The sequence below is a fragment of the Balaenoptera borealis genome (assembly GCF_965194805.1).
Source record: "Balaenoptera borealis genome assembly, chromosome: 7".
NCBI lineage: Eukaryota > Metazoa > Chordata > Mammalia > Artiodactyla > Balaenopteridae > Balaenoptera > Balaenoptera borealis.
Genome location: NC_138864.1, coordinates 48,490,394 through 48,634,572, shown reverse-complemented (window position 1 = coordinate 48,634,572; position 144,179 = coordinate 48,490,394). Strand labels below are relative to the sequence as shown.

General features: G+C 36.0%; 1 protein-coding gene across 1 annotated transcript; it reads right to left on the bottom strand.

The window, feature by feature from the left end:
- Positions 1-30,317: 30,317 nt before the first annotated feature.
- Positions 30,318-132,243, bottom strand: LOC309631906 (protein piccolo-like). Its single transcript, XM_082398780.1, has 11 exons — positions 131,780-132,243; positions 130,398-130,470; positions 102,238-102,331; positions 100,936-101,007; positions 99,199-99,379; positions 97,063-97,257; positions 80,015-80,156; positions 75,907-75,980; positions 33,648-33,782; positions 33,093-33,238; positions 30,318-31,141 (listed from the first exon to the last, which is right to left on the bottom strand). The coding sequence occupies exons 6-11, from the start codon at positions 97,253-97,255 to the stop codon at positions 31,001-31,003; spliced, it is 831 nt and encodes a 276-aa protein (XP_082254906.1). The 5' UTR covers positions 97,256-97,257; positions 99,199-99,379; positions 100,936-101,007; positions 102,238-102,331; positions 130,398-130,470; positions 131,780-132,243; the 3' UTR covers positions 30,318-31,000.
- Between the last annotated feature and the right edge of the window lie 11,936 nt (positions 132,244-144,179).

Below are 144,179 nucleotides of genomic sequence, written 5' to 3'. Positions count from 1 at the left end.
TACGAGAAAGGGCATGGAGCTTCCTTGCCCTCTTTGGGTGTGACTCCCCAAATCTCCACGTGTTCACCAACTCGGAAGCTCTTGGAACCCCTCCTTTTGAGTTTTTATGGAGGCTTCCTGAAAGGCATGACTGATTACAACACTGCTGGCTGAACTCAGTCTCCAGCCCTGTCCCCTCCCCTGAGGCTGGAAGTTCAGGGGTGGGGAGGAAAGTGAAAGTTCCAACATTCTAATCAAATCTTTGACTCAGCTAGCAACCAGCCCCCATCCTTAGGTTCTTTCCAAAAGTCACCTCATTAACGTAAAAACACACCTTTGTTGTCCTTATCACTTAGGAAATTCCAAGACTTTTAGGAGATTTGTGGCAGGAGCAGGGTTTGAAGACTGAATATATACTTTTTATTGTAAATTGCAACATAACACTCACCAAAATAGCTTTCAACATTATAGACTGTGAACTCTATGAGGAAGGACAACTTGATTTAGTCAATTAAGTTTTTGGTGCTGTAGTTTACAGAAAAAAATATAACTCTGAATTGTGGTGCTAATGCCACCTGGTTCAATTTTCTCTATCAGCTGACCTCAACTTCATAATCCCATACCTTATACACAGTTTTGTTAATTCCAAGAGTTTGCTTCTGTAACAGGCCCTCACAAACAGTAAAGTATTAAGGACGTCACTGAAAAGAAAAATTCCATTGAGATAATTTTTAAGTGCCTGACACCTCTGCCTCCTAGTAATCCTAGTTCCTTCACATAAATTGTGTTCAAGTGAGAGAATGTAATTTTATTTATTATTTTTAAAATTATTTATTTATTTATTGGGCTGTGCCAGGTCTTAGTTGTGGCATGAGGGATCTTTTAGTTGCGGCATGTGAACTCTTAGTTTTGGCATGTGGTATCTAATTCCCCGACTAGGGATCAAACCTGGGCCCCCTGCATTGAGAGCACAGAGTCTTAGCCACTGGACACCAGGGAGGTCCCAAGAGAACGTAATTTTAATAATAAGTCACAAAATTGGATGTGTGTTAGCAAGCTGGGGAAAAAACAAATTCCCGAAGTAGCAACCAGGAGGATTCCCTCCAAGCAGGACAGAGGAAGACTTTGCTTGGGCATTTGAGCAGCCGCAGAGGAAAGCTCTAAATACACCAGCATCAGGATTTCCACATTTCCTTGTGGAAATAAAGGCCATAAAGACCACAGTTTAAGAAATTCATCTGCTCTCAGAGTTTCCATTTGGGTTTCTAATGTACCACTCTTAAATATGAGCAAACACGCAAGCAACAAAACAGGTAGAAAAAAAAAGAAAAAGAAAATATGAATTAAGTGGAGAGAAGAAAAACATTATTAAAATAGCGTAAGTATCCTCAGAGCCATAAGATATTGCATTCATAAACTAAAATGGATGCTTTGAAAAAGTAACATTCAAAGAACTAATAGAGATATTTTGAAAATTGAAACTATTAGAGCAGAAAAGAAAAATTCACAAGATTTGGAATATGAAGTCAACAATTCTCACATAAACTAGGGTAAAGGAGCAAATAAATAGGAAACAGTGAGGGGGAAAAAGAAAGGAAACAGTCCAAGAGATCTGATAGAAATTTCCTAAAAGAGAAAAGAAGTCTGTAGAAAGGATAAAGTCATGAATAAAATAATTTTCAAAAGATTAGCAGATCTGGAGAATATAAGTTTGCACTCAAAAGGGATTCACACACAGAGTGCCTAACGTAATGGAAGGAAACAGAGCCCATCAAAGTATATACCTGCGAAACAGAGGAATATTGACAAGGTGAGAGAAAGAGAGAGAGAGACAACCAGGTTTCAAAGAAAAGATAAGAATTTGAATGATTTCAGTCACATTTGGGCCTAGAAGACAGCGGAGAAATAACCTTCAAAATTTTGTGAGACACCAATTTCCAGTCTAGTGTTCTACACTTTGCCAAACTATTAAGTAGAAAGATGATAGAATAAGGGAATATTCACATATGAAAATTCTCAAAAAATGTTTCACGTGCATCTCTTTATTAGGAATATGCTAGAAGATATACTCCACCCAAACAGGAAGTAAACAAACAAACAAACACTTCCTTCTTCCCCAACAGGAGATGGAACCCAGGAAATAGGAGATCCTACAAAAGAGACAGGTGAAGGGGATTAAAATGATAGTGAAGTGTGTCCAGGACCAAAGGTGGGCACAGAGAGGAACGAGTCCAGATTGTAGCAGCTTAGAAGTTTCCAGGAAAGTTATTTTTTAGTAAGAAGAGAAAATTCAGAGAAGACCTAATGTGCTTGGATATAATAAGAAGTTTATTATATAACAGAAGGAGCCTTTGGGGTTGAATTAGTGAAGAGTACATATAAAGTTGATAGAATATGAAAGAGAGAAAATATTAGCTCAAAGTTAAACAAAATGTACAAGAAAAAGTGATCATAGTATACTGGATTCAGTCTTAAAAAACAAAACCAAAATTTCACTCTTACCAAGTTGAAAGGATGTGTGTGTGTGTGTGTGTGTGTGTGTGCACGCGTGTGCGTGTGCGTGTGTGTGTGTAGTGGGGGTTGAGAAGGGATTGTGAAAAGATATAAATCCTCATCTTCCAAAAATGGGAAGTCAAAAGGTACTTTCAATGAGAAAATACAGGAAGTAGAAACATGTATAAACATGTTACATGGAGATACAGAGGTAAATACCAAAAGATCAAGTTGAAAAATTCAAAGCAGTTGCCACTTGGAAGCAGGAAGTGGGATGGTAGAAGCTTAATAGAGTCATTAGAAACTTCAAGCTTTGGGCCAGCCTTTCCATAAATAACAACCTCAAATAAAGGGAGGAAAGGAAAATGAAGTGAAAAAATAATAAAATCTGGAAGAATATAACGAAAAATGATTCTGTGTCTTTCTCTATGGCTTGAATAGGTAGCAACGAAGGTATATCATATTTATAATAAAAGACTTATTTTAAAAATTAAGTATATACATAAATAAACAAGTAATGCACAAACACACTGGCCTAGCCAGCCTGTGGTGTAGTGAACGTATCATTATTAGCAGCAGCTTTTGGAAACAAAACCTTATTGTTCCTTTAGTTTTATCATTATGAGATTAACATTTTAAAAGGAAAAGAAGCATAAAGAGATAGAAATTTTCTCCCACCGCTGTAAATACTACTCTTCTCTCGTTGCCTGTGACATGTGACAGTAACATGTTCTCCAATGATCACAGTGATTTGTGTACTTGAATAGTATTTTTACTCAATTGCCTGATTCTGCTCATGATATTCTCTTAAAAATTAGACTAGCTTTCTGATATGGGGGGAATTTTCACATTCTCTATATTTCACTTTTTTAGGTGTATTGAGTATCAGAAAGTTATAGTCTTCCTATCTTAATACAGACATAGACTTTGGAACACGACGAGACAGGTTTAAATACTAGCTCTGCCATTCAATAGCTGTGTAACTCTGCTCAGATTATATTGTATTTCTGAGTTTCAATTTCCTCATTTTAAAAATGGCAATTATAATGCCTACATTGTAGGTGTGTTATAAAGATTATAAATAATTTGTGTAACACAGTAGGTGCTCAATAAATGATTACTTTGGCTATTAATTTAGGTTAGCTAGGAAAGGGAAAAAATGCATCTTATATCCAAATTTTCTAAAACATGATGTCTCACATTGATAGAGATCGTGTTTTTGACATAAAATACAATGGAATAGTATTGGGGTGTTCTTCATGAACCGCAAATAGCCTGTTTTCTGTTTTCCACAGGAACTGCTTTGGGGATGCTTTTAGGACAGCCTGAGTGGCATACTGGTGGTACTAACGGTATGAAGTATTGATTTTGGTTTATATTAAATGCAATTTTATTTAAACAGGGGACCCCCCCTCCCCCCACCCCCTCCCCCCACCCCCTCCAAATGCACTCTCTGCATAAAGACAAAAGTCTCCACAAAATATTGAGAGGTAGAAGTAGGGAAGGGTGCATTTGTATGGGATGTTGACATCTTTTATCTGTATAACTATATATTAAGTGAATAGAAAACTAAAACACTTTAAATCTAGATTTTGCTATTAAGGACAAATGATGAAAGCAGAAAGCTGAAGACCCAAAGCTGTCAGAAAAATCTGACTAAGCCTCATTAGTCATTTAAGGAATAAATCATAAATAGATCACAATAGAAAGGCTGTCGTCTCTGAGGGACTGCTGAGCATACACTTTGTGCATCTTCTCCATTAGCGGGATTGGCACTAATGAAAGAGCTCTTGCTGCACTCAGTATAATCATGCAGTATTGATCCCACATCTTTAAACCAAAGCTGTAGGGCTCCAGCAGAGGGCATGATTCACAAATGCTGCAGTGGGGGAAGCGTTATCTATTTATTCTATCTATCTATCATCTATCTATCTATCCATCTATCGGGAGATGGATCTGAAATTTCCAATTTCTCTCAACCTCAGATTGCTTTCCTTTTGCAGTGGGCTCCATTCAGGGAGTTAGTAATGAAAGCTAATATACTTCATGTTTTTTACCCTAGAAAATGGCAATGAGAAACAGGAAGCTGGTTTTCCAGAGAGAGATTAATTATTGAATAAAATATTTAAAAATATTTACTGAAAAATGATTCTTTTTGGCAAATTGCATTTTTTTCTTTAAAATGCTTGGATATGTTTCTTTCTTTATGGATATGAGCTGCCTTATTGAGTCCAGAATCTGAAGGAGGGGGAAAAAACCATATTTTTTAATGCCAAGTTAACAGCCTATCTTAAAGGAAAAGTGACTGCAGTTGAGAAAGCACCCAGAGCTTGAGAAGAGTTCTTAATAATGAATTCTAAACAGCACATGCATGCACACATACGTAAATCCCACCACTGAATAATAATTAGCTTTTCTTCTCAGCCGAGTGTCTTAAAATATATATGTTGTAATTTAAAAATATTCCTGAGGTCAAAAATATTCAGGGAATATGAGGAAACGGGTAGAGGAGCTGAGGGACGAATCTCCATCATCAGGATTTCTCCGCCTACTCAAAATGTCCTGACCTCAGAGCAGCTTCCATACAACGTTCCTCTGTGGGTGGGGTCACCCCAACCCGCCGCCGCCACCTTGTCCAAGTCAGGCTAAACTTCATGATGACTGGAAGAAAAAAGTCCCCAATAGCGCTCTCTCACCTTCTGACTCAAGATCCCAACATTTGATCTCGATGTTTCTGAAAACGATGGGTTTGAGTTTTTAGCTTTAGCTTGTATTTGGCCCTCAGCCCTGAATCTGTCCTGTTGTACATAGGAGATTTCAGACATTAGCTCAGGTTGGATAACATATAACACATTGAAGGCAAAGTGATACTTTTAATAGTGACTTTTGATAATGTTGATGATAGTGATGAAAAACAATACGGTGCAAATAGAACAAAGAACAATAGAGAACATAGAAAACAAATACGCATAGAAAGGGCAATAGGCTGTTTCAACTGAGGTCCTAGACCCCAGTGAAAAACATAAAATATCCATCTTAATTACATATCTAAATGTATGTAGGTCCTGGGATTTTTCTTCTTCCTTGGGAGCAGACACGCTTTCATTTTCCATTTTATGAGAGTACCAAAGAATTGCAGAGGCAGTGGCTCGGCATTCCTTTGAAGTATTTACTGAGGAGGCATTTCAAGCTCCACTAAATGTCTGCTGCACTATCATTAAAAGCCAGTATTAAAATTCAGGGACCAAAAGCAAGTTTACACTAGGCTCAAACATTTTTTTCATACATTAAAAGAACATCAAGCCATCCAAAATCATGTGTTAAAAAGGGCTGTTCTTGTTTACTCATCAACAAATAAAGCACTTGGCCAGCATTATTCTTAGCATTTTTAGTGTTCTCTTCGTATAATTTTTGATTATTTTTATTTATTACAAGTAATAAAGACATAAACACTTATGCTTCCTAAAATTTTTACTATCAGATTCACATCTGATTTTTTTAAAAAAGCTTAACCCTATTCCTGCACTCAAACTTCTTAAATTATTTGAATCTATTTGGCTAGAAGGCATGATTTGTTTTCCAAAACTGTTTTTTTTTAGTAAGCAAACAGAAATTCCAAAAATAAAAAATCTTTTTCTCAAAAGGAAACTTATCAGAACACTAAAATTAGAGGTTGCAGATTCTAACCTATGACCACTAAATTTCTGACTTTGGGAAACATTTCAAAAGCCTCTCCTCTGAGCTAAAGGAATAAGTAGATAACATAGTTCACACAGCATATTTCTGAAAACTCCAAGATCACCAGACTTGAAGCTACAGTTGAAACACTGTATCTCTCTTTAATTGCACATTTATACAATTGCAAATTGTGTAATTTTTTAAAGGGCAAACTTTACCTATGCATCGTATTTTGTGTAAGATATAGACTATTTGAGGGAAACATACTCATTTGGGTTAAATATCTAAATTTTACTTAAACAAACAAAAAGTCATGTTCAGTATTTTCCAAAGTAGAATGGAATATGAGGTACACTGGTTTCTAATTCTAGACCTAATCCCAATTTTTCCATAGTCTTAAGTTTTAATTACCATTAAACTTCTCTAGCCTGTTTCTGTGTCCTACAGTGGATTCTTGCATATGAGTTGTGGTAGCTGTGGAAGTGGCCACGCCTTCATGAAAACCTGCTGTGTGGAGCCGAGCGGATCAAGCACATTAATGAGCTACCCCCATGCGCCCTGAAGCCATGCATCCCACCTACTCCCAGCCAATGGCTAAGCAGGGCAGGGGATGAGACCCAGCCCAGGCCTGCCTGAAGTCATACTTCTAAGAAACGAAGTTTCCTTGGAGCCTCCCCTTAGCTTGTCCAAGATTTTCTCAGACTTCTTCTGTGATCCGAGGCTCCCTTCCTTGCGCAGCCTTCCTTTTCTTCTCTGTCTCCACAGTTGCCACCCTTGCATCTCAGCCTGAATGCTCTCCCTGCCTGCTTCTCCTCCCCCCTGCCTTATCCTTCACAGGCAATACCCTAAATCCCTGACACATCCAATCCTACCCAGGTGTCTACTCCAGATGTCTTCTTCTTGGAAGACACAAACTGACACAAATTGTACACAGGTGACGAGATGTGGTTTGGGGTCACTGTCCAGCTGGCAAGTGAGACCTCATCTTGAATGAAATGTGAGGCAAAGAAAGTTCCTGCATAAAGAGGCAGCCCAATTGCCATGATTTCACGAGTGGTGACTCAGGAAAATGTCTCGATGGAGAGGAATGTCCTTGCTGGTGTGATGATTAAGGCATTTTAAAGATATAGGGTTAAAAAAGCCTACAAGGACAGCACAGTTGACTGTTTACTACTGAATTAAATTGAGGCTTTATAGAAGGACAAAGACAAATTGAGGGCAGTTAGCAAATAATTAAAATGTGATGGCTGGAGGACCACTGTTGTAGTGTGCAGTAGAAGCCCTTGTTTCCTGTATTGGAAGAGCAGATGCAGTAGAGGAGCTGACCCAGATTTCATATTTAGAACTGCAGAGCTCCAGAGACAAATTAATGTTCAGCGCAGACAGTACTGGTACCCTGAGGTCAGGGCAGTGGCTGGGAAAACGTGAACCTTGGAAATGCTGACCAAAATGGCCTTAACGCTCCCCTCTCCTTGACTAAACTTTAGACAGGCTTCATCCTGCCTCTAAGCCCCTGACCTCTCTTTCCTTAGAGCATTTACTTTAGAAAATGTGTTATACATTTTTCTTTGTCCTTTTCCTATGTAAATCCTTTAAAAAAACATCTTGACTGCTTTACAACCCAGGAAAGTCTTTCTGGGATGAACTGGGAGCCATCCTTTCAAAACCTAATCATCAGGAAGCTAGGGCATCATCTCCCAGTTTCTCTGGGAAAGTAGGAGCCTAACTTCCATGGGCACCAATTATACAGAAGGCCTAATAACAGAGAAAAACATTTGTGAACTCAGGAATGACTCAATGTGCTAGACACATCCCATTGTCAACCCTGCCCCTGACATCCTCCGGCACACTTCTGCTAGCTCACCCCAGAGCTGAAAAACCCTCTTGACATTTGTTTCCATGGGGTTGAGGTCAGATGAGTTCTGGCCTCTCTCCCCTATTTCAACAGCCTTGAATAAAGTTTTCCTGTGCAATTTTTGTTTTAACAACATCCCTGAGAATAGCAGTTCTTCAGATCCCTCTGACCTTGGGGACTCACAGAGGGGAGGAGGCTGTCCCTCCTTAGGAAGAGCTAATGCTTCTCCAGGCAGGAATAGGCTGCAAGACACCAAGCAGGTGCCCTTCTCAAGCGCTGCCCCTCCCTGCATCCTGGCTACTAGGCTGATGACTATGATTAAATTCTAGCATCATTTAACGAGAGACATGATGGGCCTGATAAGGGAGGAATGAGGTTATACACTGAAGAAGCTACAAGTGGTAGCCAAGGGAATACCACTGGGATTAGGTTTTGAGCCTGTTTGATCAACGGGGCCAGAGTTAAAAACTGAACAAGAGCAATATATTGACTCGGCAGCATTTTCTTGGAACGTTTGATTTTATACCTGGTAAGGACCCCAGAAAATGGAACACTCACCACTAAGAGTGGCTCTTAGAAGCTAAGAATAAGGTGGTTCACACTGAGCAAAGTGCAAATGCCTTTGTTGCCTGGCAGGTTGCAGAGGAAGAAGAAGAAGACTCAGGAATGTGGGCCCAGTGGAACTGATGTTATGTGAGGTCAGAAGACCCATTAGAGGATGCCAGCATTGAGGGGAATCCAGCATTCAGCAGGGCAGTCAGGAATGCATTGCTAGGGGTACCAGCATCCATAAGTTCAGTGGCAGTTCATCTCGGAGTGACAGGGCAGTCATTAGAAGAAGTGCTCATAGAGCTGGTCTGATCACTATCCATGAGGATGACAAGCCCTGAAGTAATTGAGTCTAGGTGGCAGTGATTAACTGCCAGAAACAAGGGGCCCATAGGATTGGAGTAGTAGCCAAAGGGGGCTGGACCTCCAGGGAGTTACAGAGATTGTTAATAGAACATGACACCACCACATGCAAAATAGACAGGTAGCCACTGAGTGTGCTGTTTGACTTCTACAATCAGAAGCAGCCTAGAATGGAAGAGCAGGAAGCTGAGGGCTATTGTCTCAGTAAAAACTCGCAATTCTCTGCTCAGTTCTCAAACGTAAAACAGAATTCTTCGACAGAAGAGATGACCATGCATCCAGGAGGAACAAGTCTGTAACACCACAGCAAGTATATGCTGTACTGATTCCCCAGGTCCTTCCCCCAAGAGACTTACAGCCATTTCCCCATGTGATTATACACTGGGGAGAGGGAAACACCCAGAGGACTATTAGACACAGAGTCTGAGCTGACAGTGGTACTTGTAGATTTAGTGTATCATCATGACCCCCTAGTTACTCTGGGGTTTACAGGAGCCATGGAATAAATGGAATCCTGCTAAAATCTGGCTTAGAGTGGCTCCACTGTGTCAATAGATATAACTGAGAGTCATTTCTTGGTCTCCAAATACACAATTGGCATGTCACTTGGAAGTTGGGGTATTCCCCATGTTGAGTCCTTGAATTTATTGGAAAGACCAAGTGGAAGACTCCAAAATTATTTCCTCTACTCTCCTCCCAGCCAAGATAGTAAATCAAAGCATCCCTGGGGGACAGGAAGGAATATAGAAATTAGCACCACCATTACAGACGTAAAGGATGCATGGCCCTAATGTTCATCATCCTGGCCCTCAGAGAAAATGAATGGATTGTGGAGAGTGACCACAGACTACTATAAGCTCAGGCAAGTAACGGCTCTGGTCGTATTGCTATGCTATATGCGGTATTGTTGCTAAAGCTTACTAATAAGGCTTCAAGTGCATGGTATACAGACATGGGTTTTGCAAATGCACTTTTTAAAAAAAAGTTTGATCACAAAAGATCAGGAAAAAGTTGCATTTTTGTGGAATGGACAACAACATTTACTTATGGCTTTCCCCCAGGACTATATTAACTCTCTCACTCCTATGACATAATTCAGATTTCTTCTGAATATATTATCTGGACAGATTATCACATTATTACACTGATGACATTACACTGATGCTAAGTTAGGCACTATGAAGAACTGGTGGCTATTAAATTGGAGGCCTTGCTAAGACACATTTCAGAGAACTGCTATTTCAGTAAAGTTTTTAGGGGTCCAGTGGCCAGGGACATTTGCAATATCCCCTGAAAGGTAAAAGACAAATTGATGTGTCTTACAACTCCTATAATAGGAAAGAAACCACAACACATGGTAGAACATTTGGGGTTCTGGCCGGAACACATTGTGCACGTAGAAATGTTGTTATGACACTTAAGTACAATGATATGGAAGGTTACCAGATTTGAATAAAATCCCAGAGTAGAAAAGGGTTTTGCAGCTGGTCCAGGCTATGGTACAAGCGGTCCTGCTACTCAGGCCACATAATCTTGTAGGTTCTATATGGTTAGAAGTGTCAGTGGTGGGAAAAGATGGAATCCAAGTTTATGGCAAACCTTAGTGAGAGAATTCTAATGCATGCTACTGGGCTTCTGGAACAAGGCCATGCCATCTGCAGTGGAGAATTCTACTTCATTAGAGAATCATCTCCTGGCATGATACTTGACAAAGGGGCACCAAGTGACCATGTGTCTGGAACTGCCCATAATGAGTTGAGTTCTCTTAGGCCCACAACGTCAAAAAGCAGAAGGCTGAGCAGCAGTCCATAATAAGTTAGAAATAGTGCATTTGGGATCAAGTTTAAATGACAACAGAGGGCATAAGCGATCTGCATGGGCAGGTGGCCCAGACCCCATGTCATTCACAATTGTTGTACTAGAGCCCCTTTGTGGGTAAATTCCCTATGACCAGCTGAAGAAAGAGGAAAAGGCACAAGCTTAATTTCTGGATGGGTATAAGAGTGCAAACTGAAACTGGATAACAGTGGAGAGCAGTATTTCTTGATAATAGTGAAGAGAGAAAACTTTCCCAATGGGTAGAAGTCCAAACGGAGACTCTGATCACCCACTCTTTGTGGAAGGAGAAGTGACCTAAGGGGAGAACATAAGTACATTTCTGGACATTTGCTAATGGCCTAGTAGACTGGTCAGGAGCATGGAAGGCAAAGATTGGAAGATCAGAGATGAGAAGGTCTGGGATAGCTGTGGATGGATACGTGGGAGTTGGCACTGAGTATAATTTTTGAATCATATATTAATGCCTAACAGAAAGTATCCACCAAAGAAGAGGCACTGAACAATGAAGTAGACAAAATGATTTGGCTCAGTTGACATTAGCCACTTTTGTCATTGGTCAGTCTAGAACTGGCATTAGGGACACATGAATGGAATGGCCACAGTCACACTACGGGTATTTCTTGATCATGGGCAAAGATGATTTTTTTTTTATGGGCAAAGGTTAAATGATGTTTATGCTTACTGCTTTGTCTTTTAATTGTCCCCATACCTTTCTATTGTGTTTAAAATCTAGAACCAAGAATTATGATAATTATATAAACAAGTCATGAGGTTTAGAAGAAAAGTGTCAATACCAGAATTATGTAGCAAGACAGTATTCAACCAGAAGCACAGTAAGTTCCACAGAAAGTGAGCCTTACTTTATTGATAACACTTATTTAGATTCAGAGTTTGACTCAGACTTTGTAGAAAAATCTTGCTTTAAAACATGGCTACTTATAGTGATTTGGTGGTGGGGGGGAGAAACTACATAAAATGGGAGCAAATGAGTCAGCAGAAAGGTTTTGTTTCAGGAATGCAACTGCATTCTCAATTTTGTTAGATTTGTGGGGAACCTTGTGGATTATGTAGTTCAACTCTTTAGTCTGGGAAAATCAGGCCTTGAGAAGGGAGACAGTGTCATAGCACTAATTAGTGGTAAAACTATTGTTAGAATCCAGCTATTCTGACAGTCTAATATTTTTCCACTATGTCATAGAATCTATTGTACCCAGAATAATGTTGTTTGAAAATACTGTCGTTACCTACATGAAATTCATATTCCTTGAAATAACTGATCTCTTAATTTGTCTTAATGGTGGCCCTGAATAAATCCTGCATTTGCTTTGTTCAAAAGAAGAATTAAAAATGCAACTTGAAGAAATGGTGATAATGCTGAAAAGTATGAAAATTGATAACAGGTAACTTTCTAAATTATGAATTTATACCAGCTGTTTTCTGACATATTTAATAGTGACATTTTTTAGAAAAGGTTAATCAACCTATTCTACCCCTGGACACTCTTCTTTGATTACCATGTACCTTCTTGAGATGAGGTTATAGATTATCCATCCTCAACTCTAAGATTTCATTTAAAATTTAAATTTGCTTTTGGTCAGTTTAACGACAATAGCTCACTTTCAGGGTTTTTCCCATTTCAGATTCGAAACTTCAGCTTATTTCTGTATCACTAGCTAATCAGCATTTCACACCGATTTTCTTGAAAAATTTTTTTTTTCTTTCTCAGATTCCTCATCAGTGCAAGTATTTTCATCACTCAGGTGATGATTCTGAGATCATAAGGTGACAAAAGTTTATCTGAGAATAATTTTCTCCTTCTTCTCTATATATTTTATAAATTCAATAGCCTTTTACTGTGAAATATTTTTTATTATGTAAAATGTATTTTGTATGATCACCTTATATCAAATTCATTGACAAAAATATTTAATGACAAGAAATGTTCTATCAGAATTTGTAAGAAAAAAGGTCCACTTATCTAAGATTTGAATGAATGCTAGAATCAGAAAGGAAATAACATAAGGCCAAGAAGGTTTAAGTGATTTTTCCACCCTCCTATTCTCTAAAGTATTGAAACTCGTGAAAATCTTTTACTGTTATACCAACACCATTCTGGCCTCAAAGTTCTTTTTCCCCTTCTCCCTTTCCACATCACACTTTCTGACAAGCCATCACCTCCCTCCTAACCTTACTCCTTATAAAGACTAAGAGGGATGTAACTCTCTGTTCTATCAGTGTTTCTCCTGACTTTCATCCCACCTGGTATTTATCCTTTTTCTTTCCAGAGAAAAGGAAAAGTGTCTGTGTGTATGTAGTATGTGTGTGTGTGTGTGTGTGTGTGTGTGTGTATGTGTGTGTGTGTGTATGTGTGTGTGTGTGTATGTGTGTGTGTGTGTCTGTGTGTATGTTGAAGATGGGGGGTGAGCAAGAAATAAGTTGGTGACCAAAATGGCCTTAACATTTCATTCAGCTTTGCCAAACTTTAGACAGGCTTCTTTCTGCCTCTAGGCCCCTGACCTCTCTTTCCTTAGAGCTTACTTTAATTTTAATTTCTTAATATAATCTTGATATACAAAAGATATATATTTAATGAATAAGATTCAATGAGTTTGGACATATATAAATGTGGAAACCATCACCACAATCAAGGTAGTAAACATATTCATCGCCTCCAAAACTTTCCTCATGTCTCCCTTTTTAGTGATAAGAACACCTAACATGAGATTTACCCACTTACATTTTTAAGTGCACAATTCAGTGTTGTTAACCCTAGGCACTACCTTGTAGAGCAGATCTCTAGAATTTACTCATCTTGCACAATTGAAACTTTATACCAATGGAAAAACAACTCCCCATGCAAGTGGGTGAACCAAACAAGAAGCATTTGCAATAGTTCAAGTGTGAGAGAGAATTAGAAAAACAGAAGGATGAAGTTTTTTTAATGGCTTGAATTTGAGGGGGAGAGTATAAGAGAAGAAGGTGTCAAGGATGTTGTCTGGTTTCTTGGTATGGTTTGGCAATAGGAACCACTGTGAAGTTTTAGAAGGGACATGTTATGGTCAGATATGGATTTTAGATAAGTCACAGGTGGCTGTGCAGGGGATGTATTCGAAGGAGAGGAGGTGGCAAAGCCATTAAGAAGCTACTGTGGAAATCCAAGTAGGAGTTGATAGGGTCTGAATGAGGCATAACTGAATCAAATATTCTAGGCAGCTGTAATTCATTTAGTCTGCAAGTCCTAACTACTGTTAAAAGGAAGTAATTCAATAGTGTGTGACTTTCTTTTCAAGGTCTACAGCAGATTTGAGTAGTCCCTTTCAAGGGAATATGGGGAGCATTCAAAAGCTCTAATCAATTGACAAAAATAGTTCCTTGAATTTCACAGGTAGAACAGAAAATTAAATTCTCCAGCTCAACAGAATAAAGCTGGCCCCCACATTAGAAACTTTTCTTCATTGAAAGCAGAAATGTCATCTGATGAAGGAAAATTGGTCAGTTTTGCTAATAATCAGTTATTGTCTCTGGTTCAGCTATCTTTTTTCAAACTTTTAAGTGCAATACTGTATATTTTGAAGAAAATGGTAATCTCTTATTATTTTTGGAAACATTCTTTGAAGAATAGAGACTAAAATATGTTTAGAAATATATTATTTGCAAAATTTTCAATTGATAAATAAAAGATAGAATCAGATATTGTCCCATTGGAATCATAACACTTATTTTATAGCAAAACCTTTATTACCAAATATCAGAATTTATGACAGTTTATGCAATCTGATCCTGATACTTTATAAACCTCTCTTTTTGGGTCTTCTTTACCATTGTAAACTGTGCTTGGGAAATACAGTTTCTCAGTATTTTTGAAATAAGCAATGCGTTTTCACAACACTTGTTTACAATATTCCCTTAGCCTAATTCTTAGTCTCTTGTTTCAACCGGTAAATTCTAGTCCCCTTCTAAGACTTTACTCAGAGTTCCCTAAAATTTCCCTGATTTTCCCAGGAAGAATTAGTTATTCCATCTTACTTAATTTTTTATGTCATTCTTTTACCCAATCCAATCGTCATTCACTTTCTTTACTTCCCTCCTTAACAATTATACCAGGACTTCCCAGGTGGTCCAGTGGTAAAGACTCCACCTTCCAATGCAGGGGACATGGGTGGGTTTGATCCCTGGTCGGGAAACTAAGATCCCACATGCAGTGGTGCAACTAAGCCCGCATGCCACAACTACTGAGCTCGTGTGCCTCAACAAGAGGGCCCACTTGCCACAATGAAAGAACCTGTATCCCTCAACAAAGATCCCCCGTGCCGCAACTAAGACCTGACACAGCCAAAAAACCAAAACAAAACAGTTATACCTTCTATGGTTTGGCAATGTAAAGGTCCTGAGACCTGTGCTCCCTCGCACATCTGTCTTTTTGTCTAATTCATTTAATTAAAATTTACAGTGTCTGTTCTCTGCTCCTAGAAATAAACCAAGTCAAGGCTGGGGAAAGCCATATGGGAAGGAAGATTGGTGTGACTACGTGCTGTCACTAAGCTCCAAAGAGCCTTCAATACAGCACAACATCCTTCTCTTCCTGTCTACTCGCTCTCCCACTCATTTCCAGGACTATTTTAAACCTCCTTTGCTCTTCAAATATCTAACTTCTATTAATTTCCTCTTCACTCAAAGCAGATGACCTCATAGTTCACTGAGAAAAATATAGCCATCAGAAGGAAAGACTCTTAACCTCTTCCTATCAAACTTACAATGTCTACTTCTGTACTAATGATCTCCCTTTCTTTTTTTTGTTTCATTAGGGTAGTAGTTTTAAACCTTGGCTCCACATTGATAATAGCACCTGGGGAGCTTTCAAAAAATACTTCTGCCTGGGCTCAAACACCAGAGATCGTGGTTTAAATAGTCTGGGTTGGAGTTTGGGTCTCCATGTTTTTGAAAGCTCCTCATATGATTTTAATGTATAGTCAAGGCTGGGAATCAATCCTTAGAAAAATTTTTCTTTCTCCTCTTAAAGAGGAGTTGCTGAACAAGTATTAACATTCCATCTTCTCATATCATACACTCAAAATTATTTTTTTGTTCTTTATATGTAGAGGGAGTGTAGAGAATCACTCCCTCTCAAATTTGCTTTTTCCATTGACATTGCAATTTACTCAGTCTTCTTTCATTTTGAAAACCAAACCAAAGGGAGGACCTTCAAGATGGTAGAGGAGTAAGACATGGAGATCACCTTCCTCCCCACAAATATATCAAAAATACATCTATATGTGGAACAACTCCTACAGAACACCTGCTGAACGCTGGCAGAAGACATCAGACTTCCCAAAAGGCAAGAAACTTCCCACGTACCTGGGTAGGGCAAAAGGAAAAAGGAAAAAGGAAAAACAGAGACAAAAGAATAGGGACAGGACCTGCACCTTGGGAGGGAGCTGTGAAGGAGGAAAGGTTTCTACACACTAGGAAGCCCCTTCGCGGGCGGAAACTGTGGGTGGCAGAGGGGAGAAGCTTCGGAGCCGTGGAGGAGAGTGCAGCAACAGGGGTGCGGAGGGCAAAGCGGAGAGATTCCCGCACAGAGGATAGGTGCCAACCAGCACTCACCAGCCTGAGAGGCTTGTCTGCTCACCTGCCGGGGTGGGCAGGGGCTGGGAGCTGAGGCTTGGGCTTCGGTCAGATCCCAGGGAGAGGACTGGGGTTGGCTGCGTGAACACAGCCTGAAGGGGCTACTGTGCCACAGCTAGCCAGGAGGGAGTCCAGGAAAAAGTCTGACGCTGCCGAAGAGGCAAGAGACCATTGTTTCGGGGTGCACAAGGAGAGGGGATTCAGAGCACTGCCTAAATGAGCTCCAGAGATGACGCGAGCCGCGGCTATCAGCACGGACACCAGAGATGGGCATGAAATGCTAAGGCTGCTGCTGCAGCCACCAAGAAACCTGTGTGCAAGCACAGGTCACTATCCCCATCTCCCCTCCCGAGAGCCTGTGCAGCCCGCCACTGCCAGGGTCCCTAGATCCAGGGACAACTTCCCCGGGAGAACACACGGTGCGCCTCAGGCTGTTGCAACATCATGCCAGCCTCTGCCGCCACAGGCTTGCCCCGCATCCATACCCCTCCTCCCCCCAGCCTGAGTGAGCCAGAGTCCCCTAATCAGCTGCTACTTTAAACCCGTCCTGTCTGGGTGGGGAACAGATGCTCTCAGGTGACCTACGTGCAGAGTCGGGGCCAAATCGAAAGCTGAACCCCAGGAGCTGTGTGAACAAAGAAGGGAAAGGGAAATCTCTCCCAGCAGCCTCAGGAGCAGCAGATTAAATCTCCACAATCAACTTGATGTACCCTGAATCTGTGGAATACCTGAATAGACAATGAATCGTCCCAAAAATGAGGTGGTGGACTTTGGAAGCAACTCTAGACTTGGGGTTTGTTTTCCGCATCTAATTTGTTCCAAGTTTTATGTTTATCTTAGTTTAGTATTTAGAGCTTATTATCATTGATAGATTTGTTTATGATTTGGTTGCGCTCTCTCTCTCTCTCTCTCTCTCTCTCTCTCTATTTTTTATTCCTTTTTCTCTTTTTCAGAATGTGTATGTGTATGCTTCTTTGAACGATTTTGCCTGTATAGCTTTGCTTTTACCATTTGTCCTAGGGTTCTGTCTGTTCATTTTTTTTTTATTATAGTTTTTAGCACTTGTTATAATTGGATTTGTTTATTGGTTTGGCTGCTTTTTTTTTTTAATTACTTTTAAATTTTTTAATTTTAATAAATTTAAATTTTTGTATTTTAATAACTGTATTTATTTTATTTTATCTTTTTCTTTCTTTATTTTTTCTTTCTTTTCTTCCTTTTCTTCTGAGCCGTGTGGCTGACAGGGTCTTGGTACGCTGGCTGGGTGTCAGGCCTGAGCCTCTGAGGTGGGAGAGCCAACTCCAGGACATTGGTCCACCAGAGACCTCCTGGCCCCTTGTAATACCAATCGGCAAGAGTTCTCCCAGAGATCTCCATCTCAGTGCTAAGAACCAGATTCACTCAACGACCAGCAAGCTCCAGTGCTGGACATACCATGCCAAACAACTAGCAAGACAGTAACACAACCCCACCAATTAGCAGAGAGGCTGCCTAGAATCATAATAAGCTTACAGACATCACAGAACACACCACTGGACGAGGTCCTGCCCAGAAGAAAGACAAGATACAGCCTCATCCATCAGAACAGAGGCACCAGTCCCTTCCACCAGGAAGCCTACACAACCCACTGAACCAACCCTGGGGGCAGACATCAAAAACAACGGGAACTATGAACTTGCAGCCTGAGAAAAGGAGACCCCAAACACAGTAAGTTAAGCAAAATGAGAAGACAGAGAAATATGCACCAGATGAAGGAGAAAGGTAAAAACCCACCAGGCCAAACAAATGAAGAGGAAATAGGCAGTCTACCTGAAAAAGAATTCAGAGGAATGACAGTAAAGATGATCCAAAATCTTGGAAATAGAAAGGAGAAAATACAAGAAACGTTTCACAAGGATCTAGAAATACTAAAGAGCAAACAAACAATGATGAACAACACAATAAATGAAATTGAAAATTCTCTAGAAGGAATCAATAGCAGAATAACTGAGGCAGAAGAGCGGATAAGTGACCTGGAAGAAAAAACTGTGGAAATAACTACCACAGAACAGAATAAAGAAAAAAGAATGAATAGAATTGAGGGCAGGCTCAGAGACCTCTTGGACAACATTAAACACACCAACATTCGAACTATAGGGGTCCCAGAAGAAGAAGTGAAAAAGAAAGGGACTGAGAAAATATTTGAAGAGATTATAGTTGGAAACTACTCTAATATGGAAAATGAAATAGTCAATAAAGTCCAGGAAGCACAGAGAGTCCATTAAAGGATAAATCCAAGGAGAATCACACCGACACATGTTAATCAAACTATCAAAAATTATATACAAAGAAAAAATTTTAAAGCAGCAAAGGAAACACAACAAATACCATACAAGGGAATCCCCATAAGGTTAACAGTTTCTTTCAGCAGAAACTCTTCAAGCCAGAAGGGTGTGGCAGGACATATTTAAAGTGATGAAAGGGAAAAAAACCACAACCAAGATTACTCTATCCAGCAAGGATCTCATTCAGATTTGACGGAGACATTAAAACCTTTACAGACAAGTAAAAGCTAAGAGAATGCAGCACCACATAACCAGCTTTATAACAAATGCTAAAGGAACTTCTCTAGGCAGGAAACACAAGAGAAGGAAAAGACCTACAATAACAAACCCAAAACAATGAAGAAAATGGTAAAAGGAAAATACATATCAATAATTACCTTAAATGAAATGGATCAAATGCTCCAACCAAAAGACATAGACTGGCTGAAAGGACACAAAAACAAGACCCATATATATGCTGTCTACAAGAGACCCACTTCAGACCTAGAGACACATACAGACTGAAAGTGAGGGGATGGAAAAAGATATTCCATGCAAATGGAAATCAAAAGAAAGCTGGAGGAGCAATTCTCATAACAGACAAAATAAACTTTAAAATAAAGACTATTACAAGAAACAAAGAAGGACACTACATAATGATGAAGGGATCAATCCAAGAAGAAGATATAACAATTGTAAATATTTATGCACCCAACATAGGAGCACCTCAATACATAAGGCAAATGCTAACAGCCACAAAAGGGTAAATTGACAGTAACACAATCATAGTGGGGGACTTTAACACCCCACTTTCACCAATGGACAGATCATCCAAAAGGAAAATAAATAAGGAAACACAAGCTTCAAATGATACATTAAACAAGGTGGGCTTAATTGATATTTATAGGACATTCCATCCAAAAACAACAGAATACACTTTCTTCTCAAGTGCTCCTGGAACATCCCCCAGGATAGATCTTATCTTGGGTCACAAATCAAGCCTTGGTAAATTTAAGAAAATTGAAATCATATCAAGTATCTTCTCCTACCAGAATGCTATAAGACTAGATATCAATTACAAGAAAAAAACTGTAAAAAATACAAACATATGAAGGCTAAACAATACACTCCTAAATAACCAAGAGATCACTGAAGAAATGAAAGAGGAAATTAAAAAATACCTAGAAACAACTGACAATGGAAACATGATGAGCCAAAATCTAAGGAATGCAGCAAAAGCAGTTCTAAGAGGGAAGTTTATAGCAATACAATACTACCTCAAGAAAAAAGAAAAATCTCAAATAAACGACCTAACCTTACATCTAAAGCAATTAAAGAAAGAATAATAAAAAAAACCTCAAAGTTAGCAGAAGGAAAGAAATCATAAAGATGAAATCAGAAATAAATGAAAAAGAAATGAAGGAAACCATAGCAAAGGTAAATAAAACTAAAAGCTGGTTCTTTGAGAAGATGAACAAAATTGATAGACCATTAGCCAGACTCATCAAGAAAAAAAGGGAGAAGACTCAAAACAACAGAATTAGAAATGAAAAAAGAGAAGTAACTGACACTGCAGAAATACAAAGGATTATGAAAGATTACTACAAGCAACTATATGCCAATAAAATGGACAACCTGGAAGAAATGGACAAATTCTTAGAAAAGCACAACCTTCCAAGACTGAACCAGGAAGAAATAGAAAATATAAACAGACCAATCACAAGCACTGAAATTGAGACTGTGATTAAAAATCTTCCAACAAACAAAAGCCCAGGACCAGATGGCTTCACAGGCGAATTCTATCAAACATTTAGAGAAGAGCTAACACCTATCCTTCTCAAAATCTTCCAAAATATAGCAGAAGGTGGAATACTCCCAAACTCATTTTACATGGCCACCATCACCCTGATACCAAAACCAGACAAAGATGTCACAAAAAAAGAAAGCTACAGGCCAATATCACTGATGAACAAAGATGCAAAAATCCTCAACAAAATACTATCAAACAGAATCCAACGGCACATTAAAAGGATCATACACCATGATCAAGTGGGGTTTATCCCAGGAATGCAAGGATTCTTCAATATACGCAAATCAATCAATGTGATACACCATATTAACCAACTGAAGGATAAAAACCATATGATCATCTCAATAGATGCAATTAAAGCTTTTGACAAAATTCAACACCCATTTATGATAAAAACCCTCCAGAAAGTAGGTATAGAGGGAAATTACCTCAACATAATAAAGGCCATATATGACAAACCACCAGCCAACAATGTTCTCAATGGTGAAAAACTAAAACCATTTCCTCTAAGATCAGGAACATGACAAGGTTGCCCACTCTCACCACTATTATTCAACATAGTTTTGGAAGTGTTAGCCACAGCAATCCAAGAAGGAAAAGAAATAAAAGGAATCCAAATCAGAAAAGAAGAAGTAAAGCTGTCACTGTTTGCAGATGACGTGATACTATACATAGAGAATCTTAAAGATGCTACCAGAAAACTACTAGAGCTAATCAATGAATCTGGTAAAGTAGCAGGATACAAAATTAATGCACAGAAATCTCTTGCATTCCTATACACTAATGATGAAAAATCTGAAAGAGAAATTAAAGAAACTCTTCCATTTAGCATTGCAACAAAAAGAATAAAATACCTAGGAATAAACCTACCTAAGGAGACAAAAGACCTGTATGCAGAAAACTATAAGACACTGATGAAAGAAATTAAAGATGATACAAAGAAATGGAGAGATATACCATGTTCTTGGATTGGAAGAATCAGCATTGTGAAAATAACTATACCACCCAAAGCAATCTACAGATTCAATGCAATCCCTATCAAACTACCAATGGCATTTTACACAGAACTAGAACAAAAAATTTCACAATTTGTATGGAAACACAAAAGATGCCAAATAGCCAAAAAAATGTTGAGAAAGAAAAACGGAGCTGGAGGAATCAGGCTCCCGGACTTCAGACTCTAATACAAAGCTACAGTAATCAAGACAGTATGGTACTGGCACAAAAACAGAAATATAGATCAGTGGAACAGGATAGAAAGCCTAGAGATAAACCCACACACATATGATCACCTTATCTTTGATAAAGGAGGCAAGAAAATGCAATGGAGAAAAGACAGCCTCTTCAATAAGTGGTGCTGGGAAAACTGGACAGATACGTATAAAAGAATGAAATTAGAACACTCCCTAACTCCATACACAAAAAAACACTCGAAATGGTTTGAAGACCTAAATGTAAGGCCAGAGACTGTAAAACTCTTAGAGGAAAACATAGAAGACTCTGTGACATCAATCACAGCAAGATCCTTTTTGACCCACCTCCTAGAGAAATGGAAATAAAAACAAAAATAAACAAATGTGACCTAAGGAAACTTAAAAGCATTTGCACAGGAAAGGAAACCATAAACAAGACCAAAAGACAACCCTCAGAATGGGAGAAAATATTTGCAAATGAAGCAACGGACAAAGGATTAATCCTCAAAATTTACAAGCAGCTCATGCAGCTCAATATCAAAAAAACAAACAACCCAATTCAAAAATGGGCAGAAGACCTAAATAGACATTTCTCCAAAGAAGATATACAGATTGCCAACAAACACATGAAAGAATGCTCAACATCATTAATCATTAGCACAATGCAAATCAAAACTACAATGAGATATCACCTCAAACCAGTCAGAATGGCCATCATCAAAAATCTACAAACAATAAATGCCAGAGAGGGTGTGGAGTAAAGGGAACGCTCCTACACTGCTGGTGGGAAAGTAAATTGATATAGCCACTATGGAGAACAGTATGGAGGTTCCCTAAAAAACTAAAAATAGAACTACCATATGACCCAGCAATCCCACTACTGGTCATATACCCTGAGAAAACCATAACTCAAAAAGAGTCATGTACCAAAATGTTCATTGCAGCTCTATTTACAATAGCCAGGACATGGAAGCAACTTGACATTGACAGATGAATGGATAAAGAAGATGTGGCACATATATACAATGGAATATTACTCAGCCATAAAAAGAAACAAAACTGAGTTATTTGTAGTGAAGTGGATGGACCTAGCGTCTGTCATACAGAATGAAGTAAGTCAGAAAGAGAAAAACAAATACCGTATGTTAACACATATATATGGAATCTAAAAAAAAAAAAAAAGGTCATGAAGAACCTAGGGGCAGGATGGGAATAAAGATGCAGACCTACTAGAGAATGGACTTGAGGACAAGGGGAGGGGGAAGGGTAAGTTGGGACAAAGTGAGAGAGTGGTAGTGTATATATGGACATAAATACACTACCAAATGTAAAAGAGATAGCTAGTGGGAAGCAGTCACATAGCACAGGGAGATCACCTCAGTGATCCGTGACCAGCTAGAAGAGTGGAATAGGAAGGGTGGGAGGGAGATGCAAGAGGGAGGGGATATGGGGATATACGTATGCATATGGCCAGGAAATCATTGTAAAAATTGTTATTGGCCTTAAAAAACTAAAAATAGAACTACCATATGACCCAGCAATCCCACTACTGGGCATATACCCTGAGAAAACCATAATTCAGAAAGAGTCATGTACCAAAATATTCATTGCAGCTCTATTTACAAAGCCAGGACATGGAAGCAACCTAAGTGTCCATCAGCAGATGAATGGATAAAGAAGATGTGGCACATCTATACAATGGAATATTACTCCGCCATAAAAAGAAACGAAATTGAGTTTTTTGAAGTGAGGTGGATGGACCTAGAGTCTGTCATACAGAGTGAAGTAAGTCAGAAAGAGAAAAACAAATACTGTATGCTAACACATATATATGAACTCTTTAAAAAAAAGTGTCATGAAGAACCTAGGGGCAGGATGGGAATAAAGACGCAGACCTACTAGAGAAGGGACTTGAGGACACGGGGAGGGGAAAGGGTAAGCTGGGACGAAGTGAGAGAGTGGCATGTACATATATACACTACCAAATGTAAAACCGATAGCTAGTGGGAAGAAGCCGCATAGCACAGGGAGATCAGCTCGGTGCTTTGTGACCACCTAGAGGGGTGGGATAGAGAGGGTGGGAGGGAAGGAGCCGCAAGAAGGAAGAGATATCAGGATATATGTATATGTATAGCTGATTCACATTGTTATAAAGCAGAAACTAACACACCACTGTAAAGCAATTATACTCCAATAAAGATGTTAAAAAAAAAAGAAAAGAAAAGACAACCCTCAGAATGGGAGAAAATATTTGCAAACGAAGCAACGGACAAAGGATTAATCTCCAAAATTTACAAGCAGCTCATGCAGCTTAATATCAAAAAAACAAACAACCCAATCCAAAAGTGGGCAGAAGACCTAAATAGACATTTCTCCAAAGAAGATATACAGATTGCCAACAAACACATGAAAGGATGCTCAACATCACTAATCATTAGAGAAATGCAAATCAAAATTACGAGGTATCACTTCACACCAGTCAGAACAGCCATCATCAAAAAATCTACAAACAATAAATGCCAGAGAGGGTGTGGAGTAAAGGGAACGCTCCTACACTGCTGGTGGGAATGTAAATTGATACAGCCACATGGAGAACAGTATGGAGGTTCCTTAAAAAACTAAAAATAGAACTACCATACGACTCAGCAATCCCACTACTGGTCCTATACCCTGAGAAAACCATAACTCAAAAAGAGTCATGTACCACAGTGTTCATTGCAGCTCTATTTACAATAGCCAGGACATGGAAGTAAACTAAGTTTCCATCGATAGATGAATGGATAAAGAAGATGTGGCACATATATACAATGGAATATTTCTCAGCCATAAAAAGAAATGAAATTGAGATATTTGTAGTGAGGTGGAAGGACCTAGAGTCTGTCATACAGAGTGAAGTAAGTCAGAAAGAGAAAAACAAATACCGTATGCTAACACATATATATGGAATCTAAAAAGAAAAGGAAAAAGGTTCTGCAGAACCTAGGGGCAGGACGGGAATAAAGACACAGACGTAGAGAATGGACTTGAGGACACAGGGAGGGGGAAGGGTAAGCTAGGACGAAGTGAGAGAGTGACATGAATATATATACACTACCAAATGTAAAATAGATAGCTAGTGGGAAGCAGTCGCATAGCCTAGGCAGATCAGCTCCGTGCTTTGTGACCACCTAGAGGGGTGGGTTAGGGAGGGTGGGAGGGAAACGCAAGAAAGGGGAGATATCAGGATATATGTATATGTATGGCTGATTCACTTTGTTATAAAGCAGAAACTAACACTCTATTGTAAAGCAATTATACTCTAATAAAGATGTTAAGAAAATAAAAAAAAAAAAACCACAGAGGCGTTAAAAACAAAGAACAAACCAAACCAATCCACCAGCGAACGAACCAACCAACCAACCAAAACAAAAAACTTTAGATTTCTCCATCCTACCTGTGGTGAGCAGCTTTCTGTATCAGCTTGGCTAGGCTGTAGCACCCAGTTACTCATCCAAACACGACTGGAGGCATTGCTGTGATGGCATTTTGTAGAGATATTTAACATCTCTAAACAGCTGACTTTAAGTAAGTTGATTATCCTCAATAATCTGCGTGGGTGTGGCTGATCTCATCAGCTGAAAGTCCTAAAAACCTTTCAAAAGCTTAGGCTCCAAAATGAAGAAATTCTACCTGTGGACTGCAGGGTCCACTTTGGTCCAAGAGTTTTCAGTCTACCCTTGATACAATCCAAAGGTCTAAAAAGAATTAAATATTTGTTGAATCCATTAAAAAAAACTGGTTCTGTCCCCATCATTCCACTCAAAACAGGCTACACATGTTCTAATTAACCTTATTCTGCCAAACAGCTTTCTCAAGTGGCTACCCAACTGACCCGTGCTTAGAAAGTTCATGCTTTTTTGCAGCTTTGCTTTATCTCCTCTGTTAGATATGAAGTGTCCATTCCTGTGCGAGTCGGCTGGTCTCACTATTTTGTTCAGTTGTTCAATTTATAGATATAAATAGATGTTGGATTTTATCAAATGTTTTCCTCCACCTTATGATTTTTATACTTTAATATATTAATGTACTGGATTTCATTAATTCATTTTCCAATATTGAAATAATCTTGTGTAACTGGGATAATTCAACATGGCCGTGAGTCTACCACTTTTATACAGTTAGATTGGGTTTGTTAAATTTTGGCTTTTGGTATTGGCATCTATGTTACACTTGATCTTAGCAAAACATTGAGAAGGGATAGCACATTAGATAAAAGTTGATCAATCAGTTCAATGCATTCCTAAATTTAATTATTTTACAGAGGTAAATAGAAAGAAAAATAAAAGTAAAAATTCAAGTTAAGTAGATTTCCCATACTGTTTTAAGGTTAAAGAAATGATATATAACATTCTTGCCACAGAGAGAAAGTTATCGAATAAACTAAGATACATGTAAGTCCACTCAAAGATGTACCCCCTGGCCCAAGAGGGTAAATTTGAGGATTAATAAGAGTAACAACTTCAATGTATTAAAATGTATCAAATATGTTAAAGTTCAATTTCTTGATCTGGGTGGTGGTTATAAGAATGTCTGATATAATAATTTATTAAGCTATACATTTGTTCAATTCTGTTTCTGTAACCGTGCTGTTGAAAACATACTTTTTAAACTGGGTGAGTGAATGTATCCATCATATAATTTTGAGAGAAAATGTTCCAGAAAGTTCCATGTCTATATTAAGTATCAATCTATCAAGTTGATAAACACAAGAAGTCGAAGTTGATATTTTCAATATTTATTAGTAAGGCTGAGGCCACAGCCTTTATACAGCACAATTTGCATAAGTTATCAAGATACTTCTTGTATACAATCACAAAACCAAGACACATTTTTACATAGAGTAAAACTCAAGACAGATTTACAAGCATTTTTTATACAAATCTCATGTATTTCAGCTCAATTTATACAACCTTTAGCCCAAGAATTTTTATTTGTTCATTAGATATTCCAGAGAGATTTGGGTAGAACAGAAAAAAAGGACACATTAGCAAATCACCAACACAGCATGCAACATATAGTTAGAAACAAGACATATCTCCAAGTACTCTATTTTTTATCTTGAAATTAATTTTATTAGGTTTTTATTTTTTCAGGCAAGAAATTTATTTCCTTTAACATCAGATGTGTTTTTCTTAGGATATCAGCACACACATTAATTGGTAGTGGGAGCACCTGAGCACATCACCAACAAATATACAGACACAATCAAACAAGAATCATATTCACATGCTGAATGCCACAAGGATTTAATATTTCAACTTCGTCTAGGTTACCAAATGTATAGTTATGTACAGGGCAACGAATTAAGAAAATGCTGTCAATCTACGTATCAGATAAGGAATCATTTGATTAAATGTTTTTGATTTAAAGGGTATATCTTTAATAATAACAACAACATGGAACATACAGAAAACATCAATGTGTCATATTCAATGAGAATATGTTTCACTCATTCATTCTTGTGTTACATCAAAGGCAAGTTATTATTAAAGAGACAGCTCATAATTATTCATTGAGCTTTCTTTTACTTCCAGCTCCAAGCTCAAAAAGAGGGAAAATCACTCTGTCACACATAGAGTTATAAACACATATATAGCTGTAGTTGGCTGCTTTTGGAATATTAGACTTTGCAGCAATGAAAATAAGTTTTTAAAAATATTGTTAGTTATGATTTAAATAATAAAGTAAAAAAATACTATAAACATCTTTATGATATATTAATGAAACGAAACGCTGATCAAACCATTTCTAATAAATTGGGCACAATATAGTATATTATTTCATTTTATTTCACATCACCACCAACCTAGTTCACTACCTTTATCACCACGATCATCACAACCGTTCCTATAATAAGAATCAATATCAGCTGGTTACCAGCTATAATATTCCCACAATATGACTATCTTAATGTGTGTGATCCACAAAATTAAATCCACTGATATGCTGAAAATACGCATCTACTAGTGTGATTAATTACAATATGGGCAACATTAAGGAGCAAAGACAATCACTACCCCTTAGTCTTGGATACTCTTCCTTTAAACTGAAGTGATAAAGAGTTCAGAGTCACCAAAAATCTCCTTAACCTTAAGTAAAACAGGGAAACACCAACTTCTTGCTCTTAGTGTTGTCTGTGTCTGTCACGACCATTCTAGATATCCCTGTCTTTTGTAAAAATTCACTCTGTGCTTTTGCTTCACAGCTAAAGGTTTCTTGAGGACCGAATTTTAAACCAAGAAGCAACTTCCGTCTCTGATGACTCAATGAAGTTGTGGGGAAAATTAAGATGCTTTTCAAGGTATAAGTGCTATAGTCAGACAAATCACGTGTTATTTAGAGATTACAAACTTTGTCTCTATTAGGATAAAAAAAGCTAATTCTGGTAAAATAAATGAAATAAAAAGTGGAAAATCATGTGCTGTGATATATACAAAAAGTAAAAAGTAAAAAACACCAGGAGCCCTATTTGCAATTAAAAAAGAAATAGTTTTGTTGTAAGAAGGGTAATCAATATCTTTCAGAAGAAATGCATTTGTAGAAGGATCAGTGTTGCATAGAATAATTCCAGTACAACCTAGGTGTTTGGTCAGCTGCAAACTTGGCACACTTATGCTCTCTGAAGGGGGATGCTGGTGCACAAAAAGAAGTCACTTAACTCTCTGAATTGGCCTGGCCCCATCACCAGTTGTTGGAACAGAGGGGCACCTGTAATGGAAAGACTCCTACTTTTTCAGGTCAAACAGTACCAAGGTATGACCTTTGTTTTGGTGGCACCTCCTTTTGTGTATCCTAAAAGAAACTGCAACTGGAATGAAGTAAACTAACTGGTCATAAACCTCTCATGCACACTTCTGGATGTAAGTGACTGCAGAAGAGGACCCACAGGAGCCAGAGTTTCCTTTTAAGGACAAACAGCAGAGCCTTTTTATGTCAGAAAGAGATCTTCCTGAACCCTTCCCTTCCCCAGTTATGAGTGATGATTATAAGCTTCCTAAAGTGCTAAATTCTGCTGGAAATATCCATGGCAACCATCAGCAGATCTAGTTGTCTCTAAAAATAAAATCCTAGCAATATCAAATCCTTAGCGATCCCCTGGCTGCACGTTCATTTTACAGCAATATCAATGATAAATGACATTGCATTTTCGGGGGAGAGGGTCTTAAAAAATAGAGGGAAGAAAAGTGACTTGTCTTTCTTAGATTGGAAAGGAGTGAATTTGTATTTCTTTATGAATATAATAAAGATATATAACCTGGTATTTATTAGAAATTATTTTTTAATGTCTTAAATTTAATCAATTCCTCTCAGATTTCAAGTATGTTTTTCTTTAAAAATGAGAAGATTCAATATCTGAGCAATATATTTGGAGATGATTTCTCTAATCCCACTAAAACCTCACCTTTGAATAAAGAATCGGCTCCTAAACTCAGAATTCACAGAGAAGCAATTTAATTAATTTATTTTTGTGGATACGGGAATAGGGTAAGATCGGCGTAATTTATTTAATTTATGATAACCCGATTTGCAAATCAGTTTCATTGAATTTTCTCCCTTTTTTAGGTTAAACGAAAGTTTATATTTTAAAGAAAAAATTAGTTTTGGAGCCAATATACTGCTTTCATCCATGTCAGTGCTTGCTATTGGTTTGGAAGATGCTTTTTCACATATAAAAATTGGGAAATAAAAAACTGCATAATACTTATTCCTCACTTATGTGTATAAAACTATATTTGGAAATGTGCTTTCATCTTCTCTCATAGATCACTTAGTTTGATCATCCCAACATCCCATTAGGAAGGCTAGGAATATATAATTATATTTTCCCACAAATAAGAAAACCGAGGAAAATTGAGTTTAAGTGACATGTGCAAGGTGACACAGTTAGTCAGTGGCAGAACCAAGACCAGAAGCCAGGCTTTTAATCCTAGCCGAGTGCGTCTCCTGTAAGTCCATGTTACCTCCTTTGTTCACGTTGTTGGTTGATGGGGAAGAGGATGCTTCATTTTAATGACTTAGACGTTGGTCCTTTTAATCCATATTATTAAAATAGCTCAAAGGATATTTTCACCTTAATATAATGTTGATTTTTCACATATTTTCCCAACATTGATGAACTTGATCACTGTGATACTGTCACTAAAGTAGGAAAATAGAGCACTAAAGAGAACTTGAATTTAGGGTCAGGGTTTTCATTTTGCAACAAGTTAATGTATTAAGGGGAAAAAAAGACCATTGTGGAAGAGCAGGAAATGACACCAATTTAATCAATGTCACAGATTAATACGATTTGTTTGCCAGAGGAAGAATTTTCTCTCTGTCCGTATATCATTCAAGAGAAAGAAAATATATGGGATAATACATTTATTTGCAATTCCACAAAGAACAAGTTATCATGCTTCCTAGAACATACCAATTTAATCTAGGTCCTTTGCTATGTAGACTGAAAATGTCTTGGATTAAGGGTAAATTATGGAGTTTTTGATGTTTCATCCAATAGTTTGTGGGGCAATATTCTTTTTTGTTAGCCAGTCATGGCTTTATTTCTAGATAAATGTAATTTCATTTCTACTTAGTATTGTCCTAACTATACTTTATTTCAAGTTTTACTAATGCGCTTTTACAACATGAATTCTAAAACTGGTGGTGTTCACCCTTGTAACATTTAGACACAGAGAAAACCTGTACAATATGATCTAAAAGCTATAATTTCTACATCCCTGGTTCCCTTTTCCCTGTAAACACAAGCTCCTTACTTCTAGTCTGGACACATATTGTAGGTGTATCCTATGTCAGAATCTCAAAACAGTTAGTTGTCTGAGAAGATAAGATGAAGAAGAGACTTTTGAAAACCGAGATTTGTTCCATTAGTTTTTTCCTTTCAACCAAGTTCTTTTGCATAAAGGATTACTTTTGCCTGCGTTAGAAAACATTTTAATCTTTGAGTCTCAGCCTTTAGATAGCTGTAGCTCAACTCTACTCAAAACTTTCTGCATTAAGTAAACAAAATTTCTCTCACTGTTTTTCTTGACAGCCACAAGAAATCCAAGGTTTCAGAACTTTTTTTCTTGTCTTCAATATATGAACTTTTCCATTTGACTTTTTTTTCTATGTTCCACAACAATACATTTGCAAGCCTTTGAGTATGTTTTTGCCTTTTGTTCCTCTTCTCATGGTTACCCCTGAAAGCATAGCTTAGAACAATTGTATTCGACTATAGTCTTGATTTAAGACTGTTTAAAGCACTTTCTATACCCTGAGCAGACACATTTCTTCAGTGGGTTTGAGTAGGACTGACCAAAAGTTTGTGCCAGTTGACTATTCTTTTTCTGAGATCCACTTTGTCAAGCCAGATACAGGCTTCGCCAATCAAGGTCTTTTTCATAAACTTCCCTCCATTGGAAAAAAGTAAAATCTAGAAAAAACAGCCAAAATTATATATATTTGTGTGTATATTTTCAACCTCTTTTATGGACATTTGCTCATCAAAGAAGTAACAGAGACAAGAAAGGGTGAGGGTGAGAGAAGTAGCAGGCATACTTGTAGGAGAACTAATAACTAACATGTCCTCAAAAGATTTGCATAATATTAATTAATTTACCTCAACATTTCCCAAAGGCAAAGACATATCCTGAAGCACAGGGGAATTCTAGATAATATTAGCTAGCTAGATAAACCTAGCTAATTCTGACTAGGTTTGTGATTAAACTGATTGAAAGTCTCAAAAAAGAAATTTGCTAGGTGCATGTCTTATTACTTAATGAAATATTAACTCAAATACAGAATTATTTGAGTGGTGAGTACATAAATACGAGTTTACAAGGCGGATAGAACATAACACTGACTTTAAATGCCATTTAACTTACTGGGAATTTTATTATAGGAAGCATTTCCAAAGTGGCTTCTTGTCATAGGTAGAGCTTACACTAGTTGAAATTCCATGGGATCTCATACTCAAGAAATTTTTTTCTTTTAGGGATCAGTTGAAAGAAAGGTAGAGAAACTGAGATGGAAATAACCATTACTCCTTGACAATTCTTCTCTCACGCTCTCTCTTTCTTTTTGGAATCTCCTTCAGATAATTCATCTTTATTCCAGACTAAAATTTACTGTTACATTTCTGACTTCAAAATCTACTTTTCTGTCTCTTTTAGCCTCTGGTTTGGAGATTTCAAGTGGCACATTATATGTTTTATTGGACCCTGCCTTCCTATCAAGTTTATCACATTTCAGACAAACTCATGTTCTCTCTCCCTATCCATCCCTTCTGTAACTACTCAATCTCTGTGACTGACACCTTTGTTCACACAGATTTCAGAGTATCCTTTAATTTTTTTATTCCCTTCAACTCTAATATCAGTTAATTATCTCAGTGCAGTTTTTGCTTTGCAATATCTCTTATATACGTCTCTAGTACAGGCCTCTAAGTGCCAGTACCATGGTCTTCTCTTCCCACATTTTTTCAGCTCTTCCCTCCCTCCTCCTTTGTTCTCTTTCATTCCATGTCTCTGTATCTACTAAAGATATACTATGTACAAGCATTGTGCTAGGCTACAAAACAAAGAGCAATGAAAATCAAGCCTTGCACTAGAGAAGCTGAGAGTACAGAAGCAGTGAGAGGTAAGTACACAAATTGTTGTACAAGACTGGGATTAATGGCCTAATGAGATAAGCAAAACATTATGTGAATAAGGTGTGATAAATTACACCCAGGGTCATTATTAAAGAGCTGAGTTTACATTGAAAGATATGGAAAATTGTGATAGATGGAGAGAGATGGAGAAGGGAGTATTGAAGGAGAGGAAAAATATGAGCAAAGAATTAGAGGTTTAACCTGACTTCAAGATTCTGGTGTGAATGGGGTCAAGAGTGAGTGGAAATGTCTACAAGGAGATGAAATTAAGTCAATACAATCAGAACTCACCTTAGAGGACTCTGAATGAGTCAGGATAATGATGAATCATTGGAGGGTTTCAATGTAACCTAGCCAGTGTTTTTAAAAGATACCTCTGCCAGCAGTGTGATAAAATGAATTAAAGGGTAAGATATTGATGGCAAGTAGGCCAGGTATACTGCTGAGATGATTTGCATAACAAAGATGAGGACCCAAAGAGGATTAGTGTGGCAGTGAGCATGGAAAAAAATCTATGTAAAATAAACTAAGTAGGTAGAAGAGAGGCAACTTGGTAGCTAAATGGATGGGATGAGTGGGTTGGGGAATTTTAAAGGGCCCCTGGGAAGTTACCTCTAAAAATTAACTTGTAAAATATCACATAGTATATGATTGGCATTTAAATATTGAATAATTAAATGGGAAATAAATACAGTATAAATGAAAATCTAAAAATCGGAACTGTATGAGTTACCTGAAGAGAATGTCCAGCAGGACTTAGGCTGAATCTAAAAGTTTCATTGAATGAAGGCTCTCGATCATGTCTACATACTCTTGTTTTTTTCTTGATCACCTTTTTTTGGGTAGAAATGTTCATCACATATATTTTCACATATAAATCTGAAAATAAGAATTCAGCTTGGTAAGTGTCCATTAATAATACAATTTTCTATTGAAAGAGTTATAATCGTATACGGAGAGCTCTCCTACATTTTACACAAAGCCAGTAGCCTGTGAACAATTTGTTTCAGACAACATAATTAAAATATACACCAATTTTCTTAGCAACTTAAATGTTTTCTTGTTGTATAATAAATACATCACTCTACATTTGTGTTGAAAAAATCTAATTTTTAACTAGTAAAATATCAACTTGCTCTATATAAGAGAAATTCATTCTTATTTCATATTTTTCAGATATATTTGGTACACAGCCCAAATTTTAATTAGCATTTTCTAGGCTATTTAGGACACACTCCTAAAGAGTTCCTAGATACATTATATTGCTCATTATCATAAAATTAGATACCTGGTAAGTGATCAGGAGATTTAAATTTGTAGGTGATATTTCTGCACTGGAGGATTTCAACTATGAGTTGTTCCCCATCTGTCTTCATTTCTTTCTTCAGTGCAATCTTGATTTCTCCCATTACCTGAGTTTTAACTGGAACAATTAAATTTAAAAGTTAAGGAATATGTCATGCCATTAATTAAGTGGTTAGTTCAATAATTTACTCATATTTTCGTTTATTGAGTGTTTATCAAGTGCTAAACACCGTATCGCATCCTGTGGATACACAGATGAATAAAATACAGCCCCAGCCCTTAAAGAGAGGAAGGTCTCATGGAGAGACTGGTAAATTGTACGCTTACAATAAAGTATGTTAAGTATAATGATAAGCAAGTAACAAGAGGGGTATGGAAGAAATGCAAGTAGGTAACTATTACTCAACTGTAGATTTTTAGGCCAAAAGAGGTAATAGATGAGACTACAGGGGACTATAGGAAGACAGTCATACATAAAAATAATAGAATTCTAATATAATATAATATATAGGAAGTATTAAGTCAAGTGAAATGCAAGAAGTTGTTTGCCGACAATTGCTCACTACTTACCAGGCTTGCAAAAGAACGCTTGCTAACACAACTAAATGTCGTTGTATATTATATCTACTTCCATTCTATTTTTCTTGTAAAAGAAGTAGGCAACAAAAGTATATGGTAATAACATTACACAAGGGAAAATATGAGTGATTGAAATGAATTCAATGTATTTCTTTCTAGTGTTTATCTTGGATCTTTACATTACTGAAGAAGCTATTCACACTAGGTCAAATTCTTTATTGATTCATCCTTTTCTCTATCGATGCATATATTTATCCACTTATCATTCACCAACAAATACTTTATTTTCCACCCTACTGTGTGATAAGCACTCTGTTAGGAAGAATGGATACAATCATAAGCCAATATACGCATGCTTATTGGTCTTATGGTTTTTCTGTCTATTGGGAAGAAATCCATCAGTGAAATATTTTCGTCAATAAGTGTACAATTAGAAGGAGAGGAAAGGTTCTGAAGTACAAGAGCATGGTTACAAGAAAGCCTAGGAAAGGGCTTCATGAGCTGAAACCAGCAGAATAAGAAAGAATTAACTAGGTGACATGGACGGGGAAGAACATTATAAAGAGAAGGAACAGTGTGTTCACAGAAGGCAACATCATGGGACTGAGGAACTAAATAAATATTCGTGTGATTATAAGATATTGTTAAGTGGTACTACGTTAAGAATTTGGGTTTTACCTTTAGAACAATAGGAATCTATTAAAGGTCTTTAACATGGATGTAGATCATTTGTTCTCAAACGTTTCCGTCTCAGGATTTCTTTATACTCTTAAAAAAAAATAGTGGTACTCAAAGAACATTAAAATTTCTAATTAAAAAGTAAAATTGGATATTTAAAAGTTTATTTATTGATTCAGTTAAAATGACATTAATATACCTATAAATAAGTATTTTAATGAAAAATAACTGTATTTTCCAAAGCAACAAAAAATAGTGAGGAGTGACATTTTATATTTTTCAAATTTCATTAGTGCTTGGTTTCATAGAGGACAGCTGGATTCTCATACCTGTTTCTACATTAAATCCAGTTCAATATGCTGTTTTATTTGAAATATATGACAGGCTCACACAGATATATATATATATAGTTGGAAAAGGAAGGAGTATTTTAATATCCTTTCAGACAACTGTGGACAATCTTTGATACTACATTAACACTTGAAAAGTGGTAGTTTCTTTAAGATTAGTGTAAATGTGAAATCTGAAACTGTATCAATGAACCTTTGGACTGTTACTTTAAAAAACAATTGTCTATCTTGCACCTTGAATGGACCAGTTAACTATGCCTGAATTGGTAACATCCTATATTGTTCGTTTTGGAAAATACGGGTTTACTGAGTTATGCAGATCTTCAAAACATTGGTATAATTCATACAATATTAAAGGCACATTTGTTAATATCACCATCAATATCATCAAAAAAGTCTGACTATGGAAAAGCTGACAAGCTCAGGGAGGCAGGTATAAGTTTTGGAAAATTTTATTTTTACTTAAAAGTTGATTTTTATTATTGACAACAACTACTGTCAATTGTTTTTCTTAAAGTGAAAAACTCACTTTGTTAAATTTTGAGAAAATGGCAGCTGAATACAGTCAGCCTTCTGCACCCATGGCTCCTGCATCCATGGATCCAACCAACCGAAGAGCAAAATATCAAAAAAAATTTTTTCCAGAAAGTTCAAAAAAGCGAAACTTGAATTTGCCACGTGCAGGCAACTATTTACATAACATTTACATTGTATTAGGTATTATAAGTAATCTAGAGATGATTTAAAGTATATGGGAGGATGTACATAGGTTATATGCAAATGCTACATCATTTTATATAAGGGACTTTAGTGTAAGCAGATTTTGGTATTTGTGGAGGTTGGGGAGGCTCCTGGAAACAATCTCCCATGGATACCAAGGGCTAACTCTACCAAAGTTTGAATAAGCAGAGTTTATCTGTCAGTTGTCTTTCCAGTAAAAATGATATTTCTTGTAAAAAAAAAAGCCTGGCTCAGCTTGCAACTCAAAAAAATTGCACTAACATGTTTTCTCAAGTCAACCTTCATATTTTGGTATGCAGCAGAAGTGTTTTATGTGTAGTTCCCATTTTATGACACAGAATATTCTAGAACATAGACTATTAGAAACACATGTACTTAAGGGTCTAGGTTTAATAACAAGAATTTTAATTTCTTTATCAAGGATATTGTTAAGTGAAACAGGCAAGTTTTTCATACAAGTGCATGGTGGTAAAAAATAAATACAGCCACTATTAGTACAATTTGGTGCTGCTGCCCTGATTTATGCTAAGTCACCAGCAGTTTTCTGCAGCATTGCTTTTGCATTATCAATGTAAATGTCAACACGGTAAAATGGTAAATAATATCTTAGTATATTTAAAAAATAATTTTGACCTGGATGCACTTCAACAGTCTTGGGGACCCACGGGGATTTCTGAACCATGCTTTGAGAATGACTGTTAAAGAATATAGTTGAGTAATCTCCAAGAGGAAATTAAAGTAACAAAAGCATCATGTACAAAATCTATTAGATTGTAGTTATTTAATCATTTCGATTTAGTTTTATCACACTTTTGGATATGGGTTTTTAGAACGTATTTCTTCCCTGCATTAATTTTTGCTTTAATTAACTTATATTTTCATGTCTAGATGTACCCTGACATGTGGGAAAATATCTACCAATACCATACTTCGGCCTGCTCTCTTCCTTCTTTCAAAACACTAAGTTCCCCAAATAGGCAAAGTTGCCCTCCATGTGTTTTATAAAGTGAAACACAGATCTTCTAGACATAGTTAAATCGTGATAATTCAGCAGCCAATGATCATAGATACTTCACAGTAGCTGGGTGTTAGCTTTACCCTTGAGAAATTCAAGAAAATAAAGTGCAAGCCAAGGATATTTTATACAGCTAAAGTGTCTTTCAAGCAGCAAGCCTATAAGTTTAAGCATAAGGAACTCAAGAATACCATAGAAAAGTTCATTCTCAAGAAATATATAAGAGGATGGATTTCATCATATCAAAGAGATAACTAGAGAGACTTCAGCCAAAGGAGTGATGGTGAATATTTAATATATTTAATTGTAGAACTGAGACTAAAATAAGAGTGAGAATATAGATGGGTAGAAGGGCAGCCCATAATTGTCATGTATTCTGATAGAGTATAAAGGATGAAACTGAAAGAGATGGATGACAAAGGGAGAGAAAGGGACAAGTAGAATGAGATTGTTGATTTTTGAATAGGTAAATGGTAGGTGACAAGTTATACTATTTAAAATTGACAAGACAGATGGTAAATGGTGAGTAAGAAGAGCAAACATAATAAACGTATAAAAAAAGACAATCATTGGAACAAAGATACAAAACTTTCTTAATTACAAAAGAAATTTAAAAAAATTAAAGACACCAAACGGAGAAAGAAACACAACAAATCTAACATCATATACACAATAGTTATAAAACAAAATGCAGAGTTGTGATCAAACATATCTGTCATATCAATAAACATGAACAGGTTCAGTGAGCATATTTTTAAAAAGCTATTCAGATTAGCCCATAAAGCAAAGCTTACAAGCTATGCTATGCTAAAACTTAGTTTTGTTTCAAATAGTCACAAATACATAAATTGTAAGCATGCCAGATGTATGGAAACAATAAGAGAGTAGGGGTTGCTATCTTACTGTGAGGCTAAATAGAAATCAGTTTGAAATGTAGTAAACAAGACCAAAAAAAGGACATTTTATAAAGTTAAACATCCATAAATCATAATGAAGACAAAACAATTATGAATATCTATGCACCACTAAAATATGTTTTGAAACTAGAAAATAAGGTGTAAAGATATAGGAGATGAAAGCCAGAATAAAGAGAATAATAATAAAATACTTTAACACAGTATTTTCAGTACAAGACAGGTGAAGTAGACTAAAATATGTAAAGACAGAATATTGAGACACCATAACCAATACAGCAGATCTCAGGATGTATATATTAAACACTACACCCTGATAAGACAGAAAATATCTTTTCCTCAATTAAATATGGAACATGGATCATATTGACTGATTATGTATTGACTTACAAAGTAGACAACGGTAAGTTCTATAAAATGAAGCTAATACATTGTCTGATAACACACACACACACACACACACACACACACACACACACAAAGACTTTAACGAAACAATTCTTGGCTGAACAGCAAAATACAATGAGAAAATACAGAAGTTCTGAAGAACAATGATAATGAAAACACTATCAGAATCGATGAGAATTAAAATAATGATCAGAGGAAAATCACCAGTCTTAAACACCTATATCATTTAAAGCAGTGATCAGAAGAAAGTGCATATATGCATTAATATTCCATCAACAAAATTTTAAAAAATACAATTGATTTAAACTTCCAATTCCAAAAGCTAGAAAAAGAACAACAAAGTAATATAAAAGTACAAGAAAATAAATAATAAAAATATACACAGAAATTAATGAGGCAGAGTATAGAGAAAATAGAAAAATAGTAGATAAAATTAATGAATTAAAATTCTGGTACTTTGACTAGCATCAATAAAATAGAAAAACCAATAATGAATTTAGTCAATAATATGTGGCCTTAATATTATGATTTACAAATGGCATGTGGTCTTTTAACTATGACACTACTCTCCTCTCAGTGATTTGGTGTAAACATTTTAGTGTCCTGAATATACCCTAATACTATCAGCTCACATTCTGTTTACACATTCTTGACAGGCTGCAACAGCAAATATGTCTAATATATTTCTTTGAACTTGTGAGGGACCATCTAGCTCAGGTTACTGAACTATTTTAAATAAGTGTAAACAAGCCCATTCAAATCAATCTGTTTTATTTTAAAGAACTTTGCAAGAAAATGAAGAATCTTCAATATAAAAATGAGAAAACAAGACAGATCTTAGAATCTCCTTTCTTTAATACCTAGAAAAACTAGGGGAAAAAGTAAAATTTAGGAAAGTATTAGCCAGTAGCAACTAACCAAAGAATAGTCTCCTGCCAGAAAATGCTGAGTGGTGTGTAGGAATGGAAAGGCAGATTCTGGGAAGGCTCAGCTTAGCAGCATCCCCAACCATACCACGTATCACAAAATTTTGCCAGGAAAAGAGAGATGAATTGCCAAAACCCTGAGAATTATCACCAAGTCCCCAGCACAGAGAAGTGGATGAACAATGAGCTTAGGCAGCCCCAGAAAAGTCATACTAAACCCTTGAGAGTGGCAGCTTTGGCTCATCGCTAGGAAGATCTGAGGGTTTCACTGAAAATAGGAAAAACAACCAGTGCTCCCCATTTACTGGGGATCCAAGGTTAAGGAGGAGAAAAATCCAAAGCTGAGAGAGTCTTTTCATTGGAGTAAGACATACCTGGGCTTGGTTGAGTGAATGCTGGCAAAACAAAAGCAAAAACAAAACCAAAAAACATTTAAATCAAATCTCAAGAGAGAGCAAAACGTAGTCAATCAGGGCAGCAAGTCTATCTGTGAAACAGCTCTATTTCTTTCCTCCAAAGGCATAGAAAATTGGATAGAACTACTACTGCTCCATCTCTCAAACAGTAACTGGGATGGAGGGGAAAAAAGAGTATTCTAACTGATAAGGAGGGAGTCAAGGAAAATACTCCCACTATTTGGAGCCAATAGGAGTTGTGGACAGAATTGATCACACCACTGAACACGATGAAATGAAACAATTTTTTTCTGGGAAAAATTCACTGTCATAGGTCATATTCCTCTAAAACTCCAACATGCCAAGCATATAAAATTTATTGTTGCTGTTTACCACTTTCTCACTTCAGAAGAAAGGTAGAATTAAACACTTGCTAACTGAAGTTCTCAAAGCATCACATTGCCTATTTTTTTCTTGGAAGGTTAAATTCACATGCTTCACAGTGTTATATTTGTGAAGTTCTTGTTAAGTTTTTCCTACTCCAGATTGTTCTTTATTGTTTCTACTAAAGGAGGAGAGGAACATACCTACTGAGGTGGTCTCAAAGGACGCTTGCATTAATTATGAGTTGTCACTATCAATCGTGCTTGCCCTTTCACTGGTTCAGAATACCTTTGTCATTGGAAACAGATGCATATGGATGGTGACAAAAACCTCTGTTTTCACTCTCTCCACAGGGTGAGGGAGAGTGGTGGGTGGGGGGTCAGCAACTACAGATCTGCTTGGGCCTCTGAACTGAAGAAGACAATGCACACATAGAGGCCATGTGTGGGTGTTTTGTCATTGTGATTGGAGTAGAGAGTAAATGGGCAGTAAAAATTGCTTTGACCAGCCTCCAAGTCTCTTGGTGTCCCAAAATTTATGTTTTGGTTGTATTAAAAGAATAAAAATTAATCCTACTCTAGAGAAGATATTTATCTTACAACATGATACATAGCTATGATTAAGAGTAGAAAGAAGACTGTCTTTTCTCCATTGTATATTCTTGTCCCTTTGTCCAAGATTAATTGACTGTAGGTGTGTGGGTTTATTGCTAGGCTCTCTATTCTGTTGCATTGATCCATATGTCTGTTTCTGTGCCAGCACCATGCTGTTTTGATTACTGTAACTTTGTAGTATTGTCTGAAGTCTGGGAGGGTTATGCCTCCATCTTTGTTCTTTTTCCTCAGGATTGCTTTGGAATTCTGGGGGTTTTATGGTTCCATGTAAATTTTAGGATTATTTGCTCTAGTTCTGTGAAAAGTGTCATGGGTAATTTGATAGGAATAGCATTAAATCTGTAGATTGCTTTGGGTAGTATTGCCATTTTAACAATATTAATTCTTCCAATCCAAGAGCATGGGATATTTTCCCATTTCTTTAACTCATCTTCAATTTCCTTTATTAACGTTTCATAGTTCTCAGCATGTAAGTCTTTCGCCTCCTTGGTCAGGTTTATTCCTCAGCGTTTTTTTTTTTTTTTGGATGCAATTTTATTTTATAATTTTTTATTTTTATTTATTTTATTTTTGGCTGTGTTGGGTCTTCGTTGCTGCGTGCGGTTTTCTCTAGTTGCGGCGAGCAGGGGCTACTCTTCGTTGTGGTGCACAAGCTTCTCATTGCATTGGCTTCTCTTGTTGTGGAGCACAGGCTCTAGGTGCACGGGCTTCAGTAGTTGTGGCACGTGGGCTCAGTAGTTGTGGTGCACGGGCTTAGTTGCTCCACGGCATGTGGGATCTTCCCGGATCAGGGCTCGAACCCGTGCCCCCTGCATTAGCAGGAGGATTCTTAACTACTGCGCCACCAGGGAAGCCCTTGATGCAATTTTAAAAGGGAGTGTTTTCTTACTTTCTCTTTCTGATATTTCGTTGTTAGTGTAAAGAAATGCAACAGATTTCTGTATGTTAATCTTGTATCCTGCTACCTTGCTGAATTCATTTATCAGTTCTAGTAGTTTTTGTGTGGAGTGGTGTAGGGAAAGCTGGATAGCCGCATGTAAATCAATGAAGTTAGAACACACCCTCACACCATACACAAAAATAAACTCAAAATGGCTTAAACACTTAAATGTAAGACATGACACCATAAAACTCCTACAAGAGAACATAGGCAGAACATTCTCTGACATAAATAATACCAATGTTTTCTTAGGTCAGTCTCCCAAGCCAAGAGAAATAAAAGCAAAAATAAGCAAATGGGACCTAATCAAACTTACCAGCTTTTGCACAGCAAAGGAAACCAGAAACAAAATGAAAAGGCAACCTATGGACTGGGAGAAAATATTTGCAAACAACGTGACCCACATGGGCTTAACTTCCAAAATATACAAACAACTCATACAACTCAGTAACAACAACAACAAAACATCCCAGTCGAAAAATGGGCAGAAGACCTAAGTAGACATTTCTCCAAAGAAGACATACAGATGGCCAATAGGCACATGAGAAGATGCTCAACATCACTAATTATTCGAGAAATGCAAATCAAAACTATAACAGTCAGAATGGCCATCATTAAAAAGTTTACAAATAACAAATGCTGGAGAGTGTGTGAAGAAAAGGGAACCTTCCTACACTGTTGGTTGGAGTGTAAATTGGTGCAGCCACTATGGAAAACAGTATGGAAGTTCCTCAAAAAACTAAAAATAGAGTTGCCACATGATCCAGCAATACCATTCCTGGGCATATATCTGGACAAAACTATAATTCAAAAAGATACATACACCCCAATGTTCATAGCAGCACTATTTACAATAGCAAAGACATGGAAACAACTTAAATGTCCATCAACAGAAAAATAAAGATGTGATCAATATATGTATATATAACGGAATACTACTCAGCCATAAAAAAGAATGAAATAATGACATTTGCAGCAACATGGATGGACCTAGAGATTATCATACTAAATGAAGTAAATCAGAAAGAGAGACAAATACCATATGATATCACTTATATGTGGAATCTAAAATATGACACAAATGAACTTATTTATGAAACAGAAACAGACTCACAGACATAGAGAAGAGACTTTTGGTTGCCAGGGGGGAGGGGGGTGGGAGAGGGGTGCAAACTATTATATATATAAAGGATAAACAATAAGGTCCTACTGTATAGCACAAGGAACTATATTCAATATCCTGTAGTAAACCATAATGGAAAAGAATATCAAAAAGAATATATGTATGTACAAATATATACATATATATATATATATATATATATATATATATAAATGAATCACTTTTCTGTATACCAGAAACTAACACAGCATTGTATATCAACTATACTTCAATTAAAAAAAAAAGAATAGAAAGAAGAAGAGGAAGAGATGACGGATATATAGAGGGCATAGTTCAAAAATGAGATGACAAAATAATAGGTGGGGTGAAAATGGGGATAACAGAGCTAAAACACAAATATCCCATTTGAAAGCTGTTAATGAATAAGAAACATCCTGGGAACAAAATTAAATAAGATAGAAATCAGTATTATTGACATAGAGGGAAGAAGGCTTAGGATGATACAGAGAGAAAAATAAAGAAGTTACAGAACAATGACAGATATATTAGAACTGAAAAATATGATCCAATATATCTTATTGCTCAGAAAAAGTAAATTCAAGAGAATAGAAAATAACATCTATTTAAAATATAAAGATATTTCTCTGAAATAACAGAAGAGTGAATCTCTGGACCAAAAGATCATCCTATACTCATTGAAGTGATAAGTTGGTACACTGATATATCCAGCTTAAGCTACTTCAAGGATACAGAAAACATTCTTTAAAAATCCAGGGGAAAAAAAATAAGTCCTCTGAAAGAGTACATTTGTGTATAAAACAAACAGCCTTCCTAAAATATATAAAAGACTATGACAAGGACATAGAGGCTATAGTAATGAGGGAAAGAAAAAGAGAGGAGAGACAGGGGGAGAGAGGGGGAGAGAGGGAGGGAAGAGGGAATGAAGGGAAAATCTGAAGATGAAATCCAGGCCACCAATAAAACAATGGAAGAGGAAAGTGGAAGAAAGTGGAAGAGTGTTGATTTCCTTTAAGTGGAGAGTTAATCAATAAAATTTAAATTTGAAATAGAGTATTAAAAAACATAATTACTCAATCTCTTAATATTTTCAATTTTGTTTCTTAAACTTAGTGAGCTCTTTCATAAACTATGGCTAAAATATTTATTGAAATATTTTACATGACTAAAATAGTTATTGAAATTAAGTTATTCCTTTATTTTTACAATGTTATATTCTTTTTTGTTAAATTTAAAAACAATATAATTATTTTTTGACAAAGAACAGGACTAATTTAACTCCATTTTAACAAAATTGTGTGTGTCCCTCTCTTTAGCTAGCTGAAGTGCTCCAAGTAAGTAGAACTGTAAAACTGGCTTACTTTTATCTTGCACAGCTTTCTTTTTTCACACTCTCCAGTGCTTTATTCTCCTTTAAGATATGCAGTGTTCTTTCCACTTTATTTTCTTAAAAAAGAGTTTACATATGTTTTATCTTTGAAAAACTGTGTATGTTGTATCTGTAAGCAACATTTATACACATACCTATATCTATATCTCCAACTACTTTATACTTTTAGTAAAGTATATTTTAAGAAAAAATTGCAATCAACAGAACACAATCATTATTTCACAAGAAATAAAGTTGGTAAAATCCCCATTTTACAGATGAGAAAATAGTGACTTGCATGTTTTAAGTAACTTGCCAAATTGTTAAGCGTCCTAGGCAGAACTTTACTCTAGATCTTCTGATTTTAAGCATAGGGCTCTGTTCTCTCATGAACACCTTATATTTTCTTATGAATAATATTTATAGAACACTGGCTCATTCATGGAAATATTCATTTAAAAATATTTTTAAAAAATATTATCAGAATGAAAGGATTTTTCAGGGGCTATTTTGCTATTTTATTTTACCCAAACACAGGACTTTAGAAAGCAGGGAGGCATAGCAAACAATTATTTTAGTTGGTTAAACAATAGCTAGAAGTTATCGTCTACCTTTATACACTACACCGATTATACAGGATATTTATATTAAAGAACAAAAAACAGCAATACTTTCTGAAATATTCGTAATTATATGAGCGTCTATACGGAATTGACTTAGACACACAAAGTAAAAGAAGTGTCTATTGATTAAGAAAATGTTTCTTTTTTATTTGCATTATTGGTATTTTTAACACTTAACTGGATGGAGTACAAATTGAGGTTTACGTTTTCCCAAAATTGTAAGCATTATATTGCAACTTGAGCAGCTTTTGCCAATGCAAGACCATTTCCAACAAAAATCTCTTTAGAGGCAATGTTTAATGAGCTGGAAGTGAATAAAATGTGGAAAAGTAAAGAAGCAAAGAATGTTACTTTGTAAAAGGAAAGTCTGTGTAAGGAAAAAAACAGCGAATAAAATTCTCAACACTTAGATTTCTTTGCATTTGCAAATTTTTGTTAATAAATACTACATAGCAATGTTGCAGGTCACTGGTGCTAGCTAATACAGTCTGAACTGGTTTTAGGTAAGACGCATATTTAGCTCTGACAGTCTACCACCTCATAATTTGTTAACTAGCTCCTATCACTCATTCCAAGTCTAAGAAAAGTCCAATATAGAATTAAGATGGATTTTAAAAACCAGGAATTCTGGCTTTTAGCCCTGTGAGATGGCAGGCCTGTCATTAAATATCTCTGTTTTGTGTTTCCTCATATTGTAAAGTGAAAATATGTAATAAGATTATTTATAGACCATTTATAGTATCTTTCAACTTTACAGAATATTAAATTTTTAGACATTTTCTGATATTATCTAAATATTATTTAGTCCTGACCCTCTACTAAGCATCTTCTATCCTAGATAATTTTGTCTGTTTACTCAGGGATTCTAAACCTTCTCATTATAGAAAGTCTTAATAATGTGCTAATACCTATTAATAGCCAAAGTAGTGATGTATATTTCCTCATGTATAATTGTATTTTCCTTCATTTCAATTATTTTTACTCTATCAGTTTTAGTCTAAGGGATGATCCTCTAAAAAAAAGCTAGCACAACAATGGCAAATTGCTAGCGGAATGCCTAAAATGCTAATTATTCAATAAGCATTAATTCTTTTTTATGTCTCAACATTTGATGCAATGGAAGATCAGTTCTAGAAGTAATTGACAGTTTACACCTAGCAAGCGTATCTATACCATTAGGTCAATTGCTCAATCTATTCAAAGTAAACAAATAAAACAAAAAACATATATCCATATAAATCAAGACTTTTTAAATGGAAATTTCTTTAATAAAAGGTCTTCTTCTACTTCACTGAGCCTTTTAGAGAAAAGAAGTGAGCTAACTATAGTTTGTTCTATTCAACAGTCTCTCTATAATTTGCAAACATGTGTATCAACCTTACCCTACAGCCTATAATAAATTTTACCTTCCATGCTGAAATTCTCTCTCTCTCTTCCAAAAGTTCAAAGTGGTACTCACTAATTTGATGGTGGTACTCAATAATTATCTAAAATTGGTACTTCCTTTGTCTTTACACCATGTCCTTGAGTAGCAGGGAAAGCTACTAGATCTTTAACTAGTCTGGTAATCTTATTTGTATTGAATTTCATCTCCTAGTGTATTGTTGTTTTCTAGCAGCTGTATTCAAGTCATTGATATGTTTTAAACTTAGTTCTCAGAAACATGTTTTCTGGACAAAGGTTCTTACCTGTATAGAACACTTTATATGCAGGACTGAATAGAAGGAGTGAAGAATTAGTTTTTAAAGGTTTATCCTAGTAATTTAATGTTCGAAAGGAGGAAGCAAAAATGAAACTAATTTCTTCATTCTATATTGTATTAAATTCTATTCCAAGTACTCTCACTGTAAGATCTCCTGAAGTTGACTCTCCATAAATCAGCTTGCTCACACAATGAGAATGACACCATGCAGCCAACTCCATTATCTGACTTCTTTGCTACCTTTGTATATAACAGATGACTGTAAATGCTTGGGTCCAGCACTTTTTACTAAAACATACCATTAATAAAGTGTTAGAGAATTCCCAAGACAGGATTTGTGAAATGCTTTGTGATTAGATATAAATAATTCCTTTATAGGCAATTCAATATATTTGTTTCAAAAAAAATGAATCCTCATCCCAAATATATTTCACAAAATATAATTTTCTACTCTCTAACAGTTTAAGTATATATTCATCTGTAAGCAAGTGAATAAGTATTACTATAATATTATAGATAAAGAATACAGATTAAATAAATTTTAAAATAACATATGTATAGCACAGAGAACTGTATTTAATATCCTATGGTAAACCATAATGGAAAAGAATATATAAAAAAAGAAAGTATATATGTATACACATTATAACTGAGTTATATATATATATATATGTATAACTGAGTTACTTTGCTGTACAGCAGAAATTAACACATGGCAAATAAACAATACTTCAATTAAAAAACAAACAAAAAAATAAAATAACATGTAAACGTCAGTCATATCATCTCAATTTTTCCTAAACTATTTGAAATAGACAGAGGTATGACTAACTTCACTTTCAAGAAAAGAGACTCTAAAGTTCAGGTTGATTAATCTGCCAAAAGTCACATAGCTAGATTAGATGCTTCCAGCAAGACACCCCAAGGTTATTGCCAAAATTTTGATTACCTGTTATGTAAAAGTGATTATGTGCCAAATTCATGTATATGCTTGTGAGCATGCCTATGTTGGGGGGAGGAAATTTCAGGTTTTGTGGGGAAGTTGTGCTGGAAAGACCAGGTACAGACAGGAGCAAATGCTCACCCACTTCCTTTCTAAAGCATTAGTTTGTGATCATATACTTCTTGATTTGCTGCATGTAGGGAATTACAATATACTCGAATGGTATCCACAATGCATTCAACTTCTTAAACAACTCTCCTATACCAGGTACATTATGTATGTAGACTACTACAACCTTTAAAGGGTAAAGACTGTTCCTTATTTATCCTGGTCTTTTTAGCCCACAGAAAAGACACCTAGAATATATTAGATGTTTAATGAATGAATCTGTAAAACTTTCTCTAATATTTACAGCAAACCTACAAATTAGGTATCGTTTTCATTTAGCTTTTAAGAAAGTGGTTGATAAGGCTTGACTTAAAAGCCCATGCTCTTCCCATTAAACTAAGCTGAGGCCATAGATCTGGAGATATTTTGGAATCTTTTTTCAAACCTATGGTTTTCACCCCAAATAAATGCTTTTTGTCAGCTAATTAATTGCATTCTCTGTTTACGGGCATATACAAGCCTCTGTTATTCAAAGCCACGGGGAGCCAAAGGAGGAGGCATTTTGCTATGTTTTCATTAAGGTTTTTTTGCAAGGCAAAAGAGTTCTGTACGCTTTCATTAAGGCCCTTATTTGAAATAACCCAGATTCAAGGCGATATTTTATACAATAAGGCAGGCATTTGGGTCTAATATGATCTAAGAGTTTTGTGAAAGTAGGCCAGGCCTGAACATTCTCTCTGTCTTCTTACATAAAGAAAGCCTTTCTTTCTGAGACAAAACCAGAAAGAACATCATTTTAGAAGGAAAAAAATAGATTTTTCTGATTGATCTTCAGTGTTTTTGGCATTTTTTTGTCCTTTTGGTACATGATTCTTAGCATTCATTTTGCTGTGACTGAAAATAACTGGAGCTCTTTAAAAAAAAACTTTTAACTAAAGCCTCCCATCCATTATCTTGTATGAGACCTAAAAAAAAAAAACACCAAAACCCCAAAAATCTTCACACACACACACAAAAAATCCACTGTTACAGAATAAAAAATGAAAACCTAAAAGGACATTACATTTTAAATATTTGCAGTTATGAAATACCCCTCAGATGTGTCAGGAAAACAAATCCTAAAATGAGTGAAATCAGAGAGCTGGTATGATATAACAAGAGGGCAGTAATGTTCTTTTCCAGAGAAGCGTCAAGTTTAAGAAGACAAGGCTAGCTTCCTGAGTTCACAAGGCATTGACTAGACCTCCCATCTAAACTTCTTGACCTTTGATCTAAAATCAGGAAGATTACCTACCCAGGAGAAGTGATGGGTCTACACATATTCTCTTTTTACAGAGAAACCTTAGCATCGTCATGTAATGATTTTAGAAAATAAAATCAGGTAATAGTATAATGTTAGGGAAACTAGAAGTTCTTGTGAAAAAAAAAAAAGTTTGTCTCTGTAAGAGTGAAGCTACCGATCCACTGTAGAATAATCCCCAGTTTCTCACAGGAGCGGATGGTGATCAGGCAGTCAGGTAACCTCTGAATAAACCTGAGAAAACCACCTGAATGAGGGTTAAATAGATTATGAGTCATATGTTTCCATTGGCCCACTAGGTTACTTACATCATTTTGCTTTCTTTGTGCTTAGATTAATTCTACCACACTTAACATACAGTACTTTTGATCCTCCTCTCAGTTTTAACCAATTCTCCAGTTTTTCACTTACTACTAATGCAATATTTGTTCCATTCTATAAATCCATTCCTCAATTCCTCAATACAATTTTTGCAGCAATCACTTTGTCTTTCTTGTCCTTAACTGCCATGCTAAATAAAAGAGCGCACTATAATTCTACCTCAGTTTTGTATTCTCAGCCCACTTGGACTGTGTGTGTATATATTTGCCACTCCAGTTCCCCTCTTCATCAGTCTTACCTGCTTTGCCCCAAGAAGAACACTCGCTTGCACTTCATCACCTGGGTGTCCTTACCTTATATGACTTCTGTGAGGTTTTAGAAATGAAGAGCCAGCAGGAAATGTGAGGGTAGGAGGAGAGAGGCTGGGCTATTTTTTGCCTTCTTTGACTCCATCCTCTCTGTAAGCTAGTTTTGCAGTGGTTGTGCCTCGGTACAAAGGCTACCACTCCTGTCTGCGATCTCCTGTACCGTGGCTGTATATCTTGCTGGGTTCTGGCAATAGCTTCCTTCCCCATGCTTCATTAGACCCAGGGTGGGAATGGCTTTTTTTGTGGCTGGTCCTTAATACGCATCACCTTTCCTTGTTAGTTCCTTTAACCTTCCCCACCTTGTAAACGGTCATTAAATTCTTTTAAACTACCCCTTTGAATGTGTTACCTGCTTCCCACTAGGGCTTCGCGGGACATCCCCTGTTGCATATAAAGTCAGACAGTAATCCAGGGTTTGTTTTGTTTTGTTTGTTTGCTTTTTCTCTATAGGGAGACATTCTCCCAATTCCATCTATGAAACGGTCCCCTTTGATTTGTGGTGCCACTTTGAGTTCCCATGTATTCCTGGGTCTATCTTTATGCTTTGTATTCTATGTCATTGTTCCTTTCATCTTGCACAAGTACCAGACTCTTTTGTCTTTATGTTTTAACACCTTGCAGGGTAACCTCACCCTTGTTTCAGTCAGGATAGATTAGATTCTGCTGTAGTAAGAAACACTACCAAAAGAGATTATCATACTAAGTGAAGTAAGTCAGAGGAAGACAAATATCACATAATATCACTTACATGTGGAATCTAAAAAAAAAAAAAAAAATGATACAAATGAACTTATGTACAAAACAGAAAAAGACTCACAGACATAGAAAACAAACTTATGGTTACCAAAGAGGAAAGGGGTAGGGGAAGGGATAAATTAGGAGTTTGGGATTAACAGATACACACTACTATATATAAAATAGATAACCAACAAGGATGTACTGTATAGCACAGGGAACTATATTCAATATCTTGTGATAACCTATAATGGAAAAGAATCTGAAAAAGCATATATATATGTTCATATATTCAATTTGCTGTACACCTGAAACTAAAACACTGTAAATCAACAATATGTCAATAAAAAAAGTTAAGTTAAAAAAACTGAAAGATTTTATTCTCTCTCACTGTACACATCCAATAAAGGTTGGCAGGGTCTCTGCTCTTTTTAGTCACACCATCTCAGGCTGATGGGGAGCCACAATTTTCCCCCTTGCTGACTGCCATGTCTGGAGGAAAAGAGAACTCTACAAGTCTCACACCAGCAGTGAAATGTTCAGTCCAAAAATGGCACACATATTGACCATCCATGACTCATTGGCTAGAACTAGTCAAAGGGCCAACTGTGCTACAAAGGAGCCAAACAGTCTGGGAGTCAGAGAAACAGAAATAATTAGTGAGCAACACTAATGAACACCAAAACTTTCTTTGCTCCTTTTCAAAGTTGACTTGGATGTTGAAAGTTCTCTATTATTTCATGTGAATGTTCGAATAATTATATTGAGTTCCTCGAAAATATCTAGCTGGTAATTTAATCAGAATTTTATTAGATTTATATTTTTATATTTAAATTGTTTCACTACAAAGCATGGAATGATTCTACATTTATTCAGATTTCCTTTTATGTCCTTTAATAGAGTCCAAAAGTTGTAATGGATATCTTGGTTATTTTACAAGTTAAACCTAAGATACTGTTTAGTTTTGATATTATGAGTGATATTATTATTTTTGTTGCTTTGTTGCTATTGTGTATTTATGATTAATTATTGGTGATCTAGAGTAATTCTTATTAGTTCTAACACTTATCTGTTGATTCCATCAGATTTTCTGCATACATATTCAAATTGTATACAAATAATTTATTTTATTCTTTCCCTTCCAATCACTGTACCTCTTACTCCATTTTCTTTCCCTATATATTAACCGAGACCAATGCTATGTTAAATATTAATAGTAGACATCCTTGTCAATCCTGATCTTAAAAGGCATGTGCCAAAATTTCACCTATAAGTAAAATAATTTTTAATATAATCTTTACAAAATTAAGGAAAGGCCTTACCTTTCCTAATTTGCTAGGAACTGCCATCAAAAAAAGATGTTTAATGTAAATCAAATGATTTTTCTTCATCCATATGGTTTAATTTGTTATATTAGTGAATATATTAAAATTATGTATCAATCTGTCATAAATACAGTTTTCTAATTTACATTATTATAAACAAAGCTAAAATAAACATTTTTTACACAACTCTTCCCACATGGATAAAAGAATTTAGCTAGGATATAGTAGAATATTTAAGATATGTTGGGATCATTAGCCAATGATTATTCAAACATGATGCAAATTTTCAAATTTAGTTGTTACTGTCAAATTAGTCTCAAAACTGTTTATACTAACATTTTATGCACTGCTTTTCTATCAGCAGTATAATAATTTTGTCACACTTCTGCAAATCCTGAATTTTTTAAGGAGTTTTAGACAAATAATATATACATATATACATACACACACATACTGAATCTTGATCCATTTCTTTTATATGCATAACAAATATCTACTTTCAGTCTTCATATTGTTTTTGTTTATGTTATAATTTTTTGAACAAAAGTTTTATTTTAATTGTAATGTGGTCAAATTTGTTAGTCTTTTACACTACAGTTTTGGTTTTGTGTTTAAATAGTTTTGTTGTTTTGTTTGTTATTTAACAGTTCTTTCATATTTTGCCATTAGGAAGAAAGTCTCTATTTTCTTCTAAAAGTTTTTCACTTTAGATACTCAAACCATCCTCAGTTACTCTTCATTGCTTTTTTTACAGTGTGAGGTAGTAGGAATTTATTTTTCTTTGCAGGCAGCCAAATTTCCTTTAATCATTTCTTTATCTGCAATGCAATTTTTGTTATAAATTAAGGTTTCATATACATGAAAATATTTTCTGGTCCATCTGCTCTGTTTCATTGTTCTACTAGATAATACATGTGCTGTACCACAGCATTTTGTATACTATAACTCTATTTAATCTTGGTAACTAGGAATAACCCTACTTTATCATTTTTATTCAAAATTTCTTAGCCTTTACTTCCTTTATATAAATTTCAGGATCAGCTTTCAAAATTCCACTATAAACTTTTAGTTATTTAATTGAACTTTCGTGGTATTCTCATATTAAGTGGGAAACAATTGCAATCTTTATGATATTAATCTTTATGACACGCTCTATATGCCTATTCATTCACGCCTTCTTTTTGGAATTTCAACAGTATTTTGCAATTTTCTCATAAAAGTGTGAGTATTTTGTTAGATTTATCTCCTGGAATCTTAGACTTTATCTCTACTGTGAAGAGTTTCTCTTTTTAAATAATGTTTTTGAAGTGGTCATTATAGGTGACATAAGAAGGCCATTATTTCCTGCCTTGATTTTTCTATTTTTTCTGACTCTGATACCATTTCACCAGCTTTATTTTGAATAATAATTGGGTGAGGTATATATTTCCACTTCTTTTTTTTTCAACTCTTCTGTGAGACTTTTACTTTAGGTAGATTTTCTGTAAATAGCAGGCAGCTAGATGTGTTTAACTACTTGGAGGAAATGTCTCTTTCATTAGGTGATTTTAATACATCAACAAGTTAGAAGTAATTTGGAATTAATTTTACTTTCTGTTTAAATCCTTTTCTTTAAAACTGCACTTTTCTCTATTGTTTTCCTTCTGCCTCCTTAAGGAATGCTTTCATCTGTAAGTAACAGAAAAACTTACTTAGAATGATTAAACAAATAGGGATTCATTTTCTTAATATAAAAGAAATCCAGAGATAGGCACAGGTTTGTCATTTCAGTAATGAGGCAGGCACCCAAGTTCTTTCTTTCTTTCTACTGTGTCATTTTTAGTACATGTTTTTTTGCCCTTTTTGTCTAATGGTTGCAAGATGCATGCTACATATCCAGGCATCACGTCTACCTTCCAGACACGATAATATGGCTCAGAGAGAAAAGGATTTTACATCACAGGGTTCTCGCAAAAATCAAATGAGCTAACACAGTGCTCAGCATTTTTAAGCCTCTTGACAGATGTAAGTTATTTACATTTCCTCTTTACTATAATGGAAATCATTTCTTATTATGTAAATTTTATAAACCCCAAATCATTTTGGACCCCAAGTCCAGGCAGTATATTGTACCCTATCCTGCTGGCAGGAACTTCACACTGATACCTCCAGAGTATACCAATCACTAATTGGCTTAGGTGAACAGTGCCTCCTGGAACTGGGTTTTGCTCATCTTACATACATGAGCAGCACTGACCTCAGGCTTCCTAGTAAATGAAGCATGCCAGATCATTGATACTCCTGATAAATACAAAACACAATTACTATTAAAGTTGAAATTATTAAGTAGAGAATTTAGTAACCTACCTTCAAAGAACAAAAAATAGAACGTTCTATGGACTAATTGCTACTGCTTGCCACCACCTTTGAAAACCTGCTACCAATTTCACTATTTCTGATTGACTGAAGCTAAGCCCTTTTCTAATCAAAAATAGCTATCACTTCCCCAAGTGCTTCAACAGCAAAACAAAAGCCTCCTTATATTCCCTCTATACTCAGTTTACACAGTGATACTCTGAATAAGTAGTTAATATTAGCTCTCTTTTAAGTCCTCATAAGTCAATCGTTTTCCTCAAATGAGAAAGATAGTATCTGGTACAAAAGCACTTGGCATTATTATCCTCCAAATTAGTAAATCAGACTTTCTTTGGTTTCTTTTTTAAAGGTTGAAATTATAGGAAATGGATGAACCATAATTTTAGATTGGTCAAAGTGTACTGAGAATATACTACTAGGCATTGCAAAGATCGGTATGTAACTTTAGCTCACAGTGAAATAATCCTTGAAATCAGACTCACATAAAAATGCTTCATCAATAGTGGATTGACATGAGTGAGTTTTCTGAAAAAGAAGAGTAAATTATTTTTAACTAATCAAAACACCAATAAATATTTTAAAAATTAAATAATCAGCGCTTTTGAAAAGAAAGGCAATGACCTAATTTTTAATTGAAATTTACCCAAATAATATTATCTTTTTAAAAATAAATTTATTTATTTTATTTTTATTTATTTTTGGCTGCACTGGGTCTTTGTTGCTGCACGTGGGTTTTCTCTAGTTGCAGCGAGTGGGGGCTATTCTTTGTTGCAGTGCGCGGGTTTCTTATTGAGGTGGCTTCTCTTGTTGCGGAGCATGGTTTCAGTAGTTGTGGCACATGGGCTCAGTAGTTGCAGCTCGTGGGCTCTAGAGCTCAGGCTCAGTAGTTGTGGCGCACAAGATTAGCTGCTCCGTGGCATGTGGGATCTTCCCAGACCAGGCCTTGAACCCATGTCACCTGCATTGGCAGGCGGATTCTTAACCACTGCGCCACCAGGGAAGCCCGTATCCCAATAATATCATCTTTTTAAGGTAAGATGAAGGTCATGTTCCTAAACATTTTAGTATAAGTTTATCATTTTTGTTATATTATGATTTATAATCTTGTTTTAATATAAAGGAATTGCTGTATCTATGACTGCATAACTCTCATCCTGCAAAACAACAGCTTTTTTTAAAACTGAAATATACGTTGATTTACAATATTGTCTTAGTTTCAGGTGTACAGCAAAGTGATTCAGTTATACATGTATATATTTTTTCACATTATTTTTCACTATAGGTTATTACAAGATATTGGCTATAGTTCCCCATGTTGTACAGTAAATCCTTTTTGCTTATCTATTTTATATATAGTAGTGTGTATATGATAATCCCAACCTACTAATTTACCCTCCCCCCCTCCCTTTCCCCCTTGGTAGCCATAAATTAGTTTTCTATGTCTGAGTCTGTTTCTGTTTTATATATAGATTCATTTGTATTATTTTTTAGATTCCACATGTGATATATAATGTTTGTCTTTCCCTGTCTGACTTAGTATGATATTCTCTAGGTCCATCCATATTGCTGCAAATGGCAATATTTCATTCTTCTTTGTGGCTGAGCAATATTCCATAGTGTGTGTGTGTGTGTGTGTGTGTGTGTGTATCACATCTTTTTAAAGCAATCATCTGTCGATGGACATTTAAGCTGCTTCCATGTCTTGGCTATTATAAATAATGCTGCTATGAACATTAGGGTGCATGTATCTTTTTGAATTACAGTTTTCATCATTCTCAAATATGTGCCCAGGAGTGGGATTGCTGGATCATATGGTAACTCTATTTTTAGTTTTTTAAGGAACCTCCATACTGTTGTCAATAGTGGCTGCATCAATTTACATTCCCACCTACAGTGCGGGAGGGTTCCCTTGTCTCCACACCCTCTCCAGCATTTATTATTTGTACACTTTTTGATGGTGGTCATTCTGTCTCGTGTGAGGGGATACCTCATAGTAGTTCTGATTTGCATTTCTCTAAACAATTAGTGATGTTAAATGTGCCTGTTGGCCACTTGTATGTCTTCTTTAGAGAAAGGTCTATTTAGGTCTTCTGTCCATTTTTTGATTGGGTTAAAACAGCACCTTGTTTACAATAAAATAATTTGTTTTATTATTATTATTATTATTTTATTTTTTTAAATCATAGGGACTGGTTATGTCAGTTTTAAGAGGACTGATAATGCAGTGCATCCAACACTGTAAATCTATTGTGGTGATATATGTTTAGCCAGAAGAAGCCGAAATAAAAAAGAGAGTAAAATGTTGAATTTCTGGAAATAGTCCCCACGCCACATTTGAAAATGATACACTAAATGAATTATCCATTAATACTTGATGAACTTTGAAACTTTTTTCATGTTATTATAGAATATCAAAACACATTTCAGAAATTTATTCTAGCCCCCTGTTCTCTATTTCATTCCAAGCAAAACTCTTCTACCGTTTCTATGTAATAAGTAGTTACCATAATTATTTTTATTATTATTCTTATTAGTTACATTCTTTACCTTTTTAAAAAAATTCCCCTTAATACTTAGTAGAAAATTTTCTAGCATCTATTTAAGAAGTTTATTTGTGTGTGTGTGTTTGTTTTGCCATATCCCTGACTGCTCCATTCAGATTCATGGATTTCAGTACATTTTTGAAAGTACACACAGATATATTCTAACGTAAATCTCTTATTTTATCTTTCTAGTATCCCTTGTCTTCTTCTACCACTACACTGGGACTGTCTGCCCCCAAATCCAAATGGGTATGTTAGGTTGTAAACCACTATATTTCATTTTCTTTGCCACAGTGATTGTTCCAGAGGTGGGCATCTGACCCACGTAGGAAAAAGCAGAGTCCTTCACTGAGGATATTTGAGGCATAATTTCTCTTTCATTTCAGTCAAGAGCTTAAAAGTGGGTCCCAGAACAGCTGGGAGCTCTGTCCCCAGCCTCACAGAACAGCCTGAGTACAAGGCTAACTTGCAGAGAAAAGTGAGAAAAGAGTTGAGAATCTAGAACAGGCTGGAGGCTGGTATTTCCTGAGGCTATTTCCAGCTATGAACTTCTCAATTATAGCAACCTATAAACATTCTTTTCTTTTAAATTAGTTTGTCTTGTTACCTGTCTCTCAACAGTGAAAGATACTGCCTTATATAGGTATAGTTGAGTAAATATCATGTTAAAAAATTGCACCCTAGATATAACGAACAAATAAATGTCAAAATTACTCAATATTGTTTTCCAAAAATTTAAAATACTTTAGGTAGGTTTAATGGAGTATAAATAATACATAGTAAGCACTCATGTAATGACAGGCCAGCTTAAGAAATAAAACATAAATTCAGATGAAGCCAATTATGGAACCCTTCCCCAACTGCATCCTTCTCCCACATCCCCAAAGTAATCATTATTAATTTGATGATTATATTTTAATACTATTACTATGTATATATGTATCATCTAAGCACTTCTCACTACACTGGACCCTAAACCTGGTCTGAGACATCATCATCTGTTCCCTGGATAACTGCAATAAATACCCATCAGTTCTTCCTTCTTTTGCTTTTCTTCCCTGCAGAATAGTCTCCAAAGAGTAGTTGGGATGAACCTTTTAAAACTTAAGTCAGACTGTTGCATTCCTTGGCTCAAAACCCTCCAACAATATCCCACACCACTTTCAATAGAAGGCAAAGTTCATGCTGTGTTCTCCTAGGCTCCTGTTCCTCCTCTGACCTCCTCACCTCTGCTCTTCCTTGCCACACTAGCCCCCTTTTCACTGGATGTGTGGGGCTCATTTTTCCTTAAAAATATTTTGTTCTGCCTGGACAATTCTCCCCCCAGGTATCCGCATGGCTCTCTCTTTCATCTCCTCCAGTGTTGACACAACCGTCTCTCAGTGAAGCTTTCCCAGAAAACACTATTCCCAACTTTTTTTTTTTAACTGCAGGTGCCCAGAATTGAGCTGCTCACACTCCTCAATTCACAGTCCACAAGCACTCAATCAGCATTGTCTCTGCCAGGTTCCTTCTTTGTTTGGTATTTAATTATCTTTATAGTTTTCCCTTTCATCCCAATAACTTCAACTCATCACCCTCCCAACCACAGCCACCCAATCTTGTGTATTTACTACAATCCTTTCAATTCAACTTCCATATATTTGTTTACATGAATATTTACATAATGATGTAGCTATAAAAAATCTAGCATTACTTTGTATTTATTTATTTTTAATGGAAATAATATTGTGCTATAAATCTCTTTCTTGATTATGACAAATTATATGCCAACAAATTTGACAACCTAGAAGAAATGGACAAGTTTCTAGAAACATACAGCCTAGAAGAGAAATAGAATCTGTAATTAAAAAATTCCCTACAAACAAAAGTCCAGGACCAGAGGGCTTCACAGGTGAATTCTACCAAACAAACAAAGCAGAACTTATATCGATCCTTCTCAAACTCCTCCAAAAAATTGAAGAGGAGGGAACACTCTCAAAGACATTCTATGAAGTCACGATCACCTTGATACCAAAACCAAAAACACCACCAAAAAAGAAAATCATGGGCCAATATCTTTAATGAATATAGATGCAAAAATTCTCAACAAAATATTAGCAAACTGAATTGAACAAGACATTAAAAAAAAAAATCATACACCACGACCAAGTGGGATTCATCTTAAGTTCACAAGGATGGCTAAACATACACAAATCAATGTGATACACCACATAAACAAAAGAAAAGCCCAAAACCACATGATCCTCTCAATAGATGCAGAAAAAGCATTTGACAAAATTCAACATCCATTCATGATAAAAACTCTTACCAAAGTGGGTATGGAGGGAACATATCTCAAGATAATAAAAGCTGTTTATGACAAACTCACAGCCAATATAATACTGAATTGTGAAAAGCTGAAAGCCTTCCCGCTAAAATCTGAAACAAGACAAGGATGTCCACTCTCACCTCTTCCACTCAACATAGTATTGGAAGTCCTAGCCACAGCAATCAGACAAGAAAAAGAAATAAAAAGTATCCAAATTGGAAGGGAAGAGGTAAAACTGTCATTTTATGCAGATGATATGATACTATAAAAAGAAAACCCTAAAGACTCCACACAAAAACTACCACAACTTGTAAATGAATTCAGCAAGGTAGCAGGACACAAGATTAACATACAGAAATCAGTTGCATTTCTTTACACCAACAATGAAATATCAGAAAGGGAATGTGAAAAAACAATGCCTTTGAACTTCCCGGGTGGTGTCGTGGTTAAGAATCCGCCTGCCAACACAGGGGACATGGGTTCGAGCCCTGGTCCGGGAAGATCTCACATGTCACGGAGCAATTAAGCCCGCATGCTGCAACTACTGAGCCCATGCATCACAACTACTGAAGCCCGCTCGCCTAGAGCCCATGCTCTGCAACAAGAGAAGCCACCGCAATGAGAAGCCCATGCACTGCAACAAAGACTAGCCCCCACTTGCTGCAACAAGAGAAAGCCCGCGTGCAGCAACAAAGACCCAACGCAGCCAAAAGTAAAATATAAATAAATAAATAAATTTATTCTTTTTTAAATGCCTTTTAAAATCAGACCCCCCAAAATAAAATACTTAGGAATAAGTTCTCTGACATAAATAATATCAATGTTTTCTTAGGTCAGTCTCCCAAGGCAACAGACATAAAAACAAAACTAAACAAGTGGAACCTAATCAAACTTACAAGCTTTTGCACAGCAAAGGAAACCATAAACAAAATGAAAAGACAACCTACAGAATGGGAGAAAATATTTGCAAATGGTGAGACCGACAAGGCCTTAATTTCCAAAATATGCAAACAGCTCATACAACTCAACAACAAAAGAACAAACAATCCAATTGAAAAGTGGGCAGAAGAACTAAAAAGACATTTCTCCAAAGAAGAAATACAGATGGCCAACAGGCACATGAAAAGATACTCAACATCGCTAATTATTAGAGAAATGTAAATCAAAACTACAATGAAGTACCATTTCACATCAGTCAGAATGGTCATCATTAAAAGGTTTACAAATAACAAATGCTGGAGAGGCTGTGGAGAAAAGGGAACCCTCCTACACTGTTGGTGGGAATGTAAGTTGGTGCAGTCCCTGTGGAAAACAGTATGGAGGTTCCTCAGAAAACTAAAAATAGAATTACCATATGATCCAGCAATTCCACTCCTGGGCATATATCCAGATGAAACTCTAATTCAAAAAGAGACATGCACCCCTATGTCCATAGTAGCACTATTCACAATAGCCAAGGTATGGAAACAACCTAAATGTACATCAACAGATGAATGGATAAAGATGTGGTACATATATACAAAGGAATACTACTCAGCCATAAAAAAGAATGAAATAATGCCATTTGCAGCCAACAAGGATACAACTGGAGATTATCATACTAAGTGAAGTAAGTCAGAAAGAGAAAAACAAATACCGTATGGTATCACTTACATGTGGAATCTAAAATATGACACAAATGAACCTATCTATGAAACAGAAACAGAATCACAGACATAGAGAACAGACTAGTGGCTGACAAGGGGGAGAGGTTTGGTGAAGAGATGGAGTGGGAAGTTGGGGTTAGCAGCTATAAGCGTTTATATATAGAATGGATAAACAACAATGTCCTACTGTATAGCACAGAGAACTATATTCAGTATCCTATGACAAACCATAATGGAAAAGAATACAAAAAAAGTAGAATGTATATATATGTATAACAATCTCTTTGCTGTTCAGCAGTAATTAACACAACATTGTAAATCAAGTATACTTCAATAAAAAAATATCTTGCTACTCATTTCCTTCCCACTCAAAGTTATGTTTTTGAAATCTACTGATTTTCTTATATGTAAGTCTGGGTCATTTTTTTCTGACAGCTGCATAGTGTTCCTTTACCTGCATATCATGTGATTTATTTATGCATTCTTCAGCAATGTACACATATATTGACTCCAACTTTTCACAGCCACACACACACACACACACATACACACACTACACACAAACTGGAAAGCATTACTTTACTAATGCCTTTGTAAGTCTTTACATACCAAATAATTTATGTTTCATCAGTAGTATTTAATGTTTTATTTTTGCCTTTAGCTTAAGAAAGCAATTATTCTTAATTGTCCTTGAGGAAAAAAAACCCTTCAATGATATAAGCTAAGAAATGCTTCCATGTATCTCTCTAACCCTCCATCTCTTCACCTCAGTCATTTCAGCTCGCAGTCTGGTGAGGAGATAGAACTTAACAAGATCATTACAATACAATGTGGTTAATGCGATGATAGGGGCGCGGAGGGTACAAAGAGAAGACTTCCCTAACAGAGCCAGTGGGAGTGCGTGCCACAGATAGCTTCTTGGAAGAGGTAAGGTGAGGAGTGGGCCTCAAAGGATGAATAGACGTCTTCCGAGATAAAGCCATTTGAGAAGCGGTGATCATATTAAGAAAACAGCATGAGCAAATGTAAGCAGTTTTGATATAACAGGATATAGAGTGGGGGAGGGAACATGCCAGGAGATAAACTGGAGAGGTAGAAGGAGGGGCTTGTTGTATTAGAACCTTGCTAGAGTCAGGTAGCCAATAGGGGTCCCCAGAAATGTTTTATACTGAAGAGTGACAAAGCCAGATTAGACAGTGCCATCAAAGATGATTTTGAAGATGATGATACTATAGGCGAAGAGAACAATTAGGAAATTAGGAAGTTCTCTGGGTAAGCTGTGATGAAAACCTAAAATTGGGCAGTCACTGGGATGGAAAAGAGAGAAGACATTTAAAAACTACTTAAGAGGTAAAATCTTCAAGAATTTGGCAATTGCCTAAGTGAGGAAATGAGAAACTGATTGGAAGACTAATGCAACCAAACCTGAACTATAAAATATAGGAAGAGGAAGAGTTTATAGGTTAAGAGCTGTAGTCTTCCATTCTATCTTCTAGCAAAACAAAACAAAACTACACTAAAATCTGATACATTGGGTTGGCCAAAAAGTTCGTTTGGGTTTTCCACAGCATCTTACGAAATATTTTTTGCGTAAATATTCAATTTCACAGGTGTATTACTAGGCTTGATTTATCCTTTAGTCTCTTGGAGTCTTAATGTCTTGATTCAAAAAATATTTATTGTGTGGGTATTTTGTAGAAGTCTCAGTGCTAGACATTGAGAATATCATAAATATTATAATATCTATTTTAGAGGGTTATTGTGAGAATGGAGCTGCCAAATTTTTAAAGATCCCAGCAAAATGTTTAGCAAATAAATGTCAGTTGTAATGTTGCTGTGGTTATTGCCGTTAAGGAGGATGTGTTGGGTTTTTTGAGAGGATAAGTCATCAAGTAGAATGGATAATATGTATATGTATATATATTTATTTATTCAATAGCAACAATGTCACAATAAAACATGTAAGGTAAAGCCCTGTTACTGCTACTTAGTATTTCATACACCAGTGATAGTTGTCTGCGCTTCAGAGGGTTATGTAAATTACAGAAACCACAGTGGTATGTTATTTAATGGATAAGAAGCATCTTCTGTGATAACAGTCTAAAATTGCATTTGCTTGGTAGAGGAAAATACTCAAATGCAAAAGATGACTTGAGTAGATAGCAAAGCATATTTTTAAAATAAAAGATTTAAACAGGCAAATGCTTCTTTTCTACAATTGTATTGTCGCAAAGCAAATAGCAGAATATATTGATTTTTTTAGAGACTAACAGTCACTTAATAAAGAAGCAGTGTGGACTTTCCCCAGAGTGTATTACCTCTTGTCTGGGTTACTTTCTTATCTGTAGAATTGGTTCCTTTAGGGAAAGTGTTACTTGGTTGAGCAAGGGTTACTTTTGTGAAATGTGCTGTTTTTGTGGGGGGGGGGTTATTTTGTCAGTTCTACTCTTTTTTACTTAAATGTAGGTTTTTTTTTTTTTTCCTGTAGAAAGTTATATAAATTTCCAAATGACTTTCTGGATAAAATAAATCAGAATGTTTCAGTTAGAGAAAGTAACTAATAACCTAAATGGTAGAAAAATGAATTATCTTCAACGAATTTTGCATTTTCCAAAATTCTGAAATTTATTTCTTGCTGGGCATTTAGAAAATTCATTTTGACTTTTGAGTGAAGTGAAAAAAAGGTTAAAACTACTTGGTAGTTTGAATTCTACAGCATTTTTTCCCCAGAGATTTTGTATTTTATTGTTATTGGTTACAGTTAAATTTCTTAAAAGTGAAAAAGCTCCCTGTGTATAGCATTGGTGCTATCAGAATATCTTTAATGAGTATGTTAAACAGAGTACTTAGTTGCAATAACTATTACCAAAAAAGTTTTAAGAGAATGGATATTCATAATCATTTAGGGTAATAATAGGAAATTATTTATTACAAACTGCCACTTTTTTTCTCATACTTGTTAACACTGTTTGATCCTTATCCCTCATTTTTTATTTCCTCATATATCAAAAGATTGAATCATTTTACATAATTTTATGACTTCTTTTTCAAAAATCAATTCTCCCTTGGCCCAACTCCTCATTTCCCCAAACCCTTAATAAAATTGCCAAGAAAAATCTACTGTCAACTCTTTTTATCTGTTTCTCTGGTTCTTTATATTCATATTTCTCAGAATAGTTTTGTGTTGCCTTCATAATTTATTGACATTTAAATTTTGGTAGATGAAGAGTTAGCCTTCCTCCTCCTTGACATATAGTTATGTTACAATCTTGATTAAACTAATGTTTGGAATTTACATTAATGTGACTAATATTGTTCACTTCTGAGACCACTGGGTATTTCATGGAGTTGTTTACTTAAAGATTTCTTTTGTGTTTTATCCTCAAGTTATTAATTACTGTGTTTTACAATTTGCTTTGCTTTCTATGTACCTATTCCTAACTGTTCTCAAAATTTCCAAGAGTACTTAACCCCTCTGAAGACCATTTTTCACTTGGCTAGATACTGACGCCAGTCAATTCCTCTTTTCCTTCCCACACTAACACCTCACTCGTCATCCTCTTGCAGCTAGAACTCACCATATCTGATCAGATTTTCCCATGTGTTCTCTCTGCCTGCTGCATGACTACTGTCCTTAGAATCTCCTCATTTCACCATTGACGTTGCCTCTTCTTTTCTCTACCCTTCTTGTCTCTTGGCTCCCAAGTTGTGTGTGTGTGGGGGGGGAGGGGTCAGTGTGTGTTTGAGTGTGGTTTATTCTCTATGTTGGTGGAACATACCCTCAAGTAACTTCCAGATAGGTAGCATGGGACCTAAAATTTTTTGAGACCTAGACATCCCAAAATGATTTTATTCAACCCTTATACTTAATGGATAGTTTGTGGATAGAATTTTAGTTTATACTCTCTCCCACTTGGAATTTCAAGGGCATTACCCATGACCCTCTTTTAAGTGTCTATTATTGCTGTTGAGACATCGTATGGATTCTTAACCTTCCTTTGTAAGTAATGTATTTTAATTAGGTTTATAGGAATATCGGAATCTTCTTTATATCTCTTGCTGTTTTGAGTACAGTAATTTTATGGACATTTTAAATATCAGATAGAACAAGATTTAAAATGGTTTTATAAGCTACATATTACCTATAATGTAATTGATATTAATCTTAGTTAATTGGCCATAATCATCAACAATGTTATTTTTCTTTCCAATAGTCGCAGCTAGTTTTATACATTTATTTTTCATGCAATAGCACTGTAACCATTAACGTAAAACAATCTTGGAAAGTACAACAGGCAAGAGTCAGTTGATATTAGATTATATATCTGTAGATTTTAACCCACACTGTTTAATTAGTTGACTCTGGGTGAATGGTGTCATTGTTCTACGTCTCTGTCTCCATAACTTTAAAATCAAAATCATTATTCTATATTTATATCCCCTACTGTTTTGTGACAATGAACCGGATAATGTAAAGGCATTTAGAACAAAGTAAAGCTATATATCTGTAATATTTATATGTCTTGTTTTGTTAATTTTCTACAACTATGCTAAGAGAATATTCTTAGTTTATGTTCATTCACTACGCTTTGCTATGTCTTAATGTCCTTATCTTGACTCAAAAGCCTCTCTCCCATAAATAAATCAGAGCACCAACTCCCAACGCAAGCAGTTTGGGGACTTCTAGGCAAAGAAGACATTTTCAAAAAATATTAAAAACTGCCATTAGAGATATTAATCCCTGAAAGTCTAAAATATTCTGGGCTTAAATTTAGCAATTGCCAATTCTTTGATGTGTGCTTAAGGCTAAGAAACAGTCAAGATCTATTCCAGAAATTTAATTCATTTAATTCGTTTTTAGTGGTCAATTAATAACCTCCAGTGATGAATCTGGCTCACAGTAAAGACCCAGAATTATTTTTTATTTCAATAATAGACAATTTTTAGGATATGCTTTCAATGTTAAATTCCCAGTGAGTAATCCAGGACTAGAAATCAGTAGCACTGAATTTTAAACTCAGGCCATTTAGTAAAGCATAATAAGGTCTAGAAAAGACATCCTTCATAGAGGGGAGACATTACTATACAAGGGATCACATCAGATATATTCTGGGAAGAAGAGTAGTTTGAAATACTGTAATAAATATATGTATCATCTTTTCAAAACAAACTGGAAAATGTAGGACCTTGAAAACGTCTTTTCTGGTGGAATGCCAAAGGCAGAAAAAGAAACCATTTTAGAAAACATGAGTTTAAAAGTCTTGGGGAAAATCAGGTCAGAAGTATTCACTTACATGATATAGGCAATGACTGGGACAGTGACCGCTAGCATTTATTGACTACGTGCCAGCCACAGTGCCAAGCGCCTTACACTCGTTATTTCCATGAATCCTTGCAACACACTGATAAGGTAAATACTATTGTTATTCTTACTTTTGTAGACTAGGAATCAGAGACTTAGAGAATATGAGTAACTTGTCTAATATCATACATACAAAAATTGTCATGTGCACATTGGCGTATACAGATATACCATGTCTATGAGTAAGAAAATATTTGATGTAACGATGTCAATTCCATCAAAATTATATTAGAATTTTAATATAATTTCAAGAAATATTCATGTGGAACTTCCTTTGCTTCTCAACAAAGAGAGTTTTAAAGTTTTTAAAAATTATTTTTTAACATCTTCAGTGGAGTATAATTGCTTTACAATGGTGTGTTAGTTTATGCTGTATAACAAAGTGAATCAGCTATACATAAACATATATCCCCATATCTCCTCCCTCTTGCGTCTCCCTCCCACCCTCCCTATCCCACCCCTCTAGGTGGTCACAAAGCACCGAGCTGATCTCCCTGTGCTATGCGGCTGCTTCCCACTAGCTATTTTACATTTGGTAGTGTATATATGTCAGTGCCACTCTCTCACTTCGTCCCAGCTTACCCTTCCCCCTCCCTGTGTCCTCAAGTCCATTCTCTACGTCTGTGTCTTTATTCCTGTCCTGCCCCTAGGTTCTTCAGAACCATATTTTGTTTGTTTTTAGATTTCGTATATATGTGTTATAATATGGTATTTGTTTTTCTCTTTCTGACTTCACTCTGTATGATAGTCTCTAGGTCCATCCACCTCATTACAAATACCTTAATTTCGTTTCTTTTTATGGCTGAATAATATTCCATTGCATATATGTGCCACATTTTCTTTATCCATTCATCTGTCAATGTCAAGTTGCTTCCATGTACTGGCTATTGTAAATAGAGCTGCGATGAACATTGTGGTACATGACCCTTTTTGACTTATGGTTTTCTCAGGGTATATGCCCAGTAGTGGGATTGCTGGGTCATATTGTAGTCTTATTTTTAGTTTTTTGAGTAACCTCCATACTGTTCTCCATAGTGGCTGTAACAATTTACATTCCCACCAACAGTGCAAGAGGGTTCCCTTTTCTCCACACCCTCTCCAGCATTTATTGTTTGTAGATTTTTTTGATGATGGCCATTCTGACCGGTGTGAGGTGATATCTCATTGTAGTTTTGATTTGCATTTCTCTAATGATTAGCGATGTTGAGCATTCTTTCATGTGTTTGTTGGCAATCTGTATATCTTCTTTGGTGAAATGTCTCTTTAGATCTTCTGCCCATTTTTGGATTGGGTTGTTTGTTTTTTGATATTGAGCTGCATAAGCTGCTTGTAAATTTTGAAGATTAATCCTTTGTCAATTGCTTCATTTGCAAATATTTTCTCCCATTCTGAGGGTTGTCTTTTCATCTTGTTTATGGTTTCCTTTACTGTGCAAAAGCTTTTAAGTTTTATTAGGTCCCATTTGTTTGTTTTTGTTTTTATTTCCATTTCTCTATGAGGTGGGTCAAAAACGATGTTGCTGTGATTTATGTCATAGAGTGTTCTGCCTATGTTTTCCTCTAAGAGTTTTATAGTGTCTGGCCTTACTAAAGTTTTTTTTTTAATATTAAAAAAAAAATAGGTAAAAACAGTCTAATTTAGAAAAAACTGAAAATAAAGTCAGAATAACAATGAGACTGGCACTGACAGATACAAATAGACTGAAAGGTCAACGAAATATTCCATAAAGTTCATTACCAGCCATGAATATTCTTGAAAATTTTGAGTATCATTGATATGGTATTTCCTATTAGTGAGGAAAGGAAAGCTTATTCAACAAATGTTTCCAGGAATATTTCTTGACTATTACCTCATCACATGGAATAAGCAAAATTTATTTAAATAATTCAATATTACCTTTCACACCACAAAAGAGCTAGAAGAAAATAGAAATCATTATGTACCTAATATCTTCTGTGTGTGTAAAGAATATCTAAACAAATGATTAAAGAAGAAATGATAAATAAAATTACTTATAAATTTGATCCCTCATATTTTTGTATTTAAGTTTAGGGATAAAAGTCAGGGATTTAATTTGTCATTTTAAAAGGACTGGATGTAACCCTTTGTTAACATGTTATGTTACTCACACCCTGGACTGAACAAACGCCCTCTGCACTGTTCATTCTTCTCAGTAACTTCAACAACTTCTAACTCCTGGGAGGCAGCACCGTGCTGGTTAAAAGTATGGACTTTAGTATCAGACACAACTGGGTTTGGGTCTTGACTTTGCCCCTAATGGCACTAAAATCCTCTGGTTTTCAATCTCCCTGTATGACTTGCAGGGGGAAAAAAGTCTATTAGATGATACTGAGATTTTTCTTGTATTGGTGGTTGCAGCTTGGAAGAGATAATGCTCCTCTCTGCTCCTGGTTCATGTTAAGTGCCCCACAAATGTTACTACCTCATGACTCTGCATAATTGAGACCTATATCCTGAACTCTAGATTCACAGTCCAACTATATAATATGCATTGTTTCTACTTGGATAGCCTATATTTACTTCAATCCTTGAAAAGTCCTAAGAGGGGATTTGAATAAAAAAGAGGTCTACCTTTGCTCTTCCATAGAAAATTCAATATTGTTAAGCATTGATACTGTCTAAATTCCTCATTAACATTTAATAGCTTCGCACTTCCACAGAAGCATTGAACTCCCTTGTCTGATCTAACTTTGTACAAGTTAGATCCAATTTCTCTGCTCTCCCCAGCAGGCTTTGCTCCAGTTGCACTGAATTACCTTTCCCCTACATACCCCTAATCCTTTCTTCCATTTGTATCTTTCCTCAGATTGTTCCCTCAGTCTGGAATTTGCCTCTCCCATTGCCACATGTTTAGAGTTTGTCCACCTTCCAAAGCAGTCACCACCTGTTACCTCTCTCACAAAACCATGCCCCCTGACTCCTACAGATTTAACAATGCTTTCAAATCCCAAAGCACATAATTTGCTCTCTCACTTATGAATTTTCATCCTAATTCTTCCTTGCATTGCTGTTATTAAAGGTGATAAAATAGTTAACAAGGGGTATGGCACAGTCTCCAACCAATGCCATTGCTCAATGACTGTACACACTGGTTAAGCATGCATGCCTACTGGTTGATGACGAGACAGGACCACACTAGATCGTAAGCTCCCTCAGATCCGCGTATACATTAAATTGACCTCTATAGCATCCAAATTTTTTAACACAATGTCTTGCACATAATAGACATACTCATATTGATCACTAAGCAACTTAAAAAATATAAAAAAGAAAACGATGTGTCAGTCAAATTAGGGCAACAAGCTCACAAACAACGAAACATATTCAGTCGATGGAAAACAATTTTACAATATAATGTGCATGGTGGTTGGTTTTTAAAGACAATATGTGTAGGACAAATAATCAAATGACACAAAAGAATCCACTAATCACATTGTTTTTGACAATATCCTGACCTCAAAATTGAGGTAAAAATCAGATAACATCACAATTCCTCATTAATTTTAACAACACATCTACAATATAAATAGGTTGTCAATAAATTTTATCTATTGTCAGCTTTAGTAAAACGGAACAAAATACAGATACTTTTTAAGTTAAAAATTAACTCCTTGAAAGATCATTCTTGACCTCGGTAAAATGAAGAGAATTAGGAAACTTCCAAAATGATAAAAGGGGAAGTGATAGAAGACACAAAAAAGGCATTATGTATTTAATTTGAAAGTTCCTTGGTTTAATTAGAAACAGAGCCTGAAGAAATGGGAATGTCTGGAGTCGTCATGAATTTTTCTTCAGGAACAAGAGTGTTAACTATCACCTGAGTTGTGGGAACTCTGCTGGGAACTCCTGGAGGCCAAGGATTATGCCACATTCCAAACTGCATCCCCAGGGCTAATCCTAGTGCCCTTAGCCACAGCATTTGCTGAGGGACTCTCTGGATGCCCTAGTAACAGTTGCTATTCTGTTCTAGTTGGGGGGTCTTCCAGAATGGTTTTGTATTTTTGCCTTTGCAAGCTAATTTTTAAACAACACAGTTGGACAGGGAAATGAGGAAATTAAATGAGTATTTTACATAGAGCACTTGGATATTCCAATCTACAACCCCCTAGAGAGATAACTATCATTTACTCCATTTTCTTTTCCCTATTTAAAAAGAGAAAATACTTGGAGAAAATACTTTCAAAAACCTTTTTTTGTGTATTTATCAAAACAAGACAACAAGATAGAGGACTCCAATCCTGGGGCCTAGATTTTTCTTGGTTTAATTCAGGAAGTCATTTCTGTTGTACACTTGCTTCATGGACTTTGCAAAATATGTCCATTCACCTAACAAGGATTCAAACTAATCACTGTTAGAGCTATGTATGAAATATATACCTATATAAAATAGACTTGAGATGCCAGTTAAAATGAGATTGTTGTGGTTATTATAGATTTCCATTATTTCTACATAAATTGTTATGCTTTTTTTTTCTAAAAAAAAAACCCCACTTCAAATAATATACTAAATCAAATCTTGCTCTCTACCCTAAACCCCTCCATATCACATCCTTAGATGATGTGCTTTCACACACTCAAGTATCTGAACACATGTGTGAGTAGACCTTAGCATATTTCTACAGTAGTAGAGGTTTATTTGTTCTGGCCCACTGAAAATTGAAATTGAGTAATTAAATTCAGGCTTCCAAAGATACTTAAGAGAATAAATGATGTATTAGGGTTATTTGTTCTTTAAATGCACGCAGCCAGGCAAATTAAGCTTCATACAAAGTCACAATCCTAATGCCTGCTGCTAAAGCTTGTGAACACCTGGTTTAGAAGAAAAAGTGGGTCAAGTCAGTCACTGTATGTAATATACATGGATGCCCACCAGCAAAGATAACACTATTAGAAATTTTAAAAATGTGGGAAAGAACCAGATCGTCTATTTTGAGGGTATTCGAAGTTTTTAAGGTAAACTGGGAAAACACTTGTCAGACTTGGAAAGTCTAATGGATTTGATCTAAATCTTTATAGGAAGTGGTCTAGCTCTTCCAAGATTTTGTCTTGACTAATATCACTGTTTTGAATGGGATCCAAATGGCTCTCTCTTATATCCACTTCTCATTTAATAATAGCTACAATTTAAAGAACGTTAATCACGCGTCGCACATGGTCCTTACTCGCTCCTTACTTTGTGCACTTACTTAAACTGTGGGCGTTCAACCATTCATTAGTAGAGATAGCCCACAAGACTATTACTATTTTCCACTACAACTTAGGTCAGAATTCCAGAACTTTTGATTGATCTTATATTCTGACCCACTGAATTAATCTCATGCTAGGATTAAAATTTATGTCACTGCTGTACAGAAGATGTATCATTGTTAGAGAAAATGATTAAGAGGATAGTAGATTTTTAAAAATCAGAACCTAGAATAAGTAGACTTGCTCAATAAGTAGAATAAGGACACAGCTATTTAGCATTAAAAAAAAAATCTCAACGTGTTCAACACAAAATTTCAGTCCCACAAAACATTACTTTTTGCATTCTGTACACTATAATTCCAAAACAAGAATAAAAATTTTATGAAAACAGACTGTCTAAAGAAAATTACTTAAAATCTATGATATATGTCTGATTTAAAGTATGACCATCCTAGGGCATATCATTGTAGATCAATTTCACTTAGAGTGGACCAAGGTGTTCACAAAACAAAGTGCTTAGATGAATAATATGAAAGGTTCAAGATGAAGTGGAATATTGCCATATTTACAATTTCAAGAAAACTGTACTAATCTACAAAGAGACACTATTTTTCTGATGCTATGGTGAAGAATTAAAAGAGGAAAATTCTGGTCAGGAAACTATATGTTTAAAAACAAATTGAACTAACTGTTTTGTCTGTTCTTTGTTTTCCCATGAAGTGGCTGTTTATGTTGACTGACAACAAAAGGAAGTGAAAGAAATCCTCTGGATCACTCAAAACTGACAAAATTTACATCATACATATACCTCAAGTCCAACACAAGGTTGAGTCCATATTTCTATGGGGACAAAACAAAATCTTACACTTTAAACTGGTATCTTCTTCTTATCTGCTTAGAACAAATAAATTTCTGTCTGATTCAATAATTTTCTCCCCAACCTGTGCCTATATATTCTTCTTAATGTAAAATTGTTCATAAAGATTTTTTTTTAATATCTTTATTGGAATATAATTGCTTTACAATGGTGTGTTAGTTTCTGCTGTACAACAAAGTGAATCAGCTATATGTATACATATATCCCCATATCCCCTCCCTCTTGCGCCTCCCTCCCACCCTCCTTATCCCACCCTTCTAAGTGGACACAAAGCACCGAACTGATCTCCCTGTGCTATGCAGCAGCTTCCCACTAGCCATCCATTTTAAATCTGGTAGTGTATATATGTCAATGCTACTCTCTCACTTCGTCCCAGCTTCCCCTTCCCCCACTCCCGTGTCCTCAAGTCCGTCCTCTACGTCTGCGTCTTTATTCCTGCCCTGCCACTAGGTTCATCAGTGCCGTTTTTTTAGATTCCATATATATGCGTTAGCATATGGCATTTGTTTTTCTCTTTCTGACTTACTTCACTCTGTATGACAGACTCTAGGTCCATCCACCTCATTACAAATAACTCAGTTTTGTTCCTTTTTATGGCTGAGTAATATTCCATTGTATATATGTGCCACATCTTCTTTATCACACTTGTAATAAATGTTTAACATTTACTCTTCTCACTAGATTGTAAGCTCCATGAGGGCAGTCTGTCTTAATCATTGTATGTAGCACAGTACTTGGCACATAGCATTTGCTCAGTAAATATTGTTGTCTGACCATAGTTTAAAAGAAAACTATATTGAAATATTATTTTAGATTTCTTTTTTTTTTAATTTCTTTTTTTTTTAGATTTCTTTTTAAAATTTACTAACGATATGAAAATTTTATTACATGAAGAGCATAGTGAAAAGGTCTTAATGAAATGATTTATAAAATGAATCTATACCAAGTATTTTGTCTCCTAATTTAGCTATTTCCTTTGATATGATCAGTACCAATTTGTTTTGTGTTTTTGTTATACTATTTCAAAGGAGGGGACTTTCTAGTGCATTAATTGTAAGTGTACACACTACACCCTGTGAAAAATAATACAGAAAAGCAAAGAAAGGTGAAAATGAAAAAGAATTTTTTCATAGATTTTGAAGACTCGACTAAATAAATGGAGAAATTTTGTGTTCCATTTTAAAGCTCCTACAAGTATAATGTATATTTACTTGGTATCTAAGTAAAATTTCTTCACTTGGGACTTTAATCATCACAGTACTTCACGTGGTACTTTTTTGTTTGTTGCTAGACATGGATGCTTTCTGACTCTGGCACGTGGCTAGGCCTAACTGAGATACCCCTCTCTGTTGTATGCTACTGTTCACGTGGGGGCAGGGACCCTGCTGCAGCCAGGGCACTGCTAGCCCACTGGCAGCCTCTCTGAGGCCAGAATATCCGTGTAGCTGGTCCAGGGTATACCTGCTGGATTTTGAAGTACAACTTTCCTATAAAGGTTTAATATTTATTACAGTTTTCTTTTTCGTATTATTAGCAATCTCTTATGTATCTCTTATAGAACTACTCATAACTTCACATAAATGCGTTACTTGTAAATTTGCTTATTGTCAAAATGTCATAAGTAACTCAGTCAAAAGTAACTTGTCCAAAATATTGCTGCCAAAAGGGCATGACTCACATTACATTACATATTCCATATGGTTCCCATCCTCAACTCCCACCCCTCTGCTCAGTAACTAATCTGAGATTAACTGTTGATAAGGGTCAGTTCACTAAAATATAAACCCATTGACTCATAAGTTTAAATAAAATATAAAGCAGCCTATGACTGGCTTCTTCTTGGAAAACAAGCATGTTTTGTGTGGGACTGATAGGAAATAAGAAGGCAGCATTAGGATGAACAGTTTCTATTCTTTTCAAATGTTAACATCTATACTAAAATAATTTTATTTATAAACTTCAAGGTTAAGAGAATGATGAAGTTAAGTAGCTAAAACTTTTGGGAAAAAGCGCCCATGAATTGCTTCTCTGTATACATGAAGTATAGAGTCAGATGAAAATCAATGGCCATTACCTTAATATAAGATTATATTGTTTATTCATTCACTTAAACATTCTTGAAGCAACTTTATGGGCAAGGCTTTCTGCTAAGTGCTGGGACACCAAGATGAATAAATCATAGCTCTGGTCTGAGAGTTGTTCAGCCTTATGAAGGAGACAGGCATAGAAATCGGTAAATTTAAGTCAAAGAACAATGATAACACAATATGAAAATTACGGTGTAAATAGGTACAGATTTTGTGAGTGATAGACAAGTATAGGAGGAGAAAGAGGAAAAACTGAATTCAGGGCATATGTAGTTTGATGCATCTATGGAATTTCCAGGTAAAGTATTGTACCAGCCCTATGCCTGTGCGCCCTTGGATGCATCTTTGGTCTTTCTCTGCCCTGCTTTCAAAAGAGCTGCTCCCTAGCATGTTTTCCAGGCTCCCCTGTTAGTTGGCTTCCAGCTGATTTGACCAGGCCCTGGCAGAGACTGGAGAAGGGGAGGAAGGGAGAAACTGGGATATTTCTCCCCATCCTTGTCTATCTCAATATATATTTCTATCTTTTGTTGTGTCTCTTCCTTACCTCCTGATCCCAGCAGACAGGCTTATCTTGGTTTCAGCTCTCCCTGTCCTCCAGCCTTTAGGGACAGTAGCTTTCTTCTGCTACCTCCCTACCCCCTGCTGGGTTTCTCAGCATCTTCCACGCGTATATAATAATTGCCAGTCATAAATGTCCTATTTTTTAAATACATATATTTTTAATATGGTCTTTATTTTCTTGGTTCGGCACAAATGCCTGGTGGACATCTGAGTCTGAATTCCAGTGAGCTTGGATGGCAATCAACATGTAGACAAGAGTTGATGAGTTTATGCAGAAGGAAGATGGGTAAAAGGAATGGTGGATTGAGGATGGGACTGTGGGACCATGGCAACAAGTAGAGGAAGCACAGTCTTTGAATGAGTTCTAAGAAAATTTTTTAGTAGAACCAGAAATATGTGATATCTACTTAAGTCCACTAGGAAACTTAAGCATCACTTAGACCCAGCATTTTTCAGATCAGGTTTCTAAAGACAGAAAGATCAGGTCACCAGTCAAGACAAGATTTGAACCTTAAATCTGGGTTTCCTATTTCCCCATCGAATGTCCATATGGTACCATGCCATTAATCATTCTTTTTAATAGCGTGTGATTTGGCGTCATTTTCCTGGATTCAATCACTTGCTCTTACCTTGTATGATGTTTGCACTTCAGTTTCTTTTCATGTAAAACCAAGTACCTTCATAGGTAATTGTAAGAATTAAATGAGATAATATGTGAACAGTAATTAGAATAGTGTTAAGTACTTAGAATAGTTAAAATTCTTGAGAGTGTAAGTTATGATGGATACCAGTGCTATCAGATCTTATCAAAACATTAGTTAAACATTTTTTTAAACGAAGGATAAGTCATTGTGCATCTTAGAGATACTGATTATGTGTGGAAGAAAAGGATTTTTTTTTTCATTTTGTAATACATTTATAATACTATTTAATAAAACAAAGTTTAATTTCAAATTAAGTTTTCACTTTAGAAGTTAGTTCAGTCATTATTTTTTCTATAAAAAGATTTTTACACCATTAGTTTCTTCTTAGTTCCACATTTTTAAGGCTTGCCATTGACTTAAATGAGGTTTCATGATTTTCTATTTGTATAGTATTTTAAACGAAAACATTTTTTTAAATTTCAAGATATTTTTTTCCCTGAGAAAGTCTTCAAGTTTCGTTCTGTAATCCTCATTCTTCTTTCCCTTTAAAATTTGTAGTTTCCCAAAGTGCTTAAATGTTAAATATGAATGTTAAATGAAGTGACAAAGTCATTCTAATTTAATAGATCATATGGATAATGGTGACTTATTTCCTAGTGCTTCTGGTATTAGTACTTAGAAATTAACATTCATATTAAAACAAAAACAAAGCAAACAGTATAGCATACAGATACAACCAAAATCCAGTGTATTGTAAACTGTAACTTACCTTCAGTGTCTGCTAGTCCTACGCCTACTCCTGGCTGTTTTATAGTCTCTTGCCCATTCTGCCCCATCTTTCCTCTGTTTAAAAAGGAAATAAAAGTTTATATATTCAATTATAATCCTAAATGCAAATGAGGAGTCCAAGTTTGCAAAAATAGAATGACATCATATATTCAGACCTGCAACAAATTACTTGAATGGCAAATGTTGTACAAACACAATAAATCACTCTATATCATGTTAATTTTAAAGTGGAAATTTGTTTATCATTCCTATTTAGTCCAAACATAGTACCTCAAAATTCAGTGTCCTGTTCATGGACTCATTTATCAAAGACATGACCATCATGAAATCTTTAAATTTTGTTTTAGAATTGGTTTTTTTTTTTTTCCTGCCATTTTTAACTCAAGAAGGAGAAGGGTTTTTTATATCTTCACACTTTGTTATGATGAGTTGTATAGATCCTTTGGTGAGAAGGGAAATGTTGAATTGAATAATTTATAAATATAATATTGTAATTACATGGATTATTATTTCTTTCAGATCCATCCTGTATTTTCAGCTGTGTGTAGCACATTGGCTTTTGAAGTCATACAGCTTGGTTTCTACTTCTGGCTTTGCTACTTTATGCTATACGTCATGTAAGGTAAATCTTTTAATCTGGTGAAGACTATTTCTTCTATTGTAATTTAAGGATAGTAACATGAGCTACCATTTGGTTATGGGAAAATCACATGGAAAATGTATGTAAGTGCTTAGCATAGTGTCTGAAACATCGTAATATTCAATAAATATAAAGTACTAATAGGTAGATATGTACATAACAGCTTTAGAATTCAGCCAAAGGCTGCAAACCATTTTTAATTTCAGCGTTAAACTTCTTGGAAGGCCAAACAGATGAAGATTTCATTATACTCTGAGCACTGTGGGTTCAGAATATTGATAACGTAAGAGCCAAAAGATTATAGGTCACTTCTTATTTCTTCAGAGAAAAAGCTACATGGCGTACAAAAGATTTGGAAGTTGCCTTTATATGTAGTTATATAAGATGTTCTAAAAAGATGGAATAAAAATGCTTAAGTGTTAGAAATGGTGCTTGAACAGAGGAATGTCTTGATACTATACTTGCTAGACAATAATTCAAACATAGCAGTATTTACTAACAATTCATTCTTACTCTTACAAAAATATTTAGTTTGCCCAACCAGATGAAAATGTAACCATACTTATTTCTTAAGACTCCAATTAGATCTTACTTGAAAACTGCTCTAAAGATCCTCTCATCATTCTACTGAAATGCTTCTGCACATAATGAAAGAGGAACTGATGTAAATTCAAAAATCATTTTATCTTGAAAGCCATTACATTGTTCCAAGACGACAATTCTAGGTCAAAGTTTTAAACACAAATTTTTATTTAGTGATTATGTGAAGGATAAAGTGCATGAAGAAATGTTATAAATTATATATATAATTATATATAGTTTGCATCTGAATATATACAAAAAATCTTGATTAAGCAATGCACAAAACTTCAATTTGTGTAATTACTTCAACGAGATTCAAGACAAAGGGTTGATAAATTAAAAAAAATTAACTTTGTCTGCCAGGATTAGACATGGAGAAAGCTTAATAACTTAGTAGCAATCTCACCTCTAGCAGTATACTATACAAGCAGAGCGGGCCAAAACACATCTTGTTACTGAGCCAAACTCAATTGAAAGTGAGGATCATTTTAGTAGTGCTAATCGAGTAGATGAGAGTACTGAAAAATTACTATCCTATACTATGCCAAACTTTAACAAAATAAGTATAATTTTTAGTAATTGTAATAAAAAATTTTTTTGATAATTTTTATTTGATCTTGAGGCCTACATTTCACATTTTAATGATGCTATTCAGCTGCAGTATTTGCTTCTAATGAAAACTGATTTTAACATTTGGCATTTAGCCAAAATGTGTATTAGGTGCATTTCTAAGATTATACAGAAAACTTGCTGCACTGTGAAGCTAAATGAAGTACAAAGGAAATGTAACTGTGGGTCATAAAGGATGCAGTTTTTCTGAATTCCCAATAAATAATCTTCATCTCAGAACATTCTGACTGCACAGGTTATAATTTATCTTTGTTAAACAATCACCAAATAGTTATTGAACACTTATGCTAGCCCAAGCAAAACTGTGTTAGATACAAAGAGAGATAGAAAAGAACCACCAAATACTGCTTTTTACTTATATCCTGTAATGCTTTAGAAAAGCAAATTTTCTTTGGGCTCATATGGCAAAAAACAAAAGCCTCCTACGCAGTTTTAAAAGCTTTTGATTTACAAGAGAAACAAGAAAATGGGAAAAAGCAAAATTGAAATGTGGTTTGTATGTAAAAAAACCAATCTACTTCCACTTCAGACATTCAGATATTGAGGAAATAATGTATTTTACGCTCTGAAAGTTATAACTTTATCATCAGTGTTAGATTATATATTTTGAAAGGTACAGATAAATTGGAAGGATAGTAAGTGATGTGTGGTGCAAAACCTTTACAAATTTATATGATATTCACAGCTTGGAGAGAGAGGAATGTAATGAATTTGTAGAAATTCTCTTCAGTTAAATTGGATCATCAGAGTCTGCGGACTAATGAGATCACACTCCTTTTAGAAATAACTGCCAATAAAAAAAGAACTGATTAAATACAAATAACTCCATTGAATCCACAGCCTAGGTCTCAAAAAAAATAGACAGATAATCCAATAATTAGTCAATTTAAGTAGGAAAAATGTAACCCAAAAAATCACAAAATAAACACATTTTTCACCTTACAAATCCATTTTCCCCATTATTTTGCTTTTATAAACTTGAGCCATTATCTAAATATTAGAACTATTCTGGGGATCAAAAGGAATGGTTCATAAAAAACCGTGATATTAAAACAAGGAGAAATAGAAGTTCCACTCCCAGAGATGGTTTCACTTAACAGAGATAATGAAAAAGACCCTCTAACAAGGGCCCAGGCCAGGGATCTTCAAACTCACTTTGCAAAGGGCCAGACAGTGAATGATCTGAATGGTCCCTGTTGTAATTATACAAGTCTGCCCCTAGAGCACAGACAACATTAGGCAACACATCAGCAAACTGGTATGGCCGTGTTCCAATAAAAGTTAATACATGGACACTGAAATTTCAAATTCATGTAATTATCATGTGTCACAAAATGCTATTCTTCTGGGTTTTGGGGAAACATTTAAAAATGCAAAAGCCATTTTTAGTTCTTCACAGACCTTACAAAACCAGGCAGCAGGCTGGGCTCACCCTGGGCTAGATCCTGGAGTTGCATGGCCCAATGGTGTTTTTGAAAACTTAGAAAACTAGTTACTGGAGAAAGTCAGGAAGTTTAGATTTTGATATTGGAATAGAGATAACATATTTATCTTGGATTTATCTTGGATGCTGCTAGATTTTGCCACCAATATGACTAAACCCATTCTAACACATTTTAAATACAGTCTGCTTTAGTTTTGCATTTTATTTGCAATATGATTTTCTCGACGCTTAACGTATTATAAATTAACTTTATTCCAAGAGTATCTATTTGGGGACCTATGTACTGCTTGTTATTTGTTCTAGAAAATATGGATCCACTTCAAAACCTTCCATTTTAATGGTAGAGGAATTTATAGTTGAAAAGTCTATATGAGTAGCCCAATGTGCTATTTCAAATGTGATATATGAGTTCTTTAAATATGTTTAAATATCTCCTGATTCAAAATCAATTCATCTATGCATTATGCGATTAAAGCATCCATGCATTACTGCTGCTGAACTTGATTCAGGCATAGCTAAGCTATTATTATTTTAGCAGTTTTTCTATTAAATACAGAATGCACTGATTAGGTAGTCCTGGTGGTGACCAGCATTCATGCTTAGAATTCACTAAATTAATCCAATCTTTCCTGAACAGTCTATTTTCTACATAGGCATAAACAGTTGAAGAGCTTCAGGGACACTGACTCAGACTTGGATAATTATCTAGTTATTTCCTTTTCAATGTTAAGTAAAGCTTACTCATGAGGCTGTTAACTTTCCAGTGGGGGGGGAAAAAAAACCACCACTTACATCCTTGGAATAGGAAATAGATTAGTGTCCCCTGCAGTGCTGCTGCTTCCTTCACTGTCCACGCTATACCCACTGCCAAAGCTGCTGCCCGAGGAGCCAGTGGACACGGAGCTTTCTGCAGGCCGGTGATTGGTGGGTTTGGCTGCATGGTGTGGGAAGAGTCAACACCACAGTCAATCAATGAACCTCCCATTGATCTCCGAATGCATATTTATGTTTTCTTCATTTACCTGTGTAAAGAAACAGCTCTAGCAAGAACTCCACATCTCTTAACCTGCCTTTCATTTTCTTTTCCTTAACCAGTAACTCTCAGTGGCAACACTAAAGCCCTTGATTGTTTTTGTTGGATATAAAAGAAAAAAAAATTAACTTCTAGGAATCAACCATCAGATTTTTAGACTGAGTTAAATAGTATTATTATTACTTGTGATTTCTTTATAGAGTATTGCAATAACGATATGGCAAACAAATAAGAATTGTGGCTATTTCATGGAGAAAGGAATTTAGGAAGACTTGGGTAGATAGAAATGATAGAATATGTGAAAATTGCTTAATTATTTCCCATATTAATAACCAGTAATTTGTTTTTCTCCTGAGAAGTGAAGATGCAAAATAGAATAGGTAATTTCAGGAAATGACTGAAAATCCTGGACTTGTTTGTATGTAGCTCTACCAACTACCTCCAGCAGGTTTTTAAATTTAAAGATATTTGTTTCCCCTTAGGCATGTCCTAGTTTATGACAGGGACTTGTTTTAAATAACCCATGAGTTTGATTTTTTATATATAAGAATCCATATTCCCATAGAAGAGTTATGAATTTGTGTTATAAATTATGCAGTAAGAGAATGGTAATATTGTTAGCAGAGTTCTAGATTAGAGATTTGGGAGGAAATTCTGTTGCAAAAGGAATGAAAAGAAGGCAAGTGTAGGCGATTGGGATTGACATGTATACACTGATGTGTATAAAATTGATGACTAATAAGAACCTGCAGGATAAAAAAAAAAACAAAAAAAACAACTAATACTAAACTTTCTTTGGGTTATTTGTATGGAAATATGTTAACATAAATGTTTCAGACATTACATGAAATTTCTAAAAATCTTATATGTTCTGGTATAATGTTATAAATCATAATTCGTTATTAACTTTAAAATGTATACCTCAGAAATAACTAAAAAAAAAAAAAGGCAAGTGTTTGCTCTTTTTCTGTGGGAGTGGAGATTCTCTAGGCAAATTTTTGAAATTGTCGTTTGTCTTCTGCCACATGGTCAGAGTTTAAGAGCATGAGGTCTGATCACACGGATCTGGTTTTGAATCCCAACTCCTGCTGAAGTTAACTCTAGGTGGTCTCAGTTTCCTCATTTGAAAATAATGGGGTCAGTAAAGCCCCCCTCATAAGACTGTGATTATGAGGAGTGAGATAAAACAGGAACTCAGTAACTCACTCTTCTTTGTCTTGTGATTTAATTTGCTGTACCCCCAAGCTCTTCTTCAGGGCTTTATTGTCAATGGCTGTTCCTCACTGAACAGCGCACCTAGTCCCGGACAATGAATTCATCTTGATTCTCTTCTAATTCTAGGTGTATTCTAGGCTGCAAAGTACTTAAGAGTCTCTCTCCTCCATAAATACTCTCCTCCTGTTCACTCAGGTGTTTCTCAAGCAGTTGGACAGATCCACACAACTGGGTAAAGAGTTGATAATCATTTAATGATTCTAAATTATCAATATTTTTCTTAAGGAAATGTATAAAAACACAATGACAATCCGGTGGAGTTTTAACCAATATACCCAAATAAAGTGAAAAGCGTAGATACTGTGAGGGAAATCATCTGAGGGGAGGAAACTCTCCATCAGATTAGCCAGGATCAAGTCTTGCAAAGGCTTTAGCTTTTCCTCACTTCTTCCCTTCTATTTCTGAACTAGCAGTTTCTCTAAAGCCACCAGAAATTTTCATACTATCTATTCCAGTGATAGTAGGATTCCTTTCCCAGAATAGAGAAGGAAGAAATGTTTGATAATTTGTTATATATCAGGTATCTATAAATTGGGAATAGCTAGTTAGAAAAGGGTCTGAATCCTGTTAAATAGCCAGTCACCAGTGAATTAAGAGTAACTCATAGGACTAGATTTCCAGGAAAAGAATAATAGTCATAATGTTTGTTTAATATTTTCTTCAACTTATGTAGAAGAAACCCAGCTGACGTATTTAGTGTTAAAGATCTTTTAAAAGGATAAGTTAAAAAATGTAAAGGTAATATGACTGATATAAAATTATGAACATTATAAAGAAGATTAAACTGTATAACCAACCACATAATGAGTCAGATAAGTCAACTGATTGTAAACAAGGAAAAGCTATCATACCTTTTGATTGTCATTATATAATCCAACCTACTAGATTGTTAATAATTTTTAGTATGATATTGAATGTAAAAATTTAATTTCATCAACTGAAAAATCTCAATTTACCATTTTCAAAGACAAACCTTAATTAACAGACATTAATTTTAAAATCAATTTATGTTTACTAATTTAAAACTTTTTTTTATCCCAGAGCAATCTTACAATATATCAAAATATCCACATTATAGAAATGATGTCTTCTTATTTACATATCAAAATATCCAATCTTTTCTTTTGCAAACTTTGATTTTACCTGATGCAATTTCTAGTTCTATTCCTCTTCTGGGAAATTTGAGAAATGTGAACAGAATGTAAAACAATATAATAATAGAAAAGGAACAAGGATAGAAATAAATTTAAGGAAAGCCAGTTTTGTCATACTGCCTAGGTGAATAGAAATTTCATTTGGAAAACCTGTGCAAGTGTTGTCAATATTTTAAATGCAAACAAGTAATAGTTTATAAGAAATATTACAAGAAAGAAAACTAAATATAGGGAACATATACATATTTCAGAATAAGTCTAAGTCTACCTTAACATCTTTGCAAAACAAAATTACATGTAATGTTGAATCTAAAGAAATTTTCGACGGTTAGGTGAATAATTCAAATGAGTCTAGATATTTGGCATTATCTCAAAACATCTGGTGCATGACTGAATTTTTTTATACTTAACCTGGTATGTAAGCGTAGAGATAGATAACCTGACATTTAGTTTCTGAAAATGACTTAAACTAAAATGCAGAGTGGATCTTCCCTGTACAGGGCTATATATACATAGCATAAAATGAGATTAAAAATACAGAAATGATGAGGTTTTGATAAGCTGGTGCTAAGAGTCCAAATATTTTAAAAGTTCTTTTTCAGTTACTTGAAACAACATGTCTATTTGCTAATTTCTTCTAATTGAATCGGCCCCCACATAAGAAACCATCAACTCAATTAAACTGAACTAAATCTGTATTACTGCGAACTTCTTAATGAATAAAGTGCTTTTAGGATTTAATATTGGAGGCCAGATCATATGCAATTTCAAGACATCTCATGATTTCAGTCAAATTCTTTAGTTTGCCTCTTGAAGTCCTTTATCGTCTGCTCCTTTCCATATGTACCTCCCATAATTTTCCTTTGTATACCCTTCATTGAAGCCCATTCAGACCACTCACTCTGAATCCCTATGGTTTGGCTTTTTTTCTCCTGAGCTCTAGCCAAGCCTCTTCTTTCCAGTTTTGTTATACCCTCCTCTGACCCTGTCACTTTCTCATATCTAAATTATACTCATCTGGAAAGGCTCAGCTCAGATAGAACCTGCTTCATACAGTTTCCTCATCTTTACAATCAGAAGTGAACTTCTATACCTAGACTCTCATAGCACATAATTTTTGTCTTTTATGGCAATTGTCACTTTCTATCTTTAATTGTAGTTGTCACATTCATGTGGCTATTGGAAACAGAGCCTACCTATGTTTGCTCCATGGTAGCCTTCTTAAAAGCTTAATCCTGGGACTATGCTTAAGCAATATTTAATAAATTGACAGTAAAATTATAATAATAACATATTAATAATTCTTTCCTTTAACCAAACAACTTAAAACATCTGAGTGATTTAGTAGATTTTTCATTTTTAATCCAGTTCTGTTGATACAAATCAAAAAAATCTCATCAAAGATGCCACAATATAGGTTTTTTTTTTTAACCCCACGTTCTTTGTCAATGAAATTTTGGGTAACCTAGTTTTTATTGGTAGCTTTTAAAATCAGAGATTCAACTTTAATCTGTCATAGTGTATATAAAAATGTGATCACTCAACCAGATATTCTGTTATCCCAATTCCCTCAAAACTGGTTTGACTGAAAGAAATATTTAATGATAATACATGAAACATGGGAGAGCAGAGACTTATGAATTAAAAAAATTCATAACAGACCATGAATATTATATATATATTTCTAAATTGAAGTGACAAAATAATTTGTATGGTAACATTCCATGGGAGGCACTAGATGGTGCTAATACAGATACTAGTACTTAGGCTGATTGCACCTCTTGGTATACAGACAGGTGGTGAGCTCCGGTTTAAATTTCAGTGTAATGTCTCTCTTTCTATGTTCTTGTAGAAAATATTATTTTAAAACATTAAAACTAAATATGGCTTTCCATAATTTTATGATTTCAAAATTAACAATTTAAAAATATTCTATCTGCTTTATTTTTCCAAATCTTGAAATCAGAATTTCAGAAATCATGTATTATGCACCTGTGTATTACATATGAAAATATTTATTTTACATTAGAATTGAGATTTAATAATGAAAAACATGTTTGGAGCCATTTTCCTAAAGAGTTACATTTTGGGGGGCCTACTTTCTTTTTGAATTTTTATTTGTACTATTAAGTACCAACTAGAAAAAAGAATGTACCATACAAATATGTGATGCAAGAAGTCCACTCTTATAGAGAGGGTCCCTATATGCTAGAAGAATAAATACTAGCGTGTTGAATCATTCTGTGACTCAGTTATTGAGGGGGCATTTCAGGTAAACAAATTTTATTTTCTGTGAGGCAATTCAATCTGTTTTAAATTATTCTTTGACCTCTTCATTTTCTGTGGCTGCTAGGTGGTTAGAAAACATTTTGTTTTATTACACCTCTGTGGCTAAACTTAATTAAACCTGGTAGTGTCTCTTTAACTGCACATCTGTCTTCAATTAGTTTGCTCTGTTGATTTTTCCCCTCTACCATATATACATACTTTAAAAATGCAGAACTATCACTGTGCCTACCACGCGATGGCAGCACCATGCGCAAAGTCTCGGATCAGAATTGTAGATGATTTTATAATTGTGGAATCATGGAAATTAAAAGCTGGTAAGGACTCTAAAGATAACCTGTTCCAGAACCATCATCTTGCTTATAGAAAAACTAAGCCCTGGAAAGTTTAAGTGACTTGTTCCAGGTCACAAATCAAAACTAAAAAGTGCTCATCCACTTTTCTATCATATTGAATTGTCTCAAATTAAGAGAGGTTGCCTACCTTAGAATTCAGTGCTTGGAATGTATGAAGCTTCACTTCCATTGGTTTTATATCTTTGGTCTAGCTCAAAGGTATTTCCAAATATTTCAGGAGTAATTTATTATGTAGGTAACCTGTAATTTCCCATATTACTTGGTTGATGCAGTATTAGTATTATCTTCATAGATACAATGTATAGGATTTTAGGAGCAACTGCTTGAAATTAAGAGAAATCAATCAATAATTCTTTCGTTTATTCCAATAGTATAATGATGGAACTGAAATAACTACTTGGTTATTTTAGAAATTATATACTTATAGCATGCTTTTTTTGGTTCTTTAGTTAGTTTAATTTAGCTGGTATTAACTTTAGTGACCTTTTCTACTTTATCTCCTTTACCTTTCATTCTTTCTATTTATCTATCTATCTACCTTTTATTATTGCTGTTGTTTTAGTTGTTATATTTACTAAAGAGATTTTACAGTTTTATCTCATTTGTTGATTGGATTTGGATGTAGCCCTGAAAAATGTCAACTTTTGGTTTCCACTGTTACCAGTACTGTTGGTAGGTTTCCCCTTGAATTATGTGAAATAACATTTTTAGGTTTTCTACTATCATCCAGGGGTATTAAGAAGGGGTGTTGGGCTTCCCTGCTGGCGCAGTGGTTGAGAATCTGCCTGCCAATGCAGGGGACACGGGTTCGAGCCCTGATCTGGGAAGATCCCACATGCTGCGGAGCAACTAGGCCCGTGAGCCACACCTACTGAGCCTGCGCGTCTGGAGCTTGTGCTCTGCAACAAGAGAGGCCGCGATAGTGAGAGGCCCGCGCACCGCGATGAAGAGTGGCCCCCGCTTGCTGCAACTAGAGAAAGCCCTTGCACAGAAACGAAGACCCAACAAAGCCAAAAATAAATAAATAAATAAATAAATAATAAAAATAAAGGAATTCCTTAAAAAAAAAAAAAAGAAGGCGTGTTGCATCTTACAAGGACTTTAGAAATTTAATATACTTTATTTCTGAATTTACTTCAGTATATTCATTATCCAATTTGGAAAAATTTAAAGGAAGACACTAGAAAAATGGCATAGGTAGCTTCAACACAACTATTTGTAGGAGTGTTCACATACTTCCAAATTACAAGTTTTCACAAATAAAAGTATTTAAAATAGACAACTCTGATTTATACAATATATCAGTCATTTGTAAACCCTTGCATGGGGTCAGTGAAAGGAAGGATGCCATTGAAATATTTTTTAAATGAAAAATTATTGGTGATTATATTACCTCTCTCCCAGGGTCGTTGAGGATGAAATTAACACTAACACTGGGCTTGGTCACTCAGAAAAAATAATTATATATATCAGAAAGTTATAACAAACTTATAAAAATCAAAATATGTCCCTCAAGATATTCCATATTATTCACATAGTAGCTTCTTTCAGAGAGGGAGATGAAGATGCGATGCCTCTATTTTCTATGTCCTGGGAAAGGTTGGTAAAGCTTTAAATCATGTTCGCACTCTTCCCTCTCTATCCACATTGGCCTTACAACCGACTTTTTCAAGACATTTTAATAATCAGTTCAATCTTTTTTGATCTAATGCATCACCATTTTGCAGCTGTCTCCCATTCACTCCCTAGCTTTACGGATAATAAGATCAATGATCACTTTAGGGAACAAAAGTAATAGCATATAACTTCAATACAACACGTATTTGAAATGAGAGTAAAGTTAGCTTAATAACATGGTAGAGAGGATTTTTTTCTTACATAAATACAATATGTGATGGCTCAGTGTACTATAGTTCTTGCATTTATGCTATAATGTTGCCTTTTAAGTGTGTCTTCCTTTCTAAAGGTGTTTTTGGTTCAGAACTTATTTTGGAAGAAGACACTTAAAATAAATACAGTTTAAGTGGGGATGAAAATTTCAGAGTAAATAATGGATAAAAGTTTGATTAAGACATCATAAAGAAAGTAAATTCATTTTATCTTTAATAAGTTTAGTTTATAATTCCAGCTATGTCCAAATAAATAGAATGAACAAAGAGTTTATCAAGGACCAAGTTTTAGTTTTGTGCTAAAAAAATGCTAACACAATTAAGATCTTTACCTTTAAATAACACAATAAAGATCTTTACCTTTAAAAGATTAATAGTAAGGAGAATCATATTTGAAAGAAAATAATATTCAAGATCTACATCAATTTTGCAAGGGCAACTCAACTTTTCAATATTTATTTCATTCTCCTTTGAAACTGAAATATTCTCTCTCACAGTTTGCTTGCAAAACAAGTGGTCCTGTTTGAGTGAAAGTAATTATAAAAACAGTTTTGAAAAATGTTCTTACATAATCCTGAAACTGATCACCTAGATCATGAATACTAAGATAACAAGGATGTTATCTTTAAATGGAATCCAAATAATTTGATTTATACAAAAATCCTGCCCAAAGAAGACATTTCCAGTGTAAACAAATACAAATTAATAATAGCATACTGATTTACATAGCTAATGCTACAACAAACACTGAGTATTATTTTTTATATCATTCAAATGTAGTCAATGGCCATAAAGTAAAGAGGAATTTGGACAATTATTTGGTAAACACATATCGAGTCCCATGGAATCCAACATCTCTAATTAATTTCATTAATATTCTTACCTTCTCCAAACAGATCATCTTCAAACACTTTCTCTCCTCCTATACTTGGTTATATCCCAGTGAACTGTAAAGATTATGAGAGAGAACCAGACCAGAACAAATAACAAAATAATTCTGTTTTCAGATATTTCTAAAGATGATGGTGTCTGTGCATATAAACTTATCAATGACTAATTGCAATGTTCTACTTCAATTTCAGTTGAAGACAGACAAAACTCATGCTTCTGTCATTCTTCAAATTTTTCCCACATATCTTTAATTGGTTATTTGATAAATATTACTAGGATGGGAGATTTATGGGGACAGTGATTTTTGTCTATTGTGTCCACTGCAGAATCACTAACACTTTGAAGAGTTTCTGAAACATACTATTCATTTAAAAAAATGTGTGTATGAATGTGAATAAATGATGAGCAACTAATATGGGTAATTCAGATAATATTTTCTGTAAATGATAAATACATATTTTCAGAATTCCCTTTTTAGCTTTAATTATTTAAAAACACAATAAATTACATGTTTGAAATTAAGAATCAAGGATTACGTAAAAGGTAAGAAACTTAACTTTTCCTCAAATTTGAATCAAAGTGATGATCTTCAGTGTTCTATTGTTATTTATGCCAACAATGAATTTGCAATGTATAGGATCACTAATATAGATAATACAATAGAAGATTAAAGAAACAAATAATTTATAAATGTTTTTCCAATAAATTTTATCATCAAAATAAGGACACAAATAAAATGTATTCTACCTTTGTAATACTCCCTCTCATTCTACCTTAGGCTAGGAACAACTTGATTAAAGTTGACAGACAACTTACCAGTCAAACTGCAAATGTAAATAATGAATATGGGCATATAATCATAACTTAATCTAAATCATGCCCAATAAAATATTTAAAATAAGAATATAAAATGAAAAATCATTTGTCAATCTTAAATTATAAATTAACATTAAATAAGAAAAGAAAGTAGGGGTTCCAAAATGCAATACAAGATATAAAAGGCATAGAAAATTTAGAGGCAAATATGATAATTATATTTTGTAAGAAATTTCTAATTATCCAACATCATTGACTATTGGAAAAATTATGATTGTGCCCAGGTATAGATCAGTGGCTCTTAAATATTTTGGTCTCAAGACCCCTTTTCCAGTCTTAAATATTGTTGAATTTCTTAAAGAACTTAGCTTTGTGTGTGTTATATCTATCAATATTTATCATATTAAAAATTAAGAAAAATTTAACATAAGTAGTTGACAAATACATATTCCATTAGCCATCAAAGCAATGATGTCATGACATCTCATGGAAATGTGGGAAAAGTCCACTGCACACTAAGGAAGGAATGAGAGTAAAAAAGGCAAATAACATCTTAAGAGTCTTAAGAATTTTTTGACCTTGTAGAGTCCTGAAAAGCTCTCTGGGACACCTAGGGATCAATGGACATACTTTGAGAATCACTGGTCTACATCTACAGTGATGAAAATGAAGTATGAACTGTGAAAATGAAAAAAAAAACGAAACAATTAGCACCAGATTTTTTTGACAATCATCTTAAACCAGTACATACATGACAATCATTCTATGGTGTCTTTTATTTTTTATTTTCTGCACTAAAAAAAATCAAGTTCTAACACCTTACTTGAAAAGATTTATTATTATTATCATCATCCTTTTAATTTCTCTAAGCTTCTTTAGAATTTGTTTCACCCAGAACTTTGCAACTCTAGAATTATAAGGTCTAAATTAAATATTATACATATCATAAAAATTTGTCTCTTCTATTTTTGCCTTAAAAACTCCACAAAAAACTATATTACACAGAAATCCAGAGTAAATAATGAAATTTGGCAGGCATAAAACAATGCAAATTCTTCCCAAAACAGCTTTTCTCTACATTAAGTCTCTTCAATTTTCTTGTACATTAATAGTTGGATGGAGCCAAAGTAGTTATTTACTTTAAAAATGTCAGTAGCAATGAGAATGCTTTACAGTAAACTAAAAGTATATATAGAAAGTATATATATATCCATATAGAAAGAAATATGAATTGTGTAGTATAAAAATTACATTTTCTCTCTCTCTAGATTCCGACCTCATTTTACCTAAAGTCAGATAAAAATATAATGTGACCTGTATGTATAACTGAATCACTTTGAGGTATACCAGAAACTAACACAACATTGTAAGTCAACTATATTTTAACATTTTTTTTTAAGAAAAATAAAAGCTATAAGATCTCTGAAAAAAATTAATGTGACCTATAGAACTTAAAATAATGTGGTTTTTAGTTTCAAATGTCTTAATGAGGAAAAGTAGATTTTGTTTCTGTGTTCTTTTAAGAACAAATAAAGTAGAAGTAGAAATTTTATTCCATTGTCTTTCTTATGTTTAGAAATAGGGACTTACCTCCTGACTTTTTCCTTTTTTTTTTAATTTTTTTTTTTTTTTTTTTTGGCCGCACTCTGAGGCTTGTGGGATCTTAGTTTCCCAACCAGGGATTGAACCTGGGCCCTTGGCGGTGAGAGTGTGGAGTCATAACCACTGGACCACCAGGGAATTCCTACCTCCTGTTTTTCATCAAGCATTTTCTTCTTAAAAACTTATCTGTTCTTGTTTGATTTGTAATATTAATATTTTGATTAGTTTTTGTTCAAATGATCATTTAATTAATTTTATCTTTCAGTATTTTAAAACACATTGAGGTATAAAGCTATGGTTCTATCTACATTATTTCTCTTTATACATCTGAAAACCATAATACCCCAATCAAAATATTGCTGAAATGTTTTCATTTGAAATCCGAAAGTTTTTTTTTTGTCACCTCAATGATTAAAATATATATTTACAGACTTAACAAAGTAATAAAATAAAAAAGGCTATTTTTCACAGTCTGACTCATTAGACATAAAGATTCCTTTCATCCTATCCCATCCCCATATGTCCCCCTCCCTCCCAAAGATTATCTTGCACAACAGAGAATGGGTGAAATATCATGATTTTACATAATGTAGTACATTCGGATGAAAAGTGGGAAAAAAATCAAGTAATTCATGGATAGATATCTGGAATTAGGCAATGTTGTTAAGTAGCTACCTATTAGCCTTTGGCATTCCTCCACCTCTCCCCAGGTGGCATTTCATCCAGTTCCAGGATCCTTCCTACCCAGGTGATCACATTCCCAGCCCCAAGCTCAGATTGTACCCTCTGTCCATGGTCCCACACTGTGTCCCCATCAGCCTTCTCATGCTCCATGCTTCTCATTTCTTTCCTCCATCAGCATTTACTTGCCTGTCTCATTTGCTCTGGGTCCTGCTCTCTGCTGGTAATTTGGTAAATTAACTTTTTGAAAATAAATTTGTTTACACCTAAAATAAAATAATTTGCAATCCAAAAAGTAAGTTTAAATTTGTTAAAGACATGTCATAAATAGCATTGAAGGGACTTTGACATGTTAAAAATTAGGGCTTTCTCTTCTCGGATCATGTATCAATAGTCCCACTCTATCATATAGGCCCATAGTTAGATCACGTGACAAAGGCACAGCAATACTGAAGCCAAGTTTGATACTTAGATAGGCCAGTTAGTCCTGCTATTCATGTCAGATGAAATGAACATAGAAGTCCTCAGTATGAACCAGTAGTTCTTTACGTGGATGGCTTGACACACTCATGGCTACTACTAGAAAAGAACAAAAGTATCCATTGATGATACGTCAGTGAATTCACCTTTGGGAAGGAAGGTGCATAAACAAGAGACAGTGTCATTTGTTCAGAGCTATATATTTACTGTCTGTGCCTCTGCATGTGCAGCAGAGATATTTCTGGCAATGAATGTGAAATGACTATAGAAAGATTTGAAAATGCATAACCAATCTTTCTAAGAAAATATGGAAACTCTTAAAAACCCAAAACTTTAGAAGAACACTTTGATTTTCACAGACAACAAAGAAATACAACCCTTGCCCCCAGAGAAATAGGCAGAAAACTTTGAAAGCTGAAATCCAATTTGATTCTCTCAGATTTTTGCTGGCTATTTGCTGTGCTCACATCATTACAGTTTGTTTTCTTTTTACTTTAAACTACCCAAAGTTTCCTTTTTAAAGCTTTTCTCTGCTGCCTTTCTTTTCTTTGCACAAACACATTGAAATGAGGAATGTTAAGTCTGTTTTTATTAACCTCTTACACACATTCCAGAAGACTTCACCTCCAAATGATCTCATTCTGATTTCTTTCCCTTTTGAACCCTCTCCTTTCCAGAAACAGAGAACACCAAATTCCTTCTGATCAAAAGTGACCATCTGCTTCTGGTCAGAAAAGAATGGACCACTGATCAGCTACTACCTTTGTAACCAACACTTCTCTCCACTCCCAGTGCCCGCCCTGTTTCCCAACCCAGCCACCCATACCACTTGCCCAAGACAGCAGCTCTCACAGAGAGATGGCTTAGTCAGAGTTCACCACGGCAATATGGATAGGAAACTCTTCTTTGACAGGTGCCGCAAAGGAGCCTTACGGAAAGTGGAGTTTCCAGCAGCGGTCTGTGGAAGTAGCTTCAGGACCTTCTCCTACAATTCGGCCACAACAAGGGACCTTCAGTCATAGTTCCTCACACAACTCAGTTAATGATTCATCTTCTTACTAACCTCTCCAAGCTCTCAACTTATTGCCCAGGGTGGAGGGATACTTCTATCCATCCTGTATGAGTGTTTCTAAACTTAAAGCTTACTTAAAATCTCAGCATCAAACAAAAACAGCTCAGGAATTTAAAAATGCCCTTAATATACATATAAAATATAATATATTCCATAGCAACTAAATTAATTTTCAAGGTTTTAAAAATACTTCAATTTGTTTTAGTTTGGGTATGGTTTTAAAAAACAACCTATTTTGAAACTCTTTTCCCTGGTTGGCGTTACCTTCTAAAACAGCTGGGCCTATATTCCACCAAACCAACTGGCTTGGGAAAAAACATTTCCAGGGATTTCTAAATACAAACGGAGAGTTGTTTAGGTATCAGGATGATCTGGCACAATCTGTCTAAATCCTGTCCTTCAGGTTTCCTAGCATGCAACTAAACCCTGGAGGGAGAGAAAAAGTTCCTCCTGGCTTACTCCATAATTCTTACCTGACCCATATTTTCTGCTACTTCAAGCAGAAATCTGCTGAAAAGCTCACCAAAAGAAAAAAATATATATGAAAAGCTCTTTAGGGACAATTTCGTCACCCTTGATAGAAATGACTGCAGATGTACACACAGCCTCCTCTACAGAGCCTGCTTACTGCTGCACTCGGCTTGTGCAGTGGGAGGGTTTTACTTCCTTGGTTTGTGGCAGCTTAATTATCAGCCTTCAGAAAAGAGGATCAAGTAGGTAGACCAAGTCTAAATTGTGTTCTGCCATAATTTCTAGCAACCTCTAATCATTTGTAAGGACTGGAGTGTAAACAGCAAATTAGTAAATGACAATTATTTTTAGTGAAATCAGGAGAGTTTGATTTCAAAGGAGCCAATGTATTTAAAAAGCAAAGCCTTATTAGGTGCAGTCATAAACACGGGTTAGCTGCCGATTCTGACAATTTCCAGCTATGTGTTCTTCATCAGTCATGCTGCCACCCGCACACCCCGACTCTCTGACGGCTCACTCAGAAAACAGAAATGAAAATATCTGCAACGAACACCTCATCCACTAGGTGTGACAAAATGAGAAAACGGGTGATGAAACACTTTGCACAATGTGAAGAGCTATTCTAAATGTATGAGAATATCCATTAGAGCATTATTCAAAGAAAGGGAGTTAAATGCATTTTGCTGCAAATTTTAAGACCCACACCTAGGAAAACTCAGACAAAGTATCATAGGAATACTTAAATCATGATAATTAAAAATAGAGTGAAATAAGAGAAGCATTTGGCTACTGTGACATTTACAATTATGAAATATTTGCAGTAAGAAAATGAAGTAAGAAATCAACTGAACTTATTTGATGGAAAAAAAGGTGAGAGGTGGAATTTTAAGTACTCTTGGACAGTACTAGTAAGGCTAAATAGAAAAGGGAAACTGCTTTGGTGATAGTCTATAAACTGGGCTGAGTAAATGCATATTCACAATTATCTTAATATTTAAGCTGTTTCCTTAACTGCCTGCTACTTCAAGGAACATCACAGTGGTTTGCCCTTTGTACTGCCACATACATCCTCCATTGCTCCTAAATATCTGATTAGCTGGGACAAAAAGATATTAAATTTTAAAAATTTCTGAGAATACAGAGAAATGCAATAAGAAAGTACAAGTCTTAATTTTAGTTTTGTGGAAAGTACAGAATCATAGAATCAAGTGTTTTAGGGCTGGAAGGGACTTAAGGGGGCAAACACTGCTATCGTTTTTTTTAATCCTTTCTTTGATATATGTTTTTGAATTAAAATTAAAATTAAATTTGAATTACAATGAAGATAATTTTATAATCACCCTGGTTTGATCCCTGTCACTGGCAGTGAGTGGCATTCTTTCTCGGGGAAAATTCCACAGATTTTTTGATGTCAAGTTAGGGACAGAAATTAACTTGCTTTCCTTCCTAACAAAGCCATGGAATCAAGTCTAGGTGCCTGTCTGGAGCAAGACTCATTGGATTTGTCTTCCTCTATCCAGAAAGCTGAGAAGATTGTGAAGTAGATCACACGTGCAAGAAAGGAAGAGTGGAAGCATTGCCTAGAGTAGCCCAAACCCATTATTTATTTATGTTTATGTAAGCTCTGGTGCTTTTATTTGGTCACAATTCCCCATCTATCTTATGCTTCCGACACGAAACTTTGTCCTGAAACTCAATATTCTATCATTATAGCTCGCACTAGCAACGAACTAGCAACTTTAAATTCTCTATTGCGAGGAATCAAATGAGAAAGCAAAAACTGACACACTCATTTTAAGCTGCATCATATAACAATGGCTCAGAACCCAGTGGTTTATGAATGAAATAAAGATAATTTATTTATTACACATGCACTTGGATATTCACATGCCAAACACATGATACACTTGACAACTACGGAAACATGAGTGGAAAAAATGTGTTCGTAGGATCAGGAAAGAACTTTCACCACGTAAAGGTGAATGAATGCATTAACAATTTTTTCCTTTACTTCCTTCTAAGAATTTCCAAAATCCACTGAATTTTTTTTAAAAAGTTACACTTGAAATAATATTCAACAAAAACTGATCTACATTCCAACTGGTATGCTAACTCGAATTGTGAGCAGTTTAAACTTTTATCACAGTGCAACATATTTATAGTCATGCTTGAACAGATTAGGTTAGTGGCATGCGTTCCATTCTGCAATATGAATACTGTTAATCTATTTCCCAACAAAAGTCAAAAGATGCCCAGTGCATAGAAAAATACAAATCACTGTAGCCAATATATTATGGGACTGATCTTGGGACTTACACAGTGATGATGAAGTCCTAAAATGCCATGCCCGCAAAAGCACATTAAAAAGTGGATAAACATACTTTATCAGACAATCTCTAAAAATTAAAAGATGAGGGCTTTAAATTTGGGGGATGTTCTTGCTGTGTGCTTTGAATAGCGCCTTTCTGCTCACCTCCTTTTGGCTTGACTGGTCCATCAGACATCACCTTCCTGAGGGCTAGCTGGCTTTGGTCTTGGTTGCCATTAGCTGGTGGAGGCAGATTATCAGACTGAGTTCTTTGAATGGGGAGGACTCCTGCTATGCTGTGTCTGTGCTGCTTCCTGGCATGATTAGACTGACCGCTTTTATGTGCTGCTGTGGTAGTGTGGGTGAAATGGAAACCCAGAGTATGTATCCTCAGATGGAACCAGCTTGAATGTTATTCATGAAAACAGAAGTGATCTTTTGCTCTATCGAAGTAAGTTGTGTGTTCAAATACCAAAATGACACCACATGCACAGCACTAAAGGGGGTTAAAACTGGCTGTTTCTTTGGAAATGATGACTTTGGGAGATGGGGAGAACATTCATCTATCTCCATTGTTTGGCTGATGCCTCTTGGAAGTAACAGTGCCCCTACATTTTTAAAGTCTCTGTACTCACTAAGTTCTTATATAATTCTATCATTTGAAATTACAGCAGTTAAGATGGGTGAATTGTTATGCTTTAATTGATATCTTAACTTCCAAAGGATTTCCAATGGTTTGAAAAAAGAATAACCCTATAAACTCTCTTGTATCATATACACAGTGTGATCCAACAGAATGGACCCAACTGTGCTCCTTAATGAGGTAACATGGCCTCATCGAATATGCTTACACATATATTAATACTACATACTTTTTGGAGAATATAAGAAACATTATTTTCTTTACAGATTTTTTTTCCCAAAAGACTAGAAAATTTCTCACATGGAAAGCTTCATTATTTCACATGCATAATTTATTAAAAATTTTAAGTGTAAATGGTTTTTCCATTTCCCCTAGGTTCTAGAACTTGACTGTTTGTTACATGACTCTTCTGCCTAAATTTTTTTAGTGTTTTTCAGAGGTGAGACTCTCATTGCTAATCTGCTCAAAATGCTTATGTGTGTGCCTTTTTTTGGTGTAATGCCTGGAAAACCGGCAGCCACTTGTGCTTATAATTCCTGTATTCTAAAGGATATTTAAGTGCACACAAAAAGGACACACAACATAGTTTTGCCTGCACACATCACAGACACAGCTACCAAATACTATGAGCCAGGTTGGATGGAGGGTGGAGACAAAGGAGAGACAGCCAGTTTTATTTCATTCTATGTAAATTAAAACAAAAAAGAACTAAATGAGAGAGAGCATATTTATGTATCGATACTGTTCCTACACAGACAAAGGGACAGAGAACAGAGGGAGCCAGGAATGCACAAAACAAAGCAAATGGGGAAGGACAGCAGGAAAGAAAGGCAACAGACGAACATTAAGCTGCCATGCTGAGGAATTTATTTGCGTCTTTTACTTGGTTGAAGGCGGAGTTGTTGCACGGCGGCTTTGGCAGCGGCTATAGCAGCCCCTGCATCTTCCAGGTGGGTCTGAGTGACGCTGGTTTTGCTTTGACTGCGAGATGGTCCATGAGAGCGGAGATGGCCTTCGGATGAGGATTTCGAGCTACCGGGACTACTATGGGATTTCTCAATGGTGGGAACCTGCATGTCTGGTTACAAAAGGGTAAAACATGAGTTAAAGTTGCTCCAGCGTTCCTCCTGTCAAGCTGGGTCTCACATAACTTGAAACCGTCTAAGATTTATGTTAATTCTGTTTCTTTTTTGGCACGTTTATACAACTGCTCACCATACAGCAATGTGATTCAACATTTGGGAGGAAAGGCAAGAGGATGATAATCTTGAGAAGAGAGGTTTGAGAAGAGGAATACATTCTAAGTAGTCTCATATAAATGAATATATTAACTTATAGTTTCACCAAGCAACTCTGCTAATTCTAGTAGGGACCAGGTAAGAAATACTAGGCTGACACTGCCCCAGGAGGAGTTTTAAGTAAAATTCCTGGAGGAAGGTGTGTGAGTCACTGGGATACATGGAAGTGGAGACTGTATTATATCATCATCTCAGGTGATTTTACAGAATGTATATATAAGATCACACATTTACTGTGATAGTCATAGAGAGAGAGGTCTTTATACCAATCATCTTCCAGAATGTTAATTGGTGAAGAGTTGATCTGGTTAAGTGGAATCCAGAAATGATCTATACAACTCATAAGTAATCTATAGCACTTATTGTAGTCAGTGGTTTATTGTATCAACTCAGTGGTCTTCTGGACATGACCTCAGTTTTTCATCTCTTAGAACACTTGCATTTCCAATCCAAATTGCAAAGAACCACTTTTCAATTAGCTGTACTTCCTGAGAAGAGGCGAAAAGGAAGGAATACTCAGATCCAATATAAAAATTTTTATTTAATACTTATAAATAGATCAGCATATCCTGGAAAGATACTACATGGTTCTCTCATACAGGCAGTAACTCATCTGATGATGAAGATTACTGTTGTGTTGTAGGATAATTGGTTAATGAACCTCCCAAAGGAAAAGCTCATTCCAATGGGAAAGCTGTGCATATTGCCAAACCCAATGTATGATGCTGCAATTTAAAAATAATAATAATAGTTTAAAAATATCATATAGGGCTTCCCTGGTGGCGCAGTGGTTGAGAATCTGCCTGCCAATGCAGGGGACACGGGTTCGAGCCCTGGTCTGGGAAGATCCCACATGCCGCGGAGCAACTGGGCCCGTGAGCCACAACTACTGAGCCTGCGCGTCTGGAGCCTGTGCTCCGCAACAAGAGAGGCCACGATAGTGAGAGGCCCGCGCACCGCGATGAAGAGTGGCCCCCACTCGCCGCAGCTAGAGGAAGCCCTCGCACAGAAACGAAGACCCAACACAGCCAAAAAATACATAAATAAATGAAAATTAAAATAAAAATACAGCTGCAATAAATGTCTTTGCAAATAAATTTGTAAAAAAAAAAAAAATCATAGAATTAGTTTGAATGCACCATTTAGGAATGGTTTAAGTAATTTTCAGCATACCAATTGTTTTGATGACATGAGGAAAATGTTTTTGATATAATTAAAAAGCAGAATGCAAAACTGTTTATGTCCATATATTACATATATGATTTATGAGTAAGAATATACATATGAAAAAATAGGGATTTAAACAGAAGAAACATGCATAAATGGTAATGATGATTATGTCTAGTCAATGAACTGTTGAGGATTTTTATGTTTTCTTTATGAAATACCCCAATGTATTTTATAAAATCATATTAACCTAGATTTTGAGAGATGAAAAAGACCCAATAGCTCATATAACCCAACCTCCTCCATTTTATAGGTTGAAAAACAGAGAACCAGAGAGGTGAAGATCACAAAGGCATCAACCTAATTATGGGCTGATCTGAGACTAAAGCCCATTTCTCCTGATTCCATATCCATTACTCTTTGCATGATATTGTATTAAATATTTCCCAATATAATACCTTTCAAAAGATATTAAATATACAGGCACTCATATTCAAGAAGATACTGAGTGAATAAACAGACAAAAGCTTTTTTCTACTTGAAATATCTCTTACCCTTGGATGGGTCAGGGAAGATACCATGGCTTCTGTTTTTGATGACAGACGGCTTTGGGGACTGCTGGCTGCTTTGACTGGAATGGGACTTGCCATGATCAATGCTTTCAGTCTGTTCTTTGAGAGGATACCACCTAGGCGTGTTATCGAGGTGAGATGTGCTAGATTAATCAATCAATACCTGAAAAAAAGTGCAATAAGTGAATAAAATTTATGGATTAAGCTGTAATTCATTTGTTTTTTTTTCTGTGATCTGAAATTTATTCAAGGACGTAAGTCAAAGGATATAGTATAACCTTTAAGATGATGAAGTCTTCCTCATTTTTCTTCACCCATGATACTGAGAATGTCTTGTGCATACCAGATGCTGTATAAACATTTGGTTAAATCGAACTGTATGACATCTCTATTAATTAAATTATTGGGAGATGATGCAAAAAGGTAGAGTCACAAGTCAATCTCTTTATGAAATAAAGTCTTCTTTTGTTAAATGGGCACATGATATTCTTAAACTGGGCTAGTGTTTTTTTTGCAGATTGTTTGATTTTAGTTACAAGAGGGACAAAATGAAAAAGAATGGCTAATTTTCAATTACTAACATTCCCTCTATTTTAAAACATACTTTAGTTCACATTTGAAACAGAGATATTACCAACAGTTTACAATAAGAAAGCGCTGTGTCATGGTTTAATTGGCAATATTTTTTCTTTCTTAGTGGTACATAAACAATGGTGCATTTTACAGTAGTTGGCATCTTAAATTTGAGCAGATATTAAAAAATAAAACCACACAATGGATATATGCTTTAGGTTCATGTGAACAATAAATTATAAGGACTTCAATAAATCAGATTTTTGAAATAGGACAATAAATCAGATATAACCATACTCTAGAGTAGTTCTGTCTAAGACCAAGATTAGTCCAAGTGGCTATACCACATGGAGCCTGCAGGTGAAGTTCAGATGATCTAGTTTTGATGGGAAAGAGGTATAGAGTGTAGGAACCAAACAAGACCTCATGTTAACCAGACTACTCAACTGTTTTATATTGTCTCTATCAAAAAGATATTGTATTTTCTAGGTGTTACATATTTTTGGAGATTTATTTTTTTAACATTAATTCATAACTTCTGCTTTAAGCAAATATCACTAAACCAAATATGTATTTTTGGAATATGATAGATGAAAGATATCACAGAATCTGACCATCCTGCCACATTTCATAATTAGGTTACATTCCTTGTGAATTTATAAAAATTGTTTTTACTGTTTTCTCCTACTTCTAGTTTTGCTTCTTAAAATATTTTGAGATGTTTTGTGGGACACTTAAAAGAAACAAGAATGTAAAATGTCACATCAAGTCATTCATACGTGCAATGAGAAATAGCAATTAAACTGAAAATGCATTTGAAAAAAATCCAGCTCATTTTATAATACAATAAATTTATCTCAAATCTTTTACATAATCATTTAGAGTCACAGCATGATTATATAACTTTCTATCAAAACAATTAATATTTCATCTTGCAAATTAATTATAAAGTACAAGTGGTAAAGTGAAAATTATTTCTCCAGTTGCTATTCATCTATTCAAAGAGTCATTCATAAATAAATTCTATCCACCAAAGAATTTCATCCAGAAATAGTTATCTTATACACTTAAGAAATATGCTTTCCATAAAGATTTAATTGATGGTTTATAATGAAGCAAATTAAAAAAAGGAAACCATAGGCTCACCTCACCAAGAAAATCATTGGAAGAAAATCTATCATAATCCCAGACTGTCACCTCCAGTGTTTTCTTCTTGAGCTACAGTTCAAATCAAAATGTCATTAACCTCATTTCTCATCATAAATTTTCATTATACACATATAATAGACTCATTTATATTTTCATTCCTTGAACTCTTTCCGCTTATGTAAAAATACTTTAAGTTTATATAAAACTGTACACTTACATTCAATATTATGTAAACTGTCAATCATTTTGTGGTCCAACCAAGTATTTGATCATAACATACCTCACTATTTTGCAAAAAAAGGGTGATTTTTACTTATTTCCTGTTATTCTACCCCTGCCCATTATTAAAAGTACCAAGCAGAATCTATATATACTCTTTAAATACATGAAATTCATAGGTGGCAAAAATGTCTAGGTTATTCAGAGTATTTGGATTATAGTTTTTTGTTTCAGTAAATTGCCAAAACACATTAGTAGCACTGTCTAATTTCTGCAGGTGAATTTAACTTATTTTAAATTCAAGAACCCAGATCACAATTTATATCCAGCTTCAATTTCATAGTCAAATTAGAAATCTTCCAAAGGATAAATTAGAAACCTCATTTTGAAAGACAACTCATCTGTAAATTGTTTTCATGGATGTCTTCTTCCTATTCTATTTGTATTCTTTTCTCTCTGAATTCATCTTTACAAACCATCAGTTATTTTCTATTATTGATACAAAGTTATGACATGAAGATTTTCAGAAACACATTGATGCAACTTTGCTTAGAGTCATCTATTTTTTGTGATAATCTTTTACACTAGTCTTCTTCATGCTTTCTTCTGTACAGTTTAGCTGCACAATGCCAGATCCATAGGAAGCCTCAATTTAGAAAGAGATGATCCCTAAATTGTTGCCAGGAGGGGTAATTCATTTCAGTGCATCTGAATCTTATTTCTTCTTTGTTTATGAAAGTCAAAATACAGCTAGTTGGAAAATATTTTCCCTCAAAATATGATAAGCAAAGCCCAGTGTATTGAAATATTTAATTTTGAAATAGTCAGGGGAAAATGTCCCACTAGTCTTACTCATTTTGTTTATTTTTTAGCTGTTTTGTCAAAATGTGCACATTTTCTTTCACTGTACCTTCGAACTGCACCCAGTTCCTTTTACTGGCTATATTTCTTGCATTTATTTTACTTAATTTTTTTTGTTTGTATGGAAAAATTGATATGAATCACAATCTTTCAATAATTCTGTCATCACTATTTTTATATTAGCCTAAATCTGTCATATAGAAAATAATCATTGCATACCAGTTCCATGGAGATACTTTTGTAAATTACTGTTTGATTCCACTCAGGATTAAGACTTTTCTGAACATATTTAGTCCTTCTCTTGTACTCAGCACTGAATTGGAAAAAAAGAAAGAATTACCCTGATTATTTACCTTGACCGATGACTTCATAGTCAACCTGAAGGGCATGCAGACTTCTAAAGGTATTCTTTTTTAAACATCTTTATTGGAGTATAATTGCTTTACAATGGTGTGTTAGTTTCTGCTTTATAACAAAGTGAATCAGTTATACATATACATATGTTCCAATATCTCTTCCCTCTTGCATCTCCCTCCCTCCCACCCTCCCTATCCCACCCCTCTAGGTGGTCACAAAGCACCGGGCTGATCTCCCTGTGCTATGCGGCTGCTTCCCACTAGCTATCTATTTTACGTTTGGTAGTGTATATATGTCCATGCCACTGTCTCACTTTGTCCCAGCTTACCGTTCCCCCTCCCCATATCCTCAAGTCCATTCTCTAGTAGGTCTGTGTCTTTATTCCCATCTTACCACTAGGTTCTTCATGACCTTTTTTTTTTCCTTAGATTCCATATATATGTGTTAGCATACTGTATTTGTTTTTCTCTTTCTGACTTACTTCACTCTGTATGACACACTCTAACTCCATCCACCTCACTACAAATAACTCAATTTCGTTTCTTTTTATGGCTGAGTAATACTCCATTGTATATATGTGCCACATCTTCTTTATCCATTCATCTGATGATGGACACTTAGGTTGCTTCCATGTCCTGGCTATTGTAAATAGAGCTGCAATGAACATTTTGGTACATGACTCTTTTTGAATTATGGTTTTCTCAGGGCATATGCCTAGTAATGGGATTGCTGGGTCATATGGTAGTTCTATTTTTAGTTTTTTAAGGAACCTCCATACTGTTCTCCATGTGGCTGTATCAATTTACATTCCCACTAACAGTGAAAGAGTGTTCCCTTTTCTCCACACCCTCTCTGGCATTTATTGTTAGTAGATTTTTTGATGATGGCCATTCTGACTGGTGTGAGATGATACCTCATTGTAGTTTTGATTTGTATTTCTCTAATGATTAGTGATGTTGAGCATCCTTTCATGTGTTTGTTGGCAATCTGTATATCTTCTTTGGAGAAATGTCTATTTAGGTCTTCTGCCCATTTTTGGATTGGGGTGTTTGTTTTTTTGTTATTAAGCTGCATGAGCTGCTTGTACATTTTGGAGATTAATCCTTTGGCAGTTGCTTCATTTGCAAATATTTTCTCCCATTCTAAGGGTTGTTTTTGGTCTTGTTTATGGTTTCCTTTGCTGTGCAAAAGCTTTTAAGTTTCATTAGGTCCCATTTGTTTATTTGTGTTTTTATTTCCATTTCTCTAGGAGCTGGGTCAAAAAGGATCTTGCTGTGATTTATGTCATAGAGTGTTCTGCCTATGTTTTCCTCTGAGAGTTTGATAGTGTCCGGCCTTACATTTAGGTCTTTAATCTATTTTGAGTTTATTTTTGTGTATGGTGTTAGGGAGTGTTCTAATTTCATTCTTTTATACGTACCTGTCCAGTTTTCCCAGCACCACTTATTGAAGAGGCTGTCTTTTCTCCACTGCATATGCTTGCCTCCTTTATCAAAGATAAGGTGACCATATGTGCATGGGTTTATCTCTGGCCTTTCTATCCTGTCCCATTGATCTATATTTCTGTTTTTGTGCCAGTACCATACTGTCTTGATTACTGTAGCTTTGTAGTATAGTCTGAAGTCAGGGAGCCTGATTCCTCCAAATATTTTGTTTTGAATCACTATGTAATCATCTCATCATCCTCATGTCTTAAACTGTATTTTAAGTTGAATGCACAATGACAATTTAAAAATATCTTGGATGCCTTTAGTTTTATTTTCCCTAAGGTATATATTTAAAGAAAAGCTTTTAGGTGTTCTAACTAGAATACAATTTTAGAAATCTTAATTTCTCCTGAATGTGTGAGATAATTACATGAACTATACAGTAACGTCAATATCTTCTTGTCCTATAAATAATAATTTGATATTTAACCTTCCAATAGTTTTGCAACTGATCATGTCAGCAAAGCCAAATGGTCTTTCAATTCATTTTTTTCTATAAAAAGCTGAAATAACTGTACTGACTGAGGAAAGGATGAAAAATGGCTGTTGCTATAGCTGAGATTCCATGAACATTTGTTACCTTATATTTATAGTAGATTTTGACACTCTTGGTAAAGTAGAATACTTAATCTAGTTATGAAACAATCTTAATTAAATACAAATTCTTGGTTTATGTCAATAGCTTATGTTACAAATGATGAATGAAATCAAAACTTGTCCTCATTCATTATAACTTGGGGCATTTCAGTTTATCCTTGACTCTTCCATGCCCTCTGATCACCAGTTAGAAGCTTATATCTTACACGTTTAAGCATAACTTATTTTCAAAACTTATTCTAATTAAGTCTGACAAAACATTTATAACTGGCATCAACCAGCTAATGGGGTTGGAATTATTGCTATTTGCTATGAGCCAATGGTGCCCACATAGACAAAGCTTTTCTCTAACACTCACTGGCTTTTTCCAAATTTTCTGCCTAGAAAACAAACCTACTTGTTTGGGGTCCATTCATGTGCCTGGACTTCATAAACTGCCTTACCCTAAAGGTACTGCATCCTGACCCTGGACCTGTAGTTCTATTCCCAACTGTCGGCAGACCAACTCTTGTTATATTCCTGGTCCCAAGCATTGCCAAATTCTGGAATACCTACTATTGTTCCCCAGATGCTAATTTACTTATTCATTCTAGATAAAACTATTAAGAATCAACCTCTAGTTCACCATTCACTTTTAGAGATGGGTCTACAGCCAAGTATCTTTTTTTCTCTCTCTGGCTTTATTCTCTTTCTTATCAGACATACACAAGGGCAATAATTTCCAACATTGACTGCATATTAGGATCACTTTGGGATCTGAGTTCCAAGGGTGGTAGGTGGGGCAACTAGCACGGCACCCACATCCCCCTGCCCTTCACCCCCAAGGAGAGTCTTATTTAACAGGTCTGGGTTGAGGCTTGAACATCAGAATTTTAAAAATGATCTAGGTAAATCTAAAGTATTGCCAAGATTGAGAACCACTGAGAACCACTGAGCTCATGTCTCCTAGGACCTCACATTTCAGCCACTGTGAACTGAATCCAATTTAAGAAATGAAGCAGCACTATTCTCATTTGTAACCAACCTATCTGAATGTACAAAAAAAGAGAGTAGGATTTGACAATTTTGTCATTCAGCACAAAGTGCAAATAATTCTGGGGAAATGTATAGGCAATGATTCAAAGACACAGGAACTTTCATAGACTGTGGACAGAAAGTATACATTTGTACATATACTTTTTAGGTAAGTTTGTCTATGTCTAGTGAAGTTTATGTACTCAAGTACCCAGAAAATTCCACTTTGACTTAATTCCACTTCTACTTTAGAGAAATTCTCCCACATGTACAAAAGGAATTTGTTAAAGAACATTCATTGCAACATTGTTTCTAATAGTGTGTTAATAATATAATAAATACATTATGATATATTTATTCAATGAAATTTAAGCAGCAGTTAAATTAAATGAAATACACCTTCATTTATCAAGATAGATAAATCTTAAAAAACATCTTAAGCAAATAATTTGCAGAAGAAAACCTATCATGATATAAAGTTAAAATTACATGAAATAATACTGTAAATTATTTATGTCTACTTGTATATATGTATGACAAACATTAATATCATAAGACAGCTTGGGAATTACAGATGTTAAACTCTATTTTGTGGTTATCTCAGGAGGACAGGGGAATGGTTTCAGAGGACTTCAGGGGTATCTGTAATATATTTTTTATTAAAAAATATCTGAAGCCAATATAGCAAAATGTTACGATTTGGTAAAATTGGATAGCAAGAACACAAGTATTTGTGACAGTATTTTCTATAATTTTCAGTAAGTTTAAAATATTTTATAACAACATTCAAAACTATTTTAGCAAATTATGTCCCTTTATACTTTATGATTTTGATTCTTTAAATTAATGACATAAGAAGAATGAATATGACCACTTTTAAGTTAATATCCAACTTTGGTTGCTACTTTAGAATTCATGGCTATTCCTGTAGTAGGTATACTAAGAAAAAAACACATTGTGTAGTATGAGCTTTAAAGTTTCTATTTGTTTTGGACTTAATTATCCAAGTGGTGAGATCATGGGAAAAACATATTAGGGATAAGATTCATAATACAGTGAACAGTGGTAAAATAGTTATTTTTTTCAAATTCTGAAAAATTGAATGCACAAAATTTTAAAATAAGATTGAAGATGGAGATTAATGTCAAAGGCAAACTCATGTATTTTTACTAAAATACTAGATATGTCAGTATATATTAAAATAGCCTGAACTATTGAAATGTCTTCAAAAAGATGTATTAGTCAACATATTTTCTTAATTTATAAATATTAATAATTGCTATATTTCACATGCATACTTTAGTCATTTTTTTCACCCATATGTAGCAAAATTATTGAATGCCAACTCTGCACCAGGAATTATGCTCTATCAAAATGTACAACTGCAAAACTCTTAATTGTACTGACATACCATTATGTCATGAGAAGCACTTTATAAAGTAAGCACATTGAAATAATAACAGCTAACATTTACGAAATGCTACTTTTTCACAGGCAGAGTTCTAAGTGCTTTTCATGTGTTACATTATTTAACCCTCAAAGCAACTCTATGAGTCCAGTATTATTTATTATCCTATTTTATAGCTGATAAGAACTGAAGCTCAGAGGAATTCAGGCATGTTGGCAAGGTTGCATAGTTATTAATTCATAGCACCAGGTTTCAAACACAGGGAAACTAATTTCTTGCTCTGAAACATGGGCTATATGAACTCAACTGATGAGGCCCATCATAAAATTTCTTAATTGCAGGTTTCATTAGCTGAAGTGTCTAGTTTGTCTTCTTTATTTTACAGTCAAAAACTGTACACTTCAAATTAAATGTTTTATATATACAACATAAATTATTTATAGTGTGTGTATATATACACATATTGAAAATGAGGACAGCTTTAGAGTTGCCTAGGGAAATATTGAATGGTATATCCTAAGACTAAGAGAGTGCTGTGGAACAACTAGGGATAATTATTATAAAAATTTACTTTTGCTCAGATACACTCACATATAACCCCAATTAGTTGGGAAAAATCTAGATGTTCACTTTACTAGGTTATCTTAATCTTACTAATAAGTTTGAATCTCTAGTTCTCTCAAGACTCAAGGTCTGTGTCCTTTAGGGTTAACGAGGGTAAACACACATTTCTCCTGATCCTGCCTCTACCAGCCCTGGTTGACCTGTGTAAATGCCAGTGAGATCCTTTGCAATCTTTTCACACTTGAATTTCCTGACACGCAGAGATGGCCACACAAAGCTCTTCCTTCAAGAACCCTTGTTTCATAGCTACCATGTACTGACCATCTTGGGCATGATGTCAATGGGCTGTGTTCCCACTTTACACAGTTGAAAACTCCACAGTTCTCATTGCCATATCAAAATCTGTGGATTTACAAGTTGAAGGTGGCCAGGTAAGCAGAGGGATTCTTGAATGTGAGCAGAAATCCAGGCTGAGAAATAAGTGGAGTTCCTTTTCCTTTCCTACCATGTCTGGTAAACACGCTACAATCCCTCATGGGAAGACTGCAATAATTACATTATTCTAGGACAGTTAAGCCATATGTAATAACCAGAGAAGTTTTTTAATAAAGGAAAATAAAAAGTCAATTAATCAAGATGGAACACGGTGCTTATCAAAGAAAAATCTAGGGACTTCCCCGGTGGTCCAGTGGTTAAGACTTTGCCTTCCAATGCAGGAGGCGTGGGTTCGACCCCTGGTCAGGGAACTAAGATCCCACATGCCATGGGGTGCGGCCAAAAACTTAAAAAAAAAAATCTAAACCTTTATTTCCTTAAAGTTTTGACTAATTTCTTTTTCTTTCTTTCTCTTTTTTTTTTTTTTTAAAGCACTTTTCTTTTTTTTTTTTTATAGCTACTTTATTTATTTATTTTATTTTATTTTTTGGCTGTGTTGGGTCTTCGGTTCATGCGAGGGCTTTCTCTAGTTGAGGCAAGTGGGGGCCACTCTTCATCGCGGTGCAGGGACCGCTCTTCATCGCGGTGCGCGGGCCTTTCACTATCGCGGCCCCTCCCGTCGCGGGGCACAGGCTCCAGACGCGCAGGCTCAGCAGTTGTGGCTCACGGGCCCAGCTGCTCCGTGGCATGTGGGATCTTCCCAGACCAGGGCTCGAACCCGTGTCCCCTGCATTAGCAGGCAGATTCTCAACCACTGCGCCACCAGGGAAGCCCTCTTTCTCTTTTTTATTATTGGACAATCATTTTCTCATAGGTAGATATGATTTTAAGGCTGGCAGAAAAAGGTACTTAAAATTCAATTACCCTCTCCTAAACCAGCAGAATAAAAACAGTTCTCTGAGTTTCTCTGTAAAAAAAATTGAGAAAGAAGAATGGAATATAATGGCTTGTTTGTTCTTAACTTTCATAGAATTATCTAAAGTACTGAAGGTCTTCATTTGTATTTGGTTTTTCTTGATTGGAAAAAATACATATATATTTCTTTATTGAAAAAAATATATAATGAGTCCAATAAAGATATATATATATATATATGTGTGTGTGTGCGTGTGCGTGTGTGTGTGTGTGTGTGTGTAGTTTTTTCAAAATTACTCCTCTGAGGATGTTGCCTTTAATTTAGAAAGAAGCAAAGAGCATATCCCATTTTATAAGCTCTGTTTCTCTGTGTGCAATAGTGCATTTATGGGCTGTCCCTTGATTGTCCTCTGTGCTCCCTGAGGTCTGACACTATGGCTGTGTTCTCAATTCCAACCCCAGCACAGAGTCTGGAGCAGTCTGTGCTAAATAAATGGTTTTTGGATGGATCTTTAAAACATGTTTGTACTTCTCTTTTTCCTTTAAAATCTATTGAAATAAAGTTTTGGCCTTCAAATTGTAAATACATACACACCTGAATCTGCTTTACATTCTTTCCAGAGGAAATAGTTTGAGATGCTAACAAGGGTGTTTAGAGAAAGTCCAGCCAGGAATTAGGCTTCCAGGTATCATGACAGCAAAAATCAGCTTCAGTCATGGCAAAATCTCATTAGTGGGAAAAAAATCTGTACTTTGTCCAACAGTGTGATGAGAGAAAACCACAACGAAATCCTTCAGATATGCTCATTTCCATTTCTTAATTATCCGGGGACAAGTTTTGAGTTCATGGACTCTTCAGGCTATTTCCTTGTCTTTCTTTCACCTCCTCTCGGCTGACATTTGGGCTGTCAGAGCTTATGAGTATCTTGATTAAAGGATGGCAAGAGGAAATGAAAGGAGACAAGAAAACTGGACCAGTGAAATTCTTTTAGTTAACACAACATTTTAAAAAAAGATTTAAGAATGAAGGATGTATTACACTTATTATTGAAGAAAAGTTGTTTGATTTTCTATATAGTGTTGTTAAATAATTTGGTGTAATTCTGTAGCCCAAGCATGCTGCATTTCTTTTTTGCAGGGATAACTGACCATTGGCTACATGAAGTTTATTATACATATTTCTAGCAATAATAGCAACTGCCATTTATTGAGAGCTTATTACGTGCCGGACATTATGCTTATCATTTTTGGTGCATTCTCCCTGTGTTTCACAAAAACCCTGGGAGGGGGGCTATTATGATTCCTAGGTGGAAGAGGAAATAATTTTAGAGAAACCTCACAACTTCTAAGTGGCAGGGCTGAAATTCAAATCCAAGTTCTTAAGGACTTCACTCATTGGCCTCCTCAGCTTAACTTACAATGTCAGTACCTCATCAGTATAATTCCTTTTCACATTGACAATTCTCGAAGAGATGATGAAAGTGATTTCAAGATGAAAGATATGATGAGAAAGTGACTCTAGATCTTCTAAATTGTAATCTAATACATCCCAGAATATTCTGACCATTATTTACATTTACAGAAAACATGTTCTCTTCTAAGTTAAATATAGACAATCATTGTCATTCTGACAATTTCCCCATGGTTTCTCTGGATAAAAGAGAGGAAGCTTCTGAATAAAGTGACTGATAACGTCTGTTGTAAAATGACACTATTTCTTTGAAACAAAACTCATTTCACGTATCAGTCTGAGAGACCTGGAGATGAGAGAGCCAGTCATAACAAGCAAACTTTCTCAGTAACAAATTTTACTGGTTGCCATAATTATGTGGTTTCAAAGAAACAGAAAGTTTCTGGGCACCAGAAATGTTGTAGTGACTAATACTATTCTTTGAGATATTTAAATATCTAAGCCTTTACAAATCAGAAACTTCCTCTTTTGGGCAACAGCTTGTCAGGTTTAGTAAAGATGTTGAATTTTAATGTCACAGACAAAAATCCTGTACCACTAATATTCTGGGTGGGACTAAAATTCCCATCACCCTGTTGCTACAGGTGGTACAAGATTCACCTCCCCAACTAAATAACACATTTAATTTATAATGCAATGAGATGTGCAAAAAAATGCTTTTGGCTGTGTTAAGAAATATCCTTAGCTGACAATGTAATGATGCAACATGCTCTAGCAGAAAACAGACAAACCAAGGAGGTTGCTCTTATGCTGTTGCTAACACCCTAGAGCAGGCAGATTATGGCATCCTATATTACACAGCAATAATTTTGTGGTACAGAAGGTATAAAGGCATGAAGATGTTTCAATATCAGGTCTAAGTGAGGGTAAAAGACCAGACAGCTATCATCTTTAAGATGAGATACACACCTAGTACTGGTCATCCAGAAGATCAGTTAATTCCTTTTGAAAAATGACTAGATTTTTTTGTTTGGTTGTCATAGAAGACTCAGAAAAATCTGAGCCATGATTTTTGCATGAGAAGCTAAATGAATTTTAGCAGACAAATTATAAATGAAAAATTTAGTTATATCTAATTTCAAAGTGATAGTTCCTTATTCGTACCTTCCTATGTTTTTACTCTTTTCTACTTTTCTGGGCTCCAATGCACATACCTGCTACACATATTTAGTAATGTTGTGGTCAGAATAGTCTGCTATTAGCCTAATTCAACTGATACCAACATGTAGAAAAATAAAAATTATAGCCGAAGTTGAACTGCAGGTGAATGTACTTAAAAGGCAAACAGGAGAACTCTAGACATTTCATTGAAGTGTGACACTGAAAGAGAACCAACTCTACCTTGCATTCTGGACAACCATGACTTGACTGCATTGATTCCAAGAGCGAGAATGAAGGATACAGCAGGAAAGTAGGAAAGACAGGAAGAAAAAAGTTAGGAACAGAAATAAGGAAGAAAATGTGAGAATAAAAACTAGAGGAGCTATACCATAATATATTAACAACATGAGGCAGAAAATAATCTTAGAAGTAAAGTGAAAATAATACCTCACAAGTGTAGTAAATTCCAAGGTCTTGGCCACTGTAATAATTAGGAGTAATTTAATGAAAGGGCTAGGAATTGAATACGAGTAGCACAATAGCCTGCTTTTTGGTCAAATTCCACCCAGAAGGCATGTTTTGTTTGACAAATGGCATGGGGATAGCTTTAGGTGGGACCTCACTCTTCATTTCACTATAGTTTCCACCCTTCTTTCTCTGTTATCTACTGCAGAATGGACTGACATATTCATGCCACCTGCCTGACCTTTCCAGTTATTCAAGTTTGCAATAGTCTAATTGAAACATATTCTGTAACAAATAAAAGATAACCACTCTCTTATAGTATAAAAAGGTGATACTAAAGGATATTAAAGAAGATAGAAAATAAAAGACAGTGCTTTATTTTCGTTCATTCATTAGCAAAGGCTGATTAGAGATATACCCTTAGCAGTCATTTCCTCTTGTCTCATAATACTGTCATTAGATAACACTGAAGGTCTAATGACCCAAATCAAAGGCAGAATGAAGTTATCAGTTTGTTATATTCATGTTAAAAAATAGTGGTGGGATGAGGGATAAATAAGGAGTTTGAGATTAGTAGATACAAACTACTACATACAAAATAGATAAATAACAAGGTCATACTGTGTAGCACAGGAAACTATATTCAATATCTTCTAATAAACTATAATGGAAAAGAATATGAAAAAATATACACATATATGTATAACTGAATCACTTTGCTGTATACTACAAACAAATGCAACATTATAAATCAACTATACTTCAAAAAAGTAGACAAATTACAGTTATAACTACTACTTAAAGACATAAACTAACATAAAATAAAAACTTCCCTTTCCTGTTCTATATGGATAGTTGGTAATGTCTGAATTAAATTCATTTCGGCCTGCAGAATTCTCTTTGTATTTCTCAAAGGGCAATTCAGCTGGGGAAAATGTGTATCTCAGATTTGTTTTTCTGGCAATGTCTTATTTATTTATTTAACATCTTTACTGACACAGGCAGAAAATACTACACTTCAGCACTATTTACCCTAGCCAAAACTTGGAACAACCAAAATGTCCATCAACAGATGAATGCACAAAGAAGTGGTCCATGTACACAATGGACTATTACTCCGATAAAAAATATAAATTAAATATAAAAAACAAACATAAGTAAGGAGACATAAGCTTTGGGGGTTTATCCGGGGACATTCCACTCTAATTTACGACCAAGGTACACTACTTCCAGGAAGGTACTGTTTCCCTAGTAACCAGAGTGTGGAATGTAGAAATGCTGCCGCCCTGTGGCCGATTGCCGCAACAGCAGCTTTAAAACCTGTGCTAAAGGTCACTTCATATTCACAAGGACTGCACAGCTATAAATGACACCCGCCAACAAAATGTGTTGAGGGAGGTAATGGCCAAAAACATTCAAAATATGACGCATACTTCAAGAAACCATTTAAATAGGTAAGCTGTACTCACTCTTTAAAAAACAATAAAAAAGTACAGGGCTATAAACTCAATATAAGGAATTATTAGACATATGCAAATTCAGCCACAAAAAGATATCAGCTCACACCGGTCAGAATGACCATCAGCAAAAAAAAATACAAACAATAAATGCTGAAGAGATTGTGAAGAAATGCACACCCTAGACTTTAAATGGCTCATAAACTGGTAAGTGCCGCTAATGAAAACAGAATGGAGGTGCCTTTAAATGGTAAACAATGAGATACCATATGATCCCACAGGCCCACTCCTTTGCCTATAACCCAGGAAGACAGAAATGGAAAGACACAGGCAGGCAAAACTGCACTGCAGCAATATTACAATAGCCAAGACATGGAACCAACTAAAAAGTCCATCAATACACAAATGGACAAAGAAGAACTGGTACGTGTACAGATGGAAAATTAGCCATGGAAATGAAATGAAACAGTGCTGTTTGCAGCACCATAGATGAGTCTAGAGGTAATCACAGCTTGAAGTAAGTCAGAAAGTGAAGGACACATATCCTATGATATCATTTAATGGTGTTACCTAAACACTGATACAAATGAAGATTTTTCACAGAGAAAGGCAATCATAGATTCGATCAACAAACGTATGGTTAACTAAATAGAAAGTTGTGAGGATTGGATAAATTAGGATACTGCAGTAAAGAGAGATGTACCAACACATGTGAAATATATAAGCACCAAATACCTACGGAAAACCAAGAGAAGACTACTCAACGTTGTGTCATAACCCACATGGGAGATGGATCCAAAGATGAATAGATATATGTATATGTGTAAAAGAACCACATCTTGCACACCTAAAACAAACAAAACATTGTAATCAAATTTGCTGTGATAACAAATAAAAATTAAATTAAGAAAACCAACAAGAAGTAATGAGACATACACCTATGGGAGTTTCTACTGGCACATTCCATTCTAACTTACTAGTTGGAACATTACAGCCAGGAAGGCTCTTTGCCCAAGTAACCAGATTTGGGAGTGCAGAAATGTCGCAGACTTGTGACCGTCACCTGCAAAAGCAGCTTTAAACAAAGTGCTAAGGGTCACTTAATCTTCACAAGAATTGCAGCTCTGTAAATGACATCAGCCCTCAAAAAAAATCCTGGATTCGAATATCGAGGAAAAAATTCGAAAGAGGGCAACCTTTCAAAAAGACAATTTCAAGAGACATACTTAACTCACAATTTTTCTTTTCCTTCATTTCTTTTTGTTTAACAAAAAAAGCCATGGAAAAAGCTCAACATTAGGAATTAATAAAGACATGCAAATCCAATCTACAAAAACTTCTACCTGACAAAAGTCAAAATGATCATCAGCAAAAAATCTGGAAACAATAAATGCTCAATGGATTTTAGAGAACTGTGTACCCTCTAGCTGCTGGTGGGACGACAAATGGTAACAGCAAGTAGTGAGAACAGAAAGGAGGTACGTTTAAAAGTAAAAATTGAGCTACTATAAGATTTCGTAGGCCCACTACTGGGCCTATCACCTGAGAAGACCAGAAACAAAAAGCCACAAGCACGCCAACGTTCAGTGCTGTTCTGTTTACAACAACCTCGACTTGGGTACACCTTAAATATCCCAGGAAAGAGAAAAATGGATAAAGAAGTGGGGTACTTATATACACTGGACTATGACTCAGCCATGAAATCAATGTCATAAGGCTAGTAGCACCATAATGACAGGATTTAGGTACGATGATTCTAAGTGAAATAAGTCACACAGAAAAAGAAACTTATCACAAGATATCACTTAGAGAGGGAAGGTAAAACTCGTTACACATGAACTGAATTACAACACAGAACAGAGTCACACATTTAGAAAACACACTTACGGCTTCTTAAGGGGAAAGGAGTGATGGTGTGATGCATAAAACAAGAGTTTGAAATTAGCACAGACATCGTTCCATAAACCAAATATGCAATAGACAAGACCTACTCATTGCTCAATGAACTGGACTCAACACACTCTATTCTCCACAGAAGCATATATCTAACTGGTAAGAATCTGAAAACAGTATTTATTGATATCTCTCTGTAAGTGAATCAAGTGCACACAAAGTGGCATAAACACAGCAGTGAAAATCAGCTAAACCCCATTATAAAAATCAATTACAAAAAAAAAAGACTGTGAAAGAGGGAGAACTTCTTACAAAATTCGTTCAGGGGATGTGATGCAACCTGGATTGAGCACATCTAGACCCACAGGTGGATGAGACATAGGGCTGGACACTCTTGGGGCTGAGAGGATTGTTGAGGTTGCGTGAGCAAACGCAGACCCTTTAAAGTAATACTGCATGGTATCCATTCCATGGGTCCCAAATCTCCAGGTTCAAGGGAATCTTCCAACAGCTAAAACATGCGTGGGAAACCCAGAGGATCGTACACCGTGATATCAGGAACGGTTTCTAAAACGCACCTCATTTCTGATCTGCTGCTGCTAGGGTTCCCCATTCCAGCCCCTTTACTAACAATCTCCCCAATTGGAGAATCAGCACCTATAATCCCCTGTTTCGTACAGTTTGCAATTTGTCCGGAGGATGAAGGGGAAGAGGAGGAACCAATGAGAGACCAGCTCTAGGTGTATGGAAAGGCACATGTCACTCAAATTTCCAATCAGGAAGAAGAATTAAACAAAGGCTCAGCCTGCCCTCCGGAACCAGAATAGGGCCTGAAGCAATCCTACGGTTTTGCAGCCAGCTCCCAAAAAGCCGAGTTGAAAAATGGAGCTCAGGCCCACTGCAATTCACAAAGTTGCAGGTTTATAAATGATAACTATCATCCAAAAATATATTGAGGTAAGGCAAGAAAGAGGATTTGAAAGTAAGGCAGAAATGCAGGCAACAGTTTTCAAGAGGTAGATTGGAATCTTCTTTAAAGCACAGGAAAGGCGGCTAAACGTCGACTGTGATGCAGTTGGCCAAAAAGAGCGTATGCGTTTTTCCCTGAATATATTCAAGGAAAAACGCATACGCTCTTTTTGGCCAACCAAACAAGCGGGCAAGGATATTCCGCACTACAAAGAAGTCTCACTTTGCATCGGTCAAAAGGGCCATCCTGAAAAAGTGGAAAAACCAGAAATGCAGGACGGGCCATGGATAAATGGGAACCTTGTTAAGCTGATGGGCGGGATGTAAATTGCCAACGGCCACTCTGGAGAAGTGTATGGTATTTCCTAAAATATCTAAAAAGCAGAGCTACAGAGCATATGGCACTTCCACTCATGGGCTTATATCTTGTGAAAACCAAACATCGACAGGACACAGGCACCCCAATGTTTAGGGCTGCTCTGTTTACCTGAACCTCGACTCGGATACCCCTTAAATATCCCAGGAAAGAGAAAAATGGATAAAGAAGTTGTGGTACTTATGTACAATGGAATATTACTGAGCCATTAAATCAATGAAATAAGGCCAGTTGCAACAACTCGTGGAGACTTAGGTACGATCATTCTACGTGACATAATCAGATATAAGAAGAGACGTATCATAAGGTATCACTTATAGATGGTATATCAAAATGGCTAGAGATGAACTAAATTACAAAACGGAAACAGAGTTACACATTTAGAAAACACACTTATGGCTTCTAAAGGAGAAAGGTGGGGTGGGGTGATGCATAAACCAGGAGTTTGTAAATAGCATAGATACGGTTCTGTAAACAAAAGAGGTAATAGACAGGACCCACTGTATAGCTCAAAGATCTGGACTCAGCACACTGTTGTCAACGGAAAAGGATATATAAGACTGGTAAGAATCTGTAAAAGAATTTATTGATGTCTCTCTTTAAGTGAATCAAGTGGATAGATGTAGAGCAGGAAGAAACACAGTATTGCAAATCAGGGATACCCCATTACAAAATTAAATAACAAGAACCAAAAAAAAAAAAAAGACAGTGAGAGAGAGAGAAATTCTTACAAAATGTGTTCAAGGGCTGTGATGCAACCTGGACTGACCACATCTAGACACACAGCTGGATGGGACCTAAGGCTCTACACTCGTGGGGCTGAGAGGCTTGGTGAGGATGGGACACCAAATGCAGCCCTTTTAGAGTAATAGTGCCTGGTCCCCATTCCATGGGTCCCATATCTCCAGGTGCAAGGGACCCTTCCTACAGCTGAAACATGAATGGGACATGCATAGGATGGTACACCGTGTGTTTGGGAAGAGTTTGGAAAAGTCACCTCATTTCCACTTCTCCTGGTATTCGGCTTCCCCCTCCAGCTCCTTTCCTTAAGTTTCCCCACTTTGGGAAGGCAGCACACTCAACAGCCGGTTTTGCACAGCTTGGAATTTTCCGGGTGAAGAAGGGGAATGGGGGGATGGGATGAGACACAAGCCCTAGATGTTTGAACAGGGATATGCCACTCTACTTTCCTAATCTGGAAGAAGAATTTCCCTGTCCTTCGGGTGCCCCAGAAACCGGAATGGGTCTGTAGAAATCCTGCCCCTTTGTGGCTGCTTCCCTAAACAACAGGTTGAAAACTGGTGCTCAGGGGCACTGCAATTCACAAACATGCAGGGTTGTAATTGACACCTCTAATGGAGTCATTTCTTGAGCCAAGTATTCGTAAAGGACTTGTAAGTAAGGCAGAATTGCAGGAAAGGGATTTCAAGAGGTAGTTTGCACTCGCCATTAAAGCACATGCAAAGCTGCTGAACATCGCCAATGATGCAGTTTGCCAAAAAGGCCGTATGCGTTATTCCTTAATATATTCAGGAAAAACCCTTACTCCATTTTTGGCCAACAAAACAGGCGGGCAATGCAAATTAATTCTACAAAGGGGTATCACTTCGCACCAGTCAGAATGGCCAACCTCACAAACTGTAAAACCTGAAATGCAGGACAGGGCGTGGAGAAAAGGGAACCCTGACAAGCTGATGGTGGGGATGTAAATTGCTAACAGCCACTCTGGAGAAGTGGATGGTGATTCCTTAAAAATCTAAAAAGACAGAGCTTCAGAGCATATGGCGCTTCCACTCCTGGGCCTGTATCTTGGAAAAAACGTAAATTGACAGCACTCAGGCACTCCAAAATTTATGCAGCCCTGTTTACAAGAGCCTCTACTTGGAAGCTACCTAAAAGTCCTTGCAAGGAAGAATGGATAAAGAAATTATGGTAGATATGTACAATGGAATATTACTCACTCATGAAATGAATGAAATAAGGCCATTTGCAGCCACTCAGAAGGACCTACATACATTCATACTAAGTGTCATAAATCACAGAATGATAAATATCATATGATATTACTTATCGGTGGAATCTAAAAATTGATACAAAGGTACTATCTTACAACACAGAAATAGAGTCCCAGACTTAGAACACAAACTTATGGTTACCAAACTGGAAAGGTGTGTTGGAGGCATAAATCATGCGGTTGGAGTTAGTATATACATATTTACAGAGAGAAAACTTGTAATCAACATGGACCTGCTGTAGAGCACTTGAAACTCTTCTCAACACCCTTTAGTAACCTCAATGGGAAAATAATTCTAAAAAGAATATATAGTCATCTCTGTATAAATGAATCATGTTGGTGTACATCAGAAACGAAAAAAACATGGTAAATCAACTATACTCCATTATAAATTTAAAATTAAATTACAGGAAAGAAAAATGATCACTAAATTCGTTTAGTCGCGGTGAGCATGCTAGGGTCACATCCCTGGACACAGACCCAATTTGGTCCCAAGGCTGGACTGTTGTGGGCCTGAGGACCTCGGGAGGATATGCCAGCTAATTCACCCCCCTTGAACATGTACTACCTGGTCCCCTCTGCATGGGATCACTATCTCCAGATCTAAGTGTGCCCTCATACTACTAAACCAACCTTCTGACACCCAAAGGAGGGTGGACTCTCTGGGCTGGATCACATTTGGAAAATCACCTGGTCTCAACATATCCTGGTGTTTGGGTTCCGACCTCCCGACTCCTCCATTAGGGTCATCCCACTCTGCAAGACAGCACCCTCAACAGGTGATTTTCAGGGGTTTATACTTGTTCGGGGGATGAAGGGTAAGGGGGAAGAAGGAATGGGACAGAAGCCCTTACATGTTTGGTCAGGCACATTCCACTCTAATTTAAAATTCAGGAACAGGTCTTTCCCTACATCTAAGGTGGTGTCAGTAACCAGAGAGGGACAGTAGAAATCCTGCCACCTTCTGTTTCCCATAACAACAATTCTAAAACTGGACCTTATACGCACTTCATATCCACAATGCCTGGGGAGCTGTAAATGACAACAGACTTCATAAAATGTCTTGGGGTAGGTAATCGAAATAGATTTCAAAACAAGGCAACCTTTCAATAACCCTTTTTCAAGGGGTAAATTTTACTCACACTGTTTAAAAAAAAAGCACTTATGAAGATGCTCACCATTGCTTTATGTTGGACAAATGCAAATCAGATGTACAAAGAAGTATCACCTGGAAACACTCAGAATAGCCATCATCACAATGTCTGCAAACAAGAAATGCTTCAGAGGGTGTGGAAAAATAGAAACCTACTACTTATTATTATTATTTTTTAATCTGCGTTGGGTCTTCATTGCTGTGCGCGGCTTTGCTCTAGTTGCAGCAAGCGGGGGCTACTCAACGTTGTGGTACGCAGCCTTCTCTTTGTGGTGGCTTCTCTTTTTGTGGAGCACAGGCTCTAGGCACACAGGATTCAGTAGTTGTGGCACGTGAGCTCAGTAGTTGTGGCTCATGGACTCTAGAGCACAGACTGAGTAGTTGTGGTGCATGGGCTTAGTTGCTCTGCGGCATGTGGGATCTTCCCAGGCCAGGGCTCGAACCTGTGTCCCCTGCACTGGCAGGCAGATTCTTAACCACTGCACCACTAATACTATGCTATTGGTGGCAATGCCAATTGGTAGCAGCCACTATGGAGCACAGAATGGAGGTTACCAGAGTAAGGGGAGGCGGGAGGGATAAATTGGAAATTGGGATTGACATATACACACCACTATATATAAAAGAGACAACAAATAAGGGCCTACTGTATAGCACAGGGACCTCTACTCAATACTCTGTAATGACCTGTATGGGAAAGGAATCCAAAAAGGATTGGATATATGTATAACTGCTTCACTGTGCTGTGCAGCAGAAAGTAACACAACATTGTAAATCAACTATACTCCAAAAAAATTGAAATTGAAATGAAATGAAATAAAATAAAATGAAATAGAGCTGCCAGATGATCCAGCAAGTTCACCCCTGTGCGCATATCTGGAGGAAAGCATAAATCGAAAAGAAACATCTTCCCCAATGTTCACTGCAACACTATTTATAATAGCGAAGAAATGGAAGCAACCAAAATGTCCATCAACATATGGATATACGTAAAGAATATGTGGTACATATATATAATGGAATATGACTCAGCCATAAAATAGAAGAAAATAATGCCAGTTGCAGTAACATGGATGGACCTAGAGATGATTGTACTAAGTGAGGTAAGTCAGACAGAGTAAGACAAATATTGTATGATATCACTTCTAGGTGGAACCTAAAAATTGATACAAATGAACTAACTTACAAAACAGAGACACACTCACAGACTTGGAAAACAAACTTATAGTTACCAAAGGGGAAAGGTGGGGGGTAGGGATAAATCAGGAACTTGGGGTAAACATACAAATACTACTATATATAACATAGATAAGCAACAAGGACCTACTGTATAGCACAGGGAACTCTACTCAATATTCTGGGAATACCTTTATCAGAAAAGAATCTGAAAAAGAATGAATATATGCATATGTGTAACTGAATCACTTGCTGTGCAGCTGAAATGAACATAACATTGTAAATCAACTATATGCCAATAAAATTTATATTAAAAAATAAAGAAAATCACCTGTATTTCAAAAGAAAAAAAAGAATTCCCATATATTTTTATGGCTTGATAGCTTACTTTTTTAGTGCTCAATATTATCCCATTCCCAGAATATATTAATACTATATCATTTCTTTCACCTATTGGAGGACACCTTAGTTTCATTCACATTTTGGCAATATTGAATTAGGTGCTATAAATATCCATATGCAGGTTTTTGTCTGGACGTATGTTTTAAACTACTTTCAGTAAATATCCATGAGAACACTTGCTGGATTGTACAGTAAGGGAATGTTCAATATTATAGCAAGTGTCAATCAGACTACCAAATAGCTGTATTATTTTTCATTTCCACTAATAACAAATGACACTTTCTATTGTTCCACATCCCCTACAGATTTTGTTCTTGTCATTTTAGCCACTCTAAGTGTGACATAGTGGTATGTAATTATATTTTTAATTTGCTTTTTCATGGCAGCATGTAATCTGGATTATTCTTCTGTATACTTATATGCATACTGTCTATTTTCTTTGGTGAGGTGTCCATAAAGTATATTGGTCCACATTTTATTTAGGCTGCTTTCATTTTTTTCTACCCAATTTGTATTTATTTTATTTATTTTCGTGCCTTATTGCATTAGCAAGGACTTGGAGTAAAATATGGGAAAGGAGTCATGAAAGGGGACATCCTTGCTTTTACCTGAACTTAGTGGAAAAGCTTCATGTTTCTGACCATTAATCATAATGTAAAAGTTTCCTGTAGATCTTTCTTATCAACTTGAGAAAGCTCCAGTCTATTTCTTTAACTGAGAGTTTTTATGAAGAATGGGTGTTAGATGTTTTCAAAGGTCTTCTGAATCTATTGATATGCTAATGATTGTCTTTAGGGTGTTGATATGATGGATATAATTATTTCATTTTAGAATGTTGAAACAGCCGTGCATACCTGGGATTATTCCCTCTCATTCATGATATAAAATTCTCTCAAAATATTGTTGGATTAGATTTGTTAATGTTTTGTTGAGGATTTTTGCATTGATGTTCCTGGGAGATATTGGTCAATTTTCTTTACTATTCATATATGTTCCTCTAAGTTTGGATGTTGTGGTTTTAGTGTCAGACATTCATTTGGGGAGATTCTCAGTAATTTTTTAAAAAATATTTTCTGTTCTTTGTTATCTTTATTCTCCTCCTGCTATACCCATTACGTATAGGTCACAGCATTTTTCATTGTTCCACAATTATTGATTATTCTGTTCTGTTGATTTCTTTCCTGGCATTTTCTCTTTTCTTTTGAGATTTAAAGGTTTCTCTTGATATGTCTTCAAGCTCACAGATATTTCTCCTCAGCCAGCTCTTTGACTGCTAAAACAAAATACGAGAGACATGGTATTTTATAAACAACAGAATTTTTTTTCCCCATAATTGCTGAGGCTGAAAAGTTCAAGAACAAGTAACCAGGGGCTTCCCTGGTGATGCAATGCTTAAGAATCCGCCTACCAATACAGGGGACACGGGTTCGAGCCCTGGTCTGGGAAGATCCCACATACCATGGAACAACTAAGCTCGTGCACCACAAATACTGAGCCTGTGCTCTAGAGCCCACAGGCCACAACTACTGAAACCCACACGCCTAGAGCCCGTGCTCCGCAACAAGAGAAGCCACCCAATGAGAAACCCACACACCGCAACAAGGACCCAACGCAGCCAAACCATTAATTAATTAATTAATTAATTTTTTTTAAAAAAAGAACAAGTTACCAGCTGACTTAGTGTCTGGTGAGAGACCAATTTCTGATTCATAATGTGGGTCTTCTGTCTCGGCAATGAAATCATGTAATGCGCATAAGATCTTCTGTGTGCTCCATTTATTAGGTCACTAATCCCACGTTTGAGGTCTCTGGCCTCATGACCTAATCACCTCGCAAAAGCCCCACCTCCTAATACCATCAACATGGGAGCTGGGTTTCAAAATTTTAAAATTAGAGGTACAAAATGTTTACATCATAACAGGGACCACAGAGTTAATTGATTTTTCCTTTCATGTTAAAGGTTTGCACATTTATATTTATTATATAAACCCCATACCCTTGGGGTTTTTTTAAGATTGTTTTCCCGTACAGACCAGTACAGACCATTGAGTAGAGTTCCCTGTGCTATAAAGCAGGTCTTTATCAATACTTATCTATTTTATATATAGTAGTGTGTATATGTCAGTCCCAATCTCCCAATTTATCCCTTCCTCACTTATCCCCTGGTAACCATAAGTTTGTTTTCTATATCCATGACTCTATTTCTGTTGTGTAAATAAGTTCATTTGTACCTTTTTTTTTAGATTCCTCATATAAGCAATATTATATGATATCTGTCTTTCTGTGTGACTTGCTTCACTCAGTATAACAATCTCTAGGTCCATCCATGTTGCTACAAAACCATTAATTGTTAAAGATAAGTCTCGAGAGATTAACCAAGATGGCGGAGTAGAAGGACGTGCTCTCACTCCCTCTTGCGAGAGCACCAAAATCACAACTGGCTGCTGGACAATCATTGACAGGAAAACACTGGACTTCACCAAGGAGGATACCCCACGTCCAAGGACAGAGGAGAAGCTACAGTGAGACGGTAGGAGGGCCGCAATCAGAGTAAAATCAAATCCCATAACTGCTGGGTGGGTGACTCACAGACTGGCGAAAACTTATACCACAGAAGTCCACCCACTGGAGTGAAGGTTCTGAGCCCCACGTCAGGCTTCCCAACCTGGGGGTCTGGCAACGGGAGGAGGATTTCCTAGAGAATCAGACTTTGAAGCCTAGTGGGAATTGACTGCAGGACTTTGACAGGACTCGGGGAAACAGAGACCCCACTCCTGGAGGGCACACACAAAGTAATGTGTGCATTGGGACCCAGGGGAAGGAGCAGTGACCCTGGGGGAGACTGAACCAGACCTACCTGCTGGTGTTGGGGGGTCTCCTGCAGAGCTGGGGGTTGGCTCTGTTTCACCGTGGGGATAAGGACACTGGAAGCAGAGGTTCTGGGAAGTTCTCCTTGGCGTGAGCCCTCCCAGAGTCTGCCATTAACCCCACCAAAGAGCACGGGTAGGCTCCAGTGTTGGGTTGCCTCAGGCAAAACAACCAACAGGGAGGGAACCCAGCCCCACCCATCAACAGTCAAGTGGATTAAGGTTTTACTGAGCTCTGACCGCCACAGCAACAGTCAGCTCTACCCACCACCAGAGCCTCCCATCAAGCCTCTTAGATAGCCTCAACCACCAGAGGGCAGACAGCAGAAGCAAGAAAAACTGCAATCCTGCAGCCTGTGGACCAAAAACCACAGTTACAGAAAGATAGAGAAGATGAAAAGGCAGAGGGCTGTGTACCAGATGAAAGAACAAGAAAAAACCCCAGAAAAACAACTAAATGAAGTGGAGATAGGCAACCTTCCAGAAAAAGAATTCAGAATAATGATAGTGAAGATGATCCAGGACCTCGGAATAAGAATGGAGGCAAAGATTGAGAAGATGCAAGAAATGATTAACAACGACCTAGAGGAATTAAAGAACAAACAAACAGAGATGACCAATACAATAACTGAAATGAAAACTACACTAGAAGGAATCAATAGCAGAATAACTGAGGCAGAAGAACGGATAAGTGACCTGGAAGACAGAATGGTGGAATTCACTGCTGCGGAACAGACTAAAGAAAAAAGAATGAAAAGAAATGAAGACAGCCTAAGAGGCCTCTGAGACAACATTAAACGCAACAACATTCGCATTATAGGGGTCCCAGAAGGAGAAGAGAGAGAGAAAGGACCAGAGAAAATATTTGAAGAGATTATAGTCGAAAACTTCCCTAACATGGGAAAGGAAATAGCCACCCAAGTCCAGGAAGTACAGAGAGTCCCATACAGAATAAACCCAAGGAGAAACATGCCGAGACACATAGTAATCAAAGTGGCAAAAATTAAAGACAAAGAAAAATTATTGAAAGCAGCAAGGGAAAAACGACAAATAACATACAAGGGAACTCCCATAAGGTTAACAGCTGATTTCTCAGCAGAAACTCTGCAAGGCAGAAGGGGGTGGCATGATATACTTAAAGTGATGAAAGGGAAGAACCTACAACCAAGATTACTCTACCCGGCAAGGATCTCATTTAGATTTGATGGAGAAATCAAAAGCTTTACAGACAAGCAAAAGCTAAGAGAATTCAGCACCACCAAACCAGCTCTACAACAAATGCTAAAGGAACTTCTCTAAGTGGGAAACACAAGAGAAGAAAAGGACCTACAAAAACAAACCCAAAACAATTAAGAAAATGGTCATAGGAACATACATATCGATAATTACCTTAAACGTGAATGGATTAAATGCCCCAACCAAAAGACATAGACTGGCTGAATGGATACAAAAACAAGACCCATATATATGCTGTCTACAAGAGACCCACTTCAGACCTAGGAACACATACAGGCTGAAAGTGAGGGGATGGAAAAAGATATTCCATGCAAATGGAAATCAAAAGAAAGCTGGAGTAGCTATACTCATATCAGATAAAATAGACTTTAAAATAAAGACTGTTACAAGAGACAAGGAAGGACACTACATAATGATCCAGGGATCAATCCAAGAAGAAGATATAACAATTATAAATATATATGCATCCAACATAGGAGCACCTCAATACATAAGGCAACTGCTAACAGCTATAAAAGAGGAAATCGACAGTAACACAATCATAGTGGGGGACTTTAACACCTCACTTACACCAATGGACAGATCATCCAAAATGAAAATAAATAAGGAAACAGAAGCTTTAAATGACACAATAGACCAGATAGATTTAATTGATATATATAGGACATTCCATCCAAAAACAGCAGATTACACGTTCTTCTCAAGTGCGCACAGAACATTCTCCAGGATAGATCACATCTTGGGTCACAAATCAAGCCTCAGTAAATTTAAGAAAATTGAAATCATATCAAGCATCTTTTCTGACCACAACGCTATGAGATTAGAAATGAATTACAGGGAAAAAAATGTAAAAAAGACAAACACATGGAGGCTAAACAATACGTTACTAAATAACCAAGAGATCACTGAAGAAATCAAAGAGGAAATAAAAAAATACCTAGAGACAAATGACAATGAAAACACGACGACCCAAAACCTATGGGATGCAGCAAAAGCGGTTCTAAGAGGGAAGTTTATACCTATACAAGCCTACCTAAAGAAACAAGAAAAATCTCAAGTAAACAATCTAACCTTACACCTAAAGAAACTAGAGAAAGAAGAACAAACAAAACCCAAAGTTAGCAGAAGGAAAGAAATCATAAAGATCAGAGCAGAAATAAATGAAATAGAAACAAAGAAAACAATAGCAAAATCAATAAAACTAAAAGTTGGTTCTTTGAGAAGATAAACAAAATTGATAAGCCATTAGCCAGACTCATCAAGAAAAAGAGGGAGAGGACTCAAATCAATAAAATCAGAAATGAAAAAGGAGAAGTTACAACAGACATCGCAGAAATACAAAGCATCCTAAGAGACTACTACAAGCAACTTTATGCCAATAAAATGGACAACCTGGAAGAAATGGACAAATTCTTAGAAAAGTTTAACCTTCCAAGACTGAACCAGGAAGAAACAGAAAATATGAACAGACCAATCACAAGTAATGAAATTGAAACTGTGATTAAAAATCTTCCAACAAACAAAAGTCCAGGACCAGATGGCTTCACAGGTGAATTCTATCCAACATTTAGAGAAGAGCTAACACCCATCCTTCTCAAACTCTTCCAAAAAATTGCAGAGGAAGGAACACTCCCAAACTCATTCTATGAGGCCACCATCACCCTGATACCAAAACCAGACAAAGACACTACAAAAAAAGAAAATTACAGACCAATATCACTGATGAATATAGATGCAAAAATCCTCAACAAAATACTAGCAAACAGAATCCAACAACACATTAAAAGGATCATACACCACGATCAAGTGGGATTGATCCCAGGGATGCAAGGATTCTTCAATATACGCAAATCAATCAATGTGATACACCATATTAACAAATTGAAGAATAAAAACCATATGATCATCTCAATAGATGCAGAAAAAGCTTTTGACAAAATTCAACACACATTTCTGATAAAAACTCTCCAGAAAGTGGGCATAGAGGGAACCTACCTCAACATAATAAAGGCCATATATGACAAACCCACAGCAAACATCATTCTCAATGGTGAAAAACTGAAAGCATTTCCTCTAAGATCAGGAACGAGACAAGGATGTCCACTCTCACCACTATTATTCAACGTAGTTCTGGAAGTCCTAGCCACGGCAATCAGAGAAGAAAAAGAAATAAAAGGAATACAAATTGGAAAGGAAGAAGTAAAACTGTCACTGTTTGCGGATGACATGATACTATACATAGAGAATCCTAAAACTGCCACCAGAAAACTGCTAGAGCTAATTAATGAATATGGTAAAGTTGCAGGATACAAAATTAATGCACAGAAATCTCTTGCATTCCTATACACTAATGATGAAAAATCTGAAAGAGAAATTATGGAAACACTCCCATTTACCACTGCAACAAAAAGAATAAAATACCTAGGAATAAACCTACCTAGGGAGACAAAAGACCTGTATGCAGAAAACTATAAGACACTGATGAAAGAAATTAAAGATGATACCAACAGATGGAGAGATATACCATGTTCTTGGATTGGAAGAATCAACATTGTGAAAATGAGTATACTACCCAAAGCAATCTACAGATTCAATGCAATCCCTATCAAATTACCAATGGCATTTTTTACGGAGCTAGAACAAATCATCTTAAAATTTGTATGGAGACACAAAAGACCCCGAATAGCCAAAGCAGTCTTGAGGCAAAAAAATGGAGCTGGAGGAATCAGACTCCCAGACTTCAGACTATACTACAAAGCTACAGTAATCAAGACAATATGGTACTGGCACAAAAACAGAAACATAGATCAATGGAACAAGATAGAAAGCCCAGAGATTAACCCACGCACCTATGGTCAACTAATCTATGACAAAGGAGGCAAAGATATACAATGGAGAAAAGACAGTCTCTTCAATAAGTGGTGCTGGGAAAACTGGACAGCTACATGTAAAAGAATGAAATTAGAATACTCCCTAACACCATACACAAAAATAAACTCAAAATGGATTAGAGACCTAAATATAAGACTGGACACTATAAAACTCTTAGAGGAAAACATAGGAAGAACACTCTTTGACATAAATCACAGCAAGATCTTTTTTGATCCACCTCCTAGAGTAATGGAAATAAAAACAAAAATAAACAAGTGGGACCTAATGAAACTTCAAAGCTTTTGCACAGCAAAGGAAACCATAAACAAGACAAAAAGACAACCCTCAGAATGGGAGAAAATATTTGCAAATGAATCAACGGACAAAGGATTAATCTCCAAAATATATAAACAGCTCATTCAGCTCAATATTAAAGAAACAAACACCCCATTCCAAAAATGGGCAGAAGACCTAAATAGACAGTTCTCCAAAGAAGACATACAGACGGCCACGAAGCACAGGAAAAGATGTTCAACATCACTAATTATTAGAGAAATGCAAATCAAAACTACAATGAGGTATCACCTCACTCCTGTTAGAATGGGCATCATCAGAAAATCTACAAACAACAAATGCTGGAGAGGGTGTGGAGAAAAGGGAAACCTCTTGCACTGTTGGTGGGAATGTAAATTGATACAGCCACTATGGAGAACAATATAGAGGTTCCTTAAAAAACTAAAAATAGAATTACCATATGACCCAGCAATCCCAGTACTGGGCATATACCCAGAGAAAACCGTAATTCAAAAAGACACATGCACCCGAATGTTCATTGCAGCACTATTTACAATAGCCAGGTCAAGGAAGCAACCTAAATGCCCATCAACAGACGAATGGATAAAGAAGTTGTGGTACATATATACAATGGAATATTACTCAGCCATAAAAAGGAACGAAATTGAGTCATTTGTTGAGACGTGGATGGATCTAGAGATTGTCATACAGAGTGAAGTAAGTCAGAAGGAGAAAGACAAATATCGTATATTAATGCATGTATGTGGAACCTAGAAAAATGGTACAGATGAGCCAGTTTGCAGGGCAGAAGTTGAGACACAGATGTAGAGAATGGACATATGGACACCAAGGGGGGAAAACTGCGGTGGGGTGGGGATGGTGGTGTGCTGAATTGGGCGATTGGGATTGACATGTATACACTGATGTGTATAAAATTGATGCCTAATAAGAACCTGCAGTATAAAAAAAAAACAAAACAACTAATACTAAACTTTCATTGGGTTATTTGTATGGAAATATGTTAATATAAATGTTTCAGACACTACATGAAATTTCTAAAATCTTATATTTGTATTTTTATGGAAATATGTATGGAAATATGTTAATATAAATGTTTCAGACATTACATGACATTTCTAAAAATCTTATATGTTCTGGTTTAATGTTATAAGTAATAATCCTAGTTATTACTTTAAAATGTATATCTCAGAAATACCTAATTTTCTTGTCAACTGCATTATTATGAACTTTCATCAAATCTTTAACCATGGTCATTTTTAAGTCTTTTGTCATTTACAGACAGTTCTGGGTGTACTCTGATGATTTTGCAAATATGTTCCTATAAAAGGGTTACATCTTCAAGAAATTCATGGAAAAGACTCTGACAAGTACAGGTTTCTGGTAACTGACTGTATTGCTGAACTGAATGAATAAGCATTTTCAGAACTCTAATGAAAAACTGATGAACTCATAAAAGTGCTAACAAAAGATCAAGATAAAAAAAAATAATTACGTGGGACTGAGTGAACTGATGAGGATGAGTATAATTTTTGTGACTTTCTGTCTGAATTAAAAAAAAATCCCACAAGGACTCAGAGGCAAAGAATATACAAATCAATTTGCACTGCAAAGTAAAGGAGCTGTTACAGTGGAGGATTACTGGACTGAATGTCAATATTATGACATAGTATGAGTGTGTTTCATGTTTGGTAATTGCAATCATTGTTGCTTTTGTTGTGGTCATGCATGTACAATGCTTGGTGTCAGTCGATTTATCTCTTGTAAAAATAAAATACAGTGTGTGTGTGTGAATAAAAAAAGAAAATATATAGATGGCGAATAAGCATATGAAAAGATGATCCACATTACATGTGATTAGGGAAATGAAAATTAAAACAATGAGATACCGCTACATACCTTTTAGAATGGCCAAAATCCGGAACACTGACAACATCAAATGCTGCTGAGGATGTGGATCAATAGGAACTCTCTTATGAAAGACAAATACCATATGATATCACTTATATGTGAAATCTAATTAAAATATGATACAAAAAAAAAAGATAAGTCTCAATTTTTTCCAGTATCATCAGCAATTCTTTCTGGCAGACATGTGATAACACTTTTTAAACAAGGATATTGAGACCAAGGCTACTGACCTGCAAACAAACAAAACATCATTCATATAGTGAAAACTTTGCACATCAAAGGATGAAAGCACTTGGTCTAAATCCCTTTTCATCCACTGCTGACAGAGGGCAGAGGAGTTTGACTCACTAATCTTCCTTACGTGCACTTCTTCCTAATGGGGTATTCCATCTAAAACTTATAAGAAGCGGGGATGTATCATGGAACACACCAATCGCTACTACAGATTCTGAAGTAGCAAAAAAAAAAAAACAAATAAAAAAAATACATGATGAATCCATCCAAAGGGTTCTGTCCACATTGTTACAGTAGTTTCCCTCGCACTGTGAACACTTTTCAAACCCCATCACTTGAACCTATTTTTATTTTTTTCAACAAAAATAATGTTAATCTGCAGTCAGACACTCCAGTAATATTACACTATCCCTTGTGCAAGTATTTAGGGATTTGAGGAGCTATGGGAGGCCATCATGAGAGGTTGCCTTGAGTAATTAGGACATTTCATTTAATGTTGGCTCTTCTCCCTACGATGTCTGCTATCCTCTTCTTTTTGTAGCTACTAGCATTGAGAAAGTGACCAAGATAAGGCCCTTCTCTTTTACTGCCCATGAATGCAACTGTGATTAACCCCACAGAACTTGGTGCTTCCAGAATCCCCTGAACCTACTGACCCTCCATGCATGGCATGACATAGATAAGGATGGTGACGTGTATCCTTGTATAGAGCATGTTATAAAATGTTTGACTCTTCCCTTCCTCATAATTCCAAAGAATAGATTTCTTTGGATTTCTGCTTAATGCTGCTGGAGTTGGTACAAAAGTTGAGGGAGGTATCAGGGCACACCAAAAGAGAGGGTAACTGCACAGAAAATACAAGCAGGTGCATTTCTGTGTAGTTTCAAGCAGCTTATTTGCTATATCAACCATGGTGACATGTTGACCCTTCCTCTTTCTACTAGTAGTACAACAAACATAAAGGATATTTAGGCTGCTTGTTTTATCCCCACCTCTCACAATTGATCTGCATTAACATATAGGACAATGAAGGGCCCTTTCTACCATCTTCACCAATACTTGAGAACTGGAGAATGTCCAGATTTTTCCAGAGATTATTTTCATATTCCCCAATCAGGCCTATGAAGGAATCTTACCTACTGTGTTTAATGAAGTCATATCTCTCACGGCATCCCATCATCAACAAAACTGGAAAGAAATTTGAAGGGTCTTAGATTTTACCATATTTGAAATTCCAATATTTTAGCCTGACACGTTTTTGGATTTTAGAAAAAAATATTTTAAATGAGACAAAAAATCATTTTTATGACACAAAAAGACAGCAATAGTTTTATATTTTTATCTGTTCCACTTGCACACAAGTGTCTCATGGGGTTATGTAAAGCAGTCCTGTTGGGTGCTGGACATGGTGCAAGTATGGATTAAAGCTTCGGAATCTTAAGCTTCAGTCACCTGAAACTCTTAAATTAGGACGCAAGCAATCCTGTCCAACATTTGAACAGAGCAAGACACTGTCTTTATTTTATTTGTCAGGTAATTAATCTGTCTTTTGCCCCAAGGAGAGAAACAACTGGCATCTTCAATCAATGTGTTATACAAAAATCTTTAGCAGAGAGCGCAAGCAGAGGCTGCTACAAGATGTGAAGAAAAAACAAATGAGAGACCCTTGTGGCATTTTCTCCTAACCTATGAAATCTCCCATTTAAAATGTGGGAATAATCAATCTTCTGAGGAAAAAGGCCCAGGGAAGGTTTTTGCTTTCGTGGAATAATGGGATTGCTAAAGCTTTCAGGAGGCAAGAAGAATTAGTGAGAATGACCATGAGAAACCAGAGAAAAGTCAGATCCATGGATGAAGTGATGTTTACCTCTGTGAATCAATGAGAAGTGGGAGCAAATGAAAAGAAAGCTGAATACAACATTTTCTGAATAAATGTAACACTGCAGCTGTCATAGAAAAATTAATACTCACTATGATACAACATATTTAGTTTAGAAAGTTAACTTAAATTTAAAGCTTAATAATTAGATTTATTAAAGAAATGAAAACATATTTGTGGTTTAGAATAAATAATGTGTTCTGCTACAGATAAGAAGACTACATAAATAAATAGAAATACGACTAAATACATAAATAAATAAGAGGAAAATAAGAAATTAGATGTTATTATCATTAAAAACTGACACTCGGGGCTTCCTTGGTGGCGCAGTAGTTGGGAGCCTGCCTGCCAGTGCAGGGGACACGGGTTCGAGCCCTGGTCTGGGAGGATCCCACATGCCGCAGAGTGGCTGGGCCTGTGTGCCACAGCTACTGAGCCTGCGCGTCTGGAGCCTGTGCTCCGCAACAAGAGAGGCTGCGATAGTGAGAGACCCATGCACCGCGATGAAGAGTGACCCCCGCTTGCCACAGCTAGAGAAAGCCCTCGCACAGGAACGAAGACCCAACACAGCCATAAATAAATAAATAAATAAATTAAAAACAAAACCAAACCTGACACTCATCTAAAGAAAGAGAAGGAGAGACAGAAAGAGAGAAGAACTCCTATCAAGCATATATTTAAAACTCCTAAATAAGAAGTCTTCAGATGTTAAAAAAAAAGAAGTCTTCAATAAGAAGATAATGTAATAGCAAAAATGGGGAAAATATACCAAAAGATATTTCAAAAAGAGAGTACAGAATGTTAAGTAAACATATCAAAAGATGCTTGGCTTCTTAGTAGTCAATTAAATGCAAAAAGTGATATCTGGAATTATCGCTCACCAACCAGAAAGCTCAAATGAAAATGACAGGTATTATCAAGTTTGACAAGAATGTGTATAATCCTTGAATCTCATTCACTGCTGCTGAAGATGAAGAATCATACAAATGTTTTGAAAATATTTAGAAATATCTAAAATGATAAACACATGAAAGCTATAACTCGAAAATTTTACAACTACATGTATACTGAACAATAATTTATTGACACACCACCAAAGCTCAAGTTCTAGAATTTATATACCAGTGCTGTTCTCAATAGACACAAACTGAAAATCACTCATATTGTAATACACATTGGAATAAATTAATTAATAGTTAAATATTTAGACTATGGAATCCTATGCAACAGTGGCAATGCATGATAACAAGAACAGGCAACCACATAGGCATATTCACAAACAACATACAATAAAAAAGCCCAATACAAAAGTGATTTTACTGAGCCATAACATTTACATAAAATACAAAATACAGGTAAAGTGATCTTTTTGTTAGATACTAGAACAATATTAAACCTTAAGGGGAGTCACTAGAATGGGACCAGGGGACCTCTGAGTATCTGGCAATTTTCTGTGTCTTTATCTAGAAGCTATGTATAGAATGTATTCAGATACTGAATTTTCTGAAATTTGTCATTTCCTTACAAACCATGCATGTTTTTAGTTGTTTTTTATACATAACAGAAAGGAAGAAAGATAGGCTAGGGAAGGTAATTATATTAGCACTTTAATATCCATCCTTTTCAAGGCGGAAGTGAAAGGTATTAAATACTTGACATTGTGATTACTTCTTAAAAGTAAGGTGAAAATTTGAGATTAATAAATAAGACATACTTCTTCATATATAATCCTCAAAGAGGAGGGGTAGAAAGGAGTATTATTTCTTTTTATTTAATATAGAATCATTAAGATAGAAAATACTGAAAACACACTAGGTTTAAAAAAGAGCACACTGGACTTCCCTGGTGGCACAGTGGGTAAGAATTTGCCCGCCAATGCAGGGGGCCGGGTTCAATCCCTGGTCTGAGAAGATCCCACATGCCACAGAACAACTAAGCCCGTGTGCCACAACTACTGAGCCTGCGCTCTAGAGCCTCCAAGCAACAACTATTGAGCCTGCATGACACAACTACTGAAGCCCATGCACTGAGAGTGCATACTCCACAACAAGAGAAACCACCGCAAGGAGAAGCCTGTGCACCACAAGGATGAGTAACCCCTGCTTGACACAACTAGACAAACGCTGTGCAGCAACGAAGACACAATGCAACCAAAAATAAATAAAATTAAATCTTTTGACTTCTGAGATGACTCATTCACGTGGCTGTAGGTAAGAGGCCTCAGTTCCTTGCCACATGGATCTCTCCTTAGGGCTGCTTGACTGTCCTCATGACACGGCAGCTGGCTTACCCCAGGATGAATGGTCTAGCAGAAACCAAAGCAGAAGCTGCTATGTCTTTTATAACTTTGGAAGCTGCACTTTGTCATTTCTGCAATGTCTTATTAGTTAAACAGTCAGCCCTTTTCAAGTGCGAGGAGCCACACAGGTGCATGAAGACTGGGAGATAATTAGGGGATGATTAGTGCCATCTTGGAGGCTGGCTACCAAAGTGGCTGACTCACCAAAGACTGAATTTAGTTTTCTTCACTGATGGAGCAAAAATGGTCAGTGAATCTCATTGGTGGTCTTTGAGATGTACCAAAGCTACCTCTTGCTCTCACCCCCAGCCGTGTGGCTGACAGGGTCTTGGTGCTCCAGCCGGGTGTCAAGCCTGTGCCTCTGAGGTGGCAGAGCTGAATTCAGGACATTGGTCTACCAGAGACATCCGGCACCTTGTAATATCAAACAGCGAAAGCTCTCCCAGAGATATCCGTCTCAACGCTAAGACCCAGCTCCACTCAGAGACCAGCAAGATCCAGTGCTGGACATCCCATGCCAAACAACTAGCAAGACAGGAATGCAGGCCCACCCATTAGCAGAGAGGCTGCCTAAAATCACAATAAGGTCACAGACACCCCAAAACATACCACCAGATGCGGACCTGCCCACCAGAAAGACAAGATCCAGACACACCCACCAGAACACAGGCACCAGTCTCCTCCATCAGAAAGCCTACACAACCCACTGAACCAACCTTAGCCACTGGGGGAAGACACCAAAAACAACGGGAACTACGAATCTGCAGCCTGCGAAAAGGAAACCTCTAACACAGTCCCCAAAGCCAAATGAGAAGACAGAGAAACACACAGCAGGTGAAGGAGCAAGGTAAAAACCCACCAGACCAAACAAATGTAAAGGAAATGGGCAGTCTACCTGAAAAATAATTCAGAGTAATGATAGTAAAGATGATCCCAAATCTTGGAACTGGAATGGAGACTATACAAGAAACGTTTAACAAGGACCTAGAAGAACTAAAGAGCAAACAAACAATGATGAACAACACAATAAATGGAATTAAAAATTCTCTGGAAGGAAACAATAGCAGAATAACTGAAGCAGAAGAATGGATAAACTACCTGGAAGATAAAATAGTGGAAAAACTACCACAGAGCAGAATAAAGAAAAAAGAATGAAAAGAATTGAGGACAATCTGAGACACCTCTGGGACAACATTAAATGCACCAACATTCGAATATAGGGGTCCCAGAAGTAGAAGAGAAAAAGAAAGAGAGTCAGAAAATATTTGAAGAGATTATGGTTGAAAACTTCCCTAATATGGGAAAGGAAATCGTTAATCAAGTCCAGGAAGCACACAGAGTCCGATACAAGATAAACCCAAGGAGAAACATGCCAAAACATATATTAATCAAACTATCAAAAATGAAATACAAAGAAAAATATTAAAAGCAGCAAGGGAAAAACAACAAATAACATACAAGGGAATCCCCATAAGGTTAACAGCTGATCTTTCAGCAGAAACTCTGCAAGCCAGGAGGGACTGGCAGGACCTATTTAAAGTAATGAAAGGGGAAAAGCTACAACCAAGATTACTCGACCCAGCAAGGATCTCATTCAGATTCAACAGAGAAATTAAAAGCTTTACAGACAAGCAAAAGCTAACAGAATTCAGCACCACAAAACCAGCTTTACAACAAATGTTAAAGGAACTTCTCTAGGCAGGAAACACAAGAGGAGGAAAAGACCTACAATAACAAACCCAGAACAATTAGAGAAAATGGTAATAAGAACATACATATCAATAATTACCTTAAATGTAAACGGATTAAATGCGCCAACAAAAAGACATAGACTGGCTAAATGGATCCAAAAACACGACCAGTATATATGCGGTCTACAAGAGACCCACTTCAGCCCTAGGGACACATACAGACCGAAAGTGAGGGGAAGGAATAAGATATTCCATGCAAATGGAAATCAAAAGAAAGCTAGAGTAACAATTCTCATATCAGACAAAAAAGACTTTAAAATAAAGACTATTACAGGAGACAAAGAAGGACACTACATAATGATCAAGGGATCAATCCAAGAAGAAGATATAACAATTGTACATATTTATGCACCCAATATAGGAGCACCTCAATACATAAGGCAAATGCTAACAGCCATAAAAGGGGAAATCGCCAGTAACACAACCACAGTAGGGGACTTTAGCTCCCCTCTTTCACCAATGAACACATCAACCAAAATGAAAATAAATAAGGAAACACAAGCTTTAAATGATACATTAAACAAGATGGACTTAATTGATATTTATAGGACATTCCATGCAAAAACAACAGAATACATCTTTTCTCAAGTGCTCGTAGAACATTCTCCAGGATACGTCATATCTTGGGTCACAAATCAAGCCTTGGTAAATTTAAGAAAATTGAATTCGTATCATGTATCTTTTCCGACCACAACGCTATCAGACTAGATATCAATTACAGGAAAAAATCTGTAAAAAAATACAAACACATGGACGCTAAACAATAAACTACTTAATAACCAAGAGATCACTGAAGAAATCAAAGAGGAAATTACAAAATACCTAGAAACAAATGACAATGAAAACATGATGACCCAAAACCTATGGGATGCAGCAAAAGCAGTTCTAAGAGAGAAGTTTATAGCAATACAATCCTACCTCAAGAAACAAGAAACATCTCAAATAAGCAAGCTAACCTTACACCTAAAGCAATTAGAGAAAAAAAGAAAAAAAAACCCAAAGTCAGCAGAGGAAAGAAATCATAAAGATCAGCTCAGAAATAAATGAAAAAGAAATGAAGGAAACAACAGCAAATATCAAAAAAAAACTAAAAGCTGGTTCTTTGAGAAGATAAAAAAAATTGATAAACCATTAGCCAGACTCACCAAGAAAAAAAGGGAGAAGACTCAAATCAATAGAATTACAAATGAAAAAGGAGAAGTAACAACTGACACTGCAGAAATACAAAGGATCATGAGAGATTACTGCAAGCAACTATATGCCAATAAAATGGACAACCTGGAAGAAATGGACAAATGCTTAGAAAAGCACAACCTTCCAAGACTGAACCAGGAAGAAATAGAAACTACAAACAAACCAATCCCAAGCACTGAACTTGAGACTGTGGTTAAAAGTCTTCCAACAAACAAAAGCCCAGGAGCAGATGGCTTCACAGGCAAATTCTATCAAACATTTAGAGAAGAGTTAACACCTATCCTTCTCAAACTCTTCCAAAATATAACAGAGGGAGGAACTCTCCGAAACTTATTCTATGATACCACTATCTCCCTGATACCAAAACCACACAAAGATGTCACAAAGAAAGAAAACTACATGCCAATATCACTGATGAACATAGATGCAAAAATCCTCAAAAAAAACACTAGCAAACAGAATCCAACAGTGCATTAAAAGGATCATACACCATGATCAAGTGGGCTTTATCCCAGGTATGCAAGGATTCTTCAATACATGCAAGTCAATGTGATACACCATATTAAAAAAACTGAAGGATAAAAACCATATGATAATCTCAATAGATGCAGAAAATGCTTTCGACAATATTAAACACCCATTTATCATAAAAACCCTCCAGGAAGTAGGCATAGAGGGAATTTTCCCCAACATAATAAAGGCCATATATGACAAACCCACAGCCAACATCGTTCTCAATGGTGAAAAAGCGAAACCATTCCCACCAAGATCAGGAACAAGACAAGGTTGCCCACTCTCACCACTGTTATTCGACACACTTTTAGAATTTTTAGCTACAGCAATCAGAGAAGAAAAAGAAATAAAAGGAATCCAAATCAGAAAAGAAGAAGTTAAGCTCTCACTGTTTGCAGATGACATGATACTACACATAGAGAATCCTAAAGATGCTACCAGAAACCTACTAGAGTTAATCAATGAATTTGGTAAGGTTGCAGGATACAAAATTAATGTACAGATATCTCTTTCATTCCTATACACTATAGATGAAAAATCTGAAAGAGAAATTAAGGAAACACTCGAATTTACCACTGCAACAAAAAGAATAAAATACCTAGGAATAAACCTACCTAAGGAGGCAAAAGACGTTTACTCAAACAACTATAAGACACTGATGAAAGAAATCAAAGATGACACAAACAGATAGAGAGATATACCATGTTCTTGGATTGGAAGAAGCAACATTGTGAAAATGACTCTACTCCCCAAAGCAATCTACACATTCAGTGCAATCCCTATCAAACTACCAATGGCATTTTTCAGAGAACTAGAACAAAAAATTTCACAATTAGTATGGAAACACAAAAGACCCCGAACAGCCAAAGCAATCCTGAGAAGAAAAACAGAGCTGGAGGAATCAGGCTCCCTGACTTAAGACTATACTACAAAGCTACAGTAGTCAAGACAGTATGGCACTGGCACAAAAACAGAAATATAGACCAATGGAACAGGAGGGAAAGCCCAGACAAAAACCCATACACATATGGTCACCTTATTTTTGATAAAGGAGGCAAGAATATACAATGGAGAAATCACAGCCTCTTCAATAAGTGGTGCTGGGAAAACTGGACAGTTACATGTAAAAGAATGAAATTAGAAGACTCCCTAACACCATACACAAAAATAAACTCAAAATGGATTAAAGACATAAACGTAAGGCCAGACACTATAAAACTCTTAGAGGGAAACATAGGCAGAACACTCTATGACATCAATCACAGCAAGATCCTTTTTGACCCACCTCCTAGAGAAATGGAAATAAAAACATAAATAAACAAATGGGACCTAATGAGATTTAAAAGATTTTGCACAGCAAAGGAAAACACAAACAAGCCGAAAAGACAACCCTCAGATGGGAGAAAATATTTGCCAATGAAGCAACTGACAAAGGATTAATCTCCAAACTTTACCAGCAGCCCATGCAGCTCAATATCAAAGAAACAAACAACCCAATCCATAAATGGGCAGAAGACCTAAACAGACATTTCTCCAAAGAAGATATACAGATTGCCAACAAACACATTAAAGAATGCTCAATATCACTGATCATTAGAGAAATGCAAATCAAAATTACAATGAGGTATCACCACACACAGGTAAGAATGGCCATCATCAAAAACATATACAAACAATAAATGCTGCAGAAGTGTGGATAAAAGGGAACCCTCTTGCACAGTTGGTGGGAATGTAAATTGATACAGCCACTATCGAGAACAGTATGGAAGTTCCTAAAAAAACTAAAAATAGAACTACCATATGACACAGCAATCCCACTACTGGGCATATACCTGGAGAAAACCAAAATTCAAAAAGAGTCATGTTCCACAATGTTCATTGCAGCTTTATTTGCAATAGCCAGGACATGGAAGCAACCTAAGTGTCCTTCAACTGTTGAATGGATAAAGAAGATGTTGCACATCTTCAATATAAAATGGAATATTGCTCAGCCATAAAAAGAAATGAAACTGAGTTATTTGTAGTGAGGTGGATGGACCCAGAGTCTGTCATACAGATTGAAGTAAGTCAGAAAGAGGAAAACAAATACTGTATGCTAACACATATATATGGAATCTAAAAAAAAAGAAAAAAAAATGGTTGGGGAAAACCTAGGGGCAGGACAGGAATAAAGATGCAGACGTTGAGAATGGACTTCAGGACATGGGGAAGGGGAAGTGTAAGCTGGGACGAAGTGAGAGAGTGGTATGGACTTATATATACTACCAAATGTAAAATAGATAGCTAGTAGGAAACAGCTGCATAGCACAGGAAGATCAGCTCAGTGCTTTGTGACCACTTAGAGGGGTTGGATAGGGAGGGTAGGAGGGAGACGCAAGAGGGAGGACATATGGGGATATATGTATATGTATAGCTGATTCACTTTGTTATAAAGCAGAAACTAACACACCATTGTAAAGCAATTATAGTCCAATAAAGATGTTGAAAATAAATAAATAAATAAATAATTTGTGCCCTTCCCAAATTAAATCTTTTTAAAAAATAAACAAATAAAAATGAGCACTCAATAACATGGTAACACTAAACCTAAGTATTTTCAGTACTATAGTAAATGTAAATGGATTAATATCTCCTATTAAAGTAATTTTTTATATTATGTGCAACTAAATTTTTTTCCCAATATACAGGTAAAATAAAAGAATTACATTAGAAAGGAGAAAGCATTCCATGTATTTAAAAACAATAAAATGATAAGCATATAATATACATCTTAGATAAAGTAGTCTTTAATTTCAGAACAATTTGTCATTATTGTAATTAGTATTATTATCCCAATTTCTTAAAAATATTTCAATGCTTTTTCTATTTGAAAAAGTATTTTAATATTTTTTTCTTCGCTCTTTTGTGGTCTAATACATGGTAAGTATTTAGGTGTTAACATAACCTAAAAATATATGTTGTTTTTTACAACCGAACAAAACTGAATCAAGAAGAAATAGATAACTTGAACAGACTGATCACTAAAAGTGAAATGGAATTTGTAATTTAAAACAACTCCCTACCAACAAAAGTCCAGGATCACATGGTTTCACAGGCAAATTCTACCAAATATACAAAGCAGAACTTACACTGATTCTTCTCAAACTCTTCAAAAAGATTGAAGAGTAAGGAATACTTCCAGAGACATTCTATGAAGCCACCATCACCCTCATATCAAAACCAGATTGGGGGAACTTCCCTGGTGGCACAGTGGTTAAGAATCCATCTGCCAATGCAGGGGATATGGGTTCGAGCCCTGGTCCAGGAAGATCCCACATGCCGCAGAGCAACTAAGCCTGTGTGCCACAACTACTGAGGCTGCACTCTACAGCCCATGGACCACAACTACTACTGAGCCTGATAGCCACAACTACTGAAGCCCGTGCACCTAGAGCCTATGCTCTGCAACAAAAGAAGCCACTGCAATGAACAGCCTGCACACCACAATGAAGAGTAGTCCCCACTCGCCGCAACTAGAGAGAGCCCGAGCACAGCAACGAACGCCCAATGCATCCAAAAATAAATAAAGAAAGAAATTTACTTAAAAAAAAAACAAATAAAACAGATGGGGACTTTTCTGGTGGTCCAGCAGTTAAGATTTCGCCTTCCAGTGCAGCGGGTGGGAGTTCGATCCCTGGTTTTGGAGTTAAGATCCCACATGCCTCACAAAGAAGAAACCAAAACATAAAACAGAAACAATGTTGGAACAAATTCAATAAAGCCTTAAAAAAAAACACAGAGAAAGACACTACCAAAAAAGAAAACTGCAGGCCAATATCGTTGATAAATATAGATGCAAAAATTCTCAACTGAATATTAGAAAACCGAATCCGACAACACATAAGAGGATCATACACCATGACCAAATTTGATTCACCCCAGTGTCACAAAGTTGTTTCAACATATGCAAATCAATCAACATGATACACCCCATCAACAAAGGAAAAACACAAAACAAACGATCATCTCAATAGATGCTGAAAAAGCATTTGAAAAACTTCAACATCCATTCATGATAAAAACACTTACCAAAGTGGGTATAGAGGAAACATATCCCAACATAATAAAAGCTATTTATGACAAACCCACAGCCAATATAATACTCAATGTTCATAAGCTGAAAGCCTTCCCGCTAAAATCTGGAACAAGACAAGAATGCCCACTCTCACGTCTTCTCTTCAACATAGTATTGGAAGTCCTAGCCACAACAATCAGACAAGAAAAAGAAATAAAATCTAACCAACTTGGAAGGGAAGAGGTAAAGTTGCCATTATATGCAGATGACATGATAATATATATAAAGGAAACCCTAAAAATTCCACACAAACACTACTAGAACTGATAAACAAATTCAGCAAAGTAGCAGGATACAAGATTAACATATATAAATTGGTTGCATTTCCTGGTTTTTCTTTCTTTTTTTTTAAAATTTATTTTGGCTGCATTGGGTCTTCATTGCTGTGCACGGGCTTTCTCTAGTTGTGGCCAGTGGTGACTAGACTTTCTTGTGGTGCGCAGGCTTCTCATTGCAGTGGCTTCTCTTGTTGTGGAGCACGGGCTCTAGGCATGCAGGCTTAAGTAGTTGTGGCACATGGGCTCAGTATTTGTGGCTCACTGGCTCTAGAGTGCAGGCTAAGTAGTTGTGGCACACAGGTTTAGTTGCTCCACGGCATGTGAGATCTTCCTGCATCAGGGCTCAAACCCGTGTCCCCTGTATTGGCAGGCAGATTCTCAACCACGGAGCCACCAGGGAAGTCCCTGGTTGCATTTCTTTACACTAACAATGAAATATCAGAAAGGAAATGTAAACAAGTAATCCTTTTTTAAATGTCATCAAAAAAATAAAATGCTTAGGAATAAACCTCACCAAGGAGGTGAAAGATTTATATGCTGAGAACTACAAAACATTAGTAAAGGAAACTGAAGATGATTCAAAGAAATGGAAAGACATCCCACGCTCTTGGGTGGGAAGAATTAATACTGTTAAAATGGCTATAATACCCAAAGCAATCTACAGATTTAATGTGATCCCTATCAAATTACCCATGACATTTTCCCCAGAACTAGAACAAATAATCCTAAAATGTATCTGGAACCATAAAAAGTCAGAAATGTGAACACAATCCCCAGGAAAAAGAACAAAGCAGGAGGCATAACCCTCCTAAACTTCAGACAATACTGCAAAGTTACAGTAATCAAAGCCGCATGGTATTGGCACAGAAAGAGATACATGGATCAATGGAATAGAATAGAGAGCTAAGAAATAAACCCACACACCTATGGTCAGTTAACCTTCGACAAAGGAGGCAAGAATATACAATGAGGAAAAGATAGTCTCTTCAGCAAGTGGTGTTTTGAAAGTTGGAGAGCCGTATGCAAATCAGTGAAGTCAGAACATACCCTCACACCATACACAAAAATAAACTCAAAACGGCTTATATGCTTAAATATAAGATAGGACACCTTGTAACTCCTAGAAGAGAACATAAGCAAAACATTCTCTGACATAAGTCATACCAAGTTTTTCCTACGTAGTTGTCCTTAGGCAGTACAAATACAGTAAGTCGCCTACATACGAACCTTCAAGTTGCAAACTTTCAAAGATGCAAACGTCCATTCGCATGTCCAATCATGTAAGTTAGTTCACGTGTCTGGCATACATTGTCACACGCGTGCTTCCTCTATATGTGGTTGTGCTTTTGTGTACTTTACAGTAGTGTATAGAGTACAGTAGTACAGTACCTTTATTTTAAGCCCAAGATGTCTGGAAGCAAGCGTAAAAGCAGAGGTGATGTAGCTGGTACTGTTAAGAAGCGCCAAGAGATAATGATGGAAACAAAAGTGAAAGTAATTGAGAAAGT

What these genes read in the sequence shown, in the direction of transcription:
- LOC309631906 (XM_082398780.1), bottom strand. Translation starts at nt 97,255, where the DNA reads ATGCAGGTTCCCACCATTGAGAAATCCCATAGTAGTCCCGGTAGCTCG. An exon ending in CTATTTCCTATTCCAAGGAT is followed by an intron (nt 75,981 to 80,014) that starts GTAAGTGGTGGT and finishes CTTTTTAAACAG; the next exon opens with AGGAAAGATGGGGCAGAATG. An exon ending in AGGACTAGCAGACACTGAAG is followed by an intron (nt 33,783 to 75,906) that starts GTAAGTTACAGT and finishes TAATTGTTCCAG; the next exon opens with TTAAAACTCAGGTAATGGGA.